Consider the following 144179-nt stretch of genomic DNA (forward strand, 5'->3'; position numbering starts at 1 on the left):
TGCGCAACGCGTGAAGTATCCCTGTTAGGTTTGTAGGCGCCAATGCGCGTTTTGCGCTGGCTGCCCACCTCAGCGTGCCACGGCGCTTGAAGCAACTATTTCACACCAGAATATTGCACGCAGTATCATACGAAACTGAAGGCGCTCTAATATATTAGGAATGGCAGGCATCCATCAAAAGTACGGAGCTTTCCTCGCAAAATAAATCAAGATACTACGGCCCAAAGAGAGCAGTGGTCCAAAAACTCACTAAGTCCTAGCATCCGTAATTAATAACGTTTAGCATACACTTTATCGCCTGGTTGTGAGTTGCTTAATCGCCATAGGCTATAAACGGCTATAAGAAATTGTGTAGACGGCTATAGAAGCTATTGGAAATCTTACAGCCGGCCGTAGGTCTATGGTATTTTGGAACACTGATTCTACTGCCAATTTTTACCAGGGTATAACTATTTTATAGTATTCAGATCAGACAACAGATTAAGTGACCTCTTTGTCTTGCCATTTCTTTTCCCCCAAAAATAAGCATATATTTCTAGAGCATGTTTAGTGAGTTTTTAAGGCAGCGGTGTTGCCATTACTCCGAAAGCTCACGTACATTGAAGACTTGTATACGCCAGACGCCAAGAACCCTTCGATGGGTCCAAAGATCCCATAGTCATCCCTATCCTAACGAGCCCCTCATCCTGCACGGAGAAAAAAAACTTCATGCACGGGACTCGAAGTTGAGGTCATATGGATCTTTGAAGTTTTCTGATCACGCCTCCGAAAACTTGAGGTCGAGCTGCTGAAGTTCGGGTCAGAAATCGAGGCACTTCGGTATGTACCGGAGTACTTCAGATGTGTGACCCGAACCCTCCGGTATATATCGAAGTACTTCAGATGTCTGAACCGAACTTCGGCGGCTGGACCTCAAGGTTTTAGATACGTGATACGAAAACTTCAGAGATCCATATGACCTTAACTTCGAGTCCCACGCACGAAGTTTCTTTCTCCGTGTGACTTTCCACTAACCTACTATCCCCACTGAGAGTTTTTTCGTACGAATTTTAAGAATTTCCCATGTAAAATCTATTGCTGATCGGTCAAAGCATTCAAGCTCGACGATATGGCAAGAGTGGACTGAGTGAGCTGGTGCAAGGTCGAGGATGCACTCGCACAATCCAGCATGGGGCCACGGTTGCCGATTCAGGGATAAAAATCGGATTAGGACGGGTTTCCTTATTCCCGTAGATGGAAATCCAGATTCCTAGCTCACGACCAGGAAACGCGGCCTGGCACACTGGGACAAGCCTACCTTCACCACCACCCGCTACGCTCCGGCTACGGCATCCCTCTCTTGTCTCTCGGCTCCTAAAAACATTCTTGCCAGCTCTCAACATCTCGTTATTCTACTCGAAACTGACACTCGGACAAAATGGCCTGTTGCGCATCGTTTGCCACAGAATCGTAAAAAAAAAAATTGTAATACTTGAGGCAAAGTCCCTGAAAGGAAAGTACGGTGAATTCTGTGATGAGTCTGAAAAACGTGGTGAGACTGATGGGTCACGATAATCAGCCTCTTGGTAGTCTTTACCATAAGTATGGTTAATGCCACAGTCGGATCAGTCTTTGATTATCATGCGTTGTTTCCCTAAGAGGAGCTCACAATTGAACTGCATTTTGCAATTTGGAACTATAAATTCTAGCCCGGTTGAAAAACAACGTATGTGCCATTAGTTTCTCTATGCACGTACGTGTTTTTCCAGAACAGCCAGAATTTATAGCTCCAAATTGCAAAATGCAGTCCAATTAATTAGCTGCACCGTTGCGAAAGTTCTACTTGCCCATGCTGGTATTCATTTACGCAGGAACGGTTGCAAATACTCTAATTTTTTTTTTTAGTAATCTATGAAATCTAATGAAAGTTACCGGAAGTTTTCATTATAAAACGAGATCCCAATAATTATTAAAACAAAAAAGTCGTCGTCATGTGTATCTTTGAGACATTGCTATGTAATTAAGCCCTTTCGGCTTATTCCTTCAACCATGCACGATGCATCATAAAAAAAAAAAAAAAAAAATGGACGCGCACCTTTGCTTAACAGAACTATTTGCGAGAGAATTAAACCAAAAAGAGCTACTTACATTGGATCTGAGGGCTTCAGTACCTTTTGATTCAATTCATTTTACACATGGTTCCTGTTAGGATGAAAAGGTCTAATTGAAGGTTTCACGAGTAAAAAATGAGGATAAATATGAGTTTAGTTAATGAAACGCTGCGTACAAACAAGCCAACGTTGTAGTCAATTTGTTTCTGGAAGCCTCTTCTCTTCAGGCACTATGGTTTTTCTTCAGCAGAGATGCATTCGGAGGCACAACTCCCATGTGTCACAGTTTTCAAAAATATAAATTCAGCACGGACAAACTGGGTGCGATAGAGGTATGTGCAATAGTTGAATATTAAATAGTGAATTTCAATTGAACTGCATTTTGCAAAAAGGAACCACTCGCATTGCAATGTTGCTAAGATTGTGCAACTTCTCTTATCTTGGAGGAAAAACCTGGTCATCTATAAACATTTTCTATATCACACGCTAAAAACTGTAAATTTAAGACCAAAATTACCATGTAAATTTCATATTTTTGCATGATTACAGTAATTTTATTGCAAAGGGTGAAGTTGCACAATCTTTGCAACATGGCAATGCTTGTGGTTCCTTTTTGCAAAATTCAATCCAATTTATCGCTTCATTTTTTATTATTTTTTCTAGTGGCTCTGCTCCATAGGGCCTTGGGTCGACTATTTTACTTGTTTTAAACGAGAGGAGCATGGCAACCTCGGTGATCTGTGCACTTTTTAACTTGTGTCGAGACCGAAGACTCGGGACTCGGAACTCTCAAGTTGCTTGAAAAGACGGAGGGTTCAACCATATGTTGCACGTTTTTATGGCTGCATCCTTCTCGGCCGCAGTTTCCACTTGCAGACCACATGCATTCTATTCAAACTGCTTTGTTGCAACGCTCGACAGAGCCTCGAGCTCCCCTGAAAAATGAGATGCTCGAACGCTCCATGCGTGGGCGTCGGTGATGCGGGCTCAAGCAAAAAATCCCGACAGCCTTTCGGAGCAGGAAACCCGAGTTTCGAACGAGTATTGCCACGCACGTAGCCGGGGAAAAATCGGGCCCGAATCCGCAGGGACTCGAACCGGGAACTAGTCCAAGTTTTATTCATTACAGGCCTTTGTTCGGGGCCTCCATCATCATGTTTCAAAGTCCGTGATGTATTTTCAAGTGCGGAACTTTTGACGCCGACATGCATTTTACTGCACCCAGTGGCGTGGCGTGAATTTCGATGTATCGATTGTTGTGCCACTTAAACCTATGGTAAAGAATCGATTATAAAGGTGTTCGCTGCGAACAACCTGTCTATCGATCCTCTTCCTTAGGTTTAAATGGCATAACAATCGATACATCGCAAAGCACGCCACGCCGCTGCTGCACTCCCTCGTGCACTTTGATCGGAGCTTCGGTCTGTTCAGCGGGTGACCAACGATGGAGTACCCATCGTCGTTCCCCTTACAAAAGAACGTAACCTCATTCAATGTTGCCAAATTTCCCCTCTCAAATTGCACATCAAATAGGAGAATCTTGGGCATTCCTAACCGACAATTTCACTAATTTTCCCTCCGATTTCATACAAAAATCAGAAAAAGGTTTGATAAAAATTGCACAGGTATAACTTTGTAACTGAAATTAATCTTTTAGTCAATTTGGCAACCTTGGAATGGAGTTACGTTCTTTCGTGCGGGAGACGACACCATGTAAGAAGAGTATTGCCATGCTTGTGTCGTTGTCTGATTGGTTCATAACCTCATGTTTTTCATGGGGCTGTTAAGGACCTATGGAAGCAAATACGTTTAAGAGGGATGGATATTATTATTAAAGGAGAAATTGATGATACGACTAAGTGAGGTTCTTGGCAAAAATATATATCCAAGTCTGCTCAGATAACATGATCATAAATTGCTCTACAGTGGAGAAAGGGTATGGAGGGAGAGTATTGGCGGCATTTCTCGTTCAACATTTACGGGATTTTTCCTCTGACTATACCCTAAAGTCAGAAAAATTTAGGACTAAAATTAAACGGGCTTTTACAAGAATATTCTTGTAATAAAATGAGCAGTTTGAGTCTTTGCAACCTTGGTACAGAGTATTCACCTCACAGTCAAATTTTATCGTGCAATTGAAAAATGGGTAGGTGAAGATTGAAATAGATCCTCGGACCAAATTATTTCCGAGAGGCTAGTTATTTCCTCTGCCAGGGAAATCACAGTTGGTCAGTCGCACTAGTCACAGCGTCGTGTTTTGATGGTTAAGCCCTATCGATCGAAGAAAACACATAAGAACCAAGAAAACAAAAAATAGAAAAATATGATCATCCGCAGGATTCATCCACAGCGATTGTACACAACGTATGATGAGAACCCCCTCGCTGACGTCGCGCCAGCAAAATAGTCACCGATTTTAATTTATAGACTCCTATTTATAGACTAAAATAATAATTATCGGGAGGACGTTGAACCCAACGTAAATCGAAGTGTCGATCGCAGGACTGACAATCCTGAGTGCTGAGTGTCGTGATGTCATACGATTCCGATGAAATATAGGAGTCGAAAACAAATAAGACATCAGTCAGAGGGAGAAATTAAAGGGACACGGTCACATTGATTGATACGGAACCCGATTCGGGCACATTAATAGCGGGGATGCGACGCGACGCACACTGGATCGAGTCAATACGAGAAGTCGGACAAAATCTGGAAACTTTAAAAGCTTATAACTCCGTTTACACAAACCATTACGGTCTTAAAAGTGGTTCCATTGGTTTTCTCGTGAAATTTTCTTCTAGGAGCACCCCTTAAAGTTCAAAATCTGACGAAATAAACATCAAAATTTGCAGTTCTAGACAAAAATTTCATGTCCGACCTCTCTAATTGACTCGATCCACTGTGCGACGCGGCCCGAGTAACTCAATATTTTTCCATGGTGCGGTCGAATATCTCGCGCTTCGCGGGAAAAGCTCTCATTTCGAAAGTGACACTTCTGATTCGGGGAGCTCACGAAGTTGGCCTCCCCCGGAGCGCGGGGAAGGGGGTGAGTAGGAGGAGAAGGGGGTGAGTAGGAGGAGGAGGGAGAGGGCGAGGGGCTGGAATGGATGGAGGCGCCAAGAGTAAAATTGGGACGATTGGAGGAATGGCAGGAGTCATTCATTAAATGGGATCGCTAACTCGAATTACGACTCAGTTGAAAAGTTGATGGCGTCAGTTACATTTGGCATAAAATATAATGTGTATAAGGTAAATAAAGTCGAGACGAGAGGAAAGTCATTTCTAGGCATTCTTCAAATTAAATTACTTGTAAGCACAAATGCAACCTCATTTTACACTCGGAGCGGGGTGACGAACGCAGATGAATAGAAACGCTGACTTTGTGAGCTGCCTCGGAAAAATGCCAGCTCCAAGTTCGATGAGAAAATGGCCGTGCTTCACTCTCCGCGGATCCTTTTAAAACTTCTCTGAAAGCTCGGCATGAAGCGCAGAAATGAGGTCTCACTCAGACGCGGGTCATTGTCGTTTGAAAAAAAGAGAGAAAAAATCGGTTCGTTACGAACGTCTTAGTCTTTCGGGTCGAGTTGTAGGCCAAAAAGAATTCTTTTTATTTCAATTCTTTGTTATTGATATAAGGTGAGCGAGCCTGGTTCGATTCTGAAGACCGAATAATGAAGCCCTTCAAAACTTATTTTAGATTCCCCCAATTTTCAAAAGGAAAAGCTGCTTCGCAGTCCCAAAGCTATTATAAAAGAGCGATTAATAGAAGTGGATTTAAGTGGCTTTGCCTTTCGCTTTCCGCTTTGTTTAACTCGATGATGAGGTAAATACCGAGTTTGTTGCTTTGATTCTCAACCCTTTGAGATATTAGAAAAAGAATCTTCGGAGAGAGTTATCGACCAGAACTGCATGCCTTCTGTAATTTATGAGGCAAAAGTTTTCCAGCGTTTTCCGTTGTATTTTTTTAATTATTTGTTTTGTTATCATTTTTAATCAGAAGTTGCTCGATAAGAACACGATGTGACGGCTGTGAGATCCTAAAAGTAAACTCTGTCTTGCTACAGAGACAGTAAGAATAGACACCGACTTGAGGTCTTTTCCGTATTCCATCAATCTAATAATTGGACATTTTGCAATTAGGAACTACAAATTCTGTCTAAGTTTTTTTTTAAAAAAAAAACGTATTGATTTCCCCAAGCACATAGGTGTTTTTACACGGAGAAAAAAACCTCGTACGTGGGACCCGAAGTTTAGGTCTTATGGATCTCTGAAGTTTTCGGATTGAGCATCTGAACAATTTAGGTCTAGCTGTCGCGGTTCGGATCACACATCTGAACCTTCAGTTCTTACATCTGAAGTACTTTAGATGTGAGAACCGAAGTTTTTTGGATGTGAGAACCGAAGTTTTTCGGATGTGAAAACCAAAGTACTTCAGATGAAAGAACTGGAGTTTCAGATGTGTTATCCAAACCCGAGCAGCTGGACCTAATGTGCTCAGATGCTCAATCCGAAAACTTCAGAGATCCATATGACCTAAACTTCGGGTCCCACGCACGAAGTTTTCTTCTCCGTGTACGGAGGAGTCAGAAATCGTAGCTCCCAATTGCAAAATTCAGTCCGATTCATACCCAGCCTTATCGAGTGAATGACCGAGGCAGCGACAAAAGTCTGGAGAAGAGGAAGAGAAGCAGAAAAAAACATGCTTTCAGAATTTTCTTTTTTTTTTTTTTTTTAAGTTAGAGTAACGCGAGTAATATTTTTTTCTTTATACTTTTAAGAGGGCAAAAATCTCCCACAACAACAGTTTAACCTGGAACCTAATTACGACAGAAGGAGACAGGAAGATTTTACTCTCTCCAGTTATAGAGCCCCATTTTACGCAATTTAACAAGGACTCGGTATCGCTAGCAGAGGCCTCAAGTCAGACATAAATGCCGCGGAGGCTCCTTCCAACGTCACACCCGTGTCACCGACCTTAAATTCCCTCCCTACTTTCATTTTCCTTGGGGCTTGTAAATATGAGCAATTATTAGCTTAAGCGTACTTTTGAATTCCTCCCTCGTTTCCTTCAGCAGATTTGACTCTTTCGATCAAAAGAGCTCCCTCCGTAAGCATTAATTTTAAGATCATCCTCAACAAAAGTTGACGTTTCACCTAAAATGAATCGTTTCCACTGCTTGCAACAATTTATTTACTTTTATATTTTTCATGTCATACTGCCATGGAAATACCTGCAGGAGGCTTTTGAAAAATTAACGACAAGAAAAAAAGGAGAAACTTTTGTCAGGCAAGAAAAATGTCAAAGTGGCTTTGGAACATTCGTCGAATTCTTTCACTTCTCGTAATAATATCCTCGAGAAACCCATAAAGTTGCGTAGAAAAAAGTAACTGCATAATTACATTACAACTGTAGGCAACAGAACTGTGATCAACCTGTTTTCGATTAACATTTGATTCAAATAAAATTGGATTAATTTGTGTCTTCGTTGTCTCTTCTAAGGCTTATATGTCTAATGCTTTAATTCACATTTGTCAGACACAACTTTCTCACTGCACAACAACTGCAGCAACATTTTTTGTTTATATATCACTCCGGGTCAAACAGAGGATCTGTAATTATTAACTAATACAGTTAATAACTGAAGTGCTACCTATGTTTCTTACTTGGCTGGTGACTTTATGGAATCTTTACTTAAACGTTCTGTGACGTCGAATTTCGTGTTTCAATGATCGAAACACTTCTAATTGTCTATGTAGCCTCTTTTATTAAACATTACCGAAGTGAATATCAATGACTAATGTTGTAAAATGCGCATTTCCATTACGACGTTTCAAAAGTTCCGATTATGCTTTTAATTTTTTGAAGGGAATTGACTAAAATACCTCTCTGATGTTTCTTGTAAATGATTTCGAATGAGTTAAGAAAAATTCACGCACAATTTCAAGGAAATATGTCTGTTGGTTTTCGGAAAAAAGGGAAATATTGGCACAGATTTACATCATAGTGATCGGAAAAACGCATTTTTTTATTTACTCAGCCACCAATATTACGCATTTACCCATGAAAGATCACACGTGTTCTATGACATGTTTTCGAATAAGCGGTCACATAATCACATTCATTCATGAATATCTAATTATTCTTTTCTCAGTAATGGAAATCATGTGTTTTTTGACAATTTGAGAGTGAAAAAGACATGAGATATTCTCACAAGGGCCCTGCTGACAACAGGTAGGAGCAGGTGCTATTAGTAGATAGTGCTTTAACCTCACTTCACAGCTGATGCTTTTGGCCGAGAGTTCATTCGGCAGAAATGCAGATCAGCAATTCCTCACCGTAAATCCTAATTCGAAAAACCACGGACATACCGCTGAATTCGATAATTTACCGCCGATACATCAAGAAACACCTGGCCGATCTCAAGACAACACCCAAAATCTCACCTGTCCGCTTCGCTCGTGCCCGCCGCTCGACAACATCTCGCGGCAAACTGCTTGTGCAAAAATGCTGAAGTCGCAATACATAATAATGTTCTGTTTTTTTTTAAAGAATCATTCTCACATTTAATTGGAGAATTGATTGTGGTTGATTCAATTGTTTCTTTTACTTTAATTCACTTCTCCTCGTCAGCCCTGAAAAAGATTACTTTTTTTTTTGCTATGGATCTTTTATCGATAAAAATAAATTTTTCAACCACTCTCATCGAGCAGACCTGCCAGTCGAAGAAAATTTTTGCTCTCTGCCAAACGGTGTCGGTCTTTGTGACATTCATCACTGCAAAAGCGTAATTATTTTGGTTTAATTTAGGAGCCCCGATGGCAGCAAAGGTTCAAAGTACTTTTAAAACTCGTGAATTAAACGATTAAAAAACAACCCTCATAGAAACCGTCGAAATGAATGTCCAAAAAAACTTTGTTTGGGCTTTCGTCCAAGTCATAGAGGTAATTTTATGAACAGGTATTTAAGGGAAAATGCGTCGAGAAACTACGAAGAGATCTGTCGTAGTTTCTTTTCATTCCAAAAATATTTCTAATACACATGTTTAAAAAAAATTAACAATTGATTACTTCTCGCAGAAACGTTTTTATCTAAATTTTCCCCTAAAAATATCCCGAAAAGGTTTCCTAGAATATTATTTCCAACCGTTTTTGAAAAGTTTTTTTAACAAGCGATGTTGTTACTAGGAAGAGGCCTAATTCATCAAGGTGGGATAGGGAGGACTTTAGACAATCGCCATAAACCCTTCTTCTCACAAAAAAAAGTGATCGCCGCCATCTAAAAAAGGGTCTAATTTCCAAGTCCGGGAGAAAAGGACTGCCTCTCCTCCTTACAACGCCCTCATATTATCTATCATGCTATTATACAGGCTCCAAAAAGTTGTTCCTCGTTGACCTTGTTTCAAATTTTATTTCACCATCATTACTTACCCTTGCGATTACTCTCATAATCTCACTTTTTCCCCTCGTGATGTCAGCATTGTTTCTCCTTTTTTGAGTCGTAAACTCTTTGTTTAGGTTGTAGGTATCATTCTGAGATCTTGAACCTTAAACCCTCCCCTTTTACTCCATCCTACTCTTTCGTCGAAAACTAGAGACGAAAAGATTTGGTTTTTGTGCATTGAGTCGTAAGCACACGCTGAGCTGTTAATGCTCATCAGTGGCTAGGCGCGAATGAGCGATTATCGAGATTTCCTCATTTGAAACTATGGTAAAGAATCGATTATTAAAGTGTTCGTTGCGGACACCCAGTTAATCGATTATTTTCCATAGGGTTAAATGGTTGATTAATCGATATATCGCAAAGCACACCACACAACCGTTGCTCGTGCTGTAAAAGGTATTTTTCATTTTTTCGTGTTAACTACGGGGACTAGTACGACGGAAAACTCGGGGTCTTTTTGAGAGAAGAGATTGTGACAATGCACATTTTGTAAAGCGACAAACGAGCTACGTGCTTGAATGTCGCGCCCGTGATGACAAATATGCTTGAGTGGTTCCAAGACGTAAATAATCCTTTGGGTGAACGTCCAGGCTCCATTCCGACGACGCCTGATGACGGAAAACTGTCAAAACGTGCAAAAATAAGAATGCAGACTTTGTCGCGGCGGTAATTAGAATATTTGATATCCGCAAATTGATCTGCTTAAGCATAAGACCCGCGATAAAAATAGACGAGAAAAATTTCTAGATTACGTGTAGGAAAAAATTAAATTACGTATCGGTTCCCTCGTTTTACATAATTGCCGACGAGATACTGACAAATATTCCCTCGCAACTTTTACAAGCTTACTCGAACTTTTTTAAAACTCAAGATACAGGATTTGTTCAGAGGCGGAGCCAGCAATTTGGCAACACCGAATTCCCGCCATTTAAACCTATGTTAAATAATCGATCCTCGTCGGAACACCTGACCCATCCAAGAATCGATATATCTCCATAGATTTAAATGGAGAAAAACAACGATGCCTATTTGCTGGATTGGTCTATGGATTTGTTTCGCTAATTGTAGTTTAAATAATAGGTTTTTGTGATTTCTGGAGGAATTAGGACTCAGCATTTAATTCCTCCGTAAGTGCCGAGGTTAAAAGAGAGGTCGGTGAGTACATACGTCATACGTAACAAGAGGAACATGGAATTGAAATATCCGATAGTTTCACATGTATTGGCTCAAAGAAAAACGATGAAGCTCTCGCTTCATCGTACATTATCATCGTGTGGAAGTGCGGCTCCTAAATTCGCAGATATAATGGGCAAATGTTCAAGTCTTTTGCGGCTATCGACAGGTAGATGGGCCTACTCTATTTAAATGTTTGACAGATGACCCAGGAAGTTTCCTCTGGGGGTCGGTCCGCACAGCAGCACTGCCATGCTAAGGAAGAACGCCGAATGAGCCATCAGGTGTTGCCGAATTTCCTTCGAAAAATCACGAATTTTCAGGAATATTTGTTAATATTTCTCTTCAGATTTTTCACAGGATTTCGTCCGTAACTTGACTTCAAATGCCTGAGAATTTTTAAGGGAAAATATGCATACGTTTCCTCAAAAATACATGTTTTATGCGGGGAAATTCGGCAACTCTTGAATGTCCATACGGCGGTCTTCCTTAGCACGGTGGAGCAGTAACGCACCCTCGCTCTCGATTGTTCAATTCCGGGGAAAAGAACAAAACCTGCGTGGAAAAAATGTCGAGAAATGTGACGTCTCATACAACACAGCCATTATAGAGATAATCGCCACCCTGGACCGATTAGCGAGGCTTCGGAATCGGAATTGAGAGGAAACTATTATGACCCAATTAGGAGCGGAGCACAAAACGACCGAGGACCCGGGCGATGGAAAAATGGGAAGGTCGCCGAAGGTAGGCGGGAAGAAAACGTAATTTTCCAAACCCCGGCTCGGGAGGAGAAAAATGATTATGGATCATGATCAATTTATACACGTCCCTCGAGGATCCGAGGGTGGCGCGGAGCGGAGCGCAGATGATATCTGTTTTTGTGAAGGGAAACTAATGGATCGTTGGCATGGCAGAAGAGCATGGCACCCTGGGTCCCGGGTCTGGACGTCTGAAGACAGGAGAATAGAAGGCGATGGTCCATCGGACGGAGCTGGCTGGGACCGGACAGGACGCTGCGCTGCGCCGCCGGACGGGCCTTCTCTCTATGGATCGTATTCGATACATCGAACAGGTGAGATTGTATCGATATCGATTGGTTCAACATGTAAACATGGCCTCAAAAGTCAATTTAGAAATCTGAGGGAACGGGTCTTGTGTGGTAAGAAATGCCAATGAAAAGTGTAAGTGTTATAAATGTTCTCATTTTCATGTTTTCCGACGGAAATCCTGAAATTTTTATTTGAGGTTGTGTTCTATTGTTTTGAACCAAACGATGCATCGAACCACTATCGAATACGATCTATTGAGCGGGCACGAGGCATACTCGCTGATTACCCCTCAAGAGTGGAGCTGGTCTAGGTTGGTAGGTAGTTGGTGCAGTGGTAGACAGACTGCTCAGTGCAGTGCCTAGTGCCCTGGTGTCGCACTGAGGGAAAACGCATTATGAACTTACTGATGTTGCCAGATTGCATCCGAAAAAATAATTTTTGTTTTGAAATAAGTTTTAGACATATCTCCTTGAGGTTTTCGGATACTACAGATTAAAGTTTGAATAGTAATTCGTTGAATGTTCGATAAAAAAATTCTCATGTTTCCTTGAAAATTTGCATGATGATCTCACAACGTCAAAAGGCACACACAGCGTTCTCATGCAGCACGGCAACCGAGCTTCATCCTAATGTTTGTCCTTCGAGCTATGGAAAAAATCTATATGGACCACATAGTTGCCATAATTCGTCGTTTTCCGTACCTTATTACTGTTTAAGATTTTAATCCAGGATTGAAGTTTGTTAAGTTATAAGAAAATTTGGTGTACAAAAAAGTTACTCCCTTCGTTTTTGCTTGAAATCGGTTGATTACACCTACGCGGATCAAATTCTCTGAGTTAAAAAAAAAAAAAAAAAAAAAAAAAAAAAAAAAAAAAAAAAAACATTCTAAAATTTCCCAGAAATATGTGTATATCATCATAAGAATTGCGGCAACGTTGGAGTGTTCATACAGCGTTTTTCCGTAGGATGGCAGTGTGGCCATCCGTGCGCTGTGCCGGTGCCGCACAGTGGATCGAGCCAACTTGAGAGGTCCGGCATGAAATTTGTGACTAAAACTGCAAATGTTGATGTTTATTCTGTCACATTTTGCATTGTAAGGGGTGCTTCCAGATGAAAACTTCACGAGAAAACCAATGGAACCACTTCTGGAACCTGAAAACTTTGAAGAAACGGAGTTATAAGCTCTTCAAGTTTCCAAATTATCTCTCTTTTAACTCGATCCACTGTGCGCCGGTGCCGCGGTCAGCGTGGCTGTGGAAGTGTGGACTCGCTCCACCGAGACCCGAGCCGAGATCAATCTTTCCTGACCTTGGAAAACCATGAAAATGTTATTATCCGGAGAGACCATAAATCCGAATTCTTCTGGGCTCTCGGGCTGGGCCGAACAGTAAAGGCGTAACGTAAGCCAGCGTTATTTACCGTCTCAAGGACAACGCTTCTGCATTTAGTGTTTCCTCACGATTCCACTGCAAGCCCCTCATTTTGTCCCGAGCTGGAAAAAAAGAAAAAGCACGCGAGCTAAACGGCCGCAGCGCTCATTGTAGTGGGAAGTGATCGGACCAGCTGATTGTTGTCTAGACCCCCCCCCTCCCCGCTCCCGACACCTTTCGATGCGGACTTAATAGGCAAACCAGGGGGGCGGCGGCAGAAGTAATGCATTTACCCCTCCTCACTATTTACTTACATGCAATGCAAAGAGGCAGCAGGGCCCCAAAGACGGGATTTCGAAGTGTTCAGGATAGAGGAAAACCGATTTCGGGTCAGCAATATCGATTTTCAGTTCCCGATGCTTTGAAGCATTCTGATGCTCTCGAATTGGGTCAAAATTTCCCCCTCTAATGGATCACTAGACAAGGTACGAATTTAAGCATTCTGATACATGTTTCCCAGTCAAAATTTCACGTAGAACACGATTCGCACAACGAAAATTACTTAAACCAACTCCTAACGAGGATTTTCACGTTTTTATTTCACATTGGTTACGAGGAATTTGAACTGCCCGCTCACAAGAAACTCAAAGGTCTACGTGAATCAAATCGCGCACTACAACGGTTTCAGCAAGCTTCTCAGTCAAGCAATGTTCATGTCCCACCATGTGTTGCTGAAACTGTAAGCAATTTGCTACATCTGAGCAAAAGCGTCAACATTGAGGTTGACCGATTTGTATATAGCAGAGACAGTCATGATAACGTTTAGCGCTCGATGTGAATCACGCAGAGCATTGAGTTTTCATGAGCGGGTGGTTTGAATTCATGCATCAAGAATCATTAAATATCTTCGTAAGGAGTTACTTTCGGTAATTTTCGTTGTATGCATCGTGTTTTACGTGAAATTTTGGATAAGAAACATGTATCAAAATGCTGAAATTCGTACTTTGTCTAGTGGTCCATTTCAGAAGTGGTCCGACTCTAAATTCTTTGATAGGGGCTGCTCCTGGTGAAGAGTCGAAAGGCTCATAAAAGGGTATTTTGTAGGACTCTTTTGGCCAAAGTTAAAGAGGCTATCGCCTCTCGGCCACTCGAGCTAGTCCGCCTCTGATTAATATATAATAGGGTATCCCAAAAGTTTGTTCCATCCCCTCTAAAATTTTACCCAATTCATACTTTCCAGCGAGATTTTGGGAATGTTCATGGATCAACGTAAGCTACTTTTGAGGGTCCCTATATGAGAGGCTGCGTATCTTAACTGTTTCTTTAAAAAATATTTTAGAGAGGGTGGACATGGCTTTTGGGACACTCTGACACTCTGCTGATGATGTTACAGGCATTTGAAATGAAAAGCTGGCAAAAGCTGGCAGCAGCTCAAACAAAACTAACCTGTCTTCCTTCTATCGTCCACCAAGTTTACGAAATTCATCGTTTTGGGGCGTTCTTCGTGCCAAAAATTGAACCTTTTTGATTTTGAGAGTGCGGACGTATGTGTCGAATCCACATTAAAGATTACAGAGGAATGAGTTGGACTGATGTGGTCAAACACCTCTCACATAGACGAGCCGTCGACCTGGCTGGATGACAAGGTCGTCCCCAAAAACAGTCTCGCATCACGCTAATGACTCGGAAGAACGCGGCTTATCCCATGAGTTCAATACTCGCACATTTTTTTGTCGAATTTTTCTGTGGCCAACGCTCAGATAAGACACTTCGCTTGAAGTCTGCCTCTGACTCAGGAGTGCCTTCTCACTCACGGGCGACACACTTAGGCCTTTTTTTACTCAGGTTTTCTTTTTTCTTTTTATTTTTTTTATTTTTTTCTACGTTGGTGCTTTCCGTCTTTAACCGGTTTCACAATTATTTTCACCATTCCCTGTGCTCTTAATCACGCTGAGTGCACTTACTCACTATTCACTCCTAATATATCTCTGTACATTTTGCAAAGGCTGAAAAAAATTTAAGTGTCCATTTACATGGCGTTCATTTGTTTCATCGGCATTTAAAACTCGCTAAAGGGAAAGAAAAAGTAAGAGAAAAAGAAAAAAGATCCACCCAAAAATCTCTCAGTTTGATGACCTCAATTTCAAAACTGCAAGAAGAAAAAATATTGAATTTGAAACCCGTAAGAATCCATCAGACAGCTCAAATTTATCTCAAGTAATGAAACTCTAATTTTACAGTTAAAAAACAATATCTTTACTCTTTGGAAACATTTGCATTCCATGAGAGTTGCCCACAAATTACATGAGTAACTTAAGAGTGTCAAACTTTTTGATTCCTTGCTTTTGCGTCACATCGGCTGAACTTCTTTACCGCCATTAGCCAGTCAAAAAACGTACCCACATTTCAATTTTGCAAACTTATTCCTCTTGTAAATTGTCTTTTTCCTATGAAGATGTTAAAATTCCAACCAATAACTACGCTGATTTTTCTTCTGATTGTACACAAAGGTCAGCGAAAGTTTTAGACCGCGGTTACGCAATCAAATTCTCAGTAAACATTCAATCGATTGACTTTATGTTACAACTTTGGAATGGAGTTACGTTTCTATGTCTGGGTTCAGTATTACACCCAACGCCTGAATACAACTATTCGAGCTTAACGATTGCCCGTGTTGCATATTCAAAAGAATGAAGGCGCAAGGACTTTCGTTGCGTTCATCACAATACGCCGATGCGCATTGTCTTGAAGATTAGAGGTACTTTCATCGTTCAACATCATATCCTCATTAAATATTGACTTTTTCAAGTCAATTATGCAACCTTAGACTGGAGTTCCGTTCCTTCGTCTGAAATACAACGACACGCCATTCAAGTGACTAATTTACGAACGTGTGAATAGTTTCTTTTATTTTAAGTGTGTTAAGGAGAAGGAAACTCGACGTAAAAAACCTTTTGAAGCCAGCACCCTTGGAAACGATAGGTATTCCCTCGTTAGAGTAAGCGCAAGTCCACAAGTGGCCTCTTGTTTCATCAAAAAGTTCTGGGTCGAATGAGTATAATTAAACTAAGAAGTATTTCCAGACCGGTGCTCTCCTATAATTTTCCTCTTTTTATTTTTCTTGTAGAATTTTCACCACTCCACCCAGCTTGTTACCGGAGTTCTTTACTTTTGTTTGATAATGATTACCCTTCCAATGCAGCCAATGAAAGGAGGGTAAGGGTCCGAGCTCAATCTAATTTCAATTATATATGCGTGTATCCAACTCGATTATAAACAGTTCTAGGACATATCACACTTAGTTTAATCTTCTCCTTTAACGACGGGACACAAGTCACTATATTTTGGTTTATGTTTCTGCTTATGCGCTGTTAATTTTCTGATGGGACGGAGAAGTTACCATTGAAACTAGTTATATTATTGAGCCCCATTATATCATTTGTGATCAAGTCTAGAAAGCAGGTCCTTACGGTAGGAAAATTAAATAAAATTATGCAATTTTACTACAGGGGTAATTATGCACCATTCACCGCCAAAATATTAAAAAATGTGCCTATTTAAAGGATTTCTAAAATGAAGAACGATAAAATGGGAATTTGTGAAAGCATGAATGAAGATTTATGAGGATTTCTGGCACTGTTGCTAACCATAGAGTCTACGCCGAATAAGTTTACACACTTTTAGAGTACGAGATCGACTGTCTCCAGCTTAGAGTTGAGAGTAAATATAAGAATCAAAATGGTATATATTTACTGTTGCACTAAAATGCAAGTGCGTAAAATTCGACGTGGACTCTAAAAACGATTCGTTTTAAATCGGCGTGCCATCGTTGATAATGAAAATGAGTGGTTGAAATCCTGATTTTAAAGCAAAAAGAGTCCATGTACTATACTTGACAACTTTCATTCGTGCATGGCAAGGGCAACAAAGTGGCGAGTTGTGAAAATAAGCAAGTGTTTGTTTTTGCAATGGGCAAACAACAGGAGCTGGAGAGAAGGGCAAACGGCATACTGCCGTGCTAGGGAAAAAACACCGTAAGAACATTCGAGAGTCGCCAAATTTCCTTCTATAAAATGCTCATGCCTGAGGATAGATATGGATAGTTTTCCCTTGAAATGTTCAGACTTTTTAGTTGAAAACACGGACGAACTCCTGAGAAAAATCAAGGGAGAGATATTTCCAGATTTTCCGGAAATTCGTGATTTGTCGAAGGAAATTTGGCAACGCCTGATGGCTTATATAGCGTTTTTACTTAGCACGGCAGAATTGTGCGTTGCGTCGGGCTAATGCGTTTCGTGTTCCTCCACGTTGTCAGAGCACGACTCGGGCCTTCAACCATATCGAAAAACGAACAATTCCATTTTTTAATGAGCCCTGAACTCAATGAGGATGCTTGTATTCTAAGGATCATCAGATGATACCCATAGTCGGTTTTAACATTGACCCGATTGTGGTTGATCGTTGATCGGGTTTTTAAAAAGCGAATCTCTCACTCATAAATCGGGCAGCTGCGGGGTCTTCATCCCAGCGCACGCAGGTCCGATTCGGCGAAATAATGCAACCGGACGATCGTTTTAATTATCAATTCACTCGAGAAGCACGGAATCCGTGCCCTGAGCGGTGGCGAAAAATTGCACTTTATTCATGAGCTGGCGTCACACAGTGAGTCGAATCAATAAGAGAGGTCTGACAAAATTTTGGAAACTTTAAAAGCTTATAACTCCGTTTTTACAAAACTTTGAGATTTTAAAAGTGGTTTCATCGGTTTTCTCGTGAAATTTTCTTCCAGAAGCGCCCCTTAAAGTTCAGAATCTGACGAAATAAACATCTAACTTTGCATTTTTTGTCAAAAATTTCATGTTCGATCTCTCTGATTGACTCGATCCACTGTGCGCCAAGTCGATGCCAATTACGTCATTCGAATAAAATCGTAAATTGGGCGGCGCGGTACTGCTGTTGTTGGGAGTGGATAACGCTTAACGCATGCGGCGCGGTTAGTGGTGCGACAAAAATCGTCGCTGTATTGACGTAGGACGTAACTGCTTTTTGAGTTGATCCCTATTGTTCGTATAACTCCATGCTTTCCAGAGCTCATGCAGAAATTTAGATACGCCTCGCCCTTACTTCAGAGGAGCAATGAAATTGCCACCGTCTTGGGTGACGAGAGATAACTGTCGTCTTGTTGCGATCGTGACGTCACTAATATGGACGTGGACGTTGGGGCAACACTGCCTCGTGCGCTGCGTTCAGGAAAAATGTTGTGCGTGCTATCGCTCTTTGCCAAATTTCCTCTGGTAGGATGGAAAAATTTGGAATTTGAAATTTGTCAAAACTTGCCTGCTTCACTTCAAATTTCTCGGAACCGACGTTTAAGGTGCTTCTCTCTACGTCCTCTTCATAATTTGCAAGAGTAACGTCAATAGTAAGAGTTGTTGGCATAATTATCAAAGTGGTGGTGCGTGTACCATAATATGAACTCTTAACTAGAACGTGTTAAGCAGAAAGGAACTAAGCCACATCAGCTATTGCCACATTTAATTGGACAATTTAATTTTTTACATAAAAACGGTTGTACGGATTTTCGTACAAACTTCAGTGAATTTTTACCTCAGTACGAGGCAAATTTCTTTAAATTTTCAAAGGAATCTGAACAAACGTTCTCTTGTAAATAATTAAATTGCCCAGTTAAATTTAGCAATAGCTTTAGTGGCTTGGTTCCATTTTGCTGTATGCGGTCCACCTTATGGTGATGTCATGAGCAAAAAAAAAAGGTACCGATGGTTATTTCTATACATAGATATTTTTATCATAACTTTGGTAAAATCATCACTTAATGCTAAAAATATTATTAATGTTGGTTATAGCTACCATTAACTAAGAGTTCATGTGGAATACCACTATAATTGAAGCCACCAATGTTTCTAACTGTGTAGTCGACAGGACTAATTTTGAGGGCCATGCACCATCTCCAAAACACCTGATGGTGCTTAGCCGGTTTTGAATTTTCGTCCTCCGAATGACGTTAGTGCCCTCATACGCGCGGTGTTGTCAGTTTTCGGAAAATTCGCCAATTCGATCGCGAGGCGCCAAGCGACGCGGGGTACTTTTGCTGGAAAGACGGCAAGGGTGAACGCGCGGCCGCGCAGTTGGGAGCTTTCTGACTTAGGATCCGCTATAACGACGGAGGTCAACGAACCCGGCCCGAGCTTTCACGCGAGGAAGGGATGAATGAGAGGGTGGGCGGAGAGGGAGGGTGAGGGATGGCAACGACACTGCGTAGCAACGTGGCTGTGGTGGCGGTGATGGGCCGCGAAAATGGGGGTTCGCGTTCGGGTGAGTTCGTGGACCTGCGCTGCGCCTCCGGCAACGGGTAATCTTGAGATTTTAAGTCGTCGCTCTTAACGTAATACGATTTGCCGATAATCGCGACACCCAATGTTTGACTACGTCCCGCTCTTGACGAGATTTCTTCTCCACTTCTCGCTTTTTCTTCTCTGTCCCTCCTTGTTGAGAACCTTCTTCAGAGGGAGAGTATGGACAAGGATGGATCCATTTCTGATTGGCTAGGCCGACCTGGGATTCAGGGGGCAAATTGGGATCCCAAAAATTGAGGACGTTGCCGGCTTGCTCTAAATAAAGATGTTGGAAGAGGGGCCGTCCCTAAATTACGTGACACACTTTTTTAGCATTTTTGAACCCCCCCCCCCCCCTCTTCCTCGTAACATTTTTGTGACGTAACTTTCTATCTTTTAGCAAGTAAAAACATAAGGGCGCAACGCTATCCTATAACCCTCTCCCTCCTACAGCGTAACGTAATTTAGGGACAGCCACGGAGTATACGATCCAATTAAAGAAGCTAGAATATGCACCAGGCAAATGAAGGTATATAATTACACTGATGATGTAAAAATAAAATTAGAAAAATATTAGATAAAACCGAAAAATTAATCAATATTGCTAGAAAAATATATAAATTTGAAGTGTAGGGAACTTACCCCCACCTGACCCCTCTCTCTAACATGATACCTATTCTGCCGTGCTATGGAAGAACGCCGTATGACCATTCGAGTGTTGCCATATTGCTCCGGATGAAAAATGTATTTTTAAATATAATTGTGCGTATTTTTCCTTGAAATTTTCAGCCGTTTAAAATAAAATTGCGAACAAAATTTTCTGAGAAAATTGAAGAAAAACATTAACAATTTTCCTAGCAAATTAGGTTTTTATTGAAGGAAATATGGCGGCGTCTAAAGGCTCATACGGTGTTCTTCCTTAGCACGGCAGTATTGAAAGTGTGTTCATTATTACAGGAAAGTACACTTTCATCGCTATGACCGTAGGATCCATCACTCAACATTGACTAGAGACGCCAAAAATGCAACCTAGCCAGATCATTGCCTTCCAAATTGTTTGTCTTACATTATCACAACCTGATTGAAATTTCACCCGAGCATGTACCTACGTATTACGTTCTGTCGCTCAAGAATCCCTTAATTTGCAATTTTATCAGGGAATGACAAGTTTGAACAACGCCATAAACTTAAAGAATATTTTGTAAACCAAAGAAAATGGTTTTTGTCATGTATAATGATTTAAATATTCTCAATTCTTCATTTTTTGAATTGGAATTTTATGTAGATTTCGAGCAGAGCAAGGTCATGCGTGTAAATATCAAAGCAATGTGAACCGCCGCCAATTCTAAACTTAATTTTATGAATCCGAGAATTTTTTCAAAGTCCATTCATTTGAAAAACTCTCAATTTCGCATTGAGGGAAAAAAATGTATCGTCATCTTGCGCAGGACAGCACGTTCATGCGGTTTTTTTTATTAGCAACCTTTTTTTCTTTATTTTTTATTTTTTTTCTTTTGAATTCTGAATGATTCTGATATTCTGTCACTTAATTCCGAGGAATAATATAAGTCAAGGTAAGAAACACTCCCTATTTGAGATATTTGGCCCTCTTTAGAAGGTGAAATTAGTCAAGGGTGAGAATAATTTTTCCGTCAATCTTAGTGTGCTTTACGACGACAAACAGGATTGATTAAATCATCGGTGAATTTTAGGTATGAGGAAATGAACCATTTCTCAGACAAATACTGGATCATACATTTTACCGTAGTTCTGTTCCACAATATTTTGATTGCGGACGTTTCGAATTTTGAAGATTGTATTTGATTGATGGAGTGTGTCGCTTGCTCACAATGAACAAAACCACAAAATAAACATCAGTTGAAAGAAAAAAGTTCTCTTTACAAGATAAGATTTGAGCTTAACTTAAAAAAACGAAAATTTAATTCGTAAAAAACTTTTACTTAAATGAGTTCCTACTACTCCCAATACACAATACCATCAACATTTGCCTTTTGAACTTTGGGGCAGCTTAATCAGAAATAAAAGCTTCGCTCGTTTGCTACATGAGTCATTTTTCTTGGATGATTTAATTTTTTTATGAATCAAAAATGACCATTTACGGATAAAATGTTACTTGCTGTATACCAACTTTTATGTTATTTCCTTTAGTTGTTTCCCTTAGTTCTAATTTCCTTTCATAACGACTCAATCTTTAGCCTCTTTGAAGCCCAAATCCACCAAAAGAACTTACCTCTTAGCTACTCCATTTTCCTCTCCTCCTCAAATGAATCCCCTAAAACACTCCCCTGATACGCCACTCAGTGAAATATTGGTGCAGAGGAGCTTGACCTATCTAAAACAATGGCGACGCAGATAAGCACAAGCGGACTCTTCCAAGCAAGATGCGATAATTCGCTCAATGCTGCACTTCACGTAAACGCTTTAGATAAGAATGCAGCTCTAAATTTGGCTTCACTTACAATTAGAAGCTTCAAGTCTGCAACTATATGTTCCCGTAATTTATGGGCTCTCATTGGCCAAGTACGGGCGCGGGCGCAAAAGAACTAAGCCGCGATGAATCCATGCACAAAATTTGCATAGACCATTTGAATTTCTCGACAACGCCGAGTTAATGGCATTTTAATGTACCAAAGGGTTTACACTTCACGGAAAGCAGGCGAACCTGTAGTTCTGGTCCGTAGTAGTGTAGTAAAAGTAAATGAAGAAGATTGCGCGAAAAATATGGGCGCTACGTCAGCCCGGCCCAGCCACGACGCAGCAACCCTGCCTGCAGCCCTTAGGCATAAATATGCTGCAGATTACAGATAATTCTATTATTTTCACTACATAAACTCGCCGCTGAGCACGCTCTTTCTTTCCCGTTCTTATTCCCCTTCTTCTCTATAAATGCAAATCAATTTTTCTTCGTGTTTATAAAAGCTGAATAAAATCTTACCAGCTATTTACTTTTGTTTCCATCCAGTAACTGCTCATGCAACTTTGAGGGGATTTTTCGCAATTGCATACTCAGGAATCCCTCTCCTTAGTTTGCCATCTTAGAAACTCTCATGCCTTTTTTTCCTATTTGCTACTCATCTACGTAATGCTACGCACCCGTATCCCGTGTTGCAAAATAATTGGCCAATCAGTCATCTTAGACTATTGCTTCTGTTTTTTTTACAAATCTTGTCATGATAGACGTCTAGATTGAAAAGATTTTTCAGAATGTAAGGTGCAAAATCAGTTCCAAAATTTAGAAAATATGCTTAGGTGCACAGTTTGCGTAAACCTTGCGGTGATAAAAGGAAATGAAAGTATGGGGCCGACTGTAGCTCCACATGTTCTAGAGGGCGGGCCCTATCGAAAAGAGATACACATGCCGCTTCTGATTAAAGAGAAGAGGGAAAGGTTTGAAAAAGAATTCTAAGAGGGCTAGCGATATTCCATCAAAAATTTTTGGGCGGGGCCCCAAAAATCAACGAGAATGGGCTCAAGCGGAGCCCTTGTGGCCAGGGTTTAAGAGTCGATCACTACGAACACCCTCTAGTTGGGAACTTCACACTTCGGGTCTGGAAAAACAATTGTCAGTCATTTTTTCATGAAATCCCCGATTCTTCCTCTTCTTCTTCTTTTTAGCATATCCTGAGAGCTCCCTGAATCCTATGGTGACGGAGGCAATCAGACACGAATCCTCTGGTATTTTTACTCTCCCTTTTACTGAACTCTTATTGCACCAAATAAACACATACATACACAATTGTCGCTCCTACAGCGCACTCTGGCGCTCTGCGACGCCCAAACGCCACATGTGCCAATCCTCCCGAATATTATCAGGCAACTGGCGATGCAAAATCTCCTCGTCAACGCTCTGTCACCATCCTTTCATGGTACATCCCTAAAATAAACACATTATTTCGACACTCGACCTGCATGTGCTCATCGTCATAAATTTAGCACCAACCCCACGCGGAGTTGTCACCACTTTCCTGCAGTCTGAGGAAGAGGTAAGGTCAGGTTAACGCCACTCGAAAGAGGGGCCCTGCGGGTCCCATCTTTCCACTTCTGAGGAGACAGGTTCCGACAGGTTTAAAACATGCATTAGGAGCGCATAGCAAGAACAAGGTGAGGAACTCGTAACGTAACCGAATGGTACAAATAGAGTTTACTCAATTTGCCGCTGACTCAGCCCGGTTCGCGTCCGCGTCCGTGACGTCAACGCCGCGTCGCGTCGTGGCGCGGGTGGAAGACTGCGCGTCGCGACGACGACGACTCGGGCGGCGGACGGCACGACCAGACGCAAGGGAGCGGGGCGGGGGCGGGGGACCAAGAGCAAAGAGTCTGCGAGATGCATGTCGCTGCTCAGGCACGGAGCTGAAAAATTAAATCTCCCCCACGACATTATCGCATAAAAAGTGGCATGACCGAAACCGACTTTTTTTCTTTTCTTGTTTTAATGAGCGAATGCGGCCGACCCGACCATCCGACCACCCGAGTTCACTCATCCGTTCGCCGGTTGCCAAATTCGAAAATAAACGAGATCATAAAGCATTTTTTGCCGCGGACCTTACTTCCTCCCGCGGGGCCTGCCCCCTTTTTCCAGAAGAAGTTTGGCCCGACCCACCGCAAGGGGGGGGGGGGATTACAGGGAGGTACCCGTGGAAAATGTTGAAAACTTGAGCGCTCTTAGATGCATTTCAAAGCGATTCTCACGAAAAATTTGGCCACGAGAAAATTTCAGTTCAACTCTGTCACTAATCCTAGAAAAACTCAAAATTTTCGCTTTCTTCCATCGCGTTTTGCGATGAAGCTAATAAATATCCTGGTCCCGGAGATATTCCTAAATGGTGCTGATGTTATAGGGGGGGGGGGGGCTAAATACGACTATTGTAATAATATGTGTTGACATAAATAACACCATGATCATATGTACTAATGCAGTGGACTTCCCTGGTAAAAATTGGCAGTAGAATCTGTGTTCCAAAATACCATAGACCTACAGCTGGCTGTAAGATTTCAAATAGCTTCTACAGCCGGCTACACAATTTCTTATAGCCTTTTATAGCCGATGGCAATTAAGCAACAGCCAGGCGATAAAGTGTATGCTAAACGTTACTAATTACGGATGCTAGGTGGAATACTGCTCTCTTTTTGGGCCGTAGTATCTTGATTTATTTTGCGAGGAAAGCTCCGTACTTTTGATGGATGCCTACCATTACTAATATATTAGAGCGCCTTCAGTTTCGTATTATACTGCGTGCAATACCTCTGGTGTGAAATAGTTGCTTCAAGCACCGTGGCACGCTGCGGCGCGGCAGGCGGGCCGCCAGCGCGAAACGCGCATTGGCGCCTACAAACCTAACAGGGATACTTCACGCGTTGCGCAATGCGTGAAGCATCCCTGTTAGGTTTGTAGGCGCCAGTGCGTCGCCGCTCCGCTTTGTGTGAGGCTCTAATATTTAATCTGGCGGAGTCAGTGTTATTCAACTCATGATTTTGAACTTTTTGCACATCCTGTATGGATTATTATCATTTTAATTGATGAAAAAAAATATGATAATGTATATATGATAATGAAATAAATATAACGTGTGTTTTGTAAATATTAAGGTGGTTCCGAATCACACTTAATGATTTCCAAAGCACACGAATTTCTATACAATTTTTTATAGCCTTTTATAATCGATGGCAAAAAAGCAACAGCCAGGCGATAAAGTGTAAAGCCCGGCGAAAGGAACTATAGCCCGGCTGCAAAATTTTTTATCGCTTCGTATAGTCCGGCCGTATGATTTTCCCCGCTTTCTATAGCCAGCTATATGATTTTCTGTAGCCTTCTTTAGCCGGCTATAAGAATTTCTATGGTATTTTGAAACGCAGCTCTTATCGCCAACTTTTACCAGGGTTTCATTTGAGCTCCTAATTATTAGTTGTGGCCCCAACTATGAAGATATTGGCTGGTACCTCTACCATCAGATAATTTTACCAAAGCTTTGGCAAAATTACCACTGAGCGGTAAAATTACCGCAAGTGCTTGTCGCGGCTACTATTAATTTAAAAGTTCATTCGAATACTCATACTCTGATAATCATTCTTTCATCCTAGTTCGGTGTCGCAGTTAGACAGTAAGCTACCAAACCCCGCAGCAGTGGAGATTCTTGAAAGTTGGCAACACTGTTTTTCTTCTATTTAAACGTACGTAAAACAATCGATTCAAAATATCTATTGAGGCAAGCTGCTCCACCTAAAATCGATATTTTCAATGGATTTAAATGTGAACAAGACAGTGTTACCAACTTACAAAATCGCCACTGCCCCACAGTTGTGGTTGCAACTGGCACATCGCTTGACATTTTATGAGCCCGTTTGTCGCTCGAGTCATAAAATTGCGCTCTGATGGTTACAGATTACATACCAGCAAAACACGTTGAGATCGTTTGCATCGCAAGGTTTTTACGCTCAATACTAATGAAATTGAAGTTCTTTGCGACGAAGAAAAAGAAAAGAAAATGAAGTTGAATTGAGTCATGCAAGGTTCCTTTCACCTTGATTTAACTGATAAAAGGTACATGCACTATCGCGGCGGATGACGTATTCATGTCAATCACCATGTCTCTCGCGGACAATAGCTCCTTTACTATTGAACGGTTTGTCGCTAGGAAAGACTGTGTACTTTTCGCTAATCCACGCGCTACAACCATATGAATACAATTGCGTGTCACTTGAAAATCCCCCGCTCCACGGTGTTTCAAACGACAAGAACAGCACTGTTGAAGGGTGGGGGAGGGGGTACAAAAACTAGGAATTCCATCCGCCACAATTAGATTTGATTCACCCGAAATTCTCTGAGACCAACTATTTTCCACCAATGTATCATCTGCAGCATATTTTTGGATAAAAGTTGAGTGAATGAGTAATCTTACTCCCTATTTCGATGTTCCGCTAACATAGGCGGATTCAAGTGGGGGTGCCCGATGCAACTCCCCCCCCCCCCCCCCGTTCGCCTGAGTGAGGAGGAAGAAAAAGGAAAGAAAGTAACGGAGAAAACAGTAAGGAAGGACACTTTCATTTCGCGCTTATGATGAAATTAGCTCAAACTGCATATTATATGCTTTAAAATGTCGAACATTTTCCGGGAAGGCCCTTCAGCCCCCCCCCCCCCCCCCCCCGTTTGCCTAAGAAAGGAGGAAGAAAAGGGAAAGAAAGTAACGGAGAAAACAGTAAAGAAGGACGCTTTCAGTTCGTACTTTTTTATGACAAAATTGGCTCAAACTGCATATTATATGCTTTAAAATTTCGAAAATTTTCCGGGAGGCCCCCCACCGTTGCGCGTTGGAAGTGTCATGATCCGCCGATCCGCTTAAAAAGTCTATGTTTCTCTATATTGTGTAATCTTTTTCAAGTTAAATCCGGCAACGTGAAGCATTGACGAGACGCGAGGCGAAGTAACTATAATTGCCTTTAACACATTTAAAACTACCACTTAGACATCGGATAACCATCCATTGGGATAGAGCTAAAGTTCTCGCTTCTACTTAGTTTTTTGCAGGAGATATTTGAACTTTGCATGCCTGCAAGCCCGCAAACCGGCAAACAGCTTCTATTCTGATAAATGACGTGTCTCGCCGCGATGAGCAGGTAATAGCACGTTTGAGACATGTTTCATCTTGTTTGGCCTTCTTTTATTTCCATTTATTTTTTTCGCTCTCCGTCAGTATAATGTCTCTTTTCTACCTATCTTCCCTCCATCTCTCTCTCTTTCTCATTCTCTAAGAAAAAAAAATTAACACAGAATGAACAAATCGAATCATCCCATAAAATATTTCATTGGCTGAAATTTTCGGAATTTATACTTCTGAAAATTTTACTCACTAGCCTGATTGAAATTCTTACCGACGTTTTTGGTCATACGCCAGCATTGTTGACAGATTGTGCTGAAAATTAGCACTATTCCCCCATTTAAATCCATGTAATATATCTCATTTCCATGGCACAACATGGCAACCTTATCGTCGATCATCCGGGACGCGACTTGAGTCATCACAAGTTGAGTCGGTGCCCCAGCTGATGGCCTGATGTATGGTCGAAACGCGTCGGCAAAAAATTACTTCAGATTAGTGGGTAAAATTTTAAAAGTACTTTTAAAAGTATTGGTCAAATTTTAATCTGGTGCTCTCGGAATTTTTAATCGTTTGGAATCTTTTCAACTGCAATGTGCAATTTACATTTCTGCTCGAGAGCTTTTTAACTATGAATTACTAGGGGTAGCTTCCTCTGCTCACTTCGTGACCCAATCCGTTGAGGGCGCTTTGAATCCTTATCGGGCCGAATATTGAAAGTTCAAAGCAGCCCGATAAGACATCGAATTTCGATTCTGCATGGTTAAGATAGGGATATGTCTTGTCGTGTCGGGCTTTTATAGTTTCAATAATCAGGCCGCAGAGCGCCGCTTCCTGGGTTATAATTTAAAATTTCAAAGAAAGCAGTTGGATCTAGGGGTTTTAGCCCTCCGATAACCGCAAAAAAAAAAAAATTTAGCGTTATCATTTTGTCGCCTTAATTAAACACCAAATACACTATTGAACTCATTTTTAAGTCGGACTTTCTTCCGTAAATCACACCATTTTCGAAAAAATGATTGACAATCGTGCCTTTACTAAATTACGTCATCGACCCCTCACCAAGATCACAAGATGTCGGTAATGACACCACCCTCTTTTTTTCTTCAACAATTTGTTCCCCTCGTACGATCCTAGCTTCTGCTTTTTTTCTTTTATACTCATCTCACACACATGCACTCACCTCTCTATCTTTCTCTCCCCCTCTTTCGCTCTCCCTGCGCGGCTCCTAATACGCATTCAACTTTTTTTCTGATATCCGAGTGAAACTGACGATGGAATAAAATTGCCCTAGAACCGAGTGCCGTTAATCCGGGTCGACGGAACGCTGGGCCGGATCGGGGCTTATGACACGGCGAGGTAACTTCTGCGCATTATGTCCGACTGTGATTCATACCTTCGACATCGGCTGCGAACGAAATAGTATTGAGTCATGCGCCTGGATGGAAGCTCTAATCTACACTGAGGTTACCTCTGAAAATTCAGTGAAGTCACGAACCAGCCCGGCGGCAGAGGTGAAACCGGACTGATTGTAATTTGGATTCAATTTATTCGAGTGAAACCGTTACAGTTTGTTCGTTCTTTAAAATAACGAGACCAGGCACAAGATGCAGGTACATATTAGAGGCACCACCCCGCACCAGTCACTCTAACAGCGTAAACTGATGAGGCCCATAGGCGGGACTAGAATTTTCTGTGAGGGTAAGGAGTGGGCCACATCAAGGGTTGTCTGTGGGGGGGGGGGGGGGGGGCTCATAAAAAGGCACCGAGGAAGGTCAGTTCTGAGTGGGTTCCGGGTGTCTCATTAGAGAAATTCTGAAAATTGATTTCAAGAGCACTTACCGAAAAGTTTACTGAAATAAAATGTTACATATTACAAAAATGTGACGCAGTCACCACACAAAGTCTTCTACATTTTTTAAAGGGAGCCGGGCCACCCCCTCCTGCCCCTTCATTCGGATCCACTTTAGTAGCTGGTTACTTGTTTGGTTTTTATTGGCACTAATATATTTCATCTGTTAAATCAACTGAAGGAAAAGAGGTTGACAGAAGAACAAGCGAAGGTACAGAATAATTATAGTAATTGAAAAGTATAAAGTGTAAGTGCATGGGATGCATGACAAAGCAAAAGAGGAAGAAAGTAGAGGACATTAAGAAAACGAAGTGCGGAGGTTATTTTGTATTGCAGAGATCTGGAGATTCGTAAAAACTCCAATTGGTAACAAATTTACATCTGTTTATGACATTGCAGTGGAAACGCTCGATTCTAAATTCAAAAATAACTCGACTGCCCTGACCGGTAAGGTCCGCTGCAACGGGCCAACCCTATCCCCGGCTTGTAAATCGCTCTGCTGTAAAAATGCATTCTTTCCCGGAGACGTGGGCGAGGATAGTGGGCTGTTCGAGTTTTATTGCAATTTTATTACTTTGACCATTTAATTACGTACATTTTTATTCGACACATTGGCCTGTCCTTACAACTCAAGCAAATGGCCCGTCTTGTCGGCGCGTTTTACTCCAGACCTTGGGTGATTGTAACGATACGTCTGCAATATGCAAATTTACGAACCTTAAAGACGCATGCTCGACATTGATGAATTAACGTAAGACGATCGTTTCCAGGAATTCATGTCAAGCGACTCGATGTGTCTAGCTTATCGTTCAATCCAACTTCGACGGTCGAATTTTAAATCTCACCTACATTTTCCCATTGTAGGTATAGAGTGGAGGATTTACAAAAAAATTGCAATGCAAATGAGTGAAATCTAAATTTCAGTGTTTCGAGGCAGGGCCGCTGTGCCGTGCGGTTAATTTTTCATCGACGCGACGCTAACAACCAAATATTCCCGGGCAAAGAATACAGGGGCAGTGGAAAAATACGGTAAGACTCATGTGTCTCTTTCAGGGTATAGGTTCAAGCGACAGGAATTGATCGATAAATAAAACCGTGAGTCGATTGTTACGAACCGATCGACATAGTATTGAAAAGACGGTGTCGATTCGATCAAAATGAATTGATCGACAACCGTGAATCCATCGACAAACCCGTGAATCGATCGAATTTTGTTGATCGAATCGGATCTATCGAATCACGTTGATTGGTTTACGTTTTCATTTTTCGATCAAATTCATGCCTATCAAACCGTCACCGGTTTTTTGATAATTTGTCAATCGATTTTCGTTTTTATTTTTCGATCGTTCCGTTCCGATCTAATACATACGCTCCCTTTCTCATGGAGCTGAAATAAACTTAAACAGTCAATACGCACAAAGAACACTAGAACAGTTCTACTTACTGAAGACTGAAAATATGACGACGAGTGTAAAATATGAGAGGAAATATGAGGGATTATAAAACCATCAGAATACTTACGTCGTATTCTTTCTCCGTACTAATCCTTTTTCATTGGGCATGTAATTAAGAGTTGACATAGTTTTAAAGGAAGCCAACACAATTCGAACGCTTTCATGATGCTGAATTCCGAATTAAACATGTAAACATGACGTAAATGAACCCGAGCCAAATGATTTCTAATGACTTAACACCGTCACGTGATCCGTTTGAGCATACTGGCCGAATGCATTCGGACCCAGAGACCTTGTGAAACGGTGTCATGTTAACCTGGAATCCGAAGAAATTAAATTGACTTCCGCCACAGCTCCGGTTTGGCTTTGGGAACATAACCCTGTGTTCCCGCCCAAAAATTAGATGACTGCGTCACTCAAGAACTGAGATCGAATTAGCCTTGAACTTAATCTCATTATTATCTTCATTACCCAATACTAGCTGCGCTAAGGAAGGAATGCATAGTGGATGAATAATATTGATGGGGTACTAATGACTAGGGTCGTTAAGGAGGTCAATTTTCATGTTTGAATTTCACTGTATTTACGGGGAATGCTTTCGTTTCAGAGTCTTGCTGAAACCATAGAAATCCCAAATATTTCACAATTTTAGATCAGTACCGTACTGGATCAGGCCCTCAGATGCAAACTTAATCAGAAATAATTTAAAATAACTCCGAAAATACACTCCGAGTGAATCTCGCAGATTGGGAGAAAAAACGATTTGATTCAATTTTTTCCATTAATTCATTTTTTGATTTGATTCAGTTTTACTGAACAAACAATATCCTGTCATGTGGTTTGTGAAAAATGGCTTTGAATTGTGTATTTTCAGAGCTATAATTTTATCGAAATTTTTTGTCCGATAATAATTACCGACGAACAAGAGGCAGAGGGCAAACCTCTCAAAAAACGTCGTTACCTACTCGTAAGTGGGAGGCAAAATGTTTACTCATTACGTCCAAAAGTATTTATCAGGCGATCGATTTTGAATACGCTCAAGACATATGTTTTGAATCGAGGGAAGATCCGAAAAACCCAAAATTGATAAGCTCCTAAAATTACACGTTACGCAGAATTTTTCATTTTAAAAACCGAATCAAGCAACTGTCATGGCCCTCCACAATCATTTCTTGACTTAGCTCTGATTCGAATACAAAGAATAAGAAAGGAGCAGACCCCAGGCGAGGTGTACCGGTAATGTATGGCCGGCAGAATTTCAATTTCAAGATAGGCGCAGGAGCACTGGATGAATGATAGTAAAGAAGGAGATGAGAATGGCCGGTTGTTTGATTGGTAAAATAATTGACAAGAGAGAAAGGAAAGCGAAGGCCTAGCTACATTGATCGAATCAAAACGTGAGGCCGTTACAGCGTTGTTATACATTTGATTTGACGGCTTCACGATGAGGGCCTCCTTGTTTAATCGAACCAAATCAATCTGATTAGTTAATCCTGACAACACGAGTCTCTCTCTGATTTTGATTCCATGCTTAAGAGCTGATTTCGGGTGTCATGTTGCCACTGCAAGTCTTGCATGTGAACAGGATGAAAAATTATTGGCAAATCACCATTGATGTAAGAATGTGCGTATGTTTTAATATTTTTATCAAACATAATTTTGCATCCGTTGTCAGAAATTCTGGTATCCTGGCCTATAGTACATCCAATAATATTGGAAATACCGGAAAACTTTCGCAACCTCACCATGTGAAACTTTAAAATTATTATGTACGCAGTTGTGTTGCTTGGTCCAGCACTCCAGCAACGGCAACCCCAGCCATTTCGCATGCCATTACAAGCTCCAACTCCGAAATTGGGTACGCGTGCACGTGCATTACGATACTGTCTATAATTTTTTTAACCGATTTTGAAACTTCCTTGTAAGAAAAACTGTAGTGAAAAAAATAAACCTCAGGCTAAAATTATGCCGTTCCTTTGAAAGTTCGTCCCATGAAGCCTCTCCATCCTAGCATGTCATCCTATGATTCTGGACGCAAGTGGATTTAAAGGGGGAAAAAGAAGAAAATAACTTTAAACCCTATACTTGTAATTTCTGCAGAAAGTAGTGCAAACGAAGTGTGTTCGAAGCTCTTATAAAAGTTGCGGTATTTATGAACTTCTGATCCGCCACTTTATGTACAAAGATAGGATTACAGACCGAAAAATCCACTCTCTGCGCCAAGCCAAACAGAATTCCAGCAGTCGTAGCTCACGAAACACGGATTTTTCTCTCCCCTGCAAAATTAGGATCAACTTAAATATTAGATTTTAGGATGGAGCTTCTTCATGCCCCTCCATCCCTTAATGTGAGGGGCTAATCATCCCCCTTAGATCCTGACCCAATAAATTTAAACGTTCCCTTGCACGAATATTCCATCGATATCATACACGTCACACGTATGCTCATTACATTAGCATGCATTCAACCCAGGCATTTTCGAATTTGCACCTCTCAAAAATGTTCGAGGAAACATCGGACAGAAGAAACGTTTGGGCATCTTATTTCCAATTTTGAACGGCTATGGTATTTTTACCACATTATGCTATGCTATAGAGTATCTTAAAGGAATCTGGGCAATCTCAACCTAGGCAGTGATATACGTGTCACCCTAGGATGCTAAGCGGTGCATGGGTGCTAGAACAGAGGACTATCCGTCAGCCAGCCTGTACCCCTGTCAAAGAAACTGACCTGCCCAAATGTGCTCGCAAATGTTGCCAAACTTACATAAATAAGTAGAGGCCGCACGAGATGACAAGAAGTAGTGTATAATCACAACATCACCCCAAAAAATGTTAATTTTTATCGCATTTTATTCCTCTTTTTTTTTTCTTTTTCCTGATTTATATTAAACCCTGATAGCCAGGTGGAGGAGGAATTTTTGAGTGAATGATGGAAACTGCATCCTCCAGCCTGTGAGAACGACGACACTGGCTTGGCTCAGCCTCTCTCATATGTACGTTCTTCTCAATGACCTTTGAAATTCCTCCTTCAAAATTTTTGGATATCATGAATTAATTTAAAATTTCCTCCAACAGGCTGGTTGGTGGATCAAGTATCAAGGAGCAGTTGCAGCTGGTCGCGTTTCAGCGTAATTTCCTGGCAGGAAAGACCGTTAGGAACGACTCAATGTACAATTCTTCGAATATGTAACTATTGATGCTTGTGCGATATTATGTTGTATACCCACCAAAATGAAGGCGCAATGCAAAAATATGAAGTTTGATTAACCACCAAACACAATTGGCCGGAATCACGAGCCATATACCAGGTTGACTATTAGAAACTCGGAAATCGAGTCTCAATAAATGCGACAGCTCTACGTATGGCCTTTTGTACATATATCAGCATAACCCAAAACTGATCATATTTTCAGTTTTTATTTCTTTAAATTTATTTTTTAACGTCAAGGTTGTGTAATGTCGCTATCTTCTGGCTATAAGAGCACCATGAAGGTCTATCCTAGCCAACGAATAAAAAATCAGTATACACATAGTTATATTCTCACTATAGGTACTTTAATGAGTGCTATAATTTTAAAAAAAATGCGAAAAGTAGATTTCACAATTTGATTTTGACTGTTGAATACGGCAAAATATCGAGCTCTCAGCTCGTGTAATGCCAATCCTTAATTAGCGTACTGTTCCATTCAAATGTCGGGTCTCTGGTCAATGCTGCCATATTTTAGAGCTTCCTAGTTGCATCAATCTCGTCGTCATGTGAGCCCGTCCGCTCGCCGGACGCAAGAGAATGCCACAGCTATCCACTTAAATCAAGAAATAGAACGCTCTATCCTTGAGAGTTCGAAGAGCGCCCGTAAAAGGGGATTTCAAGCGTGATTTGCAAATGTATGAGCCTAGGAAATGACTGCAAAACTATTCAGAGGATACACGATTTACTTAATCGGAATTTCCGCCTCTACTTTATAACGCAGTCGTTTGTTCGCATCGCGTCGCTTTCCTCCACATCCCTTTCCCGCCCCTCCCGACACCCCCGTCGGTCCCTTTCCCACCCTTCAACCTCAACCCATCGCATCGCCTTGCCTCGGCGCCGCGCCGCACCGCGCCGTCATCCCGCATTTCTTCAACTTCGGAAACGAGATGGATTCGACCAGACATCAGAACGCAAAGAAATGCAGCGGCAGGGCTGCCGAGCCAAGGAGAAACACGTATCAACACTCGCACGTTGCAAAACTCCCCCTTAAAAAATAAAATCTTCGGAAAATTTATGAATATCCTCCCTTTAAATTTTCAGATACTTCAGACAGCGGCGTGGCGTGCTTTGCAATATATCAACGGTTACGCCATTTAAGCCTATGGAAAAGGATCGATAATCTGGATGTTCGCAGCGAACACCTTAATAAACGATTCTTTACCATAGTTTTAAATGGCAGAACAATCGATATATCGTAAAGCACACTACGCCACTGACTTCAGATTACATTTCTAATTATAGTCTCTGAAAAATTGAGAGGGAAACATTCGCAAGTCTCTCGGTAAATTCCTGTTTTATCGAGGTAAATTTTGTAACGTGTGAGGGATCACACGGCGTTCTTCCTCGACATGACATACCGGAGCCCCTCTGATGTATCTCAATTTCCACGAGAGCCCTGTTGTCCATAAAATTCCATGCTTTTTTGGGCTCACGATGAAATGTAAATGAGCTCTTCTTACGTTAGAGGAGCGACGATACTAAGGGTGAAACCCACCACTGAAATAACACTCTGATAAGAAGTAGCGGTATGAAGAGAATATTTCATTTTATTTGGTCTAATTGGACGTATTTCTATCAAATGGAACTATGAGCATTAAGACATGAGCCCTGAGACCCATAAGAATACATGCATAACAGGGCTCACGTCACAATGCACATAGTTTCGTTTGACAGAAATACATTCAATTATGATTGAGCCGCCGCACAGCGGAGCGATTACTAAAAATTGATCGACAAAACTATAGACAAAGAATACAAAATGAATATGGAGGGAGCTTATTGGTAGAACGGAGTGGTTCAATAGACAAAAGAGGTATGTCATAGACTAACTAACGGCGACCCATGAGAGACCCTATAGTTACTCCCACACTAAGGGAAAAAATGCATTTTCTCCCTTAGTCTATAGGAGCCACCATTTTCGACCATAGGATCGCTACACACTCCTACACACTTTATCTATCAATTTCAATAATCAGCCCGCAGTTGTTTGGAGAGCTAGGGCATGACTTTTTCGTCTGACATTGAAACTGCAAATCTTGATGCTTACTTGATCACATTATAATTTTGATGGCTTCTTCCTTAGCGATATTTTACGAGACAACCAACGGAACCCCCTCTAAACCTTCACGTTTCATATGAATGAAGATGTAAGCTTTTAAAAGTTCTTACATCGTGTCCAACCTCTGTCATTAACTTGCCCCTTTGTGCGCCGAATTCATCGTCAACTTAAGAGAGCCACTCCCCAGTCTTGACAAGAGACTTATACCGCTGATGATTCGGAATTCAATCCAGGCTCCTGTGTCAATAATTTGGACGATAATTTAAAATCCACCCTCGGCGCTGTATTATCGGTATACGCCGAAACCGAACAAGAGCATTATTTGATGAGCCCTGGGGTAAAGGCTCCCTTAGGGAGTTCAGGACTCATCGAGAAATGGACTCATTCGTGGAGAGGGAGATCGAAGCTACGTTTGATCCTCCGAAAAGTCTGCTTTCGAAAAATGCAATTTATTTTAAATTTCTTTTTTTAAAAAAAAATAATACATCTACGGCGCCACAGGAACGAAAATGCTTCAATACTTCGGAGGAGTCAGTGGCGTGTTAACAGGGCGTCGCAACGAACACCTGCTAATCGATTCTTTACCATAGCTTCAAAGGGGAAATTTCAATAATCGATCACCCACGTCGTGCCACTGGGAGGAGTAATACACAGGGGAGGATTCAAGCCCCGTATTGACATAGATAGAGAAATAAATGGTGATTGCAAATTAAGGGTAAAGGTTTGCATACGCTGACGTCACAGGGTGGACAAAAAAATCGGCTAGGATATTTCGTACCCATTTTTTTTTTTTTTTTTTTCAACGTATCCATTAGATTTTAGGCCATTTTCGATAAATACACATTTTTCGATTGATTTACAGTCCACAAGGAATCATCAATTAAACATGTACGTAGTGAAGTCACATGTGAAGATGACGTGCAAAATCGCCGTAAAATTCAACTCGGAATCACCATCTGTTGTTTCTTGCTGAAGGTCAAAAATTTTACAAATGGCTGCAAGTTGGCGAATTGTCCTACCTCCTGCCTATGTTACATATTGAGGGGGCCCTTCCATGAATTTTATTTGCTTAAATTTTAACTCAAAACAGAGGCACGATTCTCGAGAAGAAGAGGGATACCATATGACTGAAAAAAAATTAACAGCTGACAAACACCCGTCCACGCGAGGCTGTGTTCTTTCTTTCATGAGCAGAACTTTTTTTACACTCGCATTTCTTTCAACTTTCTCTGTCTTGGCAAAACACTCCGAAACTCTAACATTAGCTTTGATCTCCCACAACATAAAATCCAACATCGAACTTAAACAAATGAGCATGTTAAACCCCTCATGGGCTTCCTAAACTAATTGTGAGTAAAATGTTGAAACTTATAATCTATACCGCATACCTAGCTTCTGTTTTCACATTTGTATTCTGATTAGCTGTCAATATCTCGAAACGAAAGACCAATAGCCCGGTCGCTCATTCTCCGATCCCATGCGCTATCGAGTTTTGGAAGTCATCCCTACCCGAAGAAGACAAGGACTTGAATAATTGGTAATCTACACCTATCATTTTGTTATCTCTTTGTTTCGAGACGTAAAAATTGATCGTTCCGTTTAAGTGATACCCAAAGGCGAGTACCTTAACAGGATGCGCTGAGGAACGGTCCGATCAAATGCTTGATGATACCTCGAGTAACTAGTTCTCCGAAAGGAACCGTGAGGCTAATCAAATCTCGCTCTAATCTAACCATCTCTCCAGCCTCCACATGGCTCCATTATCATTTTCTTCCTCACCTTTTAAATACGCCCCTGAAGCCTCTTTTGCTCTCTCGACCTTGAGACTCGTCGGACCATCGCCTCGCTCCTAACCACTCATCAGCTGGGCCCAAAATGGGCGACATCCTTGCCACGTTTCTCAAAAACACATGGAATTTCCTTATGCTGTAGGAGGAGTGTCGCGTAAAATAGTTGCGGCGTGGCAAGGTAGCGCCACGGCCTAACCGCCTAACCCAGCCCCGTCCGCATCTTGCCTAGCTGCGGTCGCTCACAACTGGATGCCATTACGACTAACGAAGGCTAACCCAACTCTCAAATTCAAAATGGGTATTGAGCGATGATTAATGAGAAACAGTGGTTCGGATTGGAATTACGATCCCTTTTGGGAGCCTAAAACCCGGCTCGAATCAACTTTCAGGTCCCAGGTAACCCCGCGCCTCGGGTACGCACTGCACTGGATGCACTGTAGTCCGAGACTCAATGAGTACTTGTGCTGCAGTGACTCATGAAAATTTTCACGACGTTAATAAACGACACAAAATTTCATGATCTGAATCAAATGTAATTTCGTTTTCTCCTCATCATCACTCACAACTTCTATATGCAATCGCATGCTAGTCGATAATCGTCCTTATTCAAGTAATTAACGGAGGAGAAATCTTGTTCATCAAAATCCAGTGGATCGATGGAAAAAATTATATGGTAAATTCCACTGGAACTAAGATAGATTTTTGACAGTGATACGCCTGGCGAAGGCAACCAGAGACCTGGTGAAATTCACACTACTATCGGCAGGCTTTAAGAAATCTACCGCAAGGACGGTATTTTCCACCAAAATTCTGGTTACCCTCACCGGAAGGATCACTGTGTCATAAATCAAGATGACCTCTGATGGAACTTACTATACTTTTTTCCTGGGGTACATGGACGTATTTATGGTGAAAGGAACTATGTAGCACGCAATTTTTAGTCACATAGTTCCTTTTAGCATAAATACGTCCATATCCACCAATTATTGACCAATTTAGTGCAAGTTTACGTGATATACGGATTAAAAGTGACACTTTGAAGTGTCCTTTTAAGCTGAGCGAGAATTTCATTGAAACTTTACTGATTTGAGTGGCGTGAAATAGAGTATTCAAGATTTCTCCCACCTCCCACTCCCACCCATCATTCATTACTATTTCAGAGAGATCAATAATGTCACGCCCATCAGCTGCTTTTAAATAAGAGATCAGATTCAACTCTGAAATTGTAGTCTATGTTAATTGACGTTTGGCAATGGCAGCAGATAGGAGCGATTACATTAAAAATTCAAAAGTGTCTCGTTGAGCTCCCTTCACTAATTTCATGAAGTTCTGAAAGAACTAAAGTTTTTGAAGTTTTGATGATCAGTTAATCAGTGAGCACGTTGCAAAAATTAAACTTCGATTAAAGTATTTGAAGTTGACATGTGAACGTCAGTTTTTCTGCTCTAACTAAAAATATAATCTGTGCGAAAAGAAAGCTCTTTTTGGATTTTTTCTTGCTCTTTATTTTGTCGAAATCTATGAAAATAATTTCTTGAGAAACTCTTTGTAATGGATCACGTGCTATATGCGTCACTTAAGTTTGTTAAGAGTTTGGCTCTGAATTTTTATTTATTCATCCGTTTTTGATTGATCATTTTCCAGAACTATTTTTGAAGGAAACCAGGAGGCATTTTAAAATACTTTCACGATAGTAATCATTCCTTCTCAGTTATTTGGATGAAACATTTCGTCTGCTTGTTTGGAACCATAGTGTAAATAAATATGATGGATTTAAGTGTTCCACCTTGAATCCACCAAAAAAATAAATGAGGATAAAGATAGAGTGCTTTTATTTTAAGGTTTGCCCGAATTTCCAAAACGATGCGCAGTGCGCACTTACAAATAGTTGTATTAATTGCAACGCGAACAATCAATTTTTACTCTTCAAAGGTAGCATTATCATCAGCACCTGCAATCATGCAACTGCTTTTCAAGCTCTTTAATTACTCGCCTTTACATACCACTAAAAAAGAGCACCACCATTAGCCTTTCACAAAATGCATGCTCTGTTTCAAACTTTCACATTATAAAACGACTTGAAAATGTTTAGTCCAACAACTTCTACGCAGAAGTAAATGGTGCATACGGCAGAAGGATAAAATAAAAGAAGGTACACAACTATTCACGATGTAAATTCAGTTTTTCAACGCTGCATAGAGCCACGAGCGTGCGGATTCAGTCTCAAAAATAGGATTTTTGAGAAATGAAAAAACTTCAAAGCACGCCAGCAATATATCCTCGAAAAAGTTGATGGATGTCCTGATCCTCTGCTCCTCTCTAATTTATATTTGTAAGGTCACATTCCTGATGGTTTGTTTTATTTTTAATAATTAATATAATAACATTATTGTTAACATATCGTTTTAGCCCGTAGCCTCACAAAAATAATCATCTTAATTATGTTATGACAATAACATCATGTCTGGTGACGGATAGGCGTGCGGGCACAGAGAGCCGCGGCTCATCCAATGTTGCCAACTCACCATGCCAAAGAATGATATTTGACGATCGTCTTCTCGATGATCTACAAAACAGAAAAAATCGAGTATCCAGATATTGTGTTGCACTTAATACTTTTTAAACCCCTCTTCTTTCCACGCCTGACACATGAAAGTACGTACTTATTTGAGATTTTTGGGGAGGATTGTGTCATCTCAACAATTTTACCACGAATAATGTGTAACGCTCTTTGATTGGTCAACAACTTTTAGGTTTTTATAGTATGTAGCTTTTCCGCTTCGCGTGGACCGAGGTAAACAAACAAGATGGCGATAAAGTTTTAAACATGATTAGAATTTTCCCTCTTCAACCTCTAAAGTAAGTTCTGGACAAAATTTGATCGATAATTTTGCCGAGAATCACACTTTTTCTCCACCATTCATTTTTTCTCCTCGATAATACTTAAGCCTCTCGATGGGCTTTGTTCATGTCGGCCCGTAGGAGCCCCACGAAGTCTAGAACTAATGAACCAATCAAAAAGCGGTAGAGACATGCCAATATTCTCCACTGGAAAAAAACCACATTGGATCTAGAGCCCAGACTCTTGAAAACATTGACAAGAAAAAATACTCTTGATTCAATCAGATTTTTACTTAAATCAAAAGGAAATGCGCTCAAATTAAGAGGCTTGGTTCTTGATTTAAGCAAAAATCCGATTGAATCAAGGGTATTTTTTCCTGTCGATGTTTTTAAGAATCTGGACTCTAGATCCAATGTGTTTTTTTTTTTTTCCCCAGTGTCTCGCTTTAGTTACTATAAAGCAATACAGAACCGAAATATTAACCCATTTTTTTTTCAAATTTTATAACAACTCGGAGGCTTTTTGGCAGAGCGGCAACGATGAGCTGAATTTGATGAACTCATAACCTACACATGTCATAGATGTCGAGTTCGTGGGAAGCACGGCCCGTTCTCGTAACTGGGACCTCGAGACGAGTTCAAGTTGAGTTTGAACGAGGAAAGTAAGCGGTACTGCCAAATTTTTGTCACAGCTTTACAATCCTCATGGCTGGATATCTTTCAACATGAAAATGTCTAGGGCATTGTAAGTGTTGGCCAGTCGGAGTATGAAGGTGAAATGGACAACATTTGGACTACATTTTGCAATTTGGAACTATAAATTCTAGCCCGGTTTAAAAACGACATATGTGCCATTAGTTTCCCTATGCACATAAGTGGTTTTCCAGAAGAGCCAGAATTTATAGTTGCAAATTGCAAAATGAAGTCCATTTGGCAATAAGAAGCCACTTTTTCTGTTTCATCCACAGAATCACCTAACATGCGGCGAAAATAATGGCAACATGGGCTGTTTCTAGAATGAGCCTGAACCAGTGGTTTCTCAGTGCAAAATGTAGTGTAAATACGAGACTTGTCAGTGAAACCAGCCAGGGCTTACAACGGGCTCACCGGGCTCCCTTAGGTGAGGTGAGCCTAACTCTCCAAAATCCACGAAAATGGACCGATTTCGATCTTACAGGATTTCGAATCCTTGTAGTGACGATTCTTGCGAATGCCAATTGCCAACATTGTTATTATTACTTGCTCAATTCTAGTTTTGAAACTAAGAAATGACGTCATCCACTAAGTTTGAGTGCACCATGGAAACTTCCACCTCAGTCTCATCAGTGATGCGCGTCACGTAAACACTCCAAATAGTAATGTAAGCTCGGTTACATTATGTCTTATGTCTTATGGAGCAGATCCATATTCATCAAACACGAGGAACAGGGAGGTAAAGAAGAATAAGAAGGAGAAGAAAAGGAAGGAGCAAAAGGGAAATTTTTTCTTCGTCTTTTTCTTCCTCTTTTCTTACTGTCATTTCTCCTCGTTCCTCCGCTTATCATTTCATTTATTTCCCTCTCCTTCTTCCCTTCCTCTGATTTCAATTGCGCCCCCATCCAATATGTTTAGGAGTCCAAAGCGATATTGCAAGTAAGTTTTTTCTTATTTATTGTTTATCCTTCTTTTTATTTTTCTTCTTTTCTTCTTCTTCTTTTTCAAAACTCCCCATGTCAATATCGAAACTACCCGACTCTGTCAAACTAGGGTTCATTCAAATGAAACTCGCCAGACAATTTGCTGGAGATGCCCGTCTTGAAGCGCCTGAGTTAGATAGATTTCACCATCTCAATCGCCGTCTCTCTGACGTAAGGGTGTATCCCTGTAACGACGGGAGCCCTGAAAAGCATAGAGGTACAACGACAACAGGGCTCAACTCAACAAGCAGTTACGCCCTTCCGTCAGAAGAGCGACGCAATGTTGCCAACGAGCGGTTTTTTATGTGATATGTATAGTGACCGAATCGACGAGTCGACGTTTCCTTGTATACATATCCTTATATCAAAACATTATTGGCCCTATCAAATCAGCGGATCGGCCGTAAGAACGATATCATAAATCAATTCATTGCGATGCCATTCATCAATAGAGATCATTCGATATAACCATTCGAGAATCGATCCAAAGTAACTAAAACGCAAAGTGAGAAGTTGCGGGGAAGAAGGACGAGAAGAAGACGAAGAGGAACAATGTAAGAAGAATAAGAGGAGGGGCTTGAAGAGGAAGGACAGAGGGAGTAGGACGAAGAAGAAGAGGAGTGCGGGGAGGAGGGACAGAAGGAAGAAGAAGAAGAAGAAGAATATGAATAGTCAGATGAAGGAAAGCAGTAAGAGCAGAAGATGATGAAGAAGCAGGAAATACATCAGAAGAGAGAGGAACATGGAAAGGAGGAAGAAGATTAGAAAGAATAAGAATAAAAAGAACTAGAAAAAGAGGAAGTAGAAAAAGAAGAGGAATAGTACTATCGAGAACGAGGAGAAGAGGAAGAAGGGAGGGAAGGAAGAAGAAGAAGAAGAAGAATATAAATAGTCAGATGAAGGAAAGCAATAAGAGCAGAAGATGAGGAAGAAGCAGGAAATACATCAGAAGAGAGAGGAACATGGAAAGAAGGAGGAAGAAGATTAGAAAGAATAAGAATAAAAAGAACTAGAAAAAGAGGAAGTAGAAAAAGAAGAGGAATAGTACTATCGAGAACGAGGAGAAGAGGAAGAAGGGAGGGAAGGAAGAAGAAGAAGAAGAATATAAATAGTCAGATGAAGGAAAGCAATAAGAGCAGAAGATAAGGAAGAAGCAGGAAAGGAGGAAGAGAATGAGAAAGAAAAAGAATAAAAAGAACTAAGAAAAGAGGAAGTAGAAGAAGAAGAGGAATAGTATTATCGAGAACAAGGAGAAGAGGAAGAGGAAGGGGGAAAAAAGGAAGAAGAGGATACGAAAACGAAGAAGCCGATCAGCAGGTCGATTATATTGAATCGTTATCGTATGACCTCAATGAACAAATCGCTATCATAGTGATCTGCGTATCGACCGAGATCATTCGATATCGACCTAAGAATCGACCCGACCACGACGGAAACGGAAAGTGAAAAATGGCGCGGGAGAGCCCGATCTGGCAGCTTTTTTACGCGACGAGACCAGTGACTGAGCTTGAACTTGACCATGCGCGACGCCTACTCCACGACGGCGACGACGCCATTCCGCGCCGCGCCGCCGCGCGCTGCTCATCGCCTCGATTTCCCGTTCCGTCTACGTCTTCTTCTCCCTTGCCAAATAAATTGACGCCAGCAGAACTGCGTTTCTCGGCCGAGCATGTGCGGTGTGTGGGACACCCCGCCCGCCCCTCCTGCCTATTTTATTCATTTATTTAATTTATTTATTAGCGACGGAACACCGCGCTACGCTTTGATCACGGTCCGCGAATCACGAGTTTCCTGGAATCGGAATGAGTTTCAATCTAAATTCATTCCGGACCACCATTTGATGTTGGTGTTAATTTTATAAAAAGATAAGAGATGACTTTACGGTCACTGGACCGGTGGTAGATTTTGGACCTCATTTTGTAGTCAGGAGCCTCTCTTTCTGGTCACAGCTCATCCAGAAAAACACCTACACTGGGGGGAAAAAGCACATTGGATCTGGAGTCCAGACTCTTAAAAACATCGACAAGAAAAAATACTCTTGATTCAATCAGATTTAAGCTTAAATCAAGAACCAAGTCTCTTAATTTGAGCGGATTTCCATTTGATTTAAGCTTAAAACTGATTGAATCAAGAGTCCTTTTTCTTGTCAATGTTTTAAAGAGTCTGGACTCTAGATCAAATGTTTTTTTTCCCAGTGTACCTACATAGTAAATTGAATAAAACATAATTGTATTCCTAAAACGAACCAGAAGTGGTTTCTAATTGCAAAATGTAGTGAAATTTTGATGACGTATATCAAGTCCATTTGGATGGCGTCACGCAAACCATTCATATCATATTTCGGCCTTTTTAAAAGGAATTTGTTTTGCGAAAGAATTTGGGTTCAATTTACTCGCATGGAAGCTGAGTTCGCGGTAACTTCGAAAAGCCCTGCGCAATAGAAGGTTAACGTTATAGAATATCCTCCTCGATGACCTTCAGCAAACGAAACGTTGTTCCTTCCACATGTTTGCAGGTGTGATCGTATCGTTAAATTGCGTTTATTGCAGAAATCGCACCCAAGCAATCGGATTACATCCGTAGGAGTATTATACAGAAGCCCCGTGGAGTTTCACAGAGACCTCTGATCACTTAAAAGAGATTTCCAGGTAAAGCAACAAAAATTCCAATATTAACCAGGAACATTTTCTTCAGAGCAGGAAGTATGAAATACTGCGAGGAGCGAATGATACGAAGCTATCGCATTCCCTGAATTAACTTCAAAATGATCCTCCTCCTAGTCCTCTCTTATCGGCGTCTAATAATATGCAGTGCCGGGGTGTCGCGTGTCCCTAAAACAGAAATTAATAAAAGCTTTAAACGCAAGAAGCCATTGACGATATTCGCCTTTGAGGCATTCTCTGAAATATTCTCAGATCCCAGAAATAGGGAGATCTGAAGTTTAATCTCAAAGCTCATTTTCACGTTGTATTGAGCAGCAGCCGTTGAAAGGAGCCAAGTACACTACAGCGTTTCTAAGGTTGTGCAATTTCGTCCTCATTGTGCGAGCCATTAACGATGAGTAATATCAGTTCCGAATTACTGATGGCATAAGTCGCAAATTTTAATCTTCATTGCAACATTAGAGGACTGCTTTCAGCAGTGCATCGTTGCGCGCTCATTTTGACCAGGTCGCCTTCAATACTGAAGTAGGCAAAGTGAGCGGCTTGGGAGCAGTTATAGTTGCTTGCTGTAATGTAGTTGCACTTATTCGTATCAAACTTCATATTGGTTAACTCTCTATGTAAATAACAGTGCATTGTTTTGCACTCAAAAGTAGGTAAAGTGCACGGCTGAGGAGCAGTGGTAGTTGTTTGCAGTAATGTGTCCACGCCTGGGAAACACCGCATCATTAATCCACTTTCAGTTAGTTTCCTGTGAGTTTGAAATGTAAAATTTAGAACAGTTTGAAATTGTAAGGGCTAACACTCTACACATTTTTAAGAAGATTTTTCGGTTAGGGATATCTTACCGACGAATAACGTTTTATTTGAGGGAATAACGGCACTGACACTAGTACTGACGAATAACCATCTCGATTGAATTAAGGATAACCATTTTGTTAGCTCTCGGTGTATAGGCAAGAGTGTACATGCTCATAATGTAAGTTATAAGTTATAGAGAGAAGTTTTAGACAGAAGGTTAGAGAGACGTCCCACTATATGCGAGCAACAAAGATACACTTGGCTGTAATAAGGTAGATCTAATTTACTTGGCCACACCTCCAAAATGCCTCAATAATTTTAAGCTCAATGCGAATTAAACCAACTCACGCGTATTACCTTGCACTATAAAATAAGTTTTAAAACTTGTTGATTACAAATTTAAAATAAAAATAAAAATTCCCCCATAAACCCATTGGGAAATTCCTTGTGAGCTTTTCTCGGGAAAATTTCCCAATGACTTAATGCTAATTAATTAGTTTCTGAGCTTACAGTCTTTTATGACTGCTCCATTTCTTTGCCAACTCTTGCAAGTGTTTTTTTTTTTTTTTTTCCTGCGGGATCAGCAACTGGATTTTAATTGAACTATATGAAGCGACTCATAAAAGTAAATTAAGGAGTATTATTTCAGGAAAATTTAAGCGCAAATATCCCAAATCAAAGTAAACAAATGCCAATGCGATTGTTTGTGTTTTTTTGACTGTCACTTCGAGGCGAGCCTCTTAATTTTACGTCGCAATTGCATGTTGTCGACGGTTGTGAAGAGCATACTGTTCGAAGAATGGTTACAGTGAATGGATGATTATACCACGCGGAGAGAAACAAATATTTTCCGATCAAAATATCCATCGTATGTAGATTAACTTATCGCTATGACACTAAAAGTTAGGAATCCAATAGTAGATATCCACAATAGGAATCCAAAAATATTCCTTATTGATAGGAACTTAAACATATAATCATAATTAGAATGAAATGGAACCTCACCTCCATTTTTGATCTACCACGATTATTATCGGCATTTCATTTCAAGGAAAAAGACTGTGAAGAGCATCCCTCCCCTCAACAACAACGATGAATATTGAACTAACAAGAAAAATTAAACGTTATTTTTTGAACGCAAATTTGTATGAGATCTATCTATGGCAGCCAAAGGACACGTCAAGAAACAATAGTAAGTCTCTCCGGTTTCATATCTGGAGTTTTCGAGATGATTGTCACTGAGATTGAAAATATGAGTATAAGGTCGCAGTCTAGTAAATTGCTTTGACCCAGATACATTAATGTACACCTTCAGAATAGGGGAAAAATCGTCGTCTGAATGAAAAATTGCGATTAATGTATCCAAATTAGTCTGATCGTAGTGACTAGTGACTATTGAAGGCTACGGGCCGTTTCTCGTATTAACGAGCCTAATTCCAAATGTGCAAACGCACGCGTCAATAGTCCGGAGTAAAAAATGAATGCCTCTCAAAGAAAAGGCAAGGCTCTTTCCCTCGATGTCTAGAAAATGTTGGGGTCCTAACGTTTGTCTGAAGCTAAGGAAGCAGTTTCGCGTAACATGGTATCCCATTTAATTCATAAACATGCTTCTAAATAAGATAAAGCACATTTTCTTATTTAGCTTGCAATTTTTAGGTGTACAATCGTACATTCGTCCCTGTGCTTCTTTTGAAAGTTCCTCTCCAAAAGCAAAGCCAGACTAGTAAAAAGGCCCAGGTGGCGAACACTTCTGAGAGGTCCGCGCCCCATACTAGGGGGAAGGGGGGGTGGTGGACTGGATACCCCTCGGAAGACAGGGTCCGACGCTCCTCTTGACTAATTTTTAAATATCTTATACGCAAACTTTGACGAGAAATACCAGGGCACCTAAAAACCTGAAAAATTAATAATTTTCAGGGAATCTTTTTAGCATCAGGGAAAACCTTGAAAAATGTCATAGAGTTGACGTTTGCTCTTCATCAGTCTGCCCAGTCTTCATCAGTCTGTGTAGGGTACAAAAGTCTACACATAGCCAGATGATGGTACCATTATCAGATTTCACGATTGGTCGAGAAAGAAAGCAAGAATAATTCACCGAGCGTGGCATGCAAAGCGGTGACCTTACCTCACTGTTAGTTTGCCTTCAATTTTCAATGTAGGCAACCCGAGCTCCCTCGTGGCCGAATAGTGGTATCACTCTCAGATGTCACGATAGCTCCAGGAAGAAAACAGGGTTATTCAAAGAGCGTGGCGTGCAGATCGGTGACTTTACCTTACTGTCAGTTTGCCTTCAATTTTCGATGTAGGCAAACCGAAATCCCTCATGGCCGAATAGTGGTATCACCCTCAGTAGTCACGATTTTGCTCGCGGTAGAAAGCAGGGAATTTGACCTAACGTCCGACCAGGACGTTCTGCGTGGAGAGGTGACTTTACCTCGTATTTTTTCGAGATATTTTGCCGCTTAAAACTTTGAAATTGCTCTGTGAGAAAAGTTATATTATGAATTGATGTGTTGTGTTTCGAAGTATTTGTATGATTAGGAATCAGTTAACGCATGGACAAATTGATAAAAATAATAATTTAAACACAAATTAAAATTGATTCTCGTGAAAGTAATTTTTTTATTAACAAAGACTGGTCTTCGCCTACAACATACACTAAAGAATCATCGTCTTGATTCTAGGTCATTGCAAACTCAATTTACGTAAATGCAGCTTATGACTTATCAATCATACTTCATCATTTTCATAATTTTTTTTAATTACTTTATTCGCTATTTACGGTCACTTCACAAGAAGCACTGTTAGGAGAAACACAAATTTTAAGTCCTCATTCCACCAAAAAGAAGTGCATCGTCTATTGACTGAGAATTCCATTCAAAAATGTCTAAGGTTCATGGTAATTCGATGGTGAAACTGCAAAATTGAGCATCCGAGTTCACGGCGTTTCAGACTTCCTGTCTTACTTTATTTTCCACCTGACATACTACTGGACATAATTTTTTAAAAATGTCAAATATTTTTCATTTCTTTATGAGGAATATTCTGTGAAAACTTCAAGCCAAGTCCGGTCTCCCCTTCAAAAATAAAATAGGAGAGGAGATTTCGAAACGCTACAACGGAGATGTTGCATGTGTGAGGGATTTGCGATTTGACCATTGATTCTAACGTAAAAGTTCACGAAAAACACGATGGTGCCACTGGTTTTCTCTGAAATCATCTTCCAAACTCAAAAAAAGCTCTCAAAGTGAGGCCAAAATGGAGGGGATATCCCACCCTACCCTGAGAGTCCACCTCTACATCAAAACAAACTCTCCATGCAAAGATAGGGAGAAAATACATTCGCAAGGTTGTCGTGTTTTCAGTCTTTGAGTCCCCAAATAAAGTGGCAACCCTGCTAATGTATTTGCTCCCTATCTTTGCACGGAGAGTTTGTTTTGATGTAGAGGTGGACTCTCAGAGTAGGGTGGGATATCCCCTCCATTTTGGCCTCACTTTGAGAGCTTTTTTTGAGCTTGGGAGATGATTTCAGAGAAAACCAGTGGCACCATCGTGTTTCTCGCAAACTTTTGCATAAGAATCAATGGTCAAATCGCAAATCCCTCACACATGCAACATCTCCACTGACACTGAGATACGCATGTTTGCAGGATCGCCGTCGATATGCTGTGTCGAAACCCCAGTAGCAACTTCATAGGTGCAATTCAAGCATTGGCTCTGACTAAAGCGCATGGCTCAGGGGTTCGTGTTCGCAGCGCTTATCGCCGCGCACCCGGAGTGAGGTAGTCATAAGGTAGGTTTATCTCGCCGTTAGTTTGAGAAGAGTGAGCCCTTGGATCATTTATTTGAGGGTCAGCCAAACCTTTTAATCTCATTGCAAATACCCCGAGTCGAAGCTCGGGCGAGGACGGTGGCAACCCTCAAGGCTAGGCCGAAAGTTTAACGAACCCCGGCGAATATATTGCGCAACGGCGATGGGATGAGCGCCGTGAACGAAAGTGTACCATGTACCGTGCTGCCCCTGGCGGGTGCGGCGAGAAGCGGCGGCGTCAAAATTGGGCCGCGAGCCAGTGTTTTGGGTCCGAGAGCGAGTGTTTTCATTCACGGTCTCGCTCCCAGTTAGTTGCGTTGCCTCGTTTGCCAAGGAAAGTCTCGCCGCCCTCAGCACACGTGAGTTAGTTGATCAGCTGACAAGTTTTAAGTCGTCATGGATGTCAGCATCAAAGTAACCACATTACACGCGTAGATACGGATTCAACGTACCCTCTGAACCAATTTTGGTGAGTTTTCTTGTGTCAGAATTTCACCCCCTCAAACACGCGGTGCTTTAAAATGCTCATCCCAAGTGAAAGCCGTTGCACTTTCTCTGATAGGTTTAAGATACCTATAGATTTTCTTTCCCCTTCTTCTCGAATTTTAAGTATTTATGTATTTACCCACGTGCTTTGAGTGAGCAGATCCGTCAAGTTCAAGGTGATGAAAAAAAGAGGTAGTGCAATGTCTTCGTCCGGAAGAGAGTTCCTAGTTTTTATCCATGGGAGCAGAATTTGTTAACAATATTTTTTCTTCCTCATGATCCACGAATATTGTGCATGTTACATTTATACATCATAAATCATTTAAATTTTTTCTCCGATCGAGTCAGGAAATCGACACATTTTCGTAAATTTCGAACTTTCCCTCATTTCATACTCCTATCTCTTCCTAGGAAACCACAGTAAAAAATTAGATTTAGTCAACGATAATTTTCTCTCATCCTAAAATTCAAGCTTCCCACCTTTCCGAATGAAATTATCTACCTGCTATTTTTCTGCCTTCGCCTGAACCTAGCAATTGTAAAGTGCCTTTCTCATCGTACATTAGAGGGACGAACTTTAACCTGTTGGAAAAAATACGGGAAAAATAAACATTTATTCTCTGTCACTCTGTTAATTCTAAAAACAAACCAAAATTAATTTAAAATGAGATGGGGTGAATCTTACATCCTTGACGGACTGTCAAAATTGAAAATTGTAAACATGATGAAACCTGATAACTCATCATTTCGTACATTTTCAATTGATTTATACATAAAATAATATGAGTTTTATGTTGTTTATGTACTGGCTACTGTAATCACTGTAACAATGTCATATGCATTTTCATCCCCTAATTAATTGGTTTTTCCTCAGCATGAATAGCTCGATGATTGTAGTGTATGAAAAAGAAGAAAGTTTATCAAATGAAAAAAAGAGATAAACAGTGCATGGATCTTTAGCGTTCATGTTTCTAAAAAGTTTCATGAACTCAGTAGCGTACGAATAATGATAATATGTAGCTGACAATGTGCGTTTATCTGTTCCCAGGTTGTTTACACTCAGCTGCAGCTGGAGCGCGCAAGTGCTGCGGCCCATTTTGACGCCGCCGCGCCCGCCTGTGATTCGTCGGTCCCGCAGTGGTGGGGGATTGTTTTGATCCGAATCGCGGAGTACCACAACATTTCCACGCGGAGCAAGTCAGTCGCTGCCTGACGCTTCGCTATCTAGTTGTCGCTCGTCCGCCGAATATCTGTGCAAGTGTGTGAAACGTGTTCGTCCCTGTTGAAAACGTTTCGGAAATGCATCGATGAATTAGTTTTGATACCTTCATTTTTTTACGCGAAACCTTCAAAGCAATTTAATTACAGTTAATCGGCTCAAAAATTTAATTTTCATTTTTTCTCCTCGTGCATTTTGTGAATAGCAGTCTCTAATTTTCATGGTGTTTAAATACTGAAGTGTTTTTAATTTCTCTCCGTTCTTTATTTATTGGAAGTTAGTGTTATGTTTTAAATTTTTTGATCATGGTGCCCCAGCACAGTGATTTAAGTCGTTCCGATAGTCCCACATCTAGTGGGTTACCCATGTTTGGATCTCAGTTAGTGGATAAAAACTCATCAACACCGTATTCAGATGCTACTCAGGTATTTGCTCATTTTCTTTTCCCTCCAACTCTTATCTTATTCAAGCAACTTATTTCAACCAGCGCTTTATATTTTCAATTTTTAATTACCAATTATTGCCCTCTCATGGTAGCTCCTGCAACTTTAACTTATCGTTTCATCCCTGACTTACTCGGAATTCTTCTGTGAACGCGTGCTCCCATCGAAGTCGACTTGATATTAATCACTCAACTCCTATCGTACTTACCGTGTTATTCTTATTTCGAATCTGAATTATTCACTTCCTAGAAATTGCGGGGTCTGTTAACCTACAATCCTTACAAACAGATCAGGGAAACTCCTTTATTATCCTCATCTCGAACCTGTTTCCTGCCTTTAATTTCAAATATTTAAGTAGGGTTAAAATCAACCTGCCTTATTCGTTTCATCACGTGTCCATTTATCAAAGCTGACTTCCTCACGAAGATTAAATTCCCAATTTGAATTTCGCTTAATATTATCAATCTAAATGATTTCACTGCTCATCCTTCGTCTGTAGTATCTTTCATGAAAACCCCCACAGATAGTCAGCTCCACATTTTATCGAACCACATACTTACCGAATTTTAGGCTCTCCTATGAATTCGTTCAGAGCAATCGGTCGAGAGGGAAGGTGACCCGACCCTCCTTTCATTTTCTGATGATCTCAAGCATGCTCGAATAGGCTCATTCCTATTCCTATGCCTGCCTATGTTAGGGAAATAGCTGAGTGCAGGATTTTGCAATCTGCTTCCGTACTCGAGAACTCCTCCATCGACAGTTTTCCTGATCATTTCGACTAGAAGTTAATTTTGATTTACGCGTCCCTTAGTTATTCAAATGTTTCTTGTCGTGGTCGCAGTCAAAGCAGAAATGGCAGGTACCTAGCTGTCTGATGTTCCGTTACATTTTTAAGTATATTGCATTTCATTTTCCAAGGCCTTCTGCGAAAATATTTGCCCGCAGGCTTTAAGGGTTTTTTATTTAGCTGTCTAGCTCTCTGTACCAACTTATTTTTCTCCCCCTTTGGACGAAGTAAAATAAGTATGGAGCCTCAATGAGTTTTATGAATGTAGGTTACCTAACTGAAGACCTTTCTGACTTCAGCCACGAAAATTCCTTACCTATTCCATCTGTTAATCATTTTCTTGGAGTCTGGCAAAATGCGCCCAAATGTAGAACCTAAGCTTGCTAAATATCCGCCTGGGGTCACAAATGACTGGGTACTCACCACTGCCTCTCACCACTACCACTCCCTACCAGCTCATCACAACTTGGTCATAGTTTCAAACCATAATTCTCAGTATTAGTGATTTCAATTATTTAATTCATTCATTCATTTCGAAGGGTGGCCACAGGGCTGATAAACGGAGTTTTTCTTGAATTTCCTAGCTTCCGTCCTTAAAGGGCCAATATTCTGGTTAGCCTCGCGTCAAATCGTACAAAACTAACTCCGACTTATTTTTATTCCCACCCCCGAAGTACAGTTTGCCTGACTGCCTGATCAGAATTAGATACCTCGTAAGCTCAATGTTGAAGGAGTGATAACAAAAGCGTTGAGAAGCACTTGCGACCATGGCCCCCGAGTTGAGACGGTGCAAGGCCCTCAACTGAGTCCGAGAAAATCCCCCTTAACGTCCCACGAGGAGAAGAATTCAGCCCGGAAACGGCGTGGATTCGGAGGCAGTTTTACAGCCCCGACTTTGATTTCCGGATGGCTCAATTAATTCAGATCTCGGGCGCGATTAGATGTAAAATATCGCGTCTATTTTTATTCGCTCTTGTTTTGTTTTCCTTGAAATTTTACAATCCGCGCGATTTATTTTAAGACCCTCATCAGGGTGAATCGACTGCGTTCGACTCGGGTCGCGCGCAAGCGTGTCCCTGCGTCCCTTCGCTGGGTCGCACAGTGGATCAATCAGATTTAAGCTTAAATCAAAAGGAAATCCGCTCGAATTAAGAGGCTTGGTTCTTAATCGAAGCAAAAATCCGATTGAATCAAGAGTATATTTTCTTGTCGATGTTTTTAAGAGTCTGGACTCTAAATCCAATGTGGTTTTTTTCCCAGTGGAAAGGTCGAACACGAATTTTTTAAATAAAGCTGCAAATGTAGATGTTTATTTCGTGGGATTTTAAAGTTCGAGGGTTGTTTCCTGAAGTGAATGTTACGAGGAAACTAATGGTACCGCTTTCAAGACCTCCACGTTCTGTAATGATGGAGTTTTGAGCTTTTAAAGTTTCAAAGTTTTGTCCGACTTGCCCCACTAACTCTTGCCATTGTGGGTCGTTTCCGGGCCATCGGATGGAATTTTCATCTCCTTCAAGCGCCCGGTTCCCGAATCGTTCGGCGAAAGAATCGCTGCGACGCCTCAAGGCTGGGCGAGGATGAGCGCGAGGAATCGGAAGTTCGGAAGCCCAGAAATCATTCATTGCATGATGCCCTATTTCAACAAGAATAAGGTCACGTTTCTGAGTAAACACCGCAGCCCGATTGCCCCCTGAAGCTCTCGAAACGGGGCCTATTTTTGCATGAATATATGCCTCTTTCAACAGATATACGTCATATTGTGCCTCTTATCCTAAGTTGTTTATCTTACTTGGTAAAGTATCCATGTCGCTTCCGTAGGGTAATTTTCTGACGTCATCATTCGTCATCCTTCATTATCCTCTCATGAATCGGTTTTAAATTCACGATCCCTTGTACTAAATTTCGGTCGTATAATATTTGACTATCATGACGTGCAATGTATGACCTCCGAAGTAAGTTCTCTTTTGAAGAGAGAAATGAATTAATATGTTCTGAAAAAATGCACTAATAATTTCTAAGTAAAACTCATGACATAAGTAGGTTCTCGTGGCCTGTGTTTGGTTTTAATGTTCTTTTCTCTCATTTTCCCTTTTCTTTTGTAATCGATTACTTAACTAAGTAAATTGCTTTCAAAGTAGTACTTCTTATCGCTGTGCATTCTCAGGATGTAAAAACTGATAACACATACCTTTTATTCTCGAATAAGATTTATTTGACACTGTGGCCGATTATATGCCAATTTTATCACTTCTAATGACATCCAAGTAATTCGCAATTCCTACTAAAAATTGAAAATAGCAAGCTAGGTGTTCTAAATTGATAACAGTTAATTTGATAGCATTAAATGTCCTGTCAGTTAAGTAATTTAGACACGAAACTATTAGATTTTGAATTTATATTAACAGAAAACATGTAAGAAAAAAATTAACGCAGTTTTCAGCTACCAATGTTGAAAATGGACTATACCTTGTACATTTTCCCCGATAAGCATACATTTTACACCAACATGATTCGTATATTGGTTAAGTTGTCACCATTTTTGACGTTTTCCCACGCTAAATATTATTAACCAAAATGAAGAGTCGCAAATTATCGGTAGCACCGATGGTTTACTCCCAAAATACTCAGGTTATTTTTTTTCTTACGGACCCTGAATTGAATATTCTGAATTTAAAAAAATCTATCTGAGTCTTCACGTTTGATTTTTGCGGTCCGCAGTTTTCTAAAATGATGTCATTAAGTAATCGCGGCGACTAGTACTTGTTCCCTCGGCCTTTTTGAATCCTCTATATTAAATTTTCAGAGCCCACCGTGACCTTTCGCCAATGTCGCGTGGCTTAAATATTTGAGTCGTGTAAAATACTTGAAGTCGGAAAAGCGCGTGATGAAAATACGATGTGTTGAAGCGACCTCGACGCGGAGCGATTATCGTGTTTATTTTAGCGTGGTTCGCCTCACAGCACCCGAGCGAACTCACTATTTTCTCTGAAAATTTTTCGGGAGTCCCGTGCAGCCGTGATTAATAGTGTACAACGACGATAATTCCTCATCAACGGCTTCGAAAACTCAAGTCGCGGCCTTGAACACAAGCTCAACCTCTCGTAATCTGTTCTCGATAATATTTAAGAATCAGGTTCAAGGTCTCGGTTTTTTTATCACGCTGTATTTAAATCCAGCTCGTTAATTCGATTTTGATTGTTCGGGTCATTTCTATTAATTAGACGAATTTCCACAGAACGGAACTATGTGCGTTACGACGTGAACCCTGTTATGCGTATATTCTTACGGGTCTCAGGGCCCATGCCTTAGCGCACATACTTCCGTTGGGCAGAGATACGTCCAATTGCTATTAGCGTTATGGAAATTTCATCGCTGGGCAGGTTAGGGGATGGTGCGATAAAACCGTGCCTTGCGCACGTCACGTGTAGTGGCACAACAAGGTGGCAACATTGTTTTTTCTCCATTTAAATGTATGTTAAATTATCGATTTTAGGGGAGGCAGCGCATTTTACCGAAATCTATATTTTTAATGGATTTAAATGGAGGGGAAAAGTGTTGCCAACTTGCAAAATCGCCACTGCTCACGTGCTTCGTGTAGAATCGGGGCCGTTCGGGAGCGAAACATAATTTGCTCGAGCCAGATAATCGGATGGCCGAATAACGTTTTATAACCTCATTAGGGAGTTTCCACCAGCGAGACTCGCAGATTACTTTTTAAAGTCGCAAGTTTTCTTACGTGCCGATTCGCTCTTTCCTCTGCCGAGAAACTAAAACGATTCGACTCGCGTAGGAAGGTAATCTACCCATTCCGCATCGATGACGGGTAAAGAGCCTCGAGAGTTTCGATTCAGTAAAAAAAAAAAAAAAAAACGGGGTGCGTGATTACTCGATTTCGGTACCTGTAGTTTTTAATTTTAAACCATTTTTTTGTACGCACAAATCTTATGGGTAATGAAATTGAGCCATGACTTCGTTTCAGCCAAGTTTTCGTACAAGGTGTATTTCGAAGAATTGTTATTTTTGTTAAGAGAGTTCCTGTAAGGTCTCCTGGCGAGCGCAGTTTAGGCGAATTAGTTCCTCGAACTACCTGAGGGATTTGAGAAACAAGTTAGACAACTGAGCTCTAACAAGTTCGCCCAGAGTTCCGTGAACCACGCTCGACGCTCGTGAGGACAAGACCTAATATTTTTTAAACATTTTGAATGTAGGTCGAACATCTACAGTAAATCCTTCTACATGGTGTCTGCCAGCATTAGGATTTTCCTGATTCTATCATGATTTGAGGTCAATCAGGATTTGATGGAAAATGGTCGTAAAATTAGGATTCGAGGAAATTCGGCCGTCCTATCGAATTTTTTGTATGCTTTCGCTTACGCTTATGTACCTAGAAATTTTAATTTTTCTCCTCCTAAAATCAGGATTTGACCAGGACTTGAATATATTATGAAATCAGGATTTAGCAGTCAAACATCAGGACAAATCAGAATTCCCCGAAATGAAAAAAAAAATTAGATACCCTGTTCAAGCCTTCAACGAGAAAGGGCCCCCTCTTAATCGATGTAAGTTCACTGGAAAAAAAAACAAAAAAAAAACACATTGGATCTAGAGTCCAGACTCTTGAAAACATTGACAAGAAAAAATACTCTTGATTAAATCGGAATTTTGCTTGAATCAAAACGAAATCCGCTTAAATTAAGAGGCTTGGTTTTTGATTTAAGGTAGATTCTGATTGAATCAAGAGTACTTTTTCTTGTCGATGTTTTTAAGAGTCTGGACTGCAGTTCCAATGTGTTTTTTCTCTAATGTTACAATTTTTCTGAGATTTGAGTAATCGAAAATTTTCAAGTTAAGGAAAGTTTCCTCAACAGCTGTTGCCTTCAGGTCGCTGAAGGGACTTGCCGAGACGCGTACTTCAAACCCAAGCTCCAAAATAAAAAAAATCGTTGATTTGAAAATTTAAGTGTAGACCGGGAGCTCACCCCTTGGCGACAGCTGCCGGCGGGGCTCTCAGGTAGCGGCGAAGTGGTGACACTCGAGTAATAAGCAACGTCTCTAATCCCCATTTAAGTCGCTAGGCGTGGAGGAACGGATCCCTGGAGTGGCATATTGGCGGTAAAACGCGCGCTTCCCTGCGTCCCGCGTCGGTCACATCCTGTTGCTAGGTCGGCGCTCGACGCTCGCTCGTCGCCCGGCTTCCTTATCGCTCAACTTGGCTTCGGCTCACCACTTATCCTTGGATCGAGCCGAGCGCGGATCGTGCCACCGACCCAGCGGCCGGCCGTCGCGTCGTGCGGGCAACCCGTAGCCGTATAGGTTTCCGTACGGATGCGATAGCAGCCTGGAATAGCAACGAGACAGGCGCCAGCTGTGCAGCTCAAAAGAGGAAGCTTTGAAAAATCCTTGGTCCGCGCTCGATTTCCCATCCTTTGTTTTCCCGATGCGGCCGCTATCGCGTCCGCGCTCTTCCGCAACCGCGGGGGACCCAGGAGGCACCTCGCGAATATGTCAGGAACAGTTGGACAGTTTTATGCAATAAGGAACTAGGGTCAAATTTTCGATTTTTTTTTTATGATGAATTTCGTATCAGGAGGGTATTTACTTACTATTGAGAAAAAGAAAATCCTCAAAAACAATTTTTATCCCGCTTCAGCGACCCCGCAAAAATTTGCCGTCGCAGGATCACGCGACGTTCATTTTGCAATTGGGACCTATACTATGGTTCCCTATTGCGTAATGCGAAACTCGGATTTCCCATTTTGCAATTCGGAACTATAGACAGGACGGCATAATGCTTTCTCGGCATTCTCGGCTCCTGTTCGACCGATCTTGCTGATTTTTGGTATCCGGGGGTATTTTTCGACGGGAAACTCGAATTTCTGGTCAAATTTTGAAAATTCAAAAATCCAAGATGGCGGATGTGGCCTAAAATGCTATCTCGGCTCCTGTTCGATGGATCTTGCTGATTTTTGGTATCCGGGGGTATTTTTGGACGGGAAACTCGAATTTCTGGTCAAATTTTGAAAATTCAAAAATCCAAGATGGCGGATGTGGCCTAAAATGCTATCTCGGCTCCTGTTCGATGGATCTTGCTGATTTTTGGTATCCGGGGGTATTTTTCGACGGGAAACTCGAATTTCTGGTCAAATTTTGAAAATTCAAAAATCCAAGATGGCGGATGTGGCCTAAAATGCTATCTCGGCTCGTGCTCCATCCATCGCGGTGAATCTTGGTACCAGGTAGTATTTTTGGATGGGAAACTCGAATTTCTGGTCAAATTTTGAAAATTCAAAAATCCAAGATGGCGGATGTGGCCTAAAATGCTATCCCGGCTCTTGTTTGGTCGATCTTGCTGATTTTTGGTACCAGGAGGTACCGTAATAGCACACCTAGTCTTAGAGATGTTTTTAAAACGTGTCAATGACACCAAGCCTCATTTCTGAAATGTTTCACGTGATACTTTAAAAACCCGAATGAAGTGCCAAACACGAAGCCACTCTGTGTTCAACACATTCCCATGTCACCACATTTTATGTGTCTGTGAAACATTTGCAGATTGTGTCACCGAAATGTTTCGAATTCATTTTTTACATATTTCAATGACACCATGGGCAAAGGTCTCCGTTGGCAGTGCATTTTTGACACATTTGCATTGTAAAACAATGAGCCTTTAACTCAGATTTTCCTCTGATTTTCTAAATGTTGATGACACATTTTCGGTATAATCACTACAGTCCATGTAGTGTTAAACACGAGCCCACTCTGTGTTGAATACATCCGCATGTCACTACTTCTTAACCGTACAAAAATTTTCAGACATCTGTTTTAGCAAATGTCGTGGAGGCATTATAGCTATCAAATCAAGTGCCTGGGCGGCCTGATTACAGACTATGCCTAAGGAGAGTATGGAACTATGGGTTCACTCCATCAGTATTAAACTATCAGAGGGATTAGGACGTCCTCACTTTAGAAAAGTATACGCAAAGCATGATGTACGGTTTCAATATTTTAGATAATCCATAACTTATAAGCTCTTATGGAGATAAATGCGATGCATACCAAGAATTTAAAACTAGTTTTAACTCTGCATAATTAAATAGCCAAAAAGTAAACCTTGAGACAAAAAAATAAACCAAAATTTGGTAAAATTGGAAAATGAAACGTCAACGCTCTCTGGTGGGTTCAGTTTGATCTAGGAAAATTTTTAGAAAGGTCTGAGAAATGTTTTCAACTTGTGTTCACCAGGTTTTAATGACAATCAAGGCACTGTTTTGTTTAACTGATATATTCCTGACACATTTCTGAAATAAATTTCCTTACCCTTATGCGTTTAAATTAATTTTATAAATGGTTATGACGTACGATCGCCGCGGATCAATTAAATGAGAGTGATACGAGTATTTCAACTGGAGAGCAATGAGGGAAATTCGTACACGAAAATCTGAAGGCGTTTCAAATACCATTCCGTCACGTTTCATACATAGATTCAACATATAGCTGTACCTTATCAGATTAAAAATACGAAATATCTGCCAGTTGTTTCTGAAACATGTTTTTGAAGGATCTTGGAAACGTTGCTAAATTGTGTCAGAAATATGTCAGGTTTATTTCTCAGAAACTTCGAACTTCCAAGAATTTCTGCAGCAACGTTTTAAATATGTTTTAGAAATGTTTCCAAAATATTTAGTTGATCTCCTTTCCCAACATATCGTACACAAATCTAATATGAATCTGTGCCTGAGTCGTTAAAAAAAAATTGACACAATTACAAATTTTTTCCGATAGATGTCAATAAAGGTTCATTGATTTTCATATAAATTGTGACAGAAATGTTCCGTAAATATGTTTCAATCATAGGCTTAGCTGTGGCAATGGTTTTGAAATGTTTTTGAAACCTTTCTGATATAGTTTATTGAACGGACTGCAATATATTGACAACACATAGCTGACACAATTCTTACACATTTTTTGGGTGGGTTATTTATGCCTTTTTGAAATAAGTTTGAAACGTTTCCAACTTATTTTTAAAAAAGTTTGAATGACCGCAATTAGAAACATTTTCGATTTGTTTTCAAAACGTTTCAAAAACACGGCCAACTCGCCCATTTCATGTATTCGTTTTGAAAATTTGTTCGAAACATATGTCAATGACTGATCCGAGATTGACATAATTTGAAACATTTTAAAAACATTCCATTGTGTAACTGTGCTATTAGGGATTTTGGACGGGAAACTTGAATTTCTGGTCAAATTTTGAAAATTTGAAAATCCGAGATGGCGGATGTGGCCTAAAATGCTATCTCGGGCTGCTCGACCTATCGTGGTGAATCTTGGTTGTATAGGGGGTATTTTTGGCCGGGAAACTCAAATTCCTAGCCGAGTTTCGAAAAATTGAAATTTTTCAAATTTTGACATTGAGCTTGTTCAGTGATTTTTGATTTTTGCGTTTTTTGAAGTATTTACTACGCATAAGCCACAAATAATTTCTCCGATATTTTTCGCATTTCAATCCACGAAAAACAAGTTTGAGGTTGCGTCTTCTGAGCTCCCCTTTAAACGTGTGTCCGAGGAATGAAAGATCCCCCAGGGGATACTTACTCAAGTAAGGTCATTTTCGGCCACATCCACCATCTTGGATTTTCGAATTTTCAAAATTCGATCAGAAATTCGAGTTTCCCATCCAAAAATACTACCTGGTACCAAGATTCACCGCGATAGATGGAGCACGAGCCGAGATAGCATTTTAGGCCACATCCGCCATCTTGGATTTTTGAATTTTCAAAATTTGACCAGAAATTCGAGTTTCCCGTCCAAAAATACCCCCGGTTACCAAAAATCAGCAAGATCCATCGAACAGGAGCCGAGATAGCATTTTAGGCCACATCCGCCATCTTGGATTTTTGAATTTTCAAAATTTGACCAGAAATTCGAGTTACCCGTCGAAAAATACCCCCGGATACCAAAAATCAGCATGATCGATCGAACAGGAGCCGAGATAGCATTAGGTATAGGCCACATCCTTAATCTTGGATTTTCGAATTTTCAAAATTTCACGACTCACGGGTTTGTTGACCTATTCAAGGGTTTATCGATCAATTCACGGATTTTTTGAACGAATCACGGGGTTGTCAATCGATTCACGGATTTGTCGATCGATTCGCAAGTTTTTGATTGATTTACGGTCGTCAATCGAATCAGTGCCGATCAAATCACGTCAATCGGTTCACGTTCTAACTTTTCGATCGATTCATGTCGGTCATGTCGGAATCATGACACCGGTTTTTCAATAATTTGTCGATCGAGTCGGTGTCGATCGATTCATGCTTTCATTTTTTGATCGATTCATGTCAATCAAATCTATAAACCCTCCCGTCCAAATTGCATGTTAATATTTGCCACCATTCTCGAAATATTAGCAAGTCGGTAGGTATCCATATTTTTGGCACACCCTGTTTTTTGTAGAATATCTTTCCGCAGGGACAATGCACCTCCCCCCTTCCGCGTATGATGGAAGGAAGGGGTGTTTTCTCTGTTGGGGTTAACCCTCCAGTTTGTAATAGTGGCACCAGGGTCGTCTCCCCTATGCAGTCAGTGCTAAAACAATCTATAGTTCCTAATTGCAAAATGAGCTTCCCCGGATTCTTCATTTTGCAATAAGGAACTATAGCCTTTTTTTGTAATTATTGGCAACAGTGTGATGTTTTTGACGAATCTGTCAACACAGGGTGTTAAAGGAACTCCATAGCTATAAAATGAACCATCAAACCGCAACATTGATCGTTTTGATGAAAAACGCCAATGGTTTTTGCAAAAGTTGCTCTCCTGAAAACCTACCGTTCTGCCTATAGTTCCGAATTGCAAAATGATATCCAGTTTGTCTATCGCCCGGGTTAAATTTGCTCCTCACTCAACGCTCCGCGCTAACCTTGGCGACGTGCGATTTCGCCGGGAAATTCGTTCCTCGTCCGGGTTCGGGGTATCCGCTCATATTTTGGCAACTCGGTCCCTCGCGATGTCGCGGAACTCGGCGAGTGCCGCGCCAGATTACGGTTTTATGTAATGGATGTCGACGTGCGTTCTTGAGAGACTCGCCTTTCTCCGCTCGGTTCCGATTCTGCCGTGCTATGGAAAAACGCCGCATAAACCTTCATACGTTGCCAAATTTCCTTTGATAAGACACGAACAGGGTGTCTACAAGTCCGAAATTTCCGGAAAATCCGGAAACCGTACTGATATTTTAAGGGTGGTCCGGAAGTACTGAAAAAGTGCGAAAATTCCGCAAGAGGGTCCGGATTTTTTGTTGAATTTTCCGTCATTTGTGTCGCAATTTCAAATTTTTTAATTTTGTCTAATTTCGTCAAATGGAGGTACTGAAAACGCACGGAAGTTTTCTGTCGGAGGAGGCACTGAATTTCTCGAAAATGCACTGAAACAGTACTGTCAAAGTACTTATTGTGGACCGACCTTGTTTAGTAGACTCCCTGCACGAATTTCCTGCTTAACTCATGAATATCTTCAGATAATTTTTCTCGCAATTTCAACTTAAGTTCCTGAAAATTTCAAGGAAAAATATCCATAAATTTCCTCAATAATAGACATTTCTATTAGGAAATTTGGCAACTCTCGAATGTTCATACGGCGTTCTTCCTTAGCACGGTAGGATTCTTATCGCCTAAGTTTTAACCTCTATCCTCCCCAAGTTCAAGTGTCGGCTATATTCGCTGGAAACGAGCGAGCGGTCTTCGTCGCCCGCGCCTTGGCTTCTGTCGTCGCGGATTGATCTTGTCTACGGCCAAGATGAGATGCTCTCAGCGACGGGGACGAAACTTATGATTCGCTCTCCATTTCGCGGGCAAGGCCGAACCGCCAGACGGAGAGATATTTCCAAGTTGAAATCTTTCGCATCTTGTAGACAGTCATTCATAAGTTAAGGGTCCAATCGAGAGTTAGGGCAGTAATTTAGGATGACCCAGTTCCAGCGGTAGCGCTGTCTGAGGTTAGACCTTGGGATGATCTTCAGGGTAAGGTGGTCTGTTTTATGTTTTAAAATTAAAAGAACCGAACATATTTTTGCCACTCTCTTTAATTATTTGATAGCTAAGCGATTATGGGCTGGATCGTATTAACGAATTTTAGGCTACATTGTCCATGTCTAAAATACAATGCTAACTGCTCCAACGTCATGTTTTTCAATTAATTTCGTGGCACGTGCCTCCTTTATCACTTTCATTACATTTTGAGACGAAAATACGTATTATGCTAGTTATCAGAGTTTGACATCATTATTGATTGATTTCGCAGAATCAATTAAATCAAGAAGTTAAAAATTGCATCCTCGTCATTTCACCTTACCGCTTCTTTTTATCATATGGTTTAATCATTAGATTACATCAAATGCAGCTTTTGACCCACTAAGAGTGGTATAACGCGGAATGCACTTTTTCAAAATGTTGAGTATGTATCTCGCTGAAAGCTCTGCTCGTTCTCTTCAACGAAACTCCATCGAAAAGTGTGTCCCGATCAGCATTTTTTTTCACTTGTTAATGGAAGTATATTAAAGGGTGTTTCTCATTTTGATTTTGTCAATCTTTTGGTTCAATTCCGTGAGAATTTAATTCTCGTTGGAAGATTTTCTTCAAAATAATTCCTGTTAGGGCCACATACTATCAGTAAACTAATATTATAGACCTCACCTCTATTTACCAGAGATGAAGACCAACTTTGACCCAAAATTTCTGGGAAGAACCCTTAACTTGGTGTTAACTCGGCGTAGTTGAGTGTTAAACGTTAAAAAAAAATGTAAAAGTCCCCGATTTAACTTCGCCCATTGCTTTCATCACATCTGTATGGGTCTATACAATACGTTAAAACACTCTAAAAAATGAGCAAGATGCTGAATGGGTGACCCCGGCCCTAAGCAGTCGACCTTGACCCTGCCCAAAGTTACCTTGGGGTTCGCACCCCTGCGTTCCCCGAAAGATCTCAACCCTCGTCGCGTCCACGGGTATTTTGTTTTCAAGCGAAAGGAAGCGATGCAAGAAATTTGATTCCGCGTTAAGCTGATAGGGGGTTCCGGGAAGGCGGCGCGGCGGATGTCTGTGAAGTTAGCACCCCGACTTTTAAAATTTTAAATTTTCTCTTTTGCTCATCATTGCTCATCATTTGCTCACCTCGAAAATCGCTTTCATTTTTTTTGCTCAGGCTTGTACCCCCCAAAAATCGAACTTGAACTTTCAGAGAGGTCATTGACCCTAGCACCCCCACTTTGTCCGATTGACATGAAAATAGTCTCAAAAGACGCAGAATCATTTGCTCACCTTTGCTCAGCCCTTAATTTTTGTTGCTCACCCCTCCATCCCCCCCAAAATGAAAGGCGGCATTTTGGGGTACATCAAAGGCAGCACCCCCACTTTGTCCGATTGAGCTGAAATTTGTGTCAAACGACGCAGGATCATTTGCTCACCTTTGCTCAGCCCTTAGTTTTCGTTGCTCACCTCCCCCTTCCCCCCCAAAATGAAAGGCGGCATTTTGGGGGACATCAAAGTCAGCACCCCCACATTGTCCGATTGAGCTGAAATTGGTGTCAAACGACGCAGGATCATTTGCTCACCTTTGCTCAGCCCTTAGTTTTCGTTGCTCACCTCCCCCTTCCCCCCCAAAATGAAAGGCGGCATTTTGGGGGACATCAAAGGCAGCACCCCCACATTGTCCGATTGAGCTGAAATTGGTGTCAAACGACGCAGGATCATTTGCTCACCTTTGCTCAGCCCTTAGTTTGCGTTGCCCGAATCCTACCTCCTCCCGAAAACGAATGGCGGTTGAACATAGTCGGTGCGCTGCCTTTGATGTGCGCCAAAATGCCGCCATTCGATTCGGGGGGGAAGTGGGGGGTGAGCAACAAAAACTAAGGGCTGAGCAAAGGTGAGCAAATGATTCTGCGTCGTTTGACACCAATTTCAGCTCAATCGGACAATGTGGGGGTGCTGACTTTGATGTCCCCCAAAATGCCGCCTTTCATTTTGGGGGGGAAGGGGGAGGTGAGCAACGAAAACTAAGGGCTGAGCAAAGGTGAGCAAATGATCCTGCGTCGTTTGACACTAATTTCAGCTCAATCGGACAATGTGGGGGTGCTGCCTTTGATGTACCCCAAAATGCCGCCTTTCATTTTGGGGGGGATGGAGGGGTGAGCAACAAAAATTAAGGGCTGAGCAAAGGTGAGCAAATGATTCTGCGTCTTTTGAGACTATTTTCATGTCAATCGGACAAAGTGGGGGTGCTAGGGTCAATGACCTCTCTGAAAGTTCAAGTTCGATTTTTGGGGGGTACAAGCCTGAGCAAAAAAAATGAAAGCGATTTTCGAGGTGAGCAAATGATGAGCAATGTTGAGCAAAAGAGAAAATTTAAAATTTTAAAAGTCGGGGTGCTAACTTCACAGACATGCGCGGCGGCACCGTCGCCCGGTCGAGCTCGGCTCTGTTCATTATAATAGCAGGAATCGGAAGGCGTCACATTGCAACCGACTCCCTATTGTAACCGAATAAGTCCATTTCCTAATGAGCCCTCAGCCTCGTAGGGATGTTAATATTCTGGAGCTCATCAGATTTTGGAGGTGTTCGGGTTTTCCGGCTCGGCCGATTCAGCTATCAAAATCGGCTGATTTCTCAACATCTGATGTGGTTCTAGCGAGGAGCGTTGCCATCCTGGGCTGCATAATGCTGCCGTCTTATTTGTAGTCCCTAAAGTGTCTCCAGATTTCATTTCTAAGGGAATCTTTCGGAATAAAGAGCTAAAATGTGCTTTTAGGGGTGATGTATCAATTTTCTACCATGAGTCTGAAGTTAGCCGGAGTTATCGCAAAAACTGTTTGATATCAACTCGGGCTTTTGCTAACCCCCGTTGTGTATATTCACATCAAATTAAAGTTGCGCATTGGAAAAATGTATTATTGATTTTATCAATCTCTGTTACGGAGTATTCAAAACGCTTGACAATCGATTTGCAAAACTTTGTTGTACATACTCACCTCAAATTAAAGTTATGCTCTGGAAAAATGTTTTCAAAAATTTGACAGAAAAGTACATTTGATTTAGCCGGATTTTTACTTGAATCTAGAGTCAAGCCTCTTAATTAAAGCGGATTTTCTTTGATCCAAGCAAAAATCCGATTGAATCGAGAGTATTTTTCTTGTCAAATTTTTCAAGAGTCTCGATTCTGGATCTTAGAGTCTTTTTCCCTTCCAACCGTGGGGTTTAAAATAACTGAATTTCGAAAATTTTGGTCGACAAATCTCTTGTCGGCAAGCGAGTGGTGGCTTCTCTCCCAGCTCCGAAGTCCGAACCCTGGGGCTCCTCCCTCCCGTCGGAGAAGCAGGCTGCTAATAAATCTCCCGGCCTGTGCGATTCAGCCGTCAGCTGTTGCCTCCCGTTCTTGCGCCATCGGAGACCTACTTCTCCGATTCAAGGGCGTCGCTCGGGGCCCGGGCTCCGGGAAGGCGCGAATCCTCACTTCGCAGCCGCTCGCTCGCCCGCTTGCCCGGGTCCGGATATCCTCTCCTCCTTTTTTACCGTGGATTCTCATCGTGTCTCCAATCTGCAACGCACCGTGCAAATGGCGAGTCCTGCCCTGCGAAAAATGTCCCTCGCTTCCGGGACCGAAATCCCATATGGAGTGTCGAACATAATCCCCCTTCACATACCTGAAACATAATCCTAACCTCCACATGATTTTTCGGCTGTTTTTGGGTTCCCTCGGTTCTTCACTGACCCTCCAGCCGAGGTTAGACCTGGAAAAGAAAGAGGGAAAAACATGTTTGCTCATCAAAATCTCACGTAGCGCGACGCATCTTGGGCTTTTTGGCCATTAATTCCTTTTTTTAACCGAATGTAATGCAAGAACACGGGCAGGGTTTTATTAGTATCAGTAGAATATACTGACGCACATTTTATCTATTTGTATAATGAAAGTATCTGACATTGCGCGGCAATCTACGGAAAAACCAAGGTTTCTCGCAGAAATTCATGAAAAATCCAGCAGTGATGTAGATAAACCCGAGGCGAAGCGTGCCGAATTTCCATTGTAACCGCTCTGCGTGGTGCAGAATTACGTGGACATTTTCTGTAAGTAGTTTGCTGTGATTTTCTTCAGGAACTCAAGGTCTTCTCGTGAAGTAATGTGCATATGAATTTTCAAGGGGTAAACAGAACCAATTTTGCTTTGACTATAGGTGGTAGCGACATTTCTTAGAGGTACAGCCGTCGGCAGCGACGGTCTGATATTCTCCCCCCAAAACGCTCATTTTTGTAAACATTTTCAGAGATTTTTGGGCTCCGGATCCTTCGTCCCTCCGTGTGACAAATCTCTGGGCTACGTTACCGTACTCGCCTCGATTAAAACTCTGTTGCCCTCGGCTTTGCGGCGGGATCCGCCTTATCGACTCCGAGTCCCTCAATGATCAGGAAAAACGACGTACAAACATCCAGACGTTGCCAAATTTCCCTCTATAAATCTCGAATTTACCAGGAGACTTGTTGATATTTTCAAATCGAATTTCTCACAGAATTTGACTCGCAATTACTCTAAAATATCTGCAAAATTTAAAGGAGAATGTATTAATTTTCCTGGTAATTAAACTTTTTACCGGGGAAATTTAGCAACGTCGGAGTGCCCTTACGGCGTTCTTCCGGAGGCGGAACGCACTCGGTTGCGGTGGATGCGGTCGCCGGGCCGGGCCCGACCGCGGCCCGGAGAATTCTCACAATTAGATAAATTGGGGCGGAAAATGGAACGTGAACGAGTTACAAGTCACCTCCACCCCCCTAGCACCCCCCACCCTTTCCCCGTCGCGTCGGGACGACTACCGCGCCGCTAGACCGCCGCGTCGCGCAGCGTCGCCGCCGCCGTCAGCCGAGAGCGTTGATTTTTCTTTTTCCCCCGAAAGCGATTCTGTCAAAAATCGGTCCGGTCGATTCACAATTTCCTCGGTCTGGTGAGCTCCTGGCTCAGTTCCTCGCCCCCTCCGCCCCGCGCCCCCGTCGGCTGTCGCCGTCGTTCGTCTGCTCGATTTATGACACCGCCCCCCTCCCCCCGGTGCCCCCCCCCCTCTTCCGATACCGTTCCGAGCCCCGTGTCCGGCGTCGGAGTCCATGGGCACTGGAGTCTGAAAAAAAGTAAAAGGTAATCGTCGGAAGTGGGAACCTTGACCAAAATGAGTCTAATGGACGTTGTAATCAGGGGTATTTTCGGACGGACCGCTAAGTGAGCCCAGCCAGCGCCGAGGACCGAAAAAAATCTTGTTCTCGGTGTATTTTGGTACCAATGTTTGGGACATCCGGGTTCACTTATTTTCCGGGGAAGGAACGTAAATTGGGACCTCACTCAAGGCTGCCATCTTAAGCAATATGTGAACTGGATCTGGCAAGGAGACATGTATTTTTCAGGGATGAATCAATGAAACCCCACCAATTTAAAGTACCAGTTCAATTTTAAATTCTGCTTCATTTCTCCCTTTCTTTTCTTGTAGACTTGGGGAAAGAAAAGCCAAGAAAAGAGACACATCTACCATCAGCCAGAATGCATCAATCATCAGTTGACCCATTAGTTAGGTACCCCATGAATTTATGTTGAATGGTGCTGTTCTCTGATATGACATTATGCCTCTTCTTTTCTTTCCCCAGGTTTATTAAACGCCCGAAAAAAGGAAAAGTAATCAATGAGTTTTACATTTCTCCAACCATTCTCTTTTTGATGGTTTCCGTACTGTTAAAGCACAAACTTGTCTCAAGAAGAAAAAAGGAACGAAGGGGGTGTTCTTTGTGATCGGTGGAAGTTTTCTCGCTCGCTTTGCGACCCTACTCTTTTTGATGGTTTCCGCACTATTTTAGCACAACTCGTCTTATATTCATTTTCTGACACATGTTGACACCTTAAGTGCACTGCTCCTCGTCATCAATCGAAGTTATCAGTTGTTGATTTTTGCGCCGTTATGTTATCTATCACTCGCTTTGCTGTTCGGATTTCCCCGAATTTTAAGCGAATTCGAGCGGGTCATCACGCAACACAATGGCCGAGGTGAAAGACACGAGAATTGAGTGCGAGCGGTGAATAGGAAAATCTCACGCTTTTTTATTGCATAATTAAGTGGGTTTACTCAGGTTCATGCTCGTAAATCTCCCTCGAATACACGTCAGTGTCGGTTGTCTCGAATCGATTCCTACTCGCTCCCATCCCATCCATCTCAACTGTCTCACCGCGGCTCGGGCCACGGCGACGCAGAGTCTTGTCCCGTCTTGGCGTGACTTGTGTGTCGCTGTTCTAGACCTTTTTTGGCTTCAAGATCACCGCCAATGACGAGCACGTCCCAGGTCGCACTGCACTTTTTTTCGCAATGTCAAGGTTGCCTGGAAACTTCTTAATCGTCGCTGGAGTCGCTAGACGTCTGTTCCTGTTCTCGCTCTGAACGGCGGAATTTTTCCCCCACACCCGGGGCTTTATTTCTGGTCGCCCCTCCAAAGGACCCCCCAGTGAGGTGCTTTAGTTTTTGCGATTTCTCACCGCATCTGTAATTGCAGGTATTTTTAGGAATTGCAAAATGTCCAACTTGACAGTAATCTCTCATGATACTGGGTATGCTTTTTGGTATATTTCAAGGTTGAAAAAAGTGCCTGATCTCTTAATCCACGGATTTTATTTACCTCTTTTTACTTTATTGTTTGCTCATAACGCTATGAAAGAGTGGGGCAAGAAAAATCACACATTTTCGTGGGAAAAATCAGCGATTTTGGCCGTGCGTTCAGAAAGACTTGATCATAGCAGGTGGTGAGCGTTTTTGAACTTCGGCACCCCGGCTAAACACTTTCTTGAACCAGCTTCAAGAAGGAAACGAAATCACGTCCTCGATACGTAAATATAGCAATTTGAAAGCCAACAGGGTTTGTGATGTTCATTTCAGTCATAGTTTGTATAATTTCAATTATTCTACGATATATTTTTTAAATTGATGCATGCGAATCACACACACAGGTATTTAAAATTTGCTGTGTTTTCAAGAAAGTTGTCGCAAAAAATTTCGCAATAATCCTTTTAACGAAGCTGAGTAATTTATCGCAAATCTTCTCAACTATCCAGGTTGATTTCGTCAGGACCAGTTTCTATGCTATGAAATTATGAGTATGATTCGTTCGTGGAATTAAGCTTCGTCGAGCAGGCTTCTGCAGGATAGCTTTTTCAAATAAAAAAAGACCTTCAACCTCAAAGAGGAACCTTTCTGCATAGTTCGCCGGGGAGACATTTAAACTGAAGGTTAGACGAGAGATTCGCAGCTGGATTATTATTTCTTTACTCGCAAATGTCACAAGAACTTTTTGAGACTCAGTCAGATTAGTAAATGTTAATTCTTTGATGCGGCTTTCAACTGAACATTCAGACTCGAACAGAAATCCCCTTTCTGACTCGCTAAGTTTTTAGAGCTTACAAGAAATGACGCTCCGAAGCGATGGTCTTCATAAATTACCAACTTTCGTTTGAAATCCAACTTCAGCACAGCCTCCTCCGTTCTTTACAATTCTGCCTTTGAATTAACATCTGATTGATGCGTTATCCTCGCCGAATAAATCATTCAAGCTTTTAGTTTCCCCCTCTTCTTGTTGGTTTCATTTTTATCTCATTTTTCTCTCCCCCTTTTCACAATAGATACTAACGAAATGTCACCCATTTGAGTTGTTGAACATGTATTCCTACTTTCGGATTTCGTGCCCATCCGCGCTCCCCCTCCCCCAGCGCTGCCAGATCGTGCAGTAAATAAAATATCACAATAGACTCGTATCCCATTATGTTGTCTAACTGTTTACGCACTGGCGATCGGCGTGACCCCAAAATAGGATTTCAATTTAGCAGGGGAAAGGCGATACTCTGGGCAGAGCTACAGATCGTATTCGATAGTGCTTCGATATATCATTTGGTTCACAACAATACAACTTAACCTCAAACAAAAATTTTAAGATTTAAGTAAGGAGGAAAAGCTGAAAATAAGTAAACTCCTATCAATTTCTCCTTTCATGGTCATTTTACACTCACAAGGATAAAAAATCTATCGCAAGAAACCCGTTCCCTCATATTACTCTATGACTTCTGAGGCCATGTTTACACGTTGAACCAATCGATATTGATACAATCTCACCTGTTTAATTTATCGAATGCTATCTATTTCACCTACCGAATGAATTGTACCCCTTTCCCGTAAACGTATAAAATGATATTCACTATTGACAAGATCTTGTAAAGTTGGAGGACTTTCGCTGTAGAACCTTTGGATTTGTCTTTCAGGCGAAACTTATCAGACAATTAGCGCCCAAAATTTTTCTTGTAAGGGATTTTATGAGGAATTTGTCCCCCCCCCTCCTCCCAAGTCAATGACTCCTGAAAAGTAAGGGAATTTGAGGTTTAGGAGATCTTGCGAATCTGTATTCGAGGCGCATAAGTTGTATGACAACAAGACAACAACCCCTCGAGTAAATCGTGAAAACGGGTCGTTTTCGTGACGATATGGATAAGGCGCCTCCCCGTCAGAAATGGCGTCAATCTGTTCCGGAAATCGTCGCCACCGACGACGGGACAGCCTCCCGCCTCAGAACTCGGGTGCCGAGCCCCGATTGGAAATAAGCGGGATCTGTTGCTGCGCCTCTTTGATTGATTTCATAACACCCCCGATGCAGAGGAAGCGAAAGTTGGCCGGGGCACATCGATCCGCGACGCGAGTTCCGGGGGGCGCTGGAAGTCCCGGAGCCCGGAAAGGACTTTGATGTATCGCGCCAACTCGGCTGGCAAGGACTCTTTAAGATATCAAATGTGTCGTGATTTCGTTGTGACTGCTCCCACAAATATCCACGAGCAGCGCGGCTTCGGCGTTATAAATCACCCATCATTAGATTAATCGGCTTAGATCCGCGGACTGATCGTTGATTTTTTCCGGAGGGTGGTCCGCGGCACGAGGAGATTGTGATCGGGTGACGTCATCCGTTGCCTCCGTCGTGTGACTCTGGAAATTGAACCGTTTTTTTACCCGGGTTCTAACGCTGAAAATTTTTCAGTGTTGGTAGGTTTTCTTTTTCCGGAGCGTATGAATTAGACTAGCGTCGAATTCATTTTTCAGAAGCACTGATCTCGTCGTTTCCTTCACTAAATAACGTAATTATCCAAAGTTACCCAATTTCTTCCCACAAAGTGTATTTTTACTAGGAGAATCTGAAAATTGCATCACTTCCGTGAATTGGATTACATTTTGCAATAAGGAACCACTATCTCTGACTCTCCCATAAAAGCACATATCTGCATTGTGAAACCAATGGCATGTATGTTGTTTCTAAAATGGGCCAGAAATAGTGGTTCCCTATAGCTAAATGCAATCCAATTTTTCCTCTGATCTTGTGAAAAAATCGGACACATCTTGGAACACAAATTGCACAGGTACATTCTTGCAAAAAATTCAATTTTTCGCGTCGTTTTTGCAACTTTGTAATAGAGTTTCGCTCCTTCGTCTGGGAAACAACTTTCTGAGCCATTAGTTTCTCTATGCACATAAGTGCTTTTGAGGAGCGTTCAATAAGTAGCCAACGCACATTTTTGGCAATTTTAACAAAATAATGGTGGAAAACTGTTTAATAAAGAGCTGGACGGTATTTGAAGTTGCGTTGTCAAGGAAATCTCCGGGATAAGGCAGACTGCAGGCGAGGGATCTCCTTGACAGCGATGGAAAAAAAAAGGAAAATGGCGGTCGATTATCATAGCATCCGATCGGAAAAGTAGGTAAGGAAATGAAATCACCGGTGGCGAGCAGAAAATATCAATGTCAATGAATGCATGGATCAGATATTTTTGTCCACTCGGGCTATTCAAATGCCGATTGCTTAATTTCGAGCGTGAGAAGGAATTCCTTTGTTATCGTGATCATGCCACTCATGTTACCTTCAGGCGACCTTATCTCGCGTTTGTTTGTGTTTAATAACGCTCCCGCTCCCCTCTCCCGCTGGCCGCAATTGTTTCGGCCATTTCTGTGCGCGTACGCTTCGCGAGATAATTTTATGCGAGACCCAAACACAGACACCCCCTCCTTACCGAGTCCCCAACAGCGGTGCCAGATTCATCACCCGGCAGCTGAATTCGCCAGGTATCTGCCAGTCGGGAAAACGAGGAAAATTCGTCAATTTTCTGGCGATGTAACGCCATTTCAAGGTTGTAAAGTACTCGATGCAAATAATGCATTCTTTTTTGCAAAAATGTGCTCGGGTGGTTTTGTTTCTAATTTTTAATGATTTTTGCTGATTACTAGAGAAAATTGATGTTTTTATGGTCAGAGACGCTCGACAGTTTCCCACTGAAAAATGATTTGCGAAGAAAAGAAATTTGGCAGTCGCAAAAATGTGATCGGATGGTTTTGTTTCTAATTTTCATTGATTTTGCTCCAAACTAGGAAAAAAACTGTATTTTTTTAGTTGTAGACACTCGACAATTACTTACTAAAACAATAATTTCCGACGAAAAGACATTTGGCAGTATTGGAATTTAGTCACATTCTTTCATCTGGTAAACTACGAATTCACGCTCGATATTAACTATGTTAAATCAAGATATCATTTGTCATATAAATCATGTTTATCCGGATACCTCGAAAATTCATCCCGGCACTGACAATAAGATAAATCTATGATAGCGTTTAATAGGGTGGAATTTTAACGGAAGGACTAGAACCGTGAATCAGTTGCACGTTACGTGTTGCATTACGTGTTTCGTTACGTATTTTATTGACTGGTGCATGTATCTAGACAGGATAAATTAATAAGCTCCGTCCAAACGCGATTGATTCTCATTTCCCCTTGAAAAAATCGCTGTGATGCATGGTCAAGGAAAATATGCCGGTTAATTTGTCTTATTTTTAATTGAAAGCAGGTCTCGTGAATGTTTCCACAACTTATTATTCGCTCATAAACTTTTTTTCTCGTCTCGTCAACAAAAATGCGGAGGTGTATATTATTCCTGCTGTTGGGTATTGACTTCAGTATATTTCTCAATTTTTTCTTGTTTTCTTGTTGCATTACGAGTAGATTTGGAATATTGATGGGTCTAAAATATGTACCTACCCGTTCTTTTACGTAAGTAGTGCTCTCACTAAATTATTCTACGTGTAACGAGGATATTGCTTTTAGAAAGGCGGCAAAAGATCATACCGAAACTATTGTCTTAGGTAGGTATACTCTTTCGCTTCCTCATTCAGATTCCTTCACGCGATCTCCGCGAATTTTGCAAAAATCATCGTTTTAACAGGAAGGAGGCACGATGAAAGGAACTGTAAAAAAATGATGAAATCGAAAATTCGATACGACTCTGTGTTTTTTCCGAAGGTTTCTAATTTTAGGGCATTTAACTAGAGTCAACTGGGAACCTTCTGCGTAAGAACCCATCGAAAAATGCAGTTAGGTTGATCGTGATCAAATCTGATAATTTTGTCACCTTATAGAGGTATGTTAAACTTGAAAGTTGTGAATTTGACAACGGTGTCTATTGATTCTGGCTCAACTATTGATACCTCGGATCTTAAGTTTACAAATCCTACTTCAGAGAATTTGACCGAAAGCTAGTCTCGAGTATTGAGGAATTGAGTGGCGTGATGGGTTCGGCCCACAACGATGCCAAATCTCCCTTAAACTCACATTCCACGCCTCTCATGATAAATTGCCGTGAAGCTCGGAGTTGGTCTCGCCTTGTGGCAGCATCTCGCGGTTGCAGCGGGGCCCTTATCAGATGGGCCCGTGCAGGAGGCATGTAGCCACCGCGTGCTCTCACGGGACGGAATCCGAGCCTTATCGGCGAATTCCTCAAGAGTCCTTTTAGGCAGAGATTAGCGAATTTCTAGTGCCCTCTATTCCGTCATTGAAGCACTATCGACCCGCGCGCTAAACAAACTATGTGGGCACTCCAAAACAACACCTGGACACTCAGCGCTGCAGCTGAATCGTAATCGCAGACATTTGGGAGCCTCGAGGGCCGAGGGAACTTTCCTCGTATACCTACTTGAGAAAGCTCACGTATGCTTTATTTTGCAGTGAAGGATTGCTATTTCTAGCTCACTTCAGATACAACGGACGTACCATTAGTTTGCCTATGCAGATAGGTCATTAGTCAGAAATCGTTGCAAATTGTAGTCCACATTAATGCAGCCTCATTTTACAGTACTGAGGTGCGTAGGAAATTCTCGAAGGCGAAAATCTTCAGTACGTAGCGCGAGAAAATTCGACAGTTTTCCGCGGGTAGAAATCAGGAATAAGCTCTGATTTTCTTGACGTTTCAACGCTCAAACTCGTACCATTCAGCCCTTCCACCAACTTATCCCTGAAATCAACATTGATGCGGCTTTTCACGAGCATTTACTTCCAATAGGCAATTTTAAAAGTAATTTTGTTCCCATAATCGAAAACATTTGGTTCACGTGCTGTTTGCACACCCGAGGAGGATGCTATCTTTTTTCCGTGTATCCTCCCTTTTTTGATTTTATTCTAAGTATTATGTTGTACCTATTTTCGGGAATTTTTAGTTGGTTCTTGAGACTGCGGCCGCAGGTCCGCCTTATCGGCGACCTCGCATGCCTTGCATTCATGCACGTGGATCGCTTATTCGAGTTGGATGTTGGGTCCGGGTCCTTCGCTCGGAATTCGTGCACGGCTGAGTAAACCGTCGCCTTCCAGCCCGTCTATCCAAGAAACCAAATGTCTCGAGAGCACCGGGGCTCCAACTGCACCTCGGGAAAAACTCCGAATGAACACTCCGACGTTGCCAAGTATCTCAAGATAAAACACGAATTTCCTGGCAAACTTGAGAATACTCCTCTATTCCGAGCTTTCTGAACATTTCACACCAATTTATTCCAGTTAATCTGTAGTTTTCCAAGAGTAGGCTATACTTAACTTTCCTGGAAAATGACGATTTTATCATGAAAAATATGGCAATATCAGCATGCTCATTGCTCATACGACGTTTTGCCGCGGTTCGGTAGCGCAGCTGTCGAGATCAGCTGTTGCGCCTTGTTATCTCTTGTTATGTCTCTTCTGCAGGATATTTTTCATGTGCGTTGCGTGAGCGCGTGAGAACTGGCCTGTCTCCGACCGTTCGTTCAAGTCGTCATGTGAGACAGGGAGTTTCGCTCAAGGGGATAAAAAACACCGTCTGATAATGATGTCTCTCTCTCGCGGGGGAGGGGGGAGTGCGAGGAGGGATCTGTTTACTCTCAACACCTCCCCCTCCCCCAATCACCGAGCGCCCCTGTCCTGAACTTACCTCGCCGCTCCCCGTCCCACGGATGGTAACGTGCTCACCCTCCCAGATTTTGTAAAGTGACCTGCCGGGGGACGAGGGGCTGTTTCCCGGAAACGGTTAAACATGTCGCTAATACAGAGACAAACTGGGAGCAGTCATTAGGACACTCGCTCTAGCAGAGAAACGCTCTCAAGATATGCGTTGCTCAACCATCGGTTAATGCTTGTTCAATTTGTCGCGAGACATTCCAGACGCTCCGGAATTAGACATGCGGGGGTATCTGTTTTGGGAGAATGGGCCAATTTTTTGTCGCTTGATTTGGGGGAGCTCCCGCGGATAAAAAAGCCCCTCTTGATTGAGCTTTGGTAAGGTGTCTGTGCAATGTAGTCTTCAGTTTAATGCATGTATTGACGATAAACGCCCCCCCCCCCCCCCCGCCATTAAGTTCATTTATCAGTCGCGAGTATTGGCTAATTTCGCGACGATAGAAGCCATTACAACCGGTTTTCCATCATTTTGCATGCATATTCTGCATGCAACTGCCGGCAATGTCATACTGTGGTTCCGAAGAGCTGATAGGTACACTGCCATGATAAAGTTAAACGAGGACGTATGAGTCTTCAGAGGTAAGGAAACCTTCGATGATGAAAAACAAATTTTCATAGAATGTGAATATCTTTCCTCCGATTTGCAGTCAATTTTGTTCGAAATTTAGTCTAAAGGATGTTAAAACTTCAAAGAAGATTATTAATAATATCTTTCCTCAAAGATGCAAGTTTTTCTGGAGGAATTTTGACAATATGCGAATGCTATGGCGTTGCTCTTTAGCACGGCAGTTAGTTAGGGTCGCACTCATAGTCGTCAATTGTTAAGGTTTCCTTAACCAATGCAATTCTTACAGTGTAAGGAGCCCTTAACTTTTAAGAAACGACTATGAGCACCACACTTATTTTAGACAGCCTAAGTGCATGTAGAAAATCCGCTCGCCCCCCGATTGGCCTGGAGCCTCTATTTTGACTACAAAATGGGCTGACAAGCCATTAATCAAGAAAATTAGACGTGTATTCCTGTCCGGCGGAGTTTTGGGCTGGTCCCTTGGGCGCGAATCCGGTCCATGATGCGAAGCGAACTACGAAATCCCCTCCGGCACGCCGTTCCGTGCGTGTTCCGCAGGGTGAGTTCGTGGGTTGTCGCTGGGTTGGCTGCGTTGCACGGTGAAGCTCGTAGTATAATCAATTGGTGACTGGTGAGTCGTCCGTCGGTGTCGGTCCGTTGATCCATTTGAGGGTCAAACGGAAATCCTGATAGCGAACACGCACCAGCGTGCACTGATGCCACAATCTCGTGTGATAAATAGATAACTCCCCGGTTTCAGGGGCGCCACCTATACCTAGAGAGGCTTGAAATATGTTTTAGAGACTCCGAGGTAACAGTTCGCCGCGCGGCAAATTTTTGTGGCCGAATATTATTCCTTTTTTCAATCTGCGAGTACGGATTAACGCATAGGTGTCCATATTTTAGCATCGTGGTGTTGAATACAGATAACCTAGTTTTGCGAACGCACCATGTCGTTCCTTTGAAATGAATATGCTCAACTCCGGAAAAATTAATATTCCGGTTTATTACCACTGAAACGTGGTTTTCAGAATCATGCGCTTCTTCTATTTCTATTTTCTCTACTGTAAAAGGTAGGCACGAATTTCTTTCGTCTCATATCACTCTAACTCAAAGGTTTCTACACATTTTCATTTTACTCTATTAAAATACAAAAAAATTTATATTTTTTAACCGGGGGTTGGTTGGAAACCGGAGCAAGGAAGTAACTGCCCGCGAATAAAAAATGGGTAGGGGTTAAGGCCCAACTGTGTATGATATGAGCATTTCCAATTAATTGTGGTAATACCCCTATAATTTATGTAGTACCCCAAATTTTGCGGTATCATACTACCAAAATTGATTGGAAATGTCCATATCATCCAACCAATTGGGGTAGTAGCACAATTTTAGGAGATAACACCTCAGTAACACTTTTTTCCGTGCCTCTTGATACAACTTTGCAAAAGCGGCAGAGAAATGTCCACTTGGGATGCGGCAGAATCTTGGCGCAATCTTGTCAAGCAAATCCAAGACCTCGGCCCAACGAGGAAAAGGAGAGGCGTTCGTAAAGCAGAAAAACGAGCCGAAAAGAAAAAAAAAAACCCAACAAGTTTCATGTTGAGTGGTTATGAGGAGGCGCCGCAGCGCTCTCCATTCGACGGTGGCGAAACGAAACGGGCGCGAAAAGCAGGAAAGAAAGCAGAAGGTGGTTAAGTGAGAAGAATAGTCGTTCTAATGGAGTAAATTGTAGTGCCTACGAAACAATTATGACGAGTTAATGGCAAGAGATGCGCCCGCCGTGTAAGTGCCACTGTGTGAATGTCCGAGCGGCTCAGTGTGCGAGACTCAAGCCCTCTTGTAATTAATTACTGAATAATTACAGATGGCCAATTCAACCGTGGACAGTGTTGGTGTCGAGTGCGATTGCTCGAATTCAAAGATATCGACCGTGGATTGGTAGTTAGGCTCGTAGGAAAACATCCCATCGAGTTTCATTAGCCCTCTCGACATTCAACAAGGCTACATTTTGCCATGGGAACGACCAGCTAAAATCATGTACAATAAACATATTATACTAATTACTTTCGCCTTGCAGATATATGCTTTTATGGATGAGCCATGCATGGTGGTTTATTATTGCGAAATATAGACGAAGTGAACCACAGTGAGAAAAATTAGTAATTATGATGAAGAAAGTAGTGCTGTTTCGTTTAATTTCTTAAACAAGTAGAAATTGTCAATACTGGCGTCATGTTTTACCATTAAGTGATAATATTACAAAAATAGTAAATATAAATTTACAAAAAATAGATCTCTCTGAGCCGGATATTGCAGCTCCAAATTGCAAAATTCAGTCCAAATGATCTCAGAATTATTAATAAGTATGGTGAAGGCCCTCTAATGAAGAGTTCACTATATGGATCACCACTTTTTCATAGAGTACATTTTGCGCTGAGGTACCGTCTTCTCTGGTACATTTCAGAAACAACTAGCATGTACCGTCCGTTTTTTTCATGCAAATATGTGCCTTCATAACTTTAGACTTTTGAGAAGCCTGTATCAGAGTTTCAGTATCAATTTTTAAGCAGATCCATCTGGCAACAATCCTTCGTCTGCGAACCCTCGATAAAACCGTCGGCGAAATTGGGTAGGCGTGGACCTTGATGGTGTATCGTGGAAGTACGCCCATCTGCGAGAAACTTAACCTCACTTTAATCACAAGGTATCAAATCAAGCCCGAGCTCACAAATCCCATCGAGCTTTTCTCGACCTTCAGCCCAACGGATAAATTTCCTCACTGTACGACCGTGTTAGAAAAGAAAGCAGTAAGTGCGAAAATAAAGCTTTGGAAATAAAAACGTTCTCGCGTGAAATTTTGGGAAGAAAACATGTGCTGTAAAGCTGAAGGTCTCATCCTGGTCTCGTGGTCCGTTCTCACCCCGCACAAGCACTCAAGTTTTCACCCTATTTTATTATCTTGGTGCCCCGAAATGACCAGTAGGTAAGGTGTGAATTTAAACATCCTGCCAGATACCCCTTGAAAATTTCACATATACAACATGATTTGCGCAACGAAATGGTTTTTTTCTTCTTTTTTTTTTCTTTTTTCCGGGCAGCATGTAAATTGTCCTATCCGTGTAATTTACAATTGCAGTGCTTCAAAATTTACATCGCTACTTTTCTCTGTAAGGTATCCGGAGATTCCTTCCCATTCCTGTGCCATTCAAAGTTGTAAATAACGTGTAACAGCTGAGCCAAAGCGTCGATATTGAGGTTGTCATATTTGTACATAGCAAAATCTCTCGTGGTAACTTTCATTTTGCGCTTTAATTCAAGTAAATTCATATTTTTATACATTTAACCAGGAAGTTTGAATTTATGCATCGAAGAAGGTTAATATGGTGTTTGGGAGTTACTTATCTAATTCGATTGCACCAATCTAGCTCGTTACTTATCCAATTCGGTTGCACCAATCTAGCTCTACGCGAAATTTTGACGAGAAAACATAAGTATAAGAGAATGCATAAATTCGTTTCTTGTCTGATGGTCCATTCCTGAGCCGCCTAGCGCGAGACAAAAGTTTTTCCCGGCAAGTTGACTGTGAAATAAACGTGGGCGGGCGTATCTGAAAGTTCCTTCGGATCTTTTGAATGGGAGCATGCGAATGAGATGTTCTTGTTTGCCGGGAGTTGGCCTCGTATGAATTAAAGAGACTTGAACGATTACGGCGAAGGAGCAGCTGCATCTGACGTGCATTTTTCGCGATTCCAGTCACGTGCTTATCATGTCTCATACTCGAGTTCCTGCGATTTTTCATCCGAGCACATAGCTAACATCGCACTTTATGCGAACAAATCAGCTATTTATCGTATAAATATCATTGCTGTCAGGCGCTCGCAATTCCCTCGAATCCCTCCGTGTTGTCTTTCTCCCCAGGTAGGATCCTGCTTTGTCTCCCAGGCGAGAAAACGTAACCGCATTTCAAAATTGCTAACAGAGGCGATGTATTTCAGAGACCCCGCATTGACAATGCAAGCAGTTAAATTTGTAGGTCAGCGCTACTTTTCGCCTATTGATTGACAACTTGTTGAGTATAGGATTCGTCGAATGATGACGGATCAATGTTCTCGTGTTCCCACGAAATCCGACCTAGATACCCCTCAATTTAGCTCATTCCTCAAAAATGTCTAATCCCCTAGTCCGAATTTCTGTAAACTTTCATAATAATTTACCGTTATCAGAGTTCAAAATGCGTGTTCGGCAAGGAAAACGTGAGGGTAAAGCAATGAAAAAGCAAGGATTTCAGGGAAGTTAGATGAAAAAGTGTGATGGAAATTTTGAAAATCACCCGACTTGGGTTTTTTACGATGATCATTTTTTTACGTAGAAACACTCCTCCTCTGGCCATTACCCAGTTTTTGTCCTTTTCTGAAATTTTGTATTTTTATGAGACGGATCGTTTTTGAACTGGATATTCAAAATTTTTGGAAGGTATTCAAGCAATAAAGGTAATGAAAAAGCAAATATTTTGATGATGACCTATATTAGAAGACACCCTCTTCCGAAAAGCGGCAAGTACACTGAAAAAAGAACTCCGACCGTGGAAGTCATACTTACGGGCTTCATAGACATACCGTCCACATTCCTGGCACAGAAGCCGTAAGTTTCGGGCGTAGCAACCGCAGTAATTTAAGTTACAGCTCCAGCACCCGGAACTTCCAGCCTCTGATCCCGGAACGGACATAAGTCTATATAGACCGTAACTTTTTTTTCAGTGTATGTTATAAAGGAAGGGCTTATTATAGCGGATTTTTCTTCCCCCCTCCTTTTCTTTTAGTTGCCTCGAGGATTGAATTTCCCTTAATATGAAAGTGTTTCAATGTAGAAAACTCTTCTGCGTCGTAGGTCATCCTTTTGATACGATAGCAGTGCACACGATCGATCCGCGGATTCATCTCTTAAGTGCCTCCGGTCAAAAAAAAACCCCGGGAAATTCTAGTGGGTGGGCCGGTGCCGAGGAGCATGGTGGATGTTGGCTCAAGAGCTTTGCCGGGACCCGCGACTCCCGCGAGAGGGAACCCGAACCGCGATGTTATTACACGGAAAGCCCAGTGGCGTGGCGTGAATTGCGATATATCGATTGTTTTGCCATTTAAACCCATGGAAAAGGATCGACAAAGAGGGTGTTCGCAGCGAACACCTTAGTAATCGATTCTTTAGCATAGGTTTAAATGGCATAACAATCGATATATCGCAATTCACGCCACGCTACTGACGGAAAGCCCCAGCCCCAGCGCCGGGGCCGAGAGAGTGTCGGGATTGTTTGTCGCTTTTGTGGTTTTTCTCGCGAGCAAACACGCCCGAGTGTTTGCGCATGTGCGAGTAAACAAGCTTTTATCAAATTATGTTTGAACTATGATAGCGTAGTTAAGACTCCTCAGCATCGGCTCCCGATAAGATTGCGAATGCATGTTCTACCGTATTCGGCAGCTTTCCTCTAAATGCACTCCCAGGAGTAATCTCTCCTATCGCTCCTCTCCGCGCTAATCGCCCTAGACACATAATAGTGCCTGCGATATTCGATATATCGTTGTTGAATGATCGATATCAACAATTCTATTCGATATGAGCAGACGTTCAATTATGCCGCTCTCTAGAAGTGCAGCAAACTGATCGATATCAACAGTTAATTTGTTCTGTGTGCAACCACTGAATACATCGAATAACGTAGTAACTCAACGAATCCCTAACATTGCCTTGTGCAGGAAAAACGGCGTAACAACATCCGAAGGTTGCCAAATTTCTTCTTGTCAGACATGTATTCTCTGGAAAATTGGTAAATTTTTTTCTCAAAAATTTTCCGGGGAAAACATTCCTGTTTCAGAAATTTTTACTGCTTTTTATTTTACCTTAAAATCTATTATCTTCTAGTCATACTAATTATATTGTTTTTTTCTGTGTTACAGGTAATTATCCACTGTTAAGTCATTTCTTAGAATTCAAGCCCGACTTGGTACGTAAGTTAAGCTTAAGCAAGTTACTCTGGTTTGTTTCAAAGTTTACTCCACGAATACTAAGTGGTTCACTCTCTGGGAACATGGTGTCCAATGTGATATAGGAGGAATGGACTAATCTTTGCTGACTTTATATTATTGTAAGCTGCTTTGAACTTTCGGCAGCATTTTGCATGTTCATGTGCATTATTTATACATCGGAATTCAATAATTTCTTTGAAGTTGTGAAAGAAATTGATACGTAACTCAGAAGTTTGTAGAAACCTATCTATGAAGGGATGAGAGAGAGAGAGATATACATACATTCCAGTCGCTTTACAGCGCGCTCGGGCGCTCTGCGACACCTAATCGCCATCCTTGCCTATCGATCCAGAGGTCATCTGGTAAGAGAGAGAGAGATAACAAGGACAAAAAGAACACGTTGCCCTTGGACGTTTGCAGACTTTTTAAGACGAAGAAAGTGATGATCGTTGATCGAAGAAAGCTACGGGAGCGATTTATCGACTCTCAGTCCCGATCAATTTTCTGCTGATCCTCGCAAGACGCATTATATTTGATACCCATCCGCTGTTGTTGCCCGTCGTTAAGACGCAATTGATATAAACTGGCATTAAGCTGAAATCAAAGCAATGCAGCCGTAACTGCTATTGATAGCAGTTGATACCACCTACCATTAGCAGTGTTTTGATGATCAACTGAGCATTTTTTACGCGGAGGAAACTATGCTAAGAATTAGAAATTCGACACTGTTGAATGAAAAAATCGCCTCTAGCAACCCTAGATTGACCCCACGGTTTTTACCCTGCCCATTAACTTTTTCGTATCGCAAGCATCGAAACGATGACGAAATATGGAGATATGTGGGTCGACGTTGATCCCCACTCAATGGATCCCCGAAAGAAACGCGAGGGCATGTAGCGGTGGGTTTTTTTAGTCGGGCTCTGGTTTTCGAGAGGCGCTGGCGCTTTGAATAGTAGGGCAGGATGCAGCTTTCCTGCCAGGAGCCAAGCACTTCGGTGTCCCGTTCTATATCCAGAACGAAATAATTTGGTTTCGACTGCGAAACAAGCTGTGCTTCCTTTGTAGGTGTGTCCTCAATCAACAGAACCGGATGTCCATTACGGAAGACGCCCTCCGTCCCCCCCTCCTCCCCGTAGCATTTCCTTCATTAAAGTCTGTCGTTCAGAATTCCAGGTGTTATCCTAATTGGCCTCAATAGCATTAATTACTATGATCTCTTGACCCCCCTCCTGCCTCGCGCCCTCATTTCAATTTATCAGTAAGCCTTATTCCCCGGTTATTTATTATTATAATCTCTCATCTGGAAAGCATTCGCTTTTCGGTCGGGTTTTATTAAGATTTTTTCGGGTACATCGATCGCCTGTCATTCGCTGCGTGTGCTAACCCTTCTACGCCGCTGCCACCCTTGCGTGACCCTAACCCTCCCCCTCCTCTCGGCACTCCTTAACTGTCGTCTGAAGCCGTTGCGCGCGGTAGGGACTCTCGTATGTAACAGTAACGGTAGTTGCTTCGATTAAATACTAAAAAGAGAGCTGATCATTACTCTTACCTCTTTCTCTATCTTTTCTCCGCGTGTTATACCCATCCTCTTCCTCAACTTCAACAGGAATTAGCTCGATCAACTTCGAGCACCTCCGTTTAAAGCCAAAACGACATAATTCCGTTCCAGTTGCTTCCCCCCCCCCCCTTCCCTCACTAAACATTTTATCACGATAAAATCTAAGGATATGTATCTTTTAGATTTTTAAAATGACTTTATCATACCGTTGAGCTTTTGTACCAAAAACCTAGAGCATACTAGTAATCGAATATTCTCGCATTAGAGCATTTTGATCGACAAAAATTTGAACAATCAGGAATGCTGTTACAGCGTTCTCTTTTTGGACAGCAGGCGAGGTAACTTTCTCCACTTTCCTAGCCCTCCTTTCGGTTGAAATCCTTCCAGAATAGTAGGTATCTTGTAGTGGAAATCTTTAAGTGGGATATGTCAAGGTGGATTATCTTCGCCGCAAGTCGGTGATTTTTTACCTTTTCCTTGCAAAGTAGTGCGAGACATTCCCACGATCGGAAAGTGAAGGAAAAACGGCAATGAGCGAGAAAAACAAGGATAAAAATATCTAAGGCTCAAGAATAATAAAAAAGAAATCGATTGAACTTTTCGGCGCACGCGTGTGAAATCAAAATCGCTGATCTCCTGTCTCGCTGACCGACAGGAGTTGGCAATGAAAGTAAAATTAATGAAGTCCGGTCTTGTTTCCTAATATATATGAAAAAAGAAGTCCTGCTTGTATGATTCTTCCAGTCATAATTTATCCTTAAAAAGGTATTATTAATAAAAATGTGTTTATTTATCTATACCTAATATTGTTGACCTTTTTTCTGAGCTCAACAAAGTGGTGACCCCGACGTGATTCTTTTCTCAAAATCTAGAAAAGAACTAATCATACTGTTGTGTGAAGTTAATTCAAAGAGTGGGTACATCGACCTGGTATATCAAGTTTCTGCGATTTTTTACGGCAAATCGGTAGATTTTCGGGATGTGGATTGCTCACTTTCAATTCATGAATGAATAAAGCATGGACATGGTTGAGCTTCTTTGCATGAAAAGACGTTTAAAATAACAAAATCAAGACATATTTAATACAATTGCATTTATATCGAGTCAATTTCTTTTCAATAATATAACGGTATTTATAATACCGGTAATTTGGGTATTTTAGCCCCAAAATACCTTTAAATCGACTTTATCTTCTAGGAGTTCTTTTTTTTCTTTAGAATCTCTTCACCAGGTCATTCGTCATAAATTTTGGCAACGATCCGAGTTGTTCTCTCTTATGCAGGAAACCGGTTTTCCACTCTTGATGTCTTAAACCAATGAAAAAAGAAGAAGAAGGAAGAAAAAGAAAAATTCTCACGGTCCTTTGATCACAATTTTTTGTAATAAATTACGTTACGCTTTATAGTGGGGGTGCGGTTGGAAGATATGCTTAAGTTGTCAATGTATGTGTGTGGAGCACATATCATTTTCCCTCTTTCTCTGTGCGTATTTTATGCATTCTTTAGTTTCTTCTTGTTAAATTTTGAATGAATTTTAGAAAGTATAATCTTGACAATTATGATACCTTAAAATCCCACATTGTTTCATTCCGAGGCTGTCTGGTTGACGTTGCTCTCTGAATGATTTACTGAGCAGACGTGCTGAAGAAAAACTTCGTATAAACATTCGAACATTGCCTAATTTCCCTCGATAAATTATTTATTTTTGAGGAAAGCTCGTAATATTTTTACCTAAATTTTCAGATTCTTTCAATCAAACTACGAACGAAATTTCATTAAAATTTGAGAGGAAAATATTCGCAAGTTTACCTTGAAAATTATTTTTTTATTGAAGGATATTGGGCACCGTTTAATTGTTCATACCCCGTGCTTCTTTAGCACGGTAGAGCCCTTCTCAGCTCCCCGATGCAATCAGTTTTTCACTATCTATCAGCGTATTTAGGCTACCAAGTCAACAATCCAAGAAGTTTAAATATTTGACGCCGTCGATCTGGTATGAATCATATTCGGAGGGTCTCATCTAGCCAGGACGTTGACGAAACTCTAGGCGATGCGATTTGGTTTTATTAGTTTTTATTATAGCTCGTCTAGATGGAAGATAGGTTCGATTTTTATGTGCCGGCCCAAGACCGAAAGATAGGTGGCCTTGAGATAACACTGACGCCGATGTGGAAATCAATGAACTTGATGTCATTCACCTTTCCTTTTTAATATTTAATTCGGCCGAGAGTGAATGAGGATGAGCGGGTTGGGATCCATTTTTTAAGCGGTGATTGTCACGGACGAAGTGTAGTTGGGCGTATTTTGTTTCTCGGTGCTTTGGCCGAAGCCGAGAGTAATTGATTTCGCCGGGAGGCACCACTGAAATTTCGCTGTTTCCTTGCACGTATCAATCATCATTATAAGGCCGTTCGGTTTGTTCGGCGCTATAATAAACCCGAGCAAAATCTGCTGTAATTATAATGCCTGTGCAGACATTAGGTAATTGCTGTTTAAAGGCCTCAATATTCTTTTGAAGGTGCTCTAAATTATTGCCTACCGCACTAACTCCTTTTTTGACATGAAAAACATACTTCATAGCTAGCATGTGGCACGTACGCGCTAACCTGGGCGTATTTCAATCAAAAGGAACCATATTCATCCTTACATGAGCCCCGAGCTTCATAAGAATACATGCATGAGAAGGACCATGTTACAATTGATTTAATTCCTTTCGATTTAAATGCGTCCACCTATCCTGAGGTATTACCGATCACCAGGCCCGATGATAGAACGTCCACTTTGATTAATTTTTCCACTTACAATATCATTTAGACAACATTCTGCAATAAGGAACTACTATGTCTGTTTCTTTAAAGCGCCATACTGCCGCACTAACGAAGAACGGCGTATGAACCCTCAGGCGTATGGAGTTTCCTTCGATAAATCTCGAATTTCCTGGTAAACGTATGAATATTTTGCTTCCAATTTTTCAGATAATTTTGCTCGCAATTCCACCGAAACGTCCTGAAAATTTCAAGGGAAAATATTCATAACCTTCCGCAAAAATGAACATTTTATGGAGGGAAATTCGGCAACTCCCGAATGTTCATACGGCGTTCTTCCTTAGCATGGCAGCACGATGAACTGGTGCCATTACTTTCCCTACACAAGTAGGCGATTTTAAAGACGAGACGGGAATAGTAGTACTTCTTTTTGCAAAATGAAGTTGAGTGTTAATTGTAATAGAATCGAGGGATGTATTTTTTGAAGAACAGAGTTTCATCGATATTTTTCCTAGTTTTTTGCCAACGCAGAATATTCCCTGACTCGGATCCTCCAGATGAATGGTGCCCCTATCCCAATACTGCCGTGCTAAGAAAGGACACCGTAAATCCATCAAGATTTTCCCGCGTTTTTTGGAACTTAACACTTAATAAAATCATAAACTGTTTAACCCATGCAACTCAAATTCTCAGGTTAAGTTCTTGATATTATTTGCAAAGGAATTCTATACGAACATTGCCCCAACACTGGAAAAAAAATACATTGGATCTAGGAGTCCAGACTCTTGGAAACATTGACAAGAAAAAGGACTCTTGATTCAATCTGATTCAAGCTTAAATCAAAAGGAAATCCGCTCAAATTAAGAGGCTTGGTTCTTTATTTAAGCTTAAATCTGATTGAATCAAGAGTATTTTCTCTTGTCGATGTTTTTAAGAGTCTGGAGACTCTAGATCCAATGTTTTTTTTTTTTTTTTTTTTTTTTTTTTTCCCGTGAAGTTACACATGTTTTGCTTTTTTTTTTTTTTTTTTTTTTTTTTTTTTTTTTTTTTATTCATAGGAAATATTATAACATTTGATTTACAAAATTTCAAGATTATATGTACATTAAAACTTCAAAGATTTTGGTTAAGGATCAACTTATGATAATATGATTAATCATACATATATGATTGAAATTAATTGAATGGGCCTGTTGCATGCAAGAGATACAGCCGTGCGAATAGACTTTTTAGAGGTTAAATGACACGAAAATTACGATGGTCACATTAAAAAAGACATGTTTTGCTTTTTTTTTTTTTTTTTTTTTTTTTTTTTTTTTTTATTCATAGGAAATATTATAACATTTGATTTACAAAATTTCAAGATTATATGTACATTAAAACTTCAAAGATTTTGGTTAAGGATCAACTTATGATAATATGATTAATCATACATATATGATTGAAATTAATTGAATGGGCCTGTTGCATGCAAGAGATACAGCCGTGCGAATAGACTTTTTAGAGGTTAAATGACACGAAAATTACGATGGTCACATTAAAAAAGTCTGAAATACACTCCTAACTGTACAATTTGCGTTGTTAGGAACGCGCTTTTTCAAATTTCCCGCGTCTGGGGGCAGTTTTCTTACGGAGACAATTAACGGCAACTCGTGGCTATTTCCGGTCAACTAAAACTGACAACATAACCTAAAAATCGGAGCTCGTGATATCGTGAAAGGAAATGTAGAAGGATTGCGTTGGATATTTAAAAGTTGATCGATTTGGTTACCGCATAAAGCGTATATGGACCACTATAAGAGATCACGTTGGGTTTGTAAACAAACTGAAGGAAAAAATAACAACAACAACAACGACTCGACATCTTCCGGAAATCTTTGAGCTCGCCGTTTGCTCGTTTCCGGTGATTAGAAAACTGCCCCCAGACGCGGGAAATTTGAAAAAGCGCGTTCCTAACAACGCAAATTGCGCAGTAAGGAGTGTATTTCAGACTTTTTTAATGTGACCATCGTAATTTTCGTATCATTTAACCTCTAAAAAGTCTATTCGCGCGGCTGTATCTCTTGCATGCAACAGACCCATTGTCACTGTAAAACAGTTTGAGAGTTGCTATGATACATTGTTTCCAAAAAATTTAAAAATAGCGTTTACGTCGTTTTTGCGTTGGACGGCGGAATAGATGGAGCCGCGTCCCTGTGGCGAAGGGCTGAAGGCTGAAGGGGATATTTTTATGAGGACGGCGATGATGGCGTCGGGCGGTTGCGACGGAAGGACGGTCTGCGGGGTCGGGGCTGATGACTTTAATATGATAATTCACGGTCGGTCGATCAACCTGGTCCGGCTGTCCTCTGCACCGGCGGTGATATTTCAAGCTCCGACCTGGACTTGCGGGAGTAATTCCCACAGATTTGTGGTCATTCGCCCGTCGCCCGCCCCGCGCCCCGATTATGTTTTCCGCCTCGCACATCGCCTTGCCTTGCCTTGCGCCCGTCCGTCCGTCTTGCCGCCCTTCCTCGCCCCTCAGCGGTCGCCACATCGCGGTCGAACGTCGGAAAATATCTCCGGAAGTTGCGCTGGTCTTAAATAGAGCCTTTTTGAAGGGACACGGGAAAAACAATATAGCGCTGAGCCCTAACACATTAGGTTAAATTAGCGCCAACTACACCCTCACTGGAAAAAAAAACACATTGGATCTAGAATCAAGACTCTTGAAAACATTGAAAAGAAAAAATACTCTTGATTCAATCGGATTTCTGCTTGAATCAAAACGAAATCCGCTTAAATTAAGAGGCTTGGTTCTTGATTCAAGTTAGATTCTGATTGAATCAAGAGTACTTTTTCTTGTCGATGTTTTTAAGAGTCTGGACTCCTGGATCCAATGTGTTTTTTTTCCAGCGTACACCCTGTAGGACTGGACCCTGAAACTGTAGGACTGGACCCTAAATCTGTAGGGCTCAGCAGTACTGCCTGTAGTTGGCGCAAATTTACTTAAAGTATTGGGGCTCAGCGCTAAGTTGCTTTTTCCGTGAAAGTTGAGTTAAGTCTGCGTATTAATTTCAAAACAGCGAAGGAACTTAGTGAGTAAAATAGTAAGTCCCACAAATTTTTGGGTAACCGGAATTATTGACCTAATTTTTGAGCGTTTTATCCTAATTAAGAGACGAAACTCAATACAAGTTCATCACTCTGAATAGTTTGTAGGTATGAATATGACATTTATCACTCTGAACAGTCGATATGATATTATGACGAACGGGGTGTTCAACAATTTACATTGCTGCAAAATAGATCACACGCAGTATCCGTGAACATTTCAATTGACTTATCTCTTAATCATTACGTAAGCCTTGAAATAATAGCTTTTAAAAAACCATTATGCTGATGGCACGGTTCGAAGCAAGGCTCTGTTGGTCAATTTGGCATCTACGCCGTCGTATTCTTTTCTTTTTCCTCGAGACCCTCGCGAGGAAGCCATATTGATACGGATACTTGGCCGGTATTACAGAGGAGGTTTTTGACGCCCTTTCCGGCGAAAACGAGAATTCACAGCTTTACCCAAGTCTGGTGGGATCAGAGTTGTCGATAATGGTGAAAAAGTTTTCTCCGACTCTATACCAGTTCCTCCCGCCCTTGTTTTTATTCCAACTGCAAGTAAAATCATTTTTTTTTCGTCCGAACTTTGTTCGCAACAAATATCTTTATGGACTACCGAAAAAGTCTGAATGAAGCAACGGCTATTCTGTCCACGATTCACTTTCAGCAGTAAGCAAGAAATAAGCTCTTTTAACGTTCCAATCTTTCATCTACTGTGCACCAGCAGTTTAGTTTTATATATCTCAGATAATTAGATCATTCTGTCTTGACTCCTTCAGTAATTGCTCAGTGCAGAAACCAAGGATATTCACGCGCTCAGTTCATTGAGGAGTTTTCATTTCGTAACGAAATCCATCAAATTTTAGACACCTTCAACTCTTCATTTATTTATCAATACTGGAACGAAAGGAGTGCATCTAACTCTCAACTCAGGTGCATAGTGGAATGAACTCTAATCTTCGAGTTAACTCAGCTCTATTGAAGCAAATTTTACACCTTATTTAAATCACTCGGCCTCTAGAGTGGGGACAAAGTCTGCCGTGCTAAGGAAAAATACCGTATGAACCTTTGTACGCTGCAAAATTTCCTTTGATAAAATACGAATTTTTGGGAAAACTTGAGAATATTTCCCATCCAATTTTGCAGAGAATTTTCTTCGCGAGTAATCATTATCTAAAAATCTCAAGTAGAAAAATCCATAAAAATAATATTTTAATCGGGAAAATTTTGCAACGCACAAATGCACTTACGGTGTTTTTCCTCAGCACAATAGAAACAGCCTCCGGATTGAGATTCACTCACGAGTTCACTCGGAGATTCGGAAACAGTGAAAGTTGTATCCTTCGATCCTTACTCAGACGCTTGCAATTTCTACAAACTCGGCTTGATTTTGAAGGACAGGGTCTCTCTCCCACAGCCTTTTCGGAATTATCCGTCCTCTCTTTACGAGCGCGAGGGGATTAGACCCGCACGGTCGAATCGGGAAGGGACGTCAAAACGTCAATCCCCCGGCCCGATGTCCGATCCGCGTCCCTGGCCGTTGCACGCGTGGGTGCCATTGTAGCGGCGAGTCGTATAAATCGTAAATTGATAACAATTGCCGGACAAAAGCGAAAGGCAGCAAGTTCGAGTGCTGCGCTCTGCAGGAGCTTTCCCGCAACCGAGAAACCGCCCACCTACATTGAATTTCCACTCGAGTTGGGCGGTTTTCGTCGTCGTCGTCGTCGTTCGTTGCGCCGATTTCATCACCTATCGAACCGCGACATCAATAAACTTCAAATCGAGCCCTCCCTCCCGGTTGAACGCGGGGTTTTCGGGGGTCACGTGAGGATGGAGTTACGCCCTTGATGACCCGTGAACCGTGAACCGGGGATGAGATTCGGGTCCCGGGGCCGCCCTGGGCCATTATCCTGCGAGAGGCTCTCTTTTTATGGTTGAAATGCCAATTTCACTTAAATGCCACGTCTTTGCGCCCCTTCGGCAGTTCGGCCGTGGCAACCCTTGTCGCCGAGCAGCGTTGCCTTTGAAGTGCGATATATCGATTGATCTGCCATTTAAACCTATGGAAAAGGGTCGATATATCGGGGTTACCTTAATAATCGATTTTTTAGCATAGCTTTAAATGGGGAGGTATCGAAAATCGATGATTCACGCCTCGCCTTTGAAGTGCGTTGTCACCGGGGTCCCACTATTATCAACTCGTGTTGCAGCTCGACGTGGGGCCCCCTCCCCCCCCCCTCCCTCGGCACCCGGGTCCGCCCTTGAAGCCTTTGTGAAGCTTGATTTGCGATGCTGTCGACGGCCGGCCGTCAGCTCGGAGTTGCCGTGGAAGCGTCCCTCTCGAATTGGGCGCATCGATTCGAGCTTTGTTTTGAATGAGCGCGGCAGCCAACTCAATGCCTCCGCCGCTTTCTAATCTCCGCGCACAAAACCGTCCCAACTGCGGCCCTCTCGCAGGGGTTTCGAAATCGATTCGAGTTGATATCCTATAAATGCCGGAACTTTTTGATCCGGGCTCGGTTCGCCACCCTTCCTGTGTCTTTTGATCTTGGGACGTTCTGTGAAATTTCGATTTCGACCCCAGGTAAAAGCCGGAGCTTCGAAAGATAATTTTCGGGCGAAGCAGTAGTCGAAATGTCTTTTAAAAAATTGATTCATCGGCTCTTAATTTGTATTGAAATTGTGAGTGTGAATTATTTTTTGGGCGGAAGGAAAGAAAAAAAATGAAAAAATTTCGCAGCCTAGCTATATTAGGCATCCTATCCACTTTCTCTATTTTTTTTAAAAAAAAAAGCACAACATGAAGAATTGTGATTTTGTGTATATATTCAGGGTTTCCGGTCAGGTTGGAGAACCTAGAGAATCGCATAATTTCTAGCAATCTTGTACAGTCGGGGAATTTCACAAGTAGCACTCAGCAGAAGTGAACTTGATCATAATGATGAAGAAAACTCCAAGTGAAAGTTTCTTTTGGAGATCAGGGACAGTCGGGGAATTTAAAAATTTTGTAGTCTAGAAAGAGGAAGAAATGGTCAGGGGATCCGGAAAATGCAGAAATTATGGAAATACTAAATATTCCTCTAAATCCGGAATTAAAATACATAGGTAGGGCATGGCACTTGTTTGTTTTTATTTCGAAAATGAAAATATGAAAATAAATTAGGTTAGGTTGCAAAATTCAGTTAAATTGATGTTCCTGGTTTAAATGTTTTCGTGTTCTGGGATTTAAGAGAGGACTTATCCTGAAATTTTGCAACGTGAGGAGAGTTTGATAAATGTTAATTACGAGGAGGGAAGCAGGGCGGAGGTCGCGCAGCAGAGCAAGTAAGCAGGAGCAAGAGCAGCAGGAGCAGCAGCGCCGGGCAGAAAATGTATCAATTATTATTACAAGCCGTATTTTTTATTTATGTCCGTTTCCCGGCCGCAACCCGCGGTTTGTTATTGGAGTCGCTACTCACACCTCGGTGGTTGAAAAAAGCAATAAAGTAGACTCGGGCCGATTTATCAGTTTTATTGGCCCGTTTTCAATTCGCCGGACAAGCCCTTACCCCTTGCGCCGCGCGCCCGCAACGCGCAACGGCCAACCCGCCAACGACTAAGCGTCTCTCGACAACGCAACGATCGCAACGCCGGCACCGGAGTCCGCGCACTTAGCAAGAACGCCGTATGAGCTTTGGGAAGTTGCCAAACTTTTCAAAAAAATTCGAATTCTAAAGACAAATTGCAAATTTTTAACCTATTTGTACTCAATTTTCCAATAATTAATCGCAAGTGCGTCGTTTTCTAGATGGGAAACGTAAATGAGTTTCAACGTTGCCTCGTTTCACTGACTAATTTAATTTTTACCAGAAAATTGTCATGACATTTTTAAGTGTCAGTACCCTTGCGTTCATCAATCGGGGTTCTCAGCGGTCGTGAAAGTATGAGAAATCCGTTAAACACAGGCAATTTTGGCACTCTCTAGTATCGACGTTTGAAAATTTTAAGTTTTTACCGCCTATTTAATTGCTTTCCTCTCCCCTTTCTGACCCCGGAAAAACACAAAAAACTGAAGCGTTGTGTGCAGGATAGTCACTTTTTGGATGCGGTGTCTCAGAATCTCTCCCAACGTTTCATTCATCATGATCAAAGCAAATGCACGTAATTTGTAATACTTTCACTGAATATTTTTCATTACTTTTAAATCAAAAAAATGTTTGACAGGAATAGCTCACGTTGCTCTTAAAGCACCACTACAAAGAAGATAAACGGAAACAAACAAAATATGGAAGTAGAGCAAAGTTAAGGACGCGCGATGATAACGGCGCAGAGATACAACTATTCGTACTTGATGGATGTCCGTGTTGCATCCGCAAAATTGAAGGCGCGATGGCGCTACGCGTGATTTCTCCGACTCAGTTTAAAAGCTCTGAATTGGAGTCACGTTTCTTCTTGACAAAAACGCGGTATTCGCAACTCTCCTCAGAAATGAATCTTTTACCAAGCGAAATTTGACAACATTCAAAGGTACATAAGTCTTTATTCCTCAGAACGGCAGGACAGCTCAGCGTCTCCGTCTCGGAGCTGAGGCAAATGAACATCTTTCGCTGCAAGCTCTCGGTAGCGTGACAACATTACACTCGCTAATCACGCGGCGAAGTCCCATTCCAGTCTAATGTATTTTATTTATTTACGCGCTCTTATCTGGGCAAATTTGATTTACTCATTTTTGTGGCGTTGTTGCTCTCCTCTCGTGACCGCTGAGCCCCCATAAAGGGACATTGCACCGAACTATTCACGTTCCTCCCCCTCGCCGCGCCCATCAAATCTGTCGCTTTTTCCATCGCTTCGCAAGTTTCGGAGTATGGGTTCCCTCAAAAGCGAAGCGAGGTTGTGTGGAAAGGAGATAAGGCGCGTCACCCCCAGACCCGTTCGGTTGGGATACTTTTTCACGGTTCCATAGCTATTTTGTATCGGAGTGGAGCCATGCAGCATTCTTTCTTGACAGCTCGGAGACTGCTGTTGCATCGCTTGATTCTTATAGTTTCAGGGCCCGCGTATTCAAGTGATGGAGGGGCTACGCGGAAATCTAAATCCATCCCTTTCGCCATTCGACGCCATATTGGATAAATAGGTCCGCAAGGGAGAATCCCGGGATCAGTTACGACACTCGATATCCTCAGTTCGAATCCCTATGAATTAATTTTTCACATATAATCCAGGGAACGAGACCCAGTTATGCCAGCTTGCTAGAATCGCGACTGCCTTGTGCATTTAAATAAGAATCGGCCCTCTTTAAAATTATTTTTGGCCTCCTTTTAATGTATCGGTCGGTGAAACGGAAATTAAATGTTGATGAATTTATCGGTCGATGTTGATGGGGTACAAATTGAATGTTCCTCAGATGTCGTATACACCGGGAAAAATTATCTTGGATCCAAAGTCCTGACACTTAAAAAAGTTGGCAGGAAAAAATACTTCTGATTCAATTGGATTTTTGCTTGAATTAAAAAAAAAAAACATGTAAAAAAAATAAATAACAACAAAGAAACCGACAAATTGAGAGTCTTGAATCTCGATTCAAGCAAAAATTGCTAAACCAAGAGTATTTTTCTTGTCAAAGTTTTTAAGGGTCTGAACTTGAGATCCCATAGACTTTTTCTCTCTAGTGTGACTACATTTATTTTCCTTTGAATTTTTCACAGGATTTTTCTCATATTACTTAAATCTGATGTGTCCGCAGTATTAGCGGAAAAAAACTCATAACTTTTCTGTAACGCAACAATTTTTGTAGAGAAATTTGGCAACGTCCGAGTGTAGATAGGGTGTTCTTCCTTATCAAGGCAGTATTAGCCTAGACGAGTGACCTCGTCGTCGTCGGGATTGCGAAACGAGGGCGGGATTGGGATTCAGTGATTCGGAAAAGAGACGAAACGACTCGAGCGAAGGATCCGAACGCGACGGTGACCGGCCGGAGATCGTGGCCGAAAAATCGTGGGAGCAGAGAGCGCAGCGACGCACAGTGGATCGAATTCATTAGAGAGGTCGATCACGAAATTTTTTACTAAAACTGCAAATTTTGATACTTATTTCGTCATATTTTGAATTTCAAGGGGTGGTTCTAGAAGGAAATTTCACGAGGAAACCAATGGAACCGCTTTTAGATCCTCCAAGTTTTGTATGAACGGAGTTCGAAGCGTTTAAAGTTTTCAAATTTTGTCCGACCTCTCCTATTGACTTGGTCTACTGTGCGGCGCGGCGATCCTCGCGAGAACGGTCGAGGAGTTGCCGACGAGGCCTGCAATTAGGCTGCCATGAAACCTGACGAGTATCCGTCCGTTGGTAAATGCCTCGACTGCATAGGCACGGCCTTTTTCGTCGTGCAACAAATTATTCACATGCGAACACGGTAACGAACAGATCTGCGGACGTCGGACGTGTCGTCCACGTCGTCGGCCAGGTCGTGCGCGGCGAGATCCCCCGCGGCGCACGCGCAGGAGCCCGAGCATAGAGCATATCTCAGCGAGTACAGGGTTGCAATTTTCAATCAAATATCTTGAAATTTCGTCATAATATTTCAAAAAAATATGTTTCCAAATTAAATGAAAGGCAAGTGGTTTTTGCTTAATATTTATCGCGTGTCATATGCAGCCCCTGAAAATGTGTTTCATATTTTTCACAGCTCTGTGAAATCTCATGAAATATTTCACGAAATTTTCTAATTTTTCACCATTTTCGCTTTACTCGTGTGACCCTTTCAGTGTGTGAAGTTGCTACATTGCTGCCGTTGAAATTTCCACGTAGAACACCGAACGAACGATCCGCAGAAAAATTGACGGATCATCTGCGTATAGCTCGAAAAATTTGTCAACATCCTTAATACAGTCCGGAATTCCTCATTTTCTTTACGAAGTAACGTTTAACAACATTTTAACCTTGCATGAATGCTCCCTCGTAAACTGGAGTTTTACTAAAGATTTTTTGGTACATAACCTAAAATTTAACTGATTTTTACTCTGATTTCCTCAAATTCAACCAAATTTTGGATAGCGGTTGCGAAATCGAATGCTTTAAATTATCGAATTTTTAAGTCAGTCTTATCATCCTTGAAGCGAGGGTACGTTCCTTTGCCCGGAGAATGATGAAACATACCCAGAAATACCCACGTCTGTCGGTTTGTCTCGATTTTGTACCCAACGCCTTGATACCACTATTCGAACCTGACGGATGTCCGTGTTGCATATTCAATGCAATGAAGGCGTTTTGACTCTCCACTCGTTCACGACTCGCGCATTTTCAAGCATACGTAGTCATATTCGATTTTCCTCGTATACCCGCAGATAGTCCGCACTTTTTACCTGACCCGTAGAATTTTCCGCAATCGGGCAGTGCTGACTCCGAGTGTGACGTTAATATGCGGCGCGGCGCACCGGCACGGAACGGACGCGACGCCGTCGGGCGATACTGCGTAACGGCTCGTGGAAAATGTCCACTCCGCGGCGAGACGTCAAACTCCTACCCGGCCTGCAGCTGCATCGGTTCGCGGTGAAACCCAACATTTCCGCAATCTCATGAGCCCTGAAACGTACGGAGCCTTACGGAGCCCAGGGATCATCAGATGTCGGAGCTTGTTCGGACGTAACGTCGACCGATCCAACCGCCGCCGCGGTGCACATTACGGAAAAACACCGGCCGGGAAAAAAACCTGCATTCTCGGACGTCACATTCTGCCGTGCGAAGGAAAAACGCCGTATGAACATTCGAGAGTTGCCAAATTTCCTTCACTCTATTTAATGTTTATTTTCGAGAAAATTTATGAATATTTTTCCCCGAAATTTTCAGGAATTTTGGGTGAAATTGCGAACAAAATCTTCTGAAAAATTGGAAGGAAAATACTCATAACTTTACCGGGAAATTCGTGTTTTAGCAAAGGAAATTTGGCAACGCTTGAAGGTTCATACGGCGTTTTTCCTTATCACGGCAGTATTGTAGATTGTGCCGACGGAAAGCGAGGTTTCCAGCGGTCGCTGATTCGCCGTTCTCCGGATCAAATGGACGGATTTAATCGGAATTACCCGGGATGGTTTTTAGCTCGAAATAGGTGCGATCCGGCTCTCATATTCAATTCAATATCCGCCTAAGGGATTAATTACTGGAGTGAACTTTCCCGCAATAAAAACAGGTGGAGTCACGCCTCAATTCTAAAAGTATTTTATTAGCTTGAATTAGTAGTTTCCGCAAAACTGGTATCTCAGTCGTTTTCCTCATTAAATTTTATACTGAATAAGTTGTAACAGTTTAATCGATTATTTTAGATATTTTTGAACATAAACTTCAAAGGCAAAGCCTAATTTTTTCACGCGAGTGCCAACCGAATAAAAAATTCGTTCCCTGGTTACCACCACACCGATACTACATCCGACGTTGCCTAGTTTCCTCTCAAGTGTTTTCCGTTTCAAAAAGGACTTAGCACAATTTTTCCTGGAAATTTTGTGAGTTTTTCCTCCGAATTAAGTGGAGGTTTACGTCTAGATCCAAATCATCGCGTTGCTCCACTTCCTGTCAGAAAAGATAACATAATGGGAAGTTAAGGAACGTAACATACGATAGCAAGGCTGACTCTGCTTAAATCCGCGGAATTATCCCGACAACCCGGCAACGGCGAAGACAGTTTAGATGTCATAGACGTAGAGGCGGCTGCGGCTGATTGCGAGTCCTAAGCCGGACTGGGGAGGGGGGGGGGGGGGGCTGGCTGGCTGGCTCGGCGCCAAGAGGTGAGTCCTGGAGTCGGTAGAAGGAGGCGCGTCGTCCCAGGCTGCCGGCTCTGCGGATCAACCGCGGAATACAGACGGTATGGTGGGTACCGCGGGTGAGATCTGGACGGTGCGTCGGTCGGGCGTCTCTGGCGGAACAGCTGAGCAGCTGAGCGGTGGTGGCGGGTAATGGTAACTGGTGACGGTAACTCGGTGAGTCAATCCGATCCATGGCAGTGACCTTGCGCGGCTGTCGAGCGCGTGAGCTCAGAGCAACGTTCGGCCACCTGGTTAGTGACTGGGGCCGAGGAGCCTGGTTCCCGGTTCCTAGCGCCGACCCGCGCTCGCTGCCGTAGCCGTCGCGCGCGGCACCAATGCCATCTGCCCTGGCTGGACATCATGGCGCGAAAATGTGGGTTCTTTTAACGCGAATGGGTAATCGACGGTCACTATCTGTCACGTATGGTGATCGATTGGTAGTAAAGCAGAGGCGCTAATTCAGAAATTTTTGACTCAGAGGGCATATTTTACCAGTGACAATGTTGCAAGTTGGCAATATCGTTTTTTTTCCATTTTAGACCATCACAAGTGCCGATTTGCCCCACCTAAAATCAATTGTTTTACATACATTTAAATGGGAAAGAAAATCAGTATTGCCAACTTCGAAGAATCACCACAGGTGACATGTTATTTTAAAGGGCCCGCACCAATACTGTAACCGAGTGAGGCAGAACTGAAGTCCGGAGGTCAACTCTGTTTTTTGCGGCCCTGGCTATGAGTGACTTTTGCTTCCCCAAAGCGATCTTCAAGCTCATGGATTCTGCATTCCTGCGGACGAAATGAAGTTTGAATCCGTCCCTCTAATCTCATTGCGCACAAAATGTATCCTTGATCCGATTTGTCTTACGATCGTGGTTTTGTCGTAAATGAGATTCGAACAAACAGACCGAAACGAGGCGAGAGGCTACAGCTTGGACATCCCTTGAATCCTATATATTCGCCATCTAACTTTTGATTCTGAGTTTACTAAGTCTGAGAGGAGTCTTGAAAAATTATAGAATCCACTCGTGTCCCACTGAAGTCCACTCACGTGTGCCGCCTGCTGCTTCAAGAAGAGGATTGGAGTGACATTCACTTTCATGTCCTTCGGAAAGATGCTGTTAACTCTCAAGTTCGGTTGCATTAAACAAAATGGCTTTCCTCTTTTGGCTCATCTTTACAAACGCCTATCTGTGCGGAGATATTAACGGCACGTACGACGTTCTTTTAAGTGAAGCCAGTCCCAAAACTTCGGTTTTTTTTTTGCGTAATGCAGTCCAGTTGAACGAAGTGTGGTCGTCGCAAATAGCGAAGTTCCGCTCTGAGCGAGTTGATCAGAAATTCTATAGCAGAGCCTTAGAAGTCGTCGCTCTTTTGGCGTAAGGGCGTATCTCGATCTCGCATAAACCATAGAATGCTCGGATTCATATATAAAACAAGGTTCAAGTGGAATCGAGTTACGTCCTAACGTCAGAGGTGCGGCGAAGTAACGCATTAGTGACGTTCCGGAGAGAAATTTTGACTCTTCAATTGGGGAAGAGCACTCTGGGCGAGCGTGTAGCGCGTACGTGCTTATTAGATGGGGCAGGAGGAGATTCGGCCTCTGCGACCATTCCTACCGGAAGAAGAGAACACTCGTCATCTACCTTCCCAATCCATACACAGGCATCACTGCCAACACCCTTCATTGTCCCAGGCCCCTGCGTCCTGCGTATCCCTGCCCTCATCCGCCGATGAAAATTATCCTGCATTCATTCTTTTTCTTTTTCACTCGTCATATCAGAATGAGATATGCAGTTTCATAACATTCTTACAAGCTTGTTGTCATATCTTTTTTAGTTCTAAGAAAGTTCCACGAGCTTTTAAAATCCGAGGAAAAAATGGGATGTCATAACGCTGGATCTTTCAGTAGAAGCTGACGTCATTATGTCGTTGTCCAGACGAGAGAACGAAGCGACTTTTCAACCGTGCATTTCCTCTTTTAATTCTTTACTAGGAAGCTCAGTTTCAGCAGTTTCTAGCTGAAGATTTCATTGAAACCCCTTCTGATTACGCGCGCAAAGCAGTAAGCAATTTGACCGAAATTTCACAGTCGTAGTTTTATACGATGTGGAATTGTAGGCAAGAATTATTTTTGCACTTTTGTACTAGAGTTACGTTTCTTCGTCCGAGAATTGTAGAAGGATTTCAATTTCTTATCGCAATTTGCAATTATCTCCAGTAAGATATCCAAAAATGGACCACATTTTGCTTTAAGGGACTGCTACTTCCAGCGCATCCGTACACACACCTATCTTCATACGGAAAAAAATGGCTCGTACTTTGTTTCTGCAGCACGGCGGAAATAGTTTAGTAATTCCATACTGCAAAATGTAGTCCAAATTATGATCCTTGACTGCTTCGAAGGCCGATACCCAAGCCAGCCGTTGGCGAGTCGCGAGGCCGGAGCAACGAAAACACTCTTTTTAATGATGTATTCCGATTTCAACGCTGACCTCGGTGAAGAGCGAGTGTTCCTTTTCCACTCTGGACGGCATTTCACGGTGGTTTGGAAATCCTACGCGGAGCGGAATAATTTTTCACTCTCGTTAAGGCCCCCGAGTAAACACTAGTCGCGGAGAGCAAAGCGATTACCCAATTTGTGTGCTCCGAAATTGGGTAAGCCCTCAGTCGAGAGGAGCAGGAGCCTAAGCGGGTAAATAAGGAGCGAGTGTGGGTTTACCTCACGCGAGGCGCTTGTCGCGGTGCGCGGCGCTCTTCGTCTCGCGTCGTCGGGTCGTCAGAAGTGCGTCGCGACGCGACTGTGCGCCTGGGCCAACGACGCACCTCTTCGTCCACCGAAACGGAGGACGAAGAAGAAGTAGAAGAAGAACAACAAATCGGAGAGGAGGAAAACACACGAAGAACAAGAAATTCATCTTCTTATTCTGCCTCTTCCTTCTTCTTCTTTACTTTCTTCTACCTCTTCTCCTTGTTTTCTTACTTCCTTTTTTTCCCTTTTTTCTCACTCCACTTCTTCTTGAATTCCCTTTCCTTCCTCTCTTCCTTTCTCACCATTTCCCTCCTACTCCTCTTTTTCCCCCTCCTACTTTCTCTTCCTGCTCCTTTTGCTCTTCTATTTCTATTCTGCTTCCTTTTCATTTCCTGCCTCTCTCTTTAGAAGAAATAAAAATAACCTCTTTACTCTCTTCTTCTGCCTCTTCTTCATGGTTTCTTTCTTGCTATTCATTCCTTTTTTCTCGCTATTCCACTTCTTCTTCTTCTTCTTCTTCTTCCCCCTCTTCTTAAAATCCCTCTCCTTCCTCTCTTTCTTTTTTACTTTCTCCTTTTTCACCTCCTCCTTTATCCTCCTACTCTATCTTCCTGCTCCTTTTGCTCTCTTTTTTTAATGCTGCTTTCTCGTCATCTCCTCCTCTCCCTTCACTGCCTCCTCTTCTGCCACTCGCCTCCCTGCCCCTCTTCATCCCAATTACCAACCCGTCCTCATCCGAAGCATGTGAGGAGTCGAAAGAACAAAGTCCATCAGCGTCGGGTTAAGGGGCAAACGCCACCACTTTCAAACTCCCCGGTCGGGAATCGTCCTGCGGAACCGCTTAATTCAATCGAAGCGCATTGGAAGTGGCGCTAGTGCCCGCCCGGCAGTAGTCGGAACGATTATTCATAGACAGCGCTGCGATCGCCACGATGCTCGGCTGGCTCGCACGGATCCTTATCTATGTAAATTCATCGGATCCACGGGCACGGGTCCGGGCTATAATGCGATTTAGTATAAATAGATTCGAAAATGAGTTCTCGTGACTCTTCAACCTAATTCCGCCGAGGACGGCCACGGCGGGGGCGGAGGATGGGGTGGGGGGAGGTGCGGAGGGCATAAATCATGAAAGAGCGAGCGCGGAGGATGGCGCAATCCCGAAGGAAAGAAGGGATCGCGCGCGGGCACGGCGACGAACGCCGAACGGGACGCGGACGGAGGCACGTGGCACCGCGGTTGTTGCGCGGTTACGCAATTGCAATTATATTTATGCGCGCCGCTCCGATCCTCGTACAATCGACCCAGCGCAGCGCAGCACAGCACGCCAGCTCCCAGCACGAAACGCACCTCTACTTCTGCCCAAGGACCAGTTACGCTCTTCTCGGACCGGGCTGATTTTTGGGCAGCGTCCTGTGGAGCCCGAAAAAATGGCGGCGATAGGAAGGGGTTGTTACCGATCTTTGGCGGTTATAACTTTCTGCGTCGTCGCCAACCTTGCTCCAGCACTGTCGTTCCATGAATAGCGCGCCGTATCACCATTTGGACTTCATTTTGCAATTCGGAGCTATAACTTCCGACCCATCTGTAAAAGCACTTATCTGGATAGAGAAACTAATGGTACATACGATGGTTTTAAACTGAGGCACAATTTATAGTTACTAATTGCAAAATGTAGTCCATTTAGACTTTGGAAAGTGGTGGTGATAGTAGGGGGTTGTTACCAATCCTTAGCGGTTACCATGTTCTGCATCGTTGCCAACCTCGCTCCGGTAGGACTTCAGAAAATCCCAAAATATTTATTTTTTCGGAAATGTATCGTAGATTCCATTGCAATGCTCAAATACTTGTATAAATCTAATTGTTGTTAAAATTATTCGAAGAATTGGATGGGAAATATTCCCTCCAAAAATTTCCCTTAAAATTCTTACTTTATCGAAGGAAGTTTGGCAACGCCCAAAAGCTCATAGGAAGTTGTTCTCCGATCAACCCCGGAGTAGGGATTTGTCTTAAAGTTTTCCTCCGTGTGATACCTATGCACATCCTTGGTCTCAAAATTGAGTACATACGCCTAACTGATAATTTGGAACAAAGTTCACGGTGATACAAGGAAATGAAAACAAATTTTTTTAACTTTGAGTACCCCGCATGGCATGTCCGCCATTCTTTCGGTTTCTAACGAGGCATAAGATGGCTGAGCCTAACAATGTCATTTTGTAAGTGCTCCTGGTCATCCTCTTTCTATCGGTGGGAATAGCTCTAACAATAAGTTGTCCCTGCGGGTCAATTGTTGAATCGTTATCGAATGACCTTCATCGATAACTCCCTATCTTCACAACGCTATATATCGATCAAGGTTAACGATAAGGATTCAACGACCAAGGCGCTGGTCCAGCATACCCTGAAACGAGCACGAGATTAATGAGTTGAGAGGGATTCAGAGGAAATCTCTTTTCATTAATTCTGATGCAAAGGCATGGAGTCATTTTGGTCCGGCTCCAACCGCCGAGCGACTGGATGGGGAAGTCGGAACACCGCCCAACGGATAAGACTTTTTAAAATTCGACGCACCTACAGAACCGAGAAAGGGATGGTCGAGAATCGACTTGACAGGGGTTAAGGAAAGAAGGGTGGGGGAAAAATAAAGAGCAGCATAATACACGATGACCACTGGCCCCGAGTCCGACGAGCAACTGTTGAAATAATTAAAAAATCCAGGAACGCAACGAGACAGAACAAGGGCCCGGCTTACGTCGAGGCGTAAGGGTGTATAGGCGCGCACGAGATGGCCAGTGTCGGGCAATAAATAAGACTTCAACGGGGAGGGGAAAAAGGGGAGGAAAAAAAGACGGAACAGAAGAAGGGCGTTAAAACAGTGACAGGATTTAGTGGATTAACATAATCAATTTAGATGGGGGCACGGTGGGTTGATTAGCATTCAAAAAATAAGGGAACCGTCGGGTCGGGCTAAAAAACGTCGATTGAAAAAGATAAATTCAGGGAACGGAATAAATAAATGAAGATGTAGCAGCCAACGAAATCCAGCTGAGTCACATATAGAATGCCAATTTGCCACATAAAAAATAGGGGTTCAACTTGGCGTGTTCCACCCTCGTCCCTACTCCACACTGCCCCGGCCCCCTCCGTGTCCCCGACCCCTCGCCGCTCCCACCCTCGCCGAGCCCTAAGCCCGATCACAAAGTTCAGATCCTCGCCAGAACTGAAAAGTTTAGCTTGCAAAATCTCCACAGTTTTCCCTGCACTCTGCCGCTGTCTGCTCCCTTTCTTTTCTTGCAGTGAAATTTATTGTAATTCCATGAGCAGACGCTTTTCTGAGCCCCAGACAATTAGACGCTTCTTATTTTTCGCTCGTTCGTTTTAACGTTCCTCGTGCTATTACTCTAGCAATTATCAAACGTGACAAAATGCGCGAGAAATCAAGCGAGTTTGCCCTGAATTTTTTCAGAGCCCTCGCTACGCACGCTCAGCGACTGCTCTCGCAGTCAGGAGAGGCAGAAAACACGGTCAGTTTACAGTCTGGGACTAATTTGATAAACTTACTGCCGAACTACAGAAAACAGCCTACAATGAGGCAATGTAGAGAGGTCGAAAAGTGGTGAGGAAGGTTCAGGAAAATTAGCATTACAGACCGCAGCGGGTCATGATTCAGGGAAAATTTTGATGACCCAAGATTTTCCCCGAAAACTCTCCATTACTTCTAGCTGAGGCAAGCTGTCTCACCTAGAATTAACATTTTCAAATAATTAAAATTGAGAAAAACTATTTTTACCGACCTGCAAGCTTCTATACTGTTCGTTGCACTTCAGTTGTTTCTTACTGTTGGTTTTGCGATAACTTACCATGATGACTAACAACATTTTTAGCAAATTTTGACTAACGTGCCTGTTTAACGGATGAACAAGGCCTCGCTCCTCACATTACTCTTGGGTTTTCACTTTGCCTTCTTATTTTCTATCGAAATGTAAAACTAAAACCAGTTTTCCCTCGTCGCTGAGACTCCAGTCGCTCTAAAATTTGGAGCCGGAAGTTAAAAATTATATTCCAGGCACAACTTTGCAATAGGCATGTTTATCACTAAGTGAAGATTCAATGATGAAGCGTGTCACCTTTTATCTTGGAGCCGGAGGAGAATCTATGAGGTACGCGCAGATGTTCGTGGAGAGTCAGTTGGGCGCAACGCATTCAGTGGCGTGGCGTGAATGATCGATTATCGATATTTCCCCATTTCAATCCGTGGTAAAGGATCGATTATTAAGGTGTTCGCTGCGAACACTCTGATAAGCGATCCTTTGCCATAGGTTTAAATAGCAGATCAATCGATATATCGCAGAGCACGCCACGCCACTGAACGCGCCGCCCAGGGGTGAACGGGAGGGCGCTTATTGCGTTTTATAGTTGATCCCCTCGTGCCTTACCCTTGATAGCGAGCGCGATGAGGTAGGGGACAAAAATTGGTGGCCATGACGGCTACGGCTTTGCAGCCCGGTCGCCATGGTAACCCTCTTGTTCCAGTTATGATAATTCGGGTGCATCATTTTTTTAATAAGCCCCGGCACGATCTTTTTCGGGTGCTCCATTTTGTTGCACTCGCAACCCCTTCCATCACCCACGCTTAACGCGGCAAAAGTTGCCTCTTTTATGGTGCAATCCTCAAACAGTGGCTTTATGTAAAGTTTTATAGCCCTCCTCCACCTATTTGCTCCCCCTCTTCCGCCCGACCCCTTTTCATTCCCGCCCCGTCCCTTGAACTCTAGGTAACGGGAATAATATCCATTCTTTTCCTTTTTCAAACCTCCCCATTCAAAATATTTTAAACAAAGCGCAACTTTTAAGCACAGGTTCCTCGAAGTGATAAATAATTTTTGATCGTGTCTGCGAGTTGAGAGTTTTCTTATTTTCTCTCGAAAATTAATATCGCTTACTTGTAATTAAAGATTTTCAAAGATGTTTTGTACCCGAGTTCTACTCATTATATATTATTTTTTTCACAACTCTTTTGTCAGTGTGCCTTTCTATGGTGTATGATTTGGCCTCTGTATTTTCCCTTCGTCGTGTCGGAAAGATTGTATTTTTAGCAGCACGTTAATTATCGTCGAGGGATTTTTTCAGCAAGCTTGTACCTCAGATTTTGACTGGAAAACTTCAACTATTAATATTGGTTTTTTTTCGTTCATTTTTATCGCAAAATTTTTTAACCTCTCCAATCATGCGATCATCTATTTTTCTCTCCCTTATCACATAATACATCGTAAGAAACAGACAGGCATGACAGGAATGGTAACCGGTGAAAATATTTTATTTTAAGCATCTTAATTGTCGTTAAATTAATGAAATAATAAACAGTAAGTGACTGATTTTACCTCCTCATCCATTAAAAGATAAACAGTTCCGGCCAGACATTTTCCTGATGTAAAGGTTCAAGGATGATCAAGTTTTAAAGTGCCAGGCTCAATATGCATGGCGAACATTGTTATCTCCAGTCAGTATTTTACATATTACATTTTGTTTTTTTTTTATTTTCCTCCACAGTGCTTGTATCGCGTGATAGAGTTTTCATATTAACAATTCAAATAAAGCATACACTTGGATCCAAGAGTCCAGTCTTTCAAAATTTGACAAGATAAAATACTCTTGATTTAATCGGCTTTTTGCTGGAAACCAAAGGAAATCCGTTTAAATTATGAGTCTTGGTCCTCGATTCAATCAAAAATCCGATCCTTGAATTTTTTCCTGTCAAATTTTTTTAAGAGTCTGGACTCTAGATCCATGATGCTTTTTACTCAAGTGTATGTTGCACCCTGAGCAAAAATGCATCCAATCGGTTCTCGTTGGTAACGAAGATGAAGAAGACCCTGGCGGTGCATCCCTGACCCTGATGCATATCGCCGGGATGATTCACAAATGCCCTCGCTGCATTCCGGCTCTATTCCACGCTGACGCGTTTCGTTTTGGCCGAAGAATAAAAAGCCGTCATGGGGTGGAAACAGAATGGGCCGTTGCGCCCCTCGCCCTCTCCGGGCGAGCGGGCCGTTTAACCGACGGAGGCCGTTGTCGAACCGTGCCGAAAACTAACGGCTTTCCCTCTCCGTGCTCGGAATACGTGATGCCCTGACGCCTCGCCTAGCCCCGGGTGGTAGCTATTGGACGGTATCGCTGTCCTATGGTGGACCGTTTTGACGGACAGCCAGCTGTCAGAAAGTATTAATTGCTGTAAACCGTGAAAAACCGATGTCTCATTCAAAATCGTCGCTGCTCCCCTCTGTCTCCTCGTTCCTCGAGGGCGAGGTTGTCAGATTGTACCGTATGAACCTTTAGGTTTTGCCAGATTTCCTCTAATAAATAACGAATTTGTTAGGAAAGTTGTGAATGCTTTTCTTCCAATTTTTCAAATAATTTTACTCGCGATTAGATCTAAAATATCTGAAATTTTCACAGAAAAATATGCACGGAATGCCTTCCAGAATAACAGTTTTATCGGGGGAAATTTGGCAACATTTGAATGTTCATACGGCGTTTTTCTTCAGCGCGGCCGAACAGTGCTGATTTTTCAGCTCAAACTGGCAACAATACTCGAGGGCAACCTTTCGAAGAACGAACAGCATATCCAACATAGTCCAAAGGCAAAGGAAAAATGTCGTATGATCATTCGCATGTCGCTAAATTTCTTGGAATATAATTTAATGGAATAATAATTTTTCCGATATGAGAATGCCGCAGTCACCAAATCAATCTATTTATTTAGATACGTCGATATATTTAGATACGTATTTGGAGAAATTTTGGCAACATTCGAATGCTCTTACGGCTTTTTTCGTAATTGGAGAAATTTTGGCAACATTTGAATCCTCTTACGGCGTTTTTCCATAACAAGAGAGAACACTGACTCATTAATGAAATTTATTTCATCACATTTAGCTCTTCACGTGATCCTTTTTTCCCTTCTTTTTCGTTACCGGGGTTTTTTTTCTTCTCATTCAATCCTGTCTTTCCCCTCTCCGTCCTCTTCCTTGAATGAGCTCAGAATGAACCTTTGAAAATAAGCAGGAGAGGTTTTTTTATCCTGTGCATTTCGGGCTTATCCCGGTATCCCTCCTCATTTAACCAGTAGCCCCCGTTGCGCTTTTAAAATTACTGTCAGAGTTTCAGTGAGAAATTTGATTTGTTTAATGCCGCTTCTCGGTTCTCTGCGTTCTTTACTCCATTTCACGGGTTCGATAATGAACGCCGTGTCGGAATTTGGAGGACTCTAAAGGATTCGACTGTTACATGGCAGTGCTAAGCCTTCTGAATTTTAAATCAGGGTACTTCTAGCGAACCGGCGGACGCTTATAAATAATGAAAGTAGCGGAGACTTAAATATTTGAGAGTCTGCACTCAATCACTTTGAGTAAGGATTGGCAATTTGATGTAATTCGTCAATTTCTAATATTCAAAGGTAATGCTTGCGTAACTGGATAGTATTATTCTGTGGATTCCACACTTTAAACTTTTTCACACATACGAATGGTCGATTCTTTTAAAATACTGAAAAATCATGAATAAAAAAGTTCGTAAATATGTTCGCGGTTCTTAAGAATCATTAACAATGAAATTTAAAAGGGAATAAAATGTGAATGTTTTGGCTATAGGAGGAAAATTGTCGTTTCTGAGACGAAGAAATGTAACTCCATTCCAAGGTTGCAAAATTGACTCAAATAATTTCATTTTTTAAGGAATCCTCCCGATAAACTTGGTTTTCAAAAATTCGTCTGATTTTTGGATCGGGAGAATAATTAGAGAAATATTCAGTCGAAAATTTCCAAGATTCTTCCATTAAAAATGGATCGTGTTTAGCAGAAAGGAAGTGAGCCACCTCAGGTATTGCCAAATTTAACTGGACTTTTTAATCTTCTACAAGAGAACTTTATTTTTGCGGATTCCTTTGAAAATTTTATGGAATTCGCTTCGTACCATGTAGACAATTCACTGAACTTTGAACACAAATCCGCACAACCGTTTTCATATAAAATACTAAATTGCCCGACCAAATTTGGCAATAGCTAATGTGCTTGGCTCCTTTCTGCTTAACGCGCTCCAAATGCAATTAGCAAGGGGCCACTTGGCAACACTGAAATGCAGTTACGTTCTTTCGCGAGGGACTCGACGAAATGTTTGTTTGTTGATTCTTTTGTGCGTTGAGTAGCAATGATTAATGGACTGTGTTTTGTTTGTTGTGTTTCAGACGAAGAAAAACAATCCAAACCACATCAAGCGGCCGATGAATGCTTTCATGGTATGGTCACAGATCGAGAGGCGTAAAATCTGCGAGCAGCAGCCGGACATGCACAACGCGGAGATTTCCAAGCGGCTCGGCAGGCGATGGAAAATGCTATCAGAAGACGAACGACAGCCGTTCATCGAGGAAGCCGAGCGGCTCAGACTCATGCACCTGCAAGAATACCCGGACTACAAATACAAACCCAGGAAGAAAGCGGTCAAGCCCATCTCGAAAGCCACGCTTTCGCGGCCGAAGAAAATGTGCAAGAAGTCGTCACCCTCCTCCCTCTCTTCATCATCCTCCTCCTCCTCCTCTTCGTCCCTGTCTTCATCTTCCTCTAGCTCCTCGCTGTCTTTCTCCGGCACCAGTGCAACGAAAAGACACGATTCCAACAACAATAGTGCAGGTTGCGTTTTGAAAGACGTAGGCAGCGGTCTGCTCATTCGTAGGAACGGTATCATCCAGACATCGACTCTAAGCCCTGTGAATCATAGCAAACTGAAAGTCAGGCTGACGATAGACAGGAAGCTGAAGGAGAACGTTCAAATCCATCATGCTAAGGTGCCATCCAGCCCTTCGTGCGACACCCCGGACTCGCCAGAGAGCGCCACGTTCTACGACGACAACTCTCTGCTGAGCGAGCCGACCCCTACCCCACCGCGTCGAATCAAAGTGCTCACCCCGACGCAAAGAATAGCGCCCGTCAAATCGGAGCAGAGTACTCTTTGTTTTAGCCCACTAGTCCCTAGTTACGCGAGTTCCATCGTCAAATCGGAGCCGAACGAGGATAACGAATTAGTCATCAAGCAAGAACCCCTAGAACCTATGGAATGCGAGTCCGAGACGGCGGCCATAGGGAAAGCGGGCGAAAACCCTAGTCTAGCCGACTTAGACTCTCTCACAGATCTCTTACAAATACCGTCTGACTTTAGGATAGATTTAGATTCTCTAACGACAGATCTTGACTCTTTCGACACCGCTAGTTCAAGCTCTGGATCCCACTTCGAATTCACGTGCGCACCCGATATGAACGACATGCTGTCCGCCATCGGTGTGAACAACGATTGGGTCGACACTAATCTCGCCTACATCATCGATTGCTGAATCGTCTATCTCCTCCGTCTCCTCGGTCTTCTCACCAGTGCTAGTGTTATTTTTTCAATTCTTTCAATCTCTCTCATTTCCTCCTCTCGAAATTCACAGCGGTTTTTTGTTTTGTTGAAAGTGAATTTTCTCAAATTTTATCCATCCCCAAGTGCGTACGATGAACATTTATAAATAATTTTATGGACCTATTTTTATAAATTTTTCTACCATTTCTTTTCAAATTTATAATCATAATAATTATTATAATTATAAGAAAATATTATTATGGTTATGATAAATATTATTATTATCGCTACTACTATTTTTTTATCATTATTGCTAGGTTCTACTTCATTGCGTCTCTCGATCTATGTGAAAAGCTCACTTAAACAGTGCACTCCTGCAGGAAAAAGGCGGTTAATTCGAATATTTCCTCATGATTTCCTCTTTCATTTCTACGTTTGGCGAGAGCTACCCTAAAGTCACTCAACATGAATCAACGGTGTACAATTAGCCCTTTGCGAACTGAGCGCAGGTATTTTTTTACCCATCCCATTGCTCTCTCAATTTAAATTAAACTCGCCCTCCTCCCCTCCCCTCTCCTCCCCTGCGTTTATCGATTAGGCTCAAGCATGGCATTTTGCATCTGTTAGCAAGATGTTGATCTCACGGATTAGTGTACCAGCTAAAAAGCCCAACTTAAAACGGTTTATATTTGATTATCACGCATGTGGTACTCTTATAATAGCTACACAAGAAACATCCCTAGGATTTGCTCCGCAAAGTATATCTATACTATTTTATTACAGTCATATATTGATGTGAATTGTAGTTTTTCTCTCGTAAGTCTTTCTTAATTTCGTAGGCTTCTCTCACTATGTTCGCAGCTTTACATTCAGCTGTAACATGAGAAATAGTTGCTAAAAAGAATGAATGAATTAAATAAGCAGTAAGAACAATTACGGAGACAGTGATTTTTTATTGAAACCCGTCTAGATTTGTGAAGACTGTAGAATACACCTGAGTTTTGCTCTCCCAAATTTTGAATTGTTGGTTCCCTGATTCAACAAACCCTTTGTTACGACGAGAGCAATTGCTCACTGTATCTCAAAATTTCCAAAATTAGAAGGCTCAAAAATCAGGGCCGTAAATTTATCCAGTGCGTTGTAACAACTTCCTTATTTAATCATTCATTTATTCGATTTTTTTCTCTTTTTTTAATTTCCGAATCTCATCCTTTTGTGTGAATTTAACCGAGATTTTGTTTTCTATACGCTTATATCGATTAATGTAACGATTGTAAATTTGTATCTATTTATTTTTGTGCTAAATGAAAATATGCTTACATCGCCATAGATTGTGCGTATTTTTACGATACTTGTTCATGTTGATATTTGTTTGTGTATGTGTATACGTATTGACATACTTGCACTTACAATACTTTGTAGTTACGTCTGCGTATACGCGTGTGCGTGTGCAGCAGTATTTTACTTTCTGTCACTTTCTGTTACAAAAAATCCTTGCAAAAAGATCCCCATTCTTTCTCCATATTTTCATGCCGTAAATGGCCATTGAATAAGGAAAGAGCAAGACGTCCCCTAAACATGTCTTACTCTTGACATATCCACCCTGCTGGAAGTCAGCTGTACTTTTACTTACGCCCTTTGAGAAACGAATTGAAAGAAACCCGGTCAAGTGATGTCACGTACTATCGCCAGCTGAAAGAGCAGACCACTTTCCTCATTAAAGAAGAAAGTAACCTTAAGTACCTTTGTTTCAATTCAGTGCTCTTCGTTGGTCTCATGCTCTTATTTGAACCATGTTGTTCAATTTAAACCTCCATACCTTCTCCTGATGAAGTAGATTCCGAGAATTTCAAAATTGGAGAATTTAGCATCCCTAAGTGGCAGCTTGTTTTGCAATTTATCACCCACCCTTTTTGTGTCCATCTTTTCTCTCTATTTTTAATGCAGTAGTTGTGGCAAGACGGTCCGATTTTTCTTAACCAAACTGTCAATCAGTGAATTGGACGTAGCGACCAGTGATTCCATAACGTTGAATGTGTTAGTTAGTAGAGAAGGGAAACTATGTTGAACGCCTTTGAACCTTATTTTGGTAGAAGTGTCTGTAAGAAAGATATATATCACTCTCCACAAAGCCTCTTTGAAAATTGCCTTTGTTCTCTCCTCGTAGTCATGTAAAGGTTTTGTTTGAAGAACGTGCCAATTTATCAGCCAGTAAACTTTAAGATAAACTCACTATTTTACGTATAGAGTGAGTAAGCTTCTTTCATTTTCCGACGACTACTTATTAATTTTAAATTGTTGGCAATTGTTGAGATGTACACGTTAATAATTTTTATCTTCTTCTACCGTTTTTTGCAAGTTTGTAGTTTGTACATTCTGTACTTTTTCGTTCGTTGGCATTATTGAACCATGGACTCTTCGAACATTGTTTAACTTTCATTCTATCGATCGTTTTCAGTTTGTTCTCCCTTCCATGTCGAATTCTGTTTGATGTTTATTTTGTTTTTGAAGAAAAGCAAGTTGTTTATTTATTGTCATGAAATACATAGTTTAGAGATTGTTGAACATTGACTGTATTGTTTTGCTTGTATAAATTATTGTTGAACACAGACTGTTTTCTTTAAAAAAAAAAAATGAGCGAATAGTATGGAATCAACTAAACCCGAAGAGTAGAAAAGTTCATAGCTTTAAAGCGACCGCCTTGCTTTGAAACTTTACTAGTGTGCCCGTCAATGTACAATCTTAAGTTCTCATTGAAGCGTACTGGAAAGCTAACAGCAGTGTTTGACGTGAAGTGCAATTAAAGATGAAAGTTGTACACCTAGCCGTGTAACACAGAAGAGGAGAAATAACTTTATAAGTGCAATTTCTGTCGTTTGAATAATTTTTTTATTTTTTATTTTTCTCCTCTCCTCTGTTAGCCTCTCGTTCTCTCTGTGAAATTCATTTCATCGAAGCGAATCTTTCCATCATCAGATGAGCTTTTCCGAACTTAAAGTTGACGATCGTAACCACCCATACTTACCTTGTATCAAAAGCAAATGTTCTATTAATATGCCTAGTTTTCCTAGTGTTCGAATGATCATTCTCCCCACAGTTTTTTTATCTGACTTTTGTATTCCTCTCTTTTTCCTCTTTTTTTAATCGATCAAAACCAAACTAGATCTGAAAAGCAATTTTTTTCATTTTTCAATTTTCTGTTGTATCGCTTTTCTCGAGCCGATCGCAATGTACCTCCTCCCTTTCCCCATCCGCCATTTTCTGATCAGGTGACTAAAAATTTATGATGTAGGTAGGCATCAATCCTTTTAAACTTATGCGCTCCATAGTTAAAACCCATCTCTACGGTTTGTTCATTTCCCCCTAACAATAATGCACTACTGCTGGCCACAATTCTCTTTTCCTCTGAATTTTCTTGTTCAGATTCCGATGTACAAGCGTTTGTGCGTCCCCTTGATCCTTTTGGAGCAGAAACATGTGGTCAGAAATACGCGTGCACGCGCACACCCAAACATTTTTAAACATGCATATTTGCTCTGTTCATTGAGGTACTTCTCTCTTTTCTTTCAACGAGAGATTACTCATGAATGTACCAAATTACAAGAAAAAGTAAAGGATTAAAACTTAATCAGGCTGTGATACTTTTTGAACCCTTATGTTATTTTTCATTTATTATTTTGATATTTGGAAGCATTTTAAGTACTAATTACCTGCATTATACATATTTAGCCCGTAAGTAACCTCATAAATTTGTATTAATTGAAGTGTATGGTCTGGAGGGAAGTGCTACTAAGACTTACTTATATTCTCTCAGATCCATATTCGTGAAAGCATTCGCTGATTTTCCGCACTATCCTCTCTGAAGTTTTTTTCTTACAATCAACTGAACTCAATGGGAACAGGGGGTGGGGAAAATAAAGTAGTTTTTCATCAATAATCTCTGGAATAACTCAGACAATTTTTGTGTTTAATTTACCAGTAATAATGCAATCGACAATGAACAACAGGTTCGTTGCTTGAAGCTTACCAAGTAGTGACATTCGCTACATGTAGCTCCCATCTTGATGAAGGAAAGAGTGTATCGCTCAAAAAGAATGACTCCTATTCATTCGTTTTGTCACGCCATTTTAACCGAGCAGTTGTAGAGATGTAGAAAGAGAGAGAAAGAGAGAGAGATTGCGAGTTCTTATCAGTTAAATAATTTTTTGACCCTCAGAACATCAATGGTCTCAAAACATAAACATTATATTAGTATTTTCTTTTTCTCCATTTTTAATGTAGTAATTATGCTTTACGTGTAGTGTCCGAATGGTGGTTGTATTAAATTTACACCTATGCCAGAATTTCATTTTCTTTTCTCATTTTTTACTTACTGAGAATATATTTTTCGTTCTTTAACCCGTGTATAGGACAGTAGAAATTCATCAAGTCTTTATCAGTGCTTCCTTTCGACTGTATCATTTTATTTTTTTAATTGGTTGTTTTTCCTCAGCCATTTTTTGTAAGTTTCTTTCTTCGTTCGAAATCGTATCTCCTGACTCAGCTATAATACAGTGTCATACCGAATTCATGCTGCATTTGTATGCCTTAGTGATACCCGTATCCTTCTTATAAGTGGATTTCATTTCATGAATGTCTTGGAATTTCTATGCAGAAATGTGTGTGTTTACTTAAATATCTTGTAATTCTGTACTGATCTCCGAAACTCTCTCTGTATAGACATATTTGTTTCGACGAAGTCAGGTCTTTTCTAATTGCATCTTTGGAATGTGTCGAATTTCTTTCTTCATCTATTTACATACAATTTCAAAACTAAAAATCTCAGTTCGCTCGCCTCCTAGAAAGATCTTTCCAGTATTTTCCTCGTTTCTGTAAAAAAAATGGAACTTAATTTTCTCACCCTAATTTTGAAACTGTCTTCGGGTTAATTTTTTACCTTAACTACTGTACAAACCGTTACCCGCGCGGTCAAGGGCGAATCTAGCAGCAAGAAAAGTCCTCCATTCAATTTAAATTGAAAATACTCCCATTAATGTCTGCCGTTTCGTGAGCGCACTGGTCGTCTCATATGTGACTTTTCTTTAGGTCTTGACTTTCAACTTCAAAGGAAAGAACTTTTCAGAGTCTATAAATTCGTTTACTTACCTAATCTTCAATCTTGTCATAATATTAAGATATTTGTATAATGTAGTCATTAAACATTTTATTAATGTAACTTTATGTTGATCTAAATTTAGTGTAGATATTATTTTTACCATATTTGAATTAAATAATATTATTTTTCCATGTTGAAATCGCTCTTTTACTATTATTATTTTTCCCCAATTCTTTTCACTCTAGAACCTCAGCCGTATAATTTGAAAATTCAAATACTTAGAATGATATCAATATCCTTTACAATCAGAAGTAGACGCTAGTACTTTATGAAGCCGTTTACTGAGGACCAACAAGAGAAAGTTCATAGTAAGAACGCAATTTTGAATCAAATGATTTCATTAGTCTCAAATGTATTGTTTTTGTTTGATGAGCTCACCATCCTCACCAGTTGATCTAAAAAAAAGTCGAGTAATTAGTCATGATGATTCAGTGAAGAATATGAGTTTATTAAAAGCACTTCTCTCTCCTTCCCTCTTTTCACCAGATAAAATGCACTAGCAACTGCAAATGGGTCAGTTGCGATGGTAACAGAATCGTTTTTTAATGGCGGTAGTTCATACCATGTTATGCACTACCGCGGTGGATGACGTCGAAAATCCGACTTTTCAAAAAGCGATATCTCGGTTAATATCGAACCGAAGTTTGTGAACCGAACTCGAAGAGACTTGCTGTTTGGGCAGATCTTCTTACTTTTAGCTAATCTATAAAAATCAAGCATCATAATACGATTCTGTTACCAGCGCAACTGACCCATTCTTTCGCAGAAAGGTTCACCACACAAACTGTAGGCGAATTTTTCTGGGCATTTGGCAATATTTGCAGTTCTCTTCAATAATGAAAATAATGAGGGCCAGACTCAGAATAAAATAGAAAAAAAAATTGCTCACTGTGGCCATGTATTTTCCAATACCTACCGAGGACAAAACTGACCTTGGTAATTGTTGACACTCGAGAATAGGGACAGGCTCACTTAATGAAACTGCTCTTTTAATCAACGTAATTCGTTGCGCATGTTGAGTGCATTTCTATGAAAGTGTTTATTTATGGGCCGTATGCAACAGAAAAAATGAAAGGTCAGAAAAACACTTTCTTCCAAGAAATCCCTCGTAGCATTTTTTGAAGCAGGGTTTAATTTGAATTTAGATGATTTCACTGCGACAGTTTGTGGGTAAAAGAATAAAATAAAGTCCTGAAATTTAATGGTTGAAGAATTTTGTAATGACTTGCTCAATTTGTTGAAAGAGTGTATACAACTCTAGAATTGAAACTATTCTTCAGGTCCTGGTTTAAAAAAATAAATTATACAAAACGTATGGTGCCAAGGTGAACTATTTTATCTGTTCACTGACAAATTTTCGAGAATATTTAATTCTATCTTCTCAACTCTCAGACTCAACGTTGAGGCTTTTGTAAATAACATGAAAATTAACAGTTACAAGCCTCTGTGCATTCGCTCTTCACTATTCTCACGATTCATTCTCTTATACTCTTTTAAAAAAAAATGAAATAAATGAATTAATCAATTAAACCGTATCTATACTGAAAAATTTCAAATTTATTCCAAAGGTGATCCACGCATTATTGATTCGAAAACACACCCTGCATAGTACATTACTCTAACACCAAAGAAAGAGGTCTGGACATTCTCGTAATGATACGTGGTCAGCAGATCGCAACTCGATATAGTCTTTCGCATTATGATGACTGCAAAAATATGAGTCATGCGATCATTTTGCGCACCTGCGATGAGTCCCGTACGGACGATTTTCGTGGTGGTATCACCACAGGGATTCTTCATTTTATCAAACAATAACGAGGAAATGATTAATAATTTTAATTCATCGCCACGAATGAGAATGACAGTCCTCCAACGTGACACTGATTAGAGTCTTCTATTAACTTTATTTTCTAAAAAATGAAAAAGGTTCTGTTTGAACATGTTTTAGATACAGATATTATAAAACGTTAAAGCAATATATTTGTCAGCTCCAGATTTTTTTAAGGGATAATTACAAGCGAGGAGCTTGAAGGACAGGGCGTTAAAGTTCAGTCTTTGCTATTTCACAAAGTACATGTTTAAAATGTCAAACTTACATGGCACCTGATGGTGGAGCGAAGTTCAAACTCACTTTTGATGCTTAAAAATTGGATCTGAGGTGTAAATTTGTCACAGAATATATTCTAAGACCAGTTTTAGTTGAAATCATTTACGCCTCAATTTTTGTAAAAACTGCACTTGTGCGCTTCGTTCTCCAAACTATACTCGATTAAAAGACGGATTTAACTTGAGTCAGCCCAATGGCACGCCACGCTGTGCCTACTTTCCTCTTACCTACGCGAATTTTATTTTTTTCTATCAGGAAATTAACTAGCATTCAACATGTAAGCATGTGAAGAAAAAACTTACGGAGTGAGGGTAGTGAGTTTCATAAGTTTTATTTTACACAAGTCGGTTTTCAAGAGATATCAATCGAGAAATATACAAAACATTCAGAGAAATTAGGTATTTTCAAATGTATTTAGGGTAATTTTGGTAAATAACGTTCGATCATACATCCCAGCGCTCAGTGGGAGTTAACAAAATAATTTCTCTCTACGCACCGAGGCTCATAACTTCAGCAATAATTGACTCAATATCATCACATTCCACGTTGAACCAAGGTGGAAAATCTTGCTATGTTTTGCACGAATTAAAATGAATTTTTTTTTTAAAGTAGAGCAGTTAACCCGTTTTCAGTGGCTCTGAAAAATATCTGAATCTGAACCTTATCATTTGTATTTAAAATGTAAGGTTCCCAGATTAACACATTTGGCTCTTACTCCTGTTTTTGTTCTAAAACAATAATGAACTTCGGTGAAAAAATGGCTCCCTAATGAGGCTACATACTAAGCTCCGTCTACCTCTAAACTCGGACAAATGCGACCAACGCAACACTCATTTCATGAGTATGTTGTCCTGTTCGAATCAAAGAGGGCCAGGGGCCAATTGCCCACTGGATTTTGTCAAGACGAACGCCACGGGGACTCCTGCTAGTAAAATTTGAGTGCCTTTTTGAGAGGTCTTGCAAAGCCCCCGCCCGAGGACCTCTCAGGAACTTTATGAAGGGTGTTTCAATAGGGATCCATTTTGAACTTTTGAGTGACCCTGTCTGTACTTCCTGTAGATGTTCAACTCTACTCTACGGAGCAATCGGCAGACCCTCACCCCATCTCACAGTTTTTGAAAGATCGCGTAGCTGCCTAATCGGCGCATAAATCGAATTCAGAAACTGTTCTTTTCTACGAAAATCTAAATCCTAGACTTATGTGGTCTTTCTGAACCAGTGACGATTCTTGAAAGTTGGCAGTGCTGTTTTTCCTCCATTTACACGTATGTTGACCAATCGATTCTTCGATGAGGCAGCTTGCTTCACCCAAAATTGATATTTTTACTGGATTTGAATGGAGGAAAAACAGTGCTGCCAACTTGAAAAGTCGCCACTGCTTTGAACTAGCACTGGACTCTCAGTGAAGAATGAAAATATACGTACCTCTGGTAGTACCAGATAAAATATGCAAGGTAAGAGAAGCAACTCAAATAGCATAGTAAGTATTTTAAAATGAAAAGGTCTAAAAAATTAGGAATACTAAGGGGTACGGTACACCCCCAGACCACTTCGCAGTCCAACCCCTTACAGCGCCTCGTGCCTCAGGCGTTATGCGTTATGCGCTACTCTCATGATTTTAGGTGATATACGGTAATTTAAGATGAAAAGGTACACCTTTAGAACAACTTTCAAATTCATGAGATACATGCTACATTTTAAAAATATATTCCGTAGATGGGGGCCCTATAAGATCTCCTTTCTCTAGGTAAAGATTCCCGCAGCCGTCAAGCCTCGTGCCACGTTACAGAGCCCATCAAAATTCCCTCTTTTGACCGCAGCCCCGCTTCGCAAGAACTCTTGAATGAGAATAAACACTCTCTGCTCAGCCCTTTTACACCCGGGCATTTGAGCAAAGTAATTTCTATTGAAATACGTGAAACTTTATTGAGATACGAACGCAGTTGAAATTAATTTTCAATTTTTTCGTGTGGAACCCCCCCCCCCCCCCTTCCCAATCAACCTCATCAGGGAAGTACATGGGTCCTTGGGCTTCCCCCTCTGAATTCCTTTTCAAAGGATTGGTTCCCCCAAAATTTTGAGTCGGTCCGCTCAAATCCATCGGGTAAGAATATATTTCCATTCATCCAACAAATGCCAACTCTAATTCGAGGTACGAGTACTTATTCGACAAGGCTACGGTCCTCTAGAAGGGCAGATGTTCGCGGCGAAGGATTCGGACCCTCTCGCTCATGAAAAGGTCGGTAGCGAATCAAACAACCAATTAAAATGTTTGTTTATGTTGGACCCCAAGGCATGTGTAAGTGTAAACGCACAGATGGCAGTGCTCTCCCCATATTTTCATGCATGCATTCGTAAAAATATTCTATATCCTCATCGGGATAGGATCAGCGCCCGATTTTTATCGATACCCAGCTCAGGTCGGTACTTTTTTTTTCTGGAACTTTGCCTTCATGGATCCTATGGAACCTATAGGTATCGCTAACCAATTAAAAAGCATACTAGCGTGATGAACCTTTCCGCTAATGCCACACTAATTTTTCAAAATTCAAATTTTTATGCGTGATATCGGATCACAGTGAGTCGCGATTGCGAATCTGGCGAGTTAGCAATTCTGATTTTCTTGCATTCAAATCCATTACAGGTACAGATCTTGATTCTAGGTAGGCCTCAATTTGGATTCGATTGTATTGCATATACATTTGAATGGAGGAAAAACACTGTCACTGACTTTCAGTGGTGGACAGTCACGATTCCTCGGAAAACATATCCGCGGTGCTGACATCTCAACAAAATCAACCATAAAGTGGGACACTGAAAAAAAAAGTCCGACTGTGGAAGTAGCCGGAGCAATGGGAGCTTAACCTGCGGGAGCTTCGGCCTCTGAGCCTGGAACGGAGGGTATGTCTAGCCTGTAAGCACGATTATCACAGCCGGAGTTTTTTTCTCAGTGTACTGTCGGTTATATTCATATTGCAGCAATTATTGTGAACAGCTAAATTGCGTACACCAATTAGGTGTACACTAAAAGTTTGGTTGATACGGAAAGTGAAAACCAAGTAACTTGAACCCTTGTTTGATTCTGGTTCTCGGTTTCTCCATTGTTTTTTATATTTTTTTTATTTTCATTTTCAGTTTTCTTTGCAAGTTCAAACAATCTTACCCAAATCAACACTAAATTTACGTTCGCTTTGCACTTCCTAAACCAACCGACAGTAACACTCAAACACACACATGTTTCATGAGTGTTCACATTTCGGTACGGTGGTAATTTGCAAAGCGCACCACTTTAGAGATTCTTCAACACCCACTTTCGCGATGTACAGCACCCCGTGGGGTTAGCCAGCTCAAATTACCACACGAACTGTATTTTTTCTCATTCTTCTTCTTATTCCTATTCCTTTTTACATTTTTTTTACCAACACTGAAAAAAAAAGTTACGGGCTATATAGACATACCATTCGTTCCGGACTTAGAGGCCGAAAGTTCCGGGTCCTGGAGCCGTAGTTTCGACTGCCCCGGCTGCTACGCCCGGAACTTTCGGCTTCTAAGCCCGTAACGCGGATGGTATGTCTATATAGCCCGTAAATACGACTTCCACGACCGGAGTCTTTACTTTCTCATACTTCACAAAATTCTTATTTTCTCTCTTGAGACGAGATTTTGTCCGCCTTCATTGAAAAAAAAAGGGAGCGAAAAAGTAAATACTCCAGTCGTGGAAGCCGAATTTAGGGGATATATAGACATGGCCAGGGCCGGATCTAGGGGGGGGGGGGGGGCAAGTGGGTGCACGTGCCCCGGGCGCCACTTCAGGGGGGGCGCCAAAATGGCAATGACTTTTTTTTAGAAAGGAGGTGAGAGGGAGGAAGGGTGAGAAGGGGGGAAGAGGAGAGGGAGGTTACGAACATCGAAACAGGAATACATACATATGAGTCGCTTTTATAGCGATCTTTGGCGCTTTACCACGCCTAATCGCCACAAAGCTCGAAACAGGAATAACATTAGAAAAAAGGGACGAAATTTGTCAGTTTTCATATCTTCTGAAGAGAACCTGAAAGCTGAAGTCAAAGTCAGCACTGAGCATAAGGCGTCAAGATTAAAGGTATGGATTGAAAATTCCAATATTTTTAATGCACACGGAATCGTTAAATGCATCCCGATGGGTTAACGAGGCTAACCCGGGGTGAAAAAGGCGCTAGATTTAAGGAAAGAACGAAATTAAAATAACAATGAGTGATGACTGTAAACTTAAACTATGAAAGAAGACGAGGCGCTACTTTAGGGGGGGGGGGCGCCAAAATGGCAATGACTTTTTTTTGGAGAGAGTGAGAGAGGGAGGGGAGGGAGGGAGAGGAAGAAAAGATGTAGGTTCCGAAACAGGAATAACATTATAGAAAAAAAGGGGCGAAATTTGTCAGTTTTCATATCTTCTAAGGAGCATGATTCTGTGACCAGCAGAACTAACCTATTGCAAGATTCCAGCGTTTAAAATTTTAGAATTTCTTTCGTGTCAGATTGACGGGAAAATTGAATCTATTTTTGGGAAAAGGGCTTTTTAAACAGCGAAGAGATGAATAAGTTGAATGATGACGATTTAAAAAGCATGCGAAAGATTTCGCCATGAAGTACGCGATGGACGTAGATCCCTATGAATTTGTCGAGGAAACAGAAGTCTTTCGGGTACAAGCAGAGAGCTCTCTGGCAATCTTCAAAAATTAAGCCCTCTTAACCTTCTGAATTTAATTGCGAAAAATGACCAGAAAGATACGTTCCCAAATGTCGCGATCGCTTTGCGTACGTATTGCACTTTGCCGACAACCTCCGCTAGCTGTGAACGCAGTTTTAGTAAGTTAAAGCTCATCAAAAATTATTTGCGGTCGACCATGTCGCGGGAACGATTGACAAATCTGGCCATTTTGTCAATCGAAAGTGTGCCCGCCCGCCGCGCCGCAGCGTGCCACGGCGTCTGAAGCAACTATTTCACACCAGAGGTATTGCCCAGTATCACAGGAAATTGAAGGTTCTCCAACATACTAAGAATGACGGGCATCCTTCAAAAGTACGAAGCTTTCCTCCTCGCAAAATAAATCAAGATACTACGGCACAAAAAGAGAGCGGTAGTCCAAAAACTAACTAAGTCCTATAGTATCCGTATTTAGTAACGTTTAGCATAAACTTTATCGCCTGGCTGTTGCTTAATCGCCATCGGCTATAAAAGGCTATAAGAAATTGTACAGCCGGCTACAGAAGCTATTGGAAATCTTACAGCCGGCTTTAGGTCTATAGTATTTTGGAACACACATTCTACTGCCAATTTTTACCAGGGAAGGCACGAAAAGTACAATTTTAAAACATGTTATTGGCACGTTCCACTAATGGGATTGATTAAAACCTACTTATCCTTTTCTTTCTCTTGTTTTTGTTGTACTCTGTTTAACAACTAACCCTCAAAAAAGCCTTTCCCTACGATACAATTTCACAGTTGAAAAAGCTTCCAGTGAATGAAGGGAGTAAGTGAGATTACTGAAAAATCAAAATACCTGTAGCGGTGATTTTGAACAAATCTCATCTCAAAATACCATTTTAAATAATTTTTTTTTGCTGCAAGACCCCACGTAACTTTTCAACATTAAAATCGTCTTTCTAAAAATCACAAAAATGTTACTTATACTTACCTCCTTCATTCGCTGGAGCTTCAACCTACCCTTTGGTACACCCAATATTCATTCATAAAATGTGAAGTGTAAGTACGTATCTGCCAGTGCTTTATAGAAAGCACACATAAAGAATGTATTGAGGAATGCGACTTCAAGTATTTTTACATGCGCGTATACCGCTCTTTGAGACCTCAAAAATCAAACTTAAAAAAATCAATTTTTCGCTAAAAACTACGGAAAACGGCCTTCTGGTACGCTGTAATTTTCAAAAATTTTCCGGGGGGGACCCCCGAACCCCCCGCCTTCCTGGGGGGTATTCCAGACCCCCCGGCGTGGGGGGCGCCAAAATCTGGGTTTGCACCCCCCTACGTGAAACGTAGATCCGGCCCTGCATGCCATCCGCGTTCCGGGCTTAGAGGCCGTAAGTTTCGGGCGTAGCATCCGGAGCAGTCAAAGCTACGGCTCCAGAATCCGGAACTTTTGGCCTCTGAGCCCGGAACTGGCGGTACGTCTATATAGCCCGTAACTTTTTTACCCCTTTTTTTTCAATGAAGGCGGACAAAATTGCGTTCCAAGAGAGAAAATGAGAATTTTGTGTAGTATAAATGTGCAATTCGGCAACTCAGCTCCAGATTGGCTTTAGAGTCTGCACTCTAGAGCGGAGTTGTGCACGAGAAAATTACGTGAAATTGAGCCCGCGCCTGACTCGCGAGCGGGGCGCAGGGAAAAGGGTAGGTGAAATGTTAGATAAAACGAGAGATGTTGACATGACTTTCCAACTAAATACTAGCTTTCATTGTGAAGAAATGTGCAAATCACATGCCGATTCCCGATTCCTCCTCAAACGGACCCCGCAACGCTCGCGCACGATCTCCATCTCCGAGAACTCAGTATCGGCGACTCGAAATTATTGCTTACTCACCAGCTCGGCCGTCCTAAGGCAAAACGCCGTATGCGCCTCCAGGCGTTGCCAGATTCCCCTCAATAAAAACCGAATCTACTGCACTGGGATAAAAACACATTGGATCTAGAGTCCAGACTCTTGAAAACATCGACAAGCAAAAATACTCTTGATTCAATCGGATTTTTGCTTAAAGCAAGAACCAAGCCTCTTAGTTTGAGCGGATTTCCTTTTGATTTCAGCAAAAATCTGATTGAATCAAGAGTATTTTTTCTTGTTAATGTTTTCGAGAGTCTGAACTCTAGATCCAATGTGTTTTTTTTTTCCATTGTGGAAACATTAAAAAAAAAATTTCCAATTTTACAGACGATTATGTTCGCAATGGAGAATTTGCAGGTGTCTGAAATTTGATGAATTTTGTGTTTAAGCGGAAACTACTTAGTGAAATGAACACGAGGATACCCTTGGTTCATAAATTGAATAATTATTGGAGGAGATATGACAAAATGATCTAATCTGCTAAAATACATGCGTTAATTTTAATGGAAAATGCCGCCAGATGACGTCACTAGGCGGCGCATTTTCTCACTTTTAAATCTATTTTTATACTATTTCCCATAGCCGAAAAAAAGTATAAAAAATTCTGCAAAATCAGCTCTTTAGGCACTTTCCGATGAAGCAATAAAAAATGTGCTTGCAAATTCTCCATTTGATCTGAAATACATGAAAATTCCAAGGAAAAATATGAGTAACTTTCCTAAAAAATACACGATTAATTTGGGGAAATTTGGCAACTATCGAATGTTCATACGGCGTTTTTCCTTAGCACGGCAAAGCTCAGCCCAGGCTCACCACGCTCCAAGCTCAAAGCTCGTTCCACGCATCGACATCGCTCAGTCGCTCAGTATTTGCCCGTTGCTGCCCAGAGCCCTACCCCCCCCCCCCCCCCCCCCCTCCCCGCTCCCTCCGCGCTCCGTTCGGATAAATATCAGTTGAAACTTATCACTGAAAAAATAGTTCAGTCAACTCATCGAGTCACGAGTCTTCTTCCGGGTCAACCGCAGACCGTTGCTGTTACTCTCGGCGGATCCAATACCGAGCAAACTTCTCGACGAAAATCATCCCGAATTCGTCGACAAAAAGTGGCGAGGCGGGAATGATCGATTATCGATATTTCCCCACTTGAAGTTGTATTAAGAAACGATTATTAAGATGTTCGTTGCGAACATTCTGTTTATCGATCCTTTTTCATAGGTTTAAATGGCAGACCAAGACCAATCGATATAGCGTGTAGCTCGCCACCAGTGGCGCGGCGTGCTTTGCGATTTATCGATTGATCTGTCATTTAAACCCATGGAAAAGGATCGATAAATAGGGTGTTCGCAGCGAACACCTTAATAATCGATTCTTTACCATAGCTTTAAATGGCAAAACAATCGATATATCGCGATTCACGCCACGCCACTGTCGACAAATCTTTCCAAATGATAAAAATTGGAGCACTTTTGGATTCGTGCATCTGTACAGCTGTATTAGCAACTTCTGAACAAATCATTCAGCATATCAAAACATTAGTTTTTCAAAATACTTCCAGAATAAGTTCAGTTGATCCTTCTTTACACTTTCGTCGATTGAATGATGTTTTGCCTGTATTTGATACCTAGAATGGTCTGCTCAGTGGCGATTTTGCAAGTTGGCAACACTGTTTTCCCTCCATTTAAACGTATGTAAAACAATCGAAACATATCGATATTTCTAATGGATTTAAATGGAGGAAAAAGAGTGTTGCCAACTCTAACGAATCGCCATGCACTGGGTCTGTCAAATGCGGGGAGAGTTGCAATGTTAATTTCAATAGGCCCCCAGGATATGCTTAGCAACAAAGTAAAACGACGAAGAAAAATTACGAGTCCGAGCCATACTAAAAATTCTTACCGAAAGCTGTTCAGCGCCACTTCATTTGATCCTGAAAATGTATCGTTAAATTTAATTTGTAAAAATTGGGAGCTATTTTGACCTTCAAGCCCCTTATATGATTAGATTTTTATTTTCAAACTCCCTCCCTTAAAAAAAAGTTATAAAATGTCAGTGTACTTGCGGTCACCATGAATCATGAAATCATGTCATCGTGTCAGCGTTTTTTTTTTTATTTGTCTTTATTTGGGGACTCACATCAAATACCAGCATTTTTCAACGTAAATTATCACTATGACGTCAACAATCGACACATTATATAAGGATATCAAATTGTAATGCTGACAGGGGCAGGGACGTTAACTTGTTCGCGATTAAAACCGAGTTTCCTCCAGTTTCAATTTCTACATGAAAGATGATAGTGTCCGAGTTAAAAGGCGTCGGCTGGAATTACGGATAAGAATTTTGCAGAGCTAGTTTTCATGGGTATAACGCGTCAGTTTTGAGAACTAGGATTCTTTTTTTCAACGGAATGTATTTACTGTCATCCAGAATAACCTCTGTGTGGATCGATTCCTGTCGTAGCCATAAGATCTCTCCTTCATAAAATACGTTTACTTTACCTGTTCTTAAAATACCTCCCTTTTAAAATACCTTAGATTCTTTGAAATTCGTTGCCATGTTACCTATTTGAGTTGCTCCTTCCTCGCATGTTTTTCTGTCATCGTCAGAGGTACATTTTCATTTTTAACAAGGCTCCAGTACCAACCCCACCTTCCCCCTCCCCTGCTCGTGATCGGTAACAAAATTATAAGGATTCACCCTTCTCATGGGCAGGGGTGGTCTAACCAGGGGTTTTAGGGTGCATCAGAACCCCAAAATTCTAAGGAGTGGCTCAGCAGAGGGCCCAAGGAGGTTTCTCATCGTCGTTCCTTCGACGTAAAGGCGTATCTCAATTTCCACGTGAGCCCTGTCCTACATATGGATCCATGTTTTCTAGGGCTCATGTGAAAATCAAGATACGCCCTTACGCCAGAGGGGCGACGTTATAAGGGCCCCCCTAAATTTGATGAACCACATAAAGAGGGATTTTAGGTTAGTTGGAGGGGGCACCACCCGAGAGAAGGGGCCCCGAAAACTTATCAGAACTCGAAAAATTTTCGAGCCGGACCGACATTGATGATAGAGTGTTACTTACTCATGAAACACCCCTAAGATAGTAGCCCGTTCCTTTTTCAGGAACCCGGGCCCTAAAACAACATGGCAACCGCCGCGAGCGAGCGTCACCTCAATCGGCTTCAATTTTTCGCGAGCGCCGCGCGACGAGCGACGATTGAGTATTCCGAATCCATTTCGCAATCGTGAATTGCGGACGCGCAAGCATAATGTGCAGTTGGCGAAGAAGAATTAGCTGGCTGGTAAAACAAGGCAAGGACAAGTGCGAGAGCTCGAGTGCAAACAATTGCCGGCCGGGTTGCCGCGCGCCCCCCGGGGGGCGCGGGAGCGGGGGTGGCGGGGCCCCGGAGGGCCCCGGGACGTGACAACGTCGGCGGCGGATTGGAAGGTGGGAAGTGGGAAGTGGACGTGAGCTGAGACTCATAATCGGAGGACTCGAGTAGGAGAGCGAGACTCGTGTTCGTGTGTTACCTGATCGGCCGCGGTCGATCGGCCGATCGGCAGATCAGCGTCAGCCGTCGCCGTCAGGGTCAAAGGTTGCGTAAACCCAAGTTAAGTAATGGCATCTCTCACTTGGAACCCGGGACGCGGACGCTGCTGCCCGACGCTGGCGCTGGCGCTCCGCTGGTCACCACCGCCACTTTTTTGCGACCCCCCCCCCCCCCCACCACGCTTTGGCGCCCTCATCTCGTAGTGAAAATACAGAAGGTAGTGGCAAGTAGGGACAATTGGACGTATTTCTGTGGAACGGAACTATGTGCAATATGATGTGAGCCCTGTTATGCGTATATTCTTATGGGTCTGAGGGCTCAAGTCCAAGTGGACATAATTCCGTTTGATAGAAATACGTCCACTTTAAAGACCCCGCACCAACAATGTAGGAAATGTAATCAGGCGAGGTAAAATGCTAAGTTCGGTGATTAACGCTACATTTCGCCCACACGGTTGGATATATAGTAAGCGGAGTTTTGTGTTATGTGGGAGGAAGAACACAAAGTATTCTAACTGGGCGGCCCAACCCCCGTAGTTTTGTGTCACTGCCAGTCTGATGAGAATTATCGGGAAAGCTTGAGGAAACGCAATTCAGCAACAAAAAAAAAAGAAAAAAAGAAAGAAAAAAGAAAAGAAAAGTAAAGAAAATGAGAGCACGAGAACATGATTATGAGAGGAGGATCGAACAATTGGACTACAGTTTCCGATAAGGAACAAATACTTCACGCTCTCGTCATATCCAAGTGAGGCGGTATAAGTATTATCCCAGTTCATCTCTACATCATAAAAATTAATTTAAGAAACAAAGCTTCAAATTCAATTCGTCGTTTTCCATTACCTCCTTTGGAATTGGAATCATCTTCGAATATCCTGTGTAACTTCCTCTAATATCTTCATTTAACCGAGAAAAAACATTAGAAAAAAGTAACGCGGTATAAACCAACTGAGATACATTTTTGAAAGATAAAGTCGGCATTTGAATAGTGCGCGGAGTGATAAACGAAGAGAATACTTGAAGTTGGGTTCGAACCCAACATGCAACTATTTTAACTCTGAGGTGGGCAGGGTTGCATACGCTCCACTTGCAGGCGATTTTTGAGATCTGCTCACGGCTTTCGCAATTAGTGTTTTCCTCGATCGTGACTGCTATTTTCGTCAACTATTTGGACGGTCCTGTCACACAGATTTGTTATTCGATATTAAAAAACTGACAATGAGATACTTCCCAAAAAACGAGCTCGGAATTTTAAAAATGTACTGAGCTTAATTTAAAACAATGGAAAAACACACGAAGTTGGGTTTAGACACAGCATGCAGCTATTTTACTTCCGTGGTAGGCATACGCTCAAGGGAAACACTGATCACACCTGTACCAAATCGCGAGAACCTCATGTCACGAGGTAGGGCGCGGGCCGATCTCAGATTTCGCCCGCAAAACATGGAGTATGCAACTCGGCCCACCGTGGAGTTAAAATAGTTGTATGTTGGGTTCGAACCCACCTTCGGACATTCTTCCAATGTTCTCCGCGCGTTGTTTTGAGTTGAAAGAGCGTTCTGTCGTCCACGATGTTAATAAAAGGGCTTAGCTTTTATCGAAATGTTAACTATTAACATTCTTAATTTACTCACCTGAACCGCAAACTGATAGAAGTGCACGGGACATAAGGTAATTGCAAGCAAACTTGCAATTCTATTATAACATTTAAATGGAAGCCATGAATCTGATGGTGGACTAAGGCTCACTACCGTACTTTACACTTTCCTTAGTTTGGATGCAGCCCATTATAAGTGAAGGAAAAAAGTGTTAAATACAGATTAAGCAGCCAAAGTAAACGTATTTGAAGTAAAGTTCAACTGTTAACTAACAATTTACCACTATTTTTCGCAATCAGGCGTGATGGATGTGACGAACAGGAGAAAAGATTACACTTCCGCCAACTGGAAAGATTATGGACTGGCAAAGACCGAAAAACTAAGCTGCCGTGCTGAGTAAACACACCGTATGAGCATTCAAATGTTGCAAAATTTCCTCCCTGAAAATATGTATTTTTGAAGAAAGGTATAAATAGTTGTCCTTGAAATTTTCAGACTATATGCGTTAATTTACGAACAAACTTATCTGAAAAATGAATGGGAGGAGAAATGTGCACAAATTTTCCTAAAATTTCGTGATTGGTCGCAGGAAATTTGGCAACCCCTACGGTTCATACGGCGTTCTTCCTTAGCACGGCAACAAGGGCGTGACAGGAACAAACGGAGTACAGGAGAGGAATTTGGGAATGCGGCGACCAACGAGTACAAAAAACGTTACCAACTACGTAATCTTCCTGCCCGTGTGACATCCAGGACCCGAAATGCCGCAACTCCGGGTACACAGAGAAAAAGGACTCAACATGGAAGGAACGGCAGCGGGAATTTTTGGGTAGCCAGGAGTCGTGGATTCGGGCAGCCGAGCCAAATCACAATGTTCTTGTACTTACCAGCGAACACCGTCCACTGCCTCAGAGACGCTGAATTAGCAGACGCTGCTTTTTGCCTCTCGTTGAGCTTAATTAGTTACGATCGTTTCGTGGCGCCAAGCGAAAGCTCATGCTCCACTCTCCCCCTCCGCCCCGCCCCCCTCCCTCCTCCCCCCCCCCCTCCACCCTCCACTCAGGGCCCTCGTGCTTCCATTGTCTCCTTGATGTTCCCACTCGCCCGTTTGACCACTTACAGGCATTTCTGTTGCGTTCAACCTTTGGGAGCTTACTGACAGCCAATTAATTCGCGTACGGTGCAATAACGTTATAAATTCTCGTCGTAGTCGTTTGCGAGTTGCACTCAACTGCCGCGCCGAGGAAGAACGCCGTATGAACACTCGAGAGTTGCCAAATTTCCTCCGATAAAATGTTTATTTTCGAGGAAAAATATTAATTTTTTTCCTCGATATTTTCAGAAACTGTAGGTGACATCGCGAAAAAAATTATCTGGAAAATTGGAAGGACGATATTTATAAGTCAACCGGGAGATTCGCGTTTTATCGAAGGAAATTTGGCAACGCCTGAAGGTTCATGCAGCGCTCTTCCTTAGCACGGCAGTAAACTGGCTGGCGGCTGCAAATTCTGAGTTAGCTCATGAGCCACTTTGCAAGGGAGCTGCTTTTGCGTAAGCGCGACTCATTGCGCCCGCTCCCCGCTCCCCCCTTCCCCCCGCCCCTTCCTCGCTCTCTTCGGGTCGTGAACTATTCTTTTCGTTATTAGCGCGGTCAGAGGTTATCATAATCGTAACTGCGCCTCGTGCGCCGGGCGCATCCTTTATGGGCGTTGTCGACCTCAACTTTCAGAGCAGCTTTTAGCCCACCTCGAAATGTATCAGGCGGCCCGCCTTAAAGAAGATATGTGGGTCGCCACTGCCAAATTTTCAGGAAATTGACTTTATATTAATGGCTTAGAGCAAGGAGGTCGTATATTACATTTTTAGCAAAATCGCGCTATCATTGTGTGTGTAGAAATGTTCGGTGGGGATATCCACAGCCACCAGTGGCATGAGGTAATTCTAATACTGAGGAATAAACAGGTAATTAATAGGTTCATAAAAGGTAACTTTTGTCCAACCTCCTTCCTCTCTCGTGCAGCTTTTGAGCCGTTTTGTGACGCTCCCGCGCAAATTGAGAAGGAGCGTCATGATATTGTTTTCATCAGCGCAAAGAAAATGTGAATTTAAACACGCCGCTTGATACATAGGTTGTCCCAAAAGTACTGCACGTTTTTTTCTTATTGACGAACGATAGTAGATATCAAAATGCGGTTTGTGCAGTCTTAAAGACCGGCCAATTACCGATAAAACAAGACAAATCCGAGCTCTTTAAGTCAAAAATTGACCAAGTTACAGCGTTTTGAAAATGACTTGTAGAGGGGACCCCTACGGGATTTTCAGCTTCTTTTCTGGAAAAAAAACAAAGAATTAAGGATTCAAGTGGTTTTATTAAATCAATTTTGCAGAATCTTACCAAGATTACTAGCATTTACTCTTCTTCACTGGATGACTGGACACTAGTTTCCGTCTCAAAATACCCTCCATCTCTTGCCACACAGCGCCGCAACCGTTCTTCCCAATTCTTCAAAGATGGTTTTTTCGAATTCTTCTTGCCTAATGTTCTTTAAGAAAGTTTCAACAGCTCTTTTCATCTCGTTGATGGAGTTAAACTTCCTGCCTCTTAAGCCCTTTTTCAACGTGGGGAATAACCAAAAATTGCAGGGTGCAAGGTCTGGGCTGATATCATGTTACCAACTTCATTCGATCGTGACGATTTCTCTGTAGAATTTTTGATCAATCAAATCTTTGTTTTTTCCAGAAAAGAAGCTAAAAATCCTGGAGGGGTCACCTCTACAAGTCATTTTCAAAACACTGTAACTTGGTCATTTTTTGACTTAAAGAGCTCAGATTTGTCTTGTTTTATTGGTAATTGCTCGGTCTTTAAGACTACACAAACCGTATTTTGATATCTGCTACCGTTTGTCCAAAAAAAAACAAAACAATCAACTCTTTGTTTTTTCCAGAAAAGAACCTGAAAATTCCGTAGGGGTCCCCTCTACAAGTCATTTTCAAAACGCTGTAACTTGATCAATTTTTGACTTAGAGAGCTCGGATTTGTCTTGTTTTATCGGTAATTGGCCGGTCTTTAAGACTACACAAACCGCATTTTGATATCTACTACCGTTCGTCAATAAGAAAAAAACGTGCAGTACTTTTGGGACAACCTATGTAAAATCCCGTCTCATCACGCGTGTTTTGACGGGTTGGCGTCGGCCATGTTGAATATTGTGTAGCATCCTAGTGCAAAGGGTTGGATGGAACGACTCCTCTTACAAAATTTTCACGTGTGCCATAGTATCGTTTTTGAAACGGGGAGCTCAAAGAAGCGCATATTTCCTTGTTTCCCTTCATATAGAGGGTCAAAACAACGCGGCTCATAGATATCACAAACGGGAATAAAGATTACACAAATTGAAAGTTTTTCGTAATCTTTGATCAACACATTCCTGAATCCCTGTCTCCGGTCCTTCCCTCATTCCGTTTGTTCCTTGCCGTGCCCCTGATTCCCCGGTCCATCCTACTTTGTAATCTTTGCAATTAGTGAAAATGAAATCTTTATTCCCGTTTGTGACACTGCGGAGCCGTAAAGCCCTGGATAGACGATCAAATTCCGAACCAATTCCGATCAAAGTAGACATGCTGATTAACTGGTGGTCACCATCTACCATCAAATTTTGACGGGCCGCACGTTTTTGTTCAGTTAGATCAGAACGGAATGCCACCATTCATCATTTCCTGCCACAGGAAACATTTCTACCAAGTTTTCATTTTAAAATGAAGCAAATTCATGAGTTTAAGACTGATGACTCCCGACACTTTGATGCTACTTTGATCGGAATTGGTTCGGGAATTTGATCGTCTATCCAGGGCATATACTACGGGAACCGATCAGAAATGGATTCGTATTGTCTTTACTTTCAGTGGCCATTTTCCATTAAAAGTAACGCTTCGTTTTGCTCTGGCTTAAGTTTGCAACAGGTTCATTAACACGGAACTCTTTAACCGTGCACTTTGCAATTATCAAATGGATTCGAGATTTCGCCTCATCTCTCGTCTGACGTGGCAACAAGAAGCCGGAGGAGAGAGAATTTTCACCGGACCCGAGCGTCGCGTCGAGCGGGGCGCTACACGATCGTCGCCATCGCGAGCATCGGCGTCAGCGTCAGCGTCGCGGCGGCTTGTCGAGCGGAGACGATTCATTATCGTGTTTCCTCTGATTAAAGTCAACACGGAGGATCCTCGGATCCCGGATTCAGCGAGGAGCAATCAGCGCCGAGCATCGAGCATCGCATCGGGCCAGCGGTCATTAAAACATCAATCTGGAGATATGCTAGATCAAGTCCTGCTCCTCCGCCACCGCGCCGGTCGTTTGTTCCAGGAGCCAGCTTTGACGCCGCCACCCCGCCACCCCCCGCCCCCGCCGCAACCTCCGCCGCCGCGGTGCGACATCGCGGGTGCTCGCTCGCGTTCCGTCTCCCGACGAGATGTGTTTTTCAATTAATTGTTATCGCGAGTAATCAATTTACTTTTCAAGGTGCTGCGTATGCGACCGAGTAGGTTGCCACGTCGAGGACTCTTTCTTACGCTCCATCGTCGACTTTTTTTTACTGACTGAGGCAGAGCTACCATTGCATGTCCGTCAAAAGTTCCGGGATTCGGAACTTTTTTGTTCCGATTTCTCCCGTTTCATGACCGTCGAAAGTTCCGGATTTTTTTTAGAAGTTTCGAGAAAAATCCGGAAAATGTAAAAGATCCGGAATATTTTGAGGATTTCAAAAGTTCCGGGAAAAATGAAGGAAAATCTCAAAATTTCCGAAATTTGGAACTTTTTTGTTCCGATTTCTCCCATTCCATGACCGTCGAAAGTTCCGGATTTTTTTTTTAGAAGTATCGAGAAAGTTCCGGAAAATGCAAAAGACCCGGAATATGTCGAGGATTTCCAAATTTCCGGGAAAAATTCAGGAAAATCTCAAAAGTTCCGAAATTCGGAAGTAGTTCCGGAAAATGGGAGCACTGGACTGAGGCCTGCCTCTATCACCCCTCGGATATCCTTTAACCTCCTCGTCAAATTTGCTAAAAGCTATGAGTGCCAGTTAAATTTTAAACGAAGATTAACATTTTTAGTTCCAAAGTGTCCTCTCAGATGGAAATACGTCACCCAGATTGTGAAAAAGCCCTAGAATTTCCTTAAACAGGATTAACACGTTAATTGCTGACTTTTTCAATGGGCAAAGCCTACCTCTACTACCCCTACATAATCCTTTAACCGCTGGGTCAAATTTACCGTAAGCTATGGGTACCAGTTAAATTTGAAACAAAGATTGATATTTTTAGTTCCAAAATGTCCTCTCAGATGGAATAATGTCATCCGGACTGTGAAAAAGCCCTAGAATTTCCTTAAACAGGACTAACACGTTAATTGCTGACTTTTTCACCGGGCAAAGCCTGCCTCTACTACCCCTACATAATCCTATAACCGCTGGGTCAAATTTGCCGAAAGCTATGGGTTCAGTTAAATTTTAAACAAAAATTGATATTTTTAGTTCCAAAGTGTCCTCTCAGATGGAAATATGTCATCCAGACTGTGAAAAAGCCTCAGAATTTCCTTAAACAGAATTAACACGTAAACTGCCACGCCGGTACTTGAGTACCAATCTGGGGAGATTGCGGTCATGTCGAAAAACGGAGCTCTTAGAGCCAAAAAGGGCAGCCAACCTTCCAGCGCAAAAAATGTCACTGCCAATCTTCAGATTCTACTATCAAATCAAGATGGCCGAGAGGGTTCATAAATCAGCGTTCTCCCACCAAAATGAGTAAATGTATGCAAAAACTAAGTAAAAAACGTGTTTTACAAACAGGTCGTAACAATTTTAATAATAAATCACTTTGGATAATTTGAATTCATAGGATTGCTGCCTTTGTGGACCCTAAAAGCTCCATGACCGAACCTCAAAATTACCGACATGATCGTATTCTCCCCTCTCCGTACGTACGTACTCTAGCCAAGAGTTGCCATTTATTTCGTGGCAAGTTGAGAAGCGCGAACAACTGACTTAACGATGGAGTTACTTCTCTCACACATACTACGGCAGCACTCTCCAAGGATTGAAAAATATATTTCCTCAATTACACAAGCCAGCAAAGACTCGGAAAAAGAGAGAAGAGGAAACAAAGAATACGAGGGGAAGAGAAATAGAGTTTCGGTCCGATCTCATGAAAAATCCGTGATAGCGCCACGATATCCAATCCGTTTTGAGTCCGCAGAATAGTTAACTCTCGTCAGTCACGTTATCCTATCCTCGGTTCCTTGCCAAGCGCCAGCGATTATTGCGGTCAAAGAAAATAGTCGGTCAAGCTGATCAACCTTTTAAAAACCACCGATGCCTTCCGCAAATCATAAATAGAAATATTAAGTTCCTGATGGACTCGCAATCGGTCCAAATCGAGGCTGAATCTGATTGCTACGTGGGCAGTTCTGACCCCATCTTGCCGACTCCTCGTTTCTCCTAACGTTTTGTAGTTGATGTCCTAGGAGTAGGATCGTTGCACACTACAGAAGTATGTCGCAGGCAATGGGTCAGCTATGTTGGTTACAGAATCGTGTTTTGATGATTGATCTTGTAGTTCAGCTAAAAATTATAAGATCCGTCCAAACTGCAACTCTCTACAACCGGAATATCGCTCTTTGAAAAATTCTGTTTATGACACCATCCACCATGGTATAGTGACTCTCTTGGCTTCTTCCACCCTTCATCCGAGTTTCACGTTGAGTAACCAGTGCAAGTATGCGTCTTCCTGACTGATGAAAGCAAGTTAGAGGAAACCATGAGTGTCGATACCGCGGTAGATGACGTCAAAAGCTGAATTTTTTAAAGTGCCATTATCTTGGTTAACATTGAAACTGAACATAGAGAATTGCTGTTTGGACAGATGTTACCTTTTTTAGCTGACCTATAAGAATGAAGGCTTTATCTATTCGTATATTTGAAAATTGATTTATTCGATTCATGTTAGGCACTTTACCATATGGTAATGTGCTATCTTCCTTCGGGCAAACGACAAAAACATTCTCAGGTTAGAAATAGACAGCAACTGAACGGAGTATATAAGAACACCTCTAATGTAGAGTCATGTGGGCTCACTCCAGTTTTGTCTGAAATAATATCGGTTTACTCACTTGTACATATTCGTAATTCTCGTTTTCCAAAAATTTGAAGAAATTTTGCCAGTTTGGGTGAATCAGTCAGTTCATTTTAATTAAATCGGTCGAATGTCGAAAGAAACTCGATTTTGAAAATGAACCGAGTTCATTAGGAAGGAACCAACCCTCATTAAGTTGAAACTGAGAGAAAGAGTTTTAAAATTTTATTCCTGCATGAGGCTTGATGTAAAAAATAATCTTTACCCCTTCTTTTCACAAGAAATTTTTTGTTTTTAGACTTTCAGTTATCGGCAGGAGAGACTCAAAAACATTATTTACTCAATTTTTTTTTAAATTGTGGGTTGGTTCCTTTCAGATGAACTCGGTCCAAATGTGGGTGATGATGCTCTCTTCGGTAAAACTCTAGCATTGGTTGTAGCCGCTCCGTGGTCAAGGAATAAATTTGGCAACTACGGGAAGAGACCACTCGAGCTTGCTCGTGTCATTAAACGCACCTCAATTTGACGCTGGCACAGAGAGGAGAGCGGCTCCATTTGTCTGCCTAATGTGCAATGCCCATTGCCACAGCCCAGTGCCCGCTGCCCATCACCCATTCTGCCGTGCTAAGGAAAAACGCCGTATGCACCTTCAGGTGTTGCCAAATTTCCTCTGATAAAACACGAATTTCCTGGTAAAATTATGAATATTTTTCCTCAACATTTTCAGACAATTTTGTCCGCAATTTAATCTAAAACACCTAAAAATGATAAGGAAAAATATGCATGAATGTTGTCAAAAATACATGTTTTATCGAGGGAAATTTGGCAACTCTCGAATGTTCATACAGCGTTCTTCTTTAGGGCGGCAGCATAGTGCTCAATCCTTTGGCTCCGCGTTCGAGCTCCCTGCCCGCGCAGTGGGTTTTGGCGATTGAGAGCAAAAAGAAGTCATGGAAAAAGGAAGAAAGGTAATTATTGTCACATCTCAGGAAATTCCCTAATTTCTTGGTGATTTATCTCATATGACAAATTTAAATAGTTTGCCAAGAGAAAATTTCAAACTCGGTTTTATGAGTGATCTTCTGAAGCGACCAACAACCAATCAATGCACTGCTCATTAGTCATCATCGTCTTATCAGACTGAGATAAGTGTTTAATTATCCCCGAAAATAACTTTCACACTGCGTGGGCTATTAGCTTCGGGCCGATGCAAGATATTGAGTCTCTGACTCCCCCTCCCCTTTTTTTGTCATGCTTTCCGACGTCACACACGCGTTAACTCCTCTCTTCTTTTAAATTTTTTTCGCTTCACCGTCCAGGCTCAGGAGAAAATACGCACGGTGGTAGCGAGATGTGCGTCACTAAATGTCACTATGTCAGGGAAAATGACGAAAATGTCGGGGATAAAACTTCAAATCGCCTTTATTTGCTTTCTCAAGTGGGTTTGACGTTTGGAAGGACAAATGCCTGAAAACTATTTTTAAGTATGCCTTTTTTAACAATTTGGCATTTGTTCAGTTTTTAGGGAATTTTACCACAATGTGTCAGGGAAATTTCAGGGAATTTAATTTCCCAAATTCTGTGGCATCCCTGGAAAAGAGTCTTATAGAGGAACAACGAAATTTGGCTGCAATTAATTCGCCTAAATCCTCTGGGTCCCACTGTCCCACGCACGAAATTTTGAACACGTACAAATTCACTTCTTCCATTTGTGGAACACAAAATTTCGTGCTCCAAGGAGCTGGAGTCAATTAAGTTATACCGTAAGTCCAAGATACCGAATTATGTGTTCTCCATGCTACCATTAGTCTTACTCCTCGATGCTACTAAAATGGTCACTAAAGCGAAACGGCTACTATTAAATTCCTACAATGATAGCTCTACGCGCTAATATCTCATCTAGTCTGACAACTGAGCTGTTCGGTTGGCAAATTAAAAAGCAAGCTTCCACAACCTCGATCAGTTATAAATTGGCTTCACACTGATGTGTCTCGTTTCCTTCGTTTTTCTTGCTTTCGTTTCGTCTGTGTTGCCGCAGGGAGCCTCCAATCGAGTTTGAAAAACTGTCAAGAGCTTTGAATAATAACAGTGACGATGAACGATGGAGTGTCCGGCGAAGCCCGCGGAGTTTTTGACAATCCGCCTTCAGTTCTCATTAGAACTCTTTCCCTACAATTTTTCCAATTTATCTTGCCAGCATGCTAATCAAATGAAAAGCTTTGAGCAAACCAAGAATACCTACATTGAGAATTTTGAATAAACCTATCACAAGATATTAAATTAAAAATTAGATTTACCATGACAATCTATCCGCAAAAATCAGATCTTTGGTCGTCTCGTCCAAGTGCCAACCATGGCACTTCACACTCGGGTCTTAGGGAAATCGTTTCTTTTTTTTCTGCTGGTTTAATGGCTTCGTGTCTATGGCATCTTCAGCCAACTTTAGACGATGTATAGTGTCCGTAAACATCGTGGGATTTCCATGCTTCGGCTTTTCCAATTTTCAGGGATAAGGGCCGAGGAGAATCTGTTTCAGCAGATCTACTCGTCAATTCCGTAAAAATAAGACGTCACCACTGGGATTCGAACCCGGGACCTATTGACCTAGAGTCAGATGCGCTGACCACTAGGCCAACCTGGCCGGCCAGGGGAATCGTAAATGGCATAAGTATTGGAGGAAGGGAGAGGGGTCTAGGACTGCCTAAAACTTTTTATAAGCAAGGCAGGAGATGGGGAAAAGCACGAACATGGATTGGGGGGCGGTTAAAAAATTGGTTAAAAAGTATCTAATGCCGAGTTCCTTCTCTGAAAATAGGAGTCTCAATCCTCGCTCCACAGTCTTTTTTTTTTTTTTTTTTTTTTTTTTTTTTTTCCCCACAGTCGTAAATACGGAAATTTTTATGCAAAGCAACAATTTTGTTTGATAATGTATAAGTACGCTGCAAATAATAGTATAGCATCCCTGATTCTTTTTGATCGTTGAACAGTGCGGGAATCGAAAAAATTTCAGGGAATCAACCAATAGCGCACCATCGAGTCAGCACTGACTCCTGTTTTCAGCGTGTAAATGCGCGGCATCATTCACGAACGTAAGAAATTCAAGTGTATTGAACACTCCGAGTTCGTGCAACTCTCATTATGATAAATACAATCGAGGTAGGACCGAGGCTTACATCAACGTAATATTGACGTATTTCACCGTATTTTCTAACAACATCGATCTGTTGATTTGAGACGTAGAAATTATTTTTCCGGTCTGAATATAATTCTATTTGTCGTTTACCCCGTGAACCATCGAAACGGAATTCTTTGAACCGCATCATGAGTGAACGGCCACGGTGTGTTTTAAACACTTTTAATGCGGTCAACATACCACCCGCGATTTTTTTGCGGAAATGTAAACTAGAAGGCCTACTGATTGAGGAACAACAAACCGCGAAATCTGTGATAGGGCCGTTTTTGAGAAAATACGATTTTTCGCTTTTTTGGCGGGAATTTCGGGTCAAGGCGCTGAAAAAGTCAAGTTAGGCTGTTTTTGTGGCTCATAAATGCATATCCTATACATTTTTAGTCAATCAAGTGCCCGTAGATAGCCATTCGTGCATATTGCCCAAAATTTATATCCTTAAATCCACGACTTTTGGGTTTTTGGGGGGTTAGTCAAGGAGAAATCCGAAAAAAAGAGGGTTAACCCGGAACAAATTGCTTAACAAACTTTTCCTATGTAAACGTCTTCAGGAGGTCCTATTGAACAACATACCAAAAGTTTACCACGGTTCGATCCCGGAACTTCCCCCCAAATTGCCTAAATTTCAAAATGGCGGCCATATTAAGACCTCTGGGAGTTCGATTTTTTTTTTTTAAAATACGCATAAACTGTCATGTGAGGTGTCAATTCCTATGTAATTTTGGTCGTAAATTTCAAATATGAAGTCAAAAAAGTCCCCCGGTCAAAAGGGGGTACCCCAAATCCAAGATGGCAGCCAATTTTGAAAGACAAGAGGGTGGATTTTTATAAAGTTCGCGTGATAAGACAAGTGAGGTATCATTTCTTATGTAATTTTGGTTGTAGATTTCATTTATGAAGTCCTAAAAGCCCTCAAGTCAAAGGAATAACTCCAAATGCCAAGATGGCGGCCGGATTTGAAAGGCAGGAGGGTGAATTTTTGAAATGTTTACGTGACATCCCTAGTAAAATTGAATCAGCCTGACGTCAGGTTGGGGTACCTACATTTGGGGTACCCACTTTTGACCGGGGGACTTTTTTGACTTCATATTTGAAATTTACGACCAAAATTACATAGGAATTGACACCTCACATGACAGTTTATGCGTATTTTAAAAAAAAAAATCGAACTCCCAGAGGTCTTAATATGGCCGCCATTTTGAAATTTAGGCAATTTGGGGGAAGTTCCGGGATCGAACCGTGGTAAACTTTTGGTATGTTGTTCAATAGGACCTCCTGAAGACGTTTACATAGGAAAAGTTTGTTAAGCAATTTGTTCCGGGTTAACCTCTTTTTTTCGGATTTCTCCTTGACTAACCCCCCAAAAACCCAAAAGTCGTGGATTTAAGGATATAAATTTTGGGCAATATGCACGAATGGCTATCTACGGGCACTTGATTGACTAAAAATGTATAGGATATGCATTTATGAGCCACAAAAACAGCCTAACTTGACTTTTTCAGCGCCTTGACCCGAAATTCCCGCCAAAAAAGCGAAAAATCGTATTTTCTCAAAAACGGCCCTATCACAGATTTCGCGGTTTGTTGTTCCTCAATCAGTAGGCCTTCTACTTGACATTTCCGCAAAAAAATCGCGGGTGGTATGTTGACCGCATTAAAAGTGTTACACACCGTGCGGCGAATTATATGATGACGCGATTGCATATAATGTATGCAGGGCTGCAAGATGCCGATGAGCGAGTCAGGCGATTGTCACCAGTCACCAGCGACCGGTATCCTAGCGAGCTGATGGAAAAATAAAAGAAGGTGGGTCAGGGAGTTGGATCTGCGACGCAGTAACCCAACGACACCGCACGGACCGACGGGTTCGCGAGTGCTCAAGATTAAACATGAGCCATGAAGGATGAAAGAGTCCATGGGAGTCGAAGCTGAAATCGGGTGGATTAATGGTTTCATTCCGGGGTGCAGCGGGACGGCACACAGTGGATCGAGTCGATATGAGAGGTCGGTCAAAATTTGGAAACTTTAAACGCTCATAACTCCGTTCAAACAAAACTTTGAGGCCCTTTAAGTGGTTTCATTGGTTTCCTTGTGAAATTTCCCTTTCAAAGCACCTCTTGCAAGGTAAAATAAGACGAAATAAACGATAAAAATTGCAGTTTTAGTCGATAATTTTATGTGCGAACTCTCTTATTGATTCGGTCCATTGTGCGGCATAGCACGAGGCACGATTGATAACTGATGACCATAAAACACTGCCCACGAGCCCACGAGAGATGGCGCGTTTAATCCGCGGCCACAGCGGAGGGCGGTCGGTGTCGCATTAAATGTTCATAATGTTTTCTATGTATAAGAATCGTTGCAATCAAACTTGGAAGTTTGTGTGGGCGCCCTGCTAATCCGCATTTACCTCGAAATTGAATAATTTATAAATACTCGTCCAGCCTAGCGTTTACATCGCATCAGAAGGTTCTCCCAGAGCTTCTTAATTGCAGGCCAGCGCTCAGTACCAACACTACCACCTAAAACGTACTTTACGAGGAAATACGCTCAGACTATCGGACGTATTTCTGCCAAACGGAACTATGTGCATTGTGACGTGAGCCCTGTCATGTGTTTATGCTTATGGGTCTCAGGGCTCATGTCTCAATGCGCATAGTTCCGTTTGGCAGAAATACGTCCTATTTTACATACTAGCGCAACTCACGGCGCAGCACAACTTCGTGGCAATTGTTGAGCAATATTTTACCTTTGCCCGTTTGAAAAAGTTCTTGGCTCAAGTTTGATCACTCACAGCTGACTGGCTCTTGTGAAAAGTGCTCTCCCTGGCTCCGCGAATGAGGCAACAATAATTTATTTTTCTTGTGAATATTCTTGTCCCACCCACGGACTCCACTTATAATGCGCATCAGCCGTTCTGCGGGTATTACTCAAGTACTTTAGACAACGGATTTTAGAACTAATCTCTAAAAATAAGAAAAAAATAGTCGAGAAAGAGAGAGTTGAAATAAGAGACAGCCTTTATGCAGTAATGACCGGTGATATAATTATGCGTACACTTTATGTTAGCGAATAATCATCGTAATTAGAATGTGATAGAATCCCGGTTAGCTGAATCTACGATGAATGTCTATCTACTTGCGAGTGTGAATTTCTTTAAATTATCTTATCGTGTCATCTGCATACATATTACCTACACACATCGATTTAGAATTTGAGACTTTTTAAAATTATCCTGGTTTAGTTCGGACTAACTTTCAATTACACACTAACGCAAGAAAAGAAAAAAAAAACGGATTTGCCTTTGTTACTAGGAAATTCTGAGAGGTAAACGAGGAAGGAGGACCAGGAAGATTCTGAGATCAAAAGAGGAAAATTAAACATATGAGAGAAAATACT

General features: G+C 41.7%; 1 protein-coding gene across 1 annotated transcript; it reads left to right on the plus strand.

The window, feature by feature from the left end:
* Window positions 1-49585: 49585 nt before the first annotated feature.
* Window positions 49586-116771, plus strand: LOC109037414 (uncharacterized). The gene is made up of 3 exons (XM_019052072.2): window positions 49586-49757; window positions 50823-51418; window positions 110330-116771. Exons 2-3 carry the CDS (start codon window positions 51299-51301, stop codon window positions 111467-111469), a joined length of 1260 nt encoding a protein of 419 aa, XP_018907617.2. The 5' UTR covers window positions 49586-49757; window positions 50823-51298; the 3' UTR covers window positions 111470-116771.
* The last annotated feature ends 27408 nt before the right edge of the window (window positions 116772-144179 follow it).

This window comes from Bemisia tabaci, chromosome 5, assembly GCF_918797505.1.
Source record: "Bemisia tabaci chromosome 5, PGI_BMITA_v3".
In the NCBI taxonomy this organism is placed as follows: domain Eukaryota; kingdom Metazoa; phylum Arthropoda; class Insecta; order Hemiptera; family Aleyrodidae; genus Bemisia; species Bemisia tabaci.

Bases quoted from the DNA above. Each gene is read 5' to 3' on its own strand.
- LOC109037414 (XM_019052072.2), top strand. From the start codon at position 51,299: ATGGTGCCCCAGCACAGTGATTTAAGTCGTTCCGATAGTCCCACATCT. The intron at 51,419-110,329 runs GTATTTGCTCAT...GTTGTGTTTCAG, and splicing joins CGTATTCAGATGCTACTCAG to ACGAAGAAAAACAATCCAAA.